General features: G+C 46.2%; 8 protein-coding genes across 16 annotated transcripts in view; 1 reads left to right on the forward strand and 7 right to left on the reverse strand.

The window, feature by feature from the left end:
* Window positions 1-17,011: 17,011 nt before the first annotated feature.
* Window positions 17,012-39,149, reverse strand: LOC308650688 (major vault protein). Of its 3 annotated transcripts, none has more exons than XM_081296911.1 (15): window positions 38,300-39,149; window positions 28,838-28,984; window positions 28,497-28,692; window positions 26,881-27,004; window positions 26,629-26,760; window positions 25,212-25,306; window positions 24,687-24,923; window positions 23,093-23,374; window positions 21,799-22,043; window positions 21,504-21,701; window positions 20,015-20,401; window positions 18,819-18,935; window positions 18,536-18,662; window positions 17,674-17,862; window positions 17,012-17,286 (listed from the first exon to the last, which is right to left on the reverse strand). In XM_081296911.1, the coding sequence occupies exons 2-15, from the start codon at window positions 28,960-28,962 to the stop codon at window positions 17,068-17,070; spliced, it is 2,673 nt and encodes an 890-aa protein (XP_081153037.1). In that variant the 5' UTR covers window positions 28,963-28,984; window positions 38,300-39,149; the 3' UTR covers window positions 17,012-17,067. The 3 variants fall into 3 exon arrangements, with proteins under 3 accessions (XP_081153037.1, XP_081153038.1, XP_081153039.1); XM_081296912.1 differs by having other exon boundaries at window positions 38,296-39,149; XM_081296913.1 differs by having other exon boundaries at window positions 38,268-39,149.
* Window positions 39,150-39,511: 362 nt separating this feature from the next.
* Window positions 39,512-42,563, reverse strand: PAGR1 (PAXIP1 associated glutamate rich protein 1). The gene is made up of 3 exons (XM_081296918.1): window positions 41,692-42,563; window positions 41,408-41,490; window positions 39,512-39,893 (listed from the first exon to the last, which is right to left on the reverse strand). Exons 1-3 carry the CDS (start codon window positions 42,168-42,170, stop codon window positions 39,694-39,696), a joined length of 762 nt encoding a protein of 253 aa, XP_081153044.1. The 5' UTR covers window positions 42,171-42,563; the 3' UTR covers window positions 39,512-39,693.
* Window positions 39,841-46,492, reverse strand: PRRT2 (proline rich transmembrane protein 2). 4 transcript variants are annotated; one of them, XR_014022392.1, is made up of 6 exons: window positions 46,274-46,405; window positions 44,651-45,595; window positions 44,223-44,355; window positions 42,547-42,634; window positions 41,408-41,490; window positions 39,841-39,893 (listed from the first exon to the last, which is right to left on the reverse strand). XR_014022392.1 is itself a non-coding variant. In XM_081296915.1 (4 exons), the coding sequence occupies exons 2-4, from the start codon at window positions 45,530-45,532 to the stop codon at window positions 42,582-42,584; spliced, it is 1,068 nt and encodes a 355-aa protein (XP_081153041.1). In that variant the 5' UTR covers window positions 45,533-45,595; window positions 46,274-46,405; the 3' UTR covers window positions 42,522-42,581. The 4 variants fall into 4 exon arrangements, 3 of the variants coding, with proteins under 3 accessions (XP_081153041.1, XP_081153042.1, XP_081153040.1); XM_081296915.1 differs by lacking the exons at window positions 39,841-39,893; window positions 41,408-41,490 and having other exon boundaries at window positions 42,522-42,634; XM_081296916.1 differs by lacking the exons at window positions 39,841-39,893; window positions 41,408-41,490; window positions 42,547-42,634 and having other exon boundaries at window positions 42,642-44,355; window positions 46,184-46,492.
* Window positions 46,493-47,497: 1,005 nt separating this feature from the next.
* MAZ (MYC associated zinc finger protein) lies at window positions 47,498-52,274 on the reverse strand. 3 transcript variants are annotated; one of them, XM_081297393.1, is made up of 6 exons: window positions 51,805-52,274; window positions 50,877-51,727; window positions 50,411-50,474; window positions 49,961-50,132; window positions 48,926-49,150; window positions 48,469-48,607 (listed from the first exon to the last, which is right to left on the reverse strand). In XM_081297393.1, the coding sequence occupies exons 1-5, from the start codon at window positions 51,994-51,996 to the stop codon at window positions 48,948-48,950; spliced, it is 1,482 nt and encodes a 493-aa protein (XP_081153519.1). In that variant the 5' UTR covers window positions 51,997-52,274; the 3' UTR covers window positions 48,469-48,607; window positions 48,926-48,947. The 3 variants fall into 3 exon arrangements, with proteins under 3 accessions (XP_081153518.1, XP_081153519.1, XP_081153520.1); XM_081297392.1 differs by lacking the exon at window positions 48,926-49,150 and having other exon boundaries at window positions 47,498-48,607; window positions 51,805-52,129; XM_081297394.1 differs by lacking the exons at window positions 48,469-48,607; window positions 48,926-49,150; window positions 49,961-50,132 and adding an exon at window positions 50,139-50,272 and having other exon boundaries at window positions 51,805-52,129.
* Window positions 52,275-53,269: 995 nt separating this feature from the next.
* On the reverse strand, window positions 53,270-66,448 carry KIF22 (kinesin family member 22). The gene is made up of 14 exons (XM_081297391.1): window positions 66,324-66,448; window positions 60,881-61,076; window positions 59,111-59,238; window positions 58,870-59,024; window positions 58,473-58,682; window positions 58,160-58,390; window positions 57,886-58,039; window positions 57,647-57,782; window positions 55,792-55,960; window positions 55,019-55,187; window positions 54,604-54,671; window positions 53,674-53,886; window positions 53,521-53,580; window positions 53,270-53,415 (listed from the first exon to the last, which is right to left on the reverse strand). Exons 1-14 carry the CDS (start codon window positions 66,379-66,381, stop codon window positions 53,368-53,370), a joined length of 1,995 nt encoding a protein of 664 aa, XP_081153517.1. The 5' UTR covers window positions 66,382-66,448; the 3' UTR covers window positions 53,270-53,367.
* A 133-nt stretch (window positions 66,449-66,581) lies between these two features.
* LOC308650896 (transmembrane protein C16orf54) lies at window positions 66,582-109,580 on the forward strand. Its single transcript, XM_081297395.1, has 3 exons — window positions 66,582-66,719; window positions 107,117-107,209; window positions 107,827-109,580. The coding sequence occupies exon 3, from the start codon at window positions 107,827-107,829 to the stop codon at window positions 108,502-108,504; it is 678 nt and encodes a 225-aa protein (XP_081153521.1). The 5' UTR covers window positions 66,582-66,719; window positions 107,117-107,209; the 3' UTR covers window positions 108,505-109,580.
* On the reverse strand, window positions 82,217-83,606 carry ZG16 (zymogen granule protein 16; the record flags this gene model as incomplete). The annotated part of the gene is made up of 3 exons (XM_081298283.1): window positions 83,545-83,606; window positions 83,229-83,361; window positions 82,217-82,517 (listed from the first exon to the last, which is right to left on the reverse strand). Exons 1-3 carry the CDS (start codon window positions 83,597-83,599, stop codon window positions 82,217-82,219), a joined length of 489 nt encoding a protein of 162 aa, XP_081154409.1. The 5' UTR covers window positions 83,600-83,606.
* A 19,601-nt stretch (window positions 109,581-129,181) lies between the features above and the next one.
* Window positions 129,182-140,294, reverse strand: part of QPRT (quinolinate phosphoribosyltransferase) — an 18,107-nt gene continuing 6,994 nt past the window's right edge. The window contains exons 2-4 of one of the 2 annotated variants that reach the window (XM_081300311.1): window positions 130,512-131,047; window positions 129,706-129,837; window positions 129,182-129,634 (exon numbers count right to left, since the gene is read on the reverse strand). In XM_081300311.1, the coding sequence (XP_081156437.1) occupies window positions 129,416-129,634; window positions 129,706-129,837; window positions 130,512-131,047 (887 nt within the window). In that variant the 3' untranslated portion in view covers window positions 129,182-129,415. The remainder of the gene's footprint in view (window positions 129,635-129,705; window positions 129,838-130,511; window positions 131,048-140,294) is intronic. The other variant, XM_081300312.1, reaches the window with a different exon arrangement.

Below are 140,294 nucleotides of genomic sequence, written 5' to 3' on the forward strand. Positions count from 1 at the left end.
TATTCTGAGGCAGCAATTAAACGCCAAATATCTCTTTGAACACCTCCTTCACTATAAGTCAAAATATTACTAACAAATCCTGCAGGTGTCATAGCAGAATTTCTTCGTAATTGTCTCCTATCAATTTTTGGAGACCAGTCTAAAATATACCCACTAGCTTTAGACACCTTATGTTGTACAGGAAAGGTATTTACACAATCCATCCATTTAGGAAAGGTGCCAATTTCAATTGTAGAACTATTTGGACAGTGGGGTATCGGTGGAGGTTTTGTAGAAATGACAGGCTTGTTATGGGAAAGTCCCATCTTAATTACTGATCTAGTATTAGGTTTTAAGTCCCCATAAATAGAATTATTTGTCAGTCTAGGTTTACCGATTGCTGTCTTTTCTTCAATTGATACTTTCAGACAGCCAGCATGTTTATCATGTGACCAACACAAAGGTAATTGGGCACTGTAGCCAGAATAATTAAATCTAGTCACATGATTGGGAGTAATATGAGTATCTGTAAATCCTCCCATCATGAATGAGTCATTAGTAAATACTGGAATAGATTCTCCAGTCCACACAGCTGGGTGTACCAGGGGTGGATCTGGGAAATATGTCCAATAAGTGTCTACTTGATTCCCTTTTACCTGACAGCCCAGTAGGGCAATTACTGTCCCTACCATCAAGACTGGGGTCCTGTTCTTTCCTAGGCGTCGAAGTATTTGGGAAGCCTGGGTTGTTAGCTTCTTCACATCTTTCCACGAAATCAGTTTTTTGGCTGGTTCAATCTGGTCTTTCTTCATCTTTTTCCAATATCTCCTCCTTCTGGGTAGTGGCTCCTCCGGTTCGATCCTCAGTCGCTTGAATCTGGGTTCTATCTCTGATAGCACGTTCAGGCACCCAAATAGGACGGAAAGCACCTTCTGGAAAGATACAAGCATGACCCTTTCCCCACATTATTACCGGGTCTGGGCCCTTCCATTGACCAGTCTGTAAATCTTTCCACAGAACTCTGCCTAAGGGGCCTGTTACTGAGGGAGACATTTGCCTCTCAGCAGCAGTGTGACCTTCTGCGTCACAGTTTTAAAAATTTAAAACAAATAAGGCATGATTAAGGCTATTTTGGGGAGTCACAATCCTATTCCCCCTTTTAATTTTTGTAATTGAAGCTTAATAGATAAATGAGCTCGTTCCACAATGGCTTGACCTTGGGGGTTATAAGGAATTCCTGTTTTATGATTAATTTTAAACTCTTGGCAAAATTGTTGAAAAGAAGAGCTTACGTAAGCTGGAGCATTATCTGTTTTAATCTGCATAGGGCACCCTAAAATGGAAAAGGCTTCTAAGCAATGAGAAATTACATGTTGAGTATTTTCCTTAGTACGTGCTGTGGCAAAAATAAATCTAGAATAAGTGTCCACTGTGACATGTACATAACATTGCTTACCAAATTGAGGAATATGAGTTACATCCATTTGCCATATTTGATTTGGTTTTAATCCATGGGGATTTACCCCTGATGGCAGAGATGGAGTGTGAATAACACACTTAGGGCATTGGCTTACAATCTGACGAGCTTGTTCTCTGGTAATACTAAATTTTTTACGTAAGCTAGAAGCATTTTGATGATGTAAGGAATGGGAAGCTAGGGCACAGTCATACGAAGACATCTGTTGACAAAAAGCTACTAACTTATCAATTTTGTCATTACCTGAAACTAGAGGTCCAGGAAGATTAGTGTGGGCACGTATGTGTCCTATGAAACATGGGTACTTTCGCATTAGCACTGTCTTTTGTAAATTATGAAATAATTCAAATAACTCCTGTGATGAAGTAAACCCAATAACTGAGGTTTCAATATTTTTGGTAACTCCGACTGCATATAAGCTATCAGAATAGATATTAATAGGCTCATTTGAAAAATAATCTAAGGCACAAATCAGAGCTTGAAGCTCTGCTCTTTGGGCAGAAGTATAAGAAGTTTGTATTACCTCTGTGTGAACACGGCTGAAGAAACCTGCCTTACCGGAGTTGGAACCATCCGTGAACACCGATAAAGCTTCCTCTATTGGATAAGAACGTACAATTTTTGGAAAAATAAGTGACGTTAATGATGCAAATTGTACAATTTTATCACGAGGATAATGGCTATCTATCTGTCCGAAATCTGTAAAAGCTATCTGCCATGAGCTAGAAGTTTGAAAAAGCCAATTAGTCTGTTGAACAGAAAATGGAATAATTATGATATCAGGCTCAGATCCAATTAATTGTAAAATCCTAGTTCTACCTTTAATTACTAATTGAGCTATAGAATCATGAAAAGGAATTAATGTTTTTTGAGGGGAGTGGGATAAATAAATCCACTCAATAACTCCTAATCTTTGCCATATGGCTCCTGTTGGGGTATGCTCAGTTGGAAATATTAATAAATACATTATTTCTTTAGGATCTATTTTAGTAAGCTGTGCATTTTTAATTGCAATTTCAATTTTTCTTAAGGCTATTTTGGCCTCCAAAGTTAGTTGACGTGGAGAGGTTGGAGAAGGATTTCCTTGTAATATCTGAAATAAAGGACTTAACTCAGAAGTAGTTAGTTTTAAGGATGATCTTAGCCAGTTAATCTCTCTCTTAAAAGCCTTGAAAATCATTAGGGGTTTGTACGGAAACTGTTGTTCCGCTCCGGTAAAATTAAAGATGGCGGCCCCCATGGTCGGCACGGAAACTGTTTGTTCCGCTCCGGTAAATATAAAGATGGCGGCCCCCATGGTCGGCGCGATGACGTCACATTGCGCGACCACCTACTTCCTCATTTTCGTCCCGGCGGGCCGACTGGAAGTTTGTGTTCCGGCTAGGTGGAAATGATGACAAGAAGGCGGCCTCATCTGCGCCATCTGAATCTACCGCGTGGCGCTGAGTCTTACAATATCTATTATCGCCAGTAGATGGAGCTCTGAACTTAAAACTGCGCATGCGACACTTGCGCGCAAAATGATTACTTTTTCCACAAACGTAACATCTCCCGCTAGTCAAAATCTGGTTAACGAAATCCAATCGCTAGGAGGAAGGGGCTGTGAGCAAATATTTTCTATCAGACTCTGTACCAAAGGCGAATTTGGACCATACATCTCACATGCACTTTTTAATTCTTTAATAGTTTTAAATGGGATTACGGTATGAATTTTAACTCTCTGATCTTGTTCATTAGTTTGCTCAAAAACTGGAAAGAGGTGAAACCCAGTAGTATCCTCTCCCATTTCTTGAGCCTTCCTAATACCTTGCTGGACTGGGGTAACAAATGTCATCTTTAATTCAGCATACCTGTTAAATTTGGTCCTTCTAGCAGGTACTGGCCGAATTCGAATAGCTTGGGCAGGCGGTGTTAAATGCAGCCTATTAAAATTTCTCTCTAAGTCTTGAATTTCAACATCTGATTCTTCTTCAGACTGTGAGCCGCGGTCAGACTCTGCACTATCGCCATTTCGAATTTGGGTTTCTAAACCACATGGTTGAGAAGAACCCTGAGCCCCTCTAGGAGTCTCTTCCGTATTTTCCTCTCTAGGAAGATCGTTTACCTCTTCCGGAGGGCTCTCTAAGATTAGGGATGTTTCTCCTGTATTATGCTGTTCTGTACAATCTGCCTGCGGGCTAGCATTTTTAACCTTTGGCTTGGCCCCTAGTGCCTTTGTTTTTAAAAGGCTCAAGGGAAAGGAAATTAACTTAGCCTCAGGCTGATTTTCCATTTGAATAGACTTAACAGCTCTTTGAATGCCCTTTAAAAGGTCTTTAGGGGGCCAGGAACTTTGGCCCATATATTCAAAAAGACAAACTTCTAGGGCCGTCCAAGTTTTCTGTATATTTTCTATGCTTCCAGGTATTTCATTAGAAAGACAGACTCTCTGTAACTTCCTTCCTAATTTCTCCCAAGTAAGTAAATTTGGAGACTCTTGGCCGCAAAACCAAGGACAATATTCACCTACAATCTTTAAGAATTGTAATAACTGAGTTTTCTTTATCTGTTTTCCTTTCTGATTAATTATACTGTCTAAAATAGTCAGATACATTTCCTTATCCGTAGAAGTAGAATTTCCCATTTTAAGTAATTTAACGTCTCTTTCCTTCAATATCTCCAGGTACTTTTGTGACCCAATTGTCACCTCTTCCTTTATCTTTATTTTTATTCCTTATCTTCGTTTATCTTTATTTTTATTCCTTATCTTTTTAGCTTGCGCTCCCACTCAATCTAACTAATCTAGAATGCCCCACGTTGGGCACCAATTCTACCATGAGGCCTGCGCAGTGGTTTCATTAATGCGGTTCTAGGCATAAAGGTAGTTAGAAGAGATCGAAATAAAACACACAGACCAGTTACCTTATTTATATTGCTAGGTCCGAGATGGCTCACCTCTCTGGTTCCCACCTCTAGCCGCCCAGCAGGGCAGCGAGGATTACTCAGGGCTAGCAGGAGAGAGAGAGAGCGAACACACCGGGGAGTAGCCTTTTATTTGGGGAACAAGAGATTCAGGGGAGAATTCCATCCAATGAAGGTTGAGGGGGGGCTGCACTCCAAGGTCAGGGTCAGTGATTGGGTCCCCGGGGTCAGTGGTCAGGCACACCCCCACACGGATGGGCTCTCTCATCAGGAAAGGGTCGGGAAAGCTTTGACACAGCCAAAGCGCCTCAGGCCCTTAACGGGAGTCACCCAATCACGTGTCAGAATGGCTCCCCACAGATGTCTCCCTTTTCTGATGACCCTCCTCTTCATAGCAAATTCACTGATTGGCTTTCTGTTCTCCAGTGGTCTCATTAATCTCCCTGATTGGGAGGTTATGAGGCCCAGAGTTGCAAAGCTCTTTGGAGAAGTCCCCTGCTCCCTGGATTCAGACTGACTCAGAGGGCAAGAGCCAAATATTGGTTTTCTTGGCCCTTTCAATTTAATTTTAAAACTTAATCTAATCCAGGTTGTGTGTTCTTAAATCAGTGTTCTTAAATCTCTGCAAAACATTAACAGGCAATCTTTAGACCATTTATAAGAAAACTACAAAATAAAATTATCAAGAGTAAAAACATATTTAGTTCATCTAATAGCTACCTTGAATTTTGGCCGAGTTATACATTATATCCCCTGTTTGAGATCCAAGTAATCTTGACAAAAACCAACTTTTGGACACAACTTTAAATGTACTGAAATCTGGCCTACTTCTTTCGTAGTCATTTTCACATGTAGTGAGATGGGACATAGAACCTTTTCTCAGGTAAGGCGGGGCTCTTTATAAATCTTAAGTACTATAGTTCTAAAGCTGATCTTTGTTTTTTAGACATCATTTTATAAAGCCTACATAAATTGTTGCTCAAGTTTACAAAAACATTAACTAACACAATATAATATCACATCTAAAACATGAATTAAAGAAAGACTGAAAGATTTTAACCTTTTGTAGAAAAGTAGCAAAGTACTTTTGTGTTTTGCAATAAAACCTTTACATAGATTAGGCTCTCATTAACTTAAAAATACTTTTAAATTGTATCTTAGTGTAAAAAGTAACATAGAACTTTACATATCTTATTGATAACAAGTCCAGTTATAGAACACAAATGATATAAATACACCTGCAACATGGTTTTTTTTTAAGCCTAAAATTACCATACAACTTTAGAACACCAGCTTGATATAATGCTCTTTTAAAGCTTCTGCCTTACAGACTTGTATACCTGGAAGATATGAACACATTAATAGCACACAATTACATTGATGTTTCTATATTAACCAAGCTTAGCCTTTAAAGAAATAACAGCACAATTCTCTAAAACAACAGTACTTGTTTAACCAGCTGTTTAATTTCTTTAAGATTACTTGCTCAAAAAACTTACACATATAACCAACTTACACAGACCTTCTCTATCACTTACTAAAACCTTTTTATTTACTTAATCACATAGACTCTCTTATCCAGAAACACATTTTTCTTCTATTAAATCCATATCTAGAACCTTTTAATTTCTCTTTTCCATCTCTTAACTTCTTTTTTTATTCACATTTTGAAACAATCCTTGTAAATTTCTGAAATTAAGCAGATTATTTCATAGACATCAACATTTATTAGTTTTTTTTTATTACCTAGGAAAAACTTATAAGCTTAATTTTAAAGACATCTTTACTTTTATCTGTTTACCCAATTTAAATTGAACCATTTGAATCACGTGAATCAAAGATATTTGGATCCATTTTTTTAAAATTTTTTATGAGCGCTCCTCATATATCTGCCAATTGTCATATCACTGCATGATATGTGGACATACACACATACAGACATACAACATGTAACACAAGTGTAACACATAACATAATAGTAAAGGCCTTGTAGCTTTTCTCAGATGAAATCTCCATTGCAATGTTCAAAAAACTCCACAGTTGATCAAAAATAGAACTGATCAGAAAAACATTAACTTAGGTTTGTAGGATCAAAATCATGAGCTCAAAAAAATACAGAATCTAAGAAAAAGCAAGAGTCCTAGAAAAAATGACTGGCCAGTAATTAGTAAATACAATACAATTTACTTTTTGGTCTAGTTTTGAGTTTAGGTAAAAGACACCTTTACTTTTTTTTTTTTTCCGTTGGGCCTCAGATCAGTCTCCCACTGATCTTGCAGGCTTCTTTTATTGCATTTCAACTTGAGTCCTGGCTCAGGTCTGGAAGGAGCAAGAAAAACTGGAATTGTGAGCAGAAACATCATGCCTAAGGCATTTTAACCATAAGTCACGATTTTCAGGTTTGGATGTTGAAAATTATGATACAAGTTTAAGATACAATTCACGGGCTGGGGATGTGGCTCAAGCGGTAGCGCGCTCGCCTGGCATGCGTGCGGCCCAGGTTCGATCCTCAGCACCACATACCAACAAAGATGTTGTGTCCGCCAAGAACTAAAAAATAAATATTAAAAATTCTCTCTCTCTCTCTCTCTCCTCTCTCACTCTCTCTTTAAATAAAAAAAAAGATACAATTCACAAAATTTCATACCTCTATATCTTCCTACACTAGAAAAACTTGCTCACACAAAACTGAAAATAGGATCTCACTTGGTAATATACAAGCTACCATCAGAAGAAATTCCTTCAAGATCATTAAGCCACTTCCTTTGTTCTGAAGTTTCTAAAGTAGTATTAAGTTACATTAAATCACCTGAAAAATTCCAAAAGAGAACCACACACTACCATGTATATCCAAAATTAAGCTTTAAAAATTTCCAAGACTGTTGGTATTCAATGTCATTTCAATAAGCCAGACCAATGTCCCAATCGAACACTTTTCTTTCCTAAATCCTACACACTGAAGGGAACAGATACCAAATCATAATTTACTATCCTTGCCCAAATTAATGCACTGGTACACCTAGTGAAATCTTCTCAGGCTACCCAGTTCAAAAATTGATGAAAAAATAAAACTAAATGATTGGGAGTTACTTGCCAACTTGGAAGTAGAGTTTTTTTAATTTTCCATCCTAAGTAAGTTCTCTAGCATGAACTATCTGAAATCATAAACTAAACAATTACCTAAACCCAACTTTTAACAGCAAGATTATTCAATGCTTCAAAAACTCATTCAGATACCAGATTGTTACAATAAAAAATCGTCTTTTAGACACACATTTAGCCTAGATTATCCCCAAGAAACAATTTATAATAACCTTTAAAACAGAGAGACCAGATAAGAGAAAATCTCCCCAGGTTTCTAACTCCCATTTAATTATGACTCCTACATCAGTGGCACCATAGATTTCCCCACGAGTGGACCAGATGTTTTCACATAGGGGCAACTATAGGTGTAAAATCAAGGGTCTCGGTGTGGCAACTTTACTGCATTCAGTGTCCCCTTCTTTTTAAGTAGACAGAGATGGAACAATTCTTACAGTGCAGGGAAGAAATGAGGGAGGTTCCCTGAAGCACAAGAGGCTTCGGTAGCTGCTGGGAGTCCCTCAGTCTCTCCTTTTACTTTCAGGATTAGCTCCTTTGGTTAGGTCCAATCCCAGGCAATCTGGCATATCTCCTAACTTTCCAGTAATCAGTTTTTATCTGCCTTAGGTCTTGAAGGGAGAAGGGGGTATGTACTTTGATCGGCCCAAATTTTCTTCCTGGCATCTCCTGGAGAGGTAATATATTTGGTTTGCCTGTTGGGGCAGATGCAGAGAGGCCAGCAGATGGAGATTTTGTGGGTCCTCCTGATTCTTTTTCCTCAGTGGGTCCTCAAGATTTTCTCTTCATGGCAGATATCATAGCTAAGTCTACTTTACACTGTTGGCATAATTTAGGATTTTCTCTTGGAGCAAAGAAAACCTGAACATACGGCACCTCACACCATTTCCCTTCATTTTTGCAAATTTTATCAAGCTGTAAAATTGTATTAAAATTGATATTTCCCTCTGGTGGCCAGGTTTCTCCATCAAAGAGTTTGTATTGAGGCCAGGCCAAGAAAATGAGGTGCTTTTTCTTGAGCGTCTGAGGGTTAAATCTATCCCAATTTTCTTTTTTTTTTCTTTTTAAGAAGAGTGAGAGAGGGAGAGAGAGAGAGAGAACTTTTAAAATATTTTATTTTTCAGTTATCGGCGGACACAACATCTTTGTATGTGGTACTGAGGATCGAACCTGGGCTACACGCATACCAGGCGAGCGTGCTACCACTTGAGCCACATCCCCAGCCCAATCCTAATTTTTCCCATACACATGTTAGTGGTGCATCTGGCGTATTGGAGAGAGAAGCTCCCATTTGAGTGAGAAGAAAACAGGACTCAGGCACCCCGCGCCTCGCCGGAGAAAACTGTTCTCATTAGGGACGTCTTCCTAAGCTTGAGCTTCCTAAATGGTCCAGAAAACCCATTTCTCACCTTGTTTTGCCAGGGGTTTTTTTGGTTCCCTTTGGCAAAGTGCTAGGGTCTCAGTTTGCCCTGTGCTAGAGACCCTGGGAGGATTCAGACTTAAGGGCATTACTGTTTATCCTCCAGGCCACTAAAAACCTATTGTAAAAGAGAATCATGCACTCTTTTGTTGCCTTTGCTCTGTAGACTAAAGGAATCACCTAAGGGTAAGGGATATCTACTGGTTGTAAGGTCGCGCTTTCTATCAGAGAGATTACCGGAGGAGTTGATTCTAAAAATGCCTCTCTACAGCTTAAAGAGAACATAGCACATTTTAAACATTGGGGCGGTAAAACAGACTAGTGAAAATTACCTAAGCACCTTAGGGAACCTGGGCAGATTTTACTAATTATCTCATGCCTTTCTCTCAGTCCTACAACCTGAATTGCTAACATTTCTGACCTGCGAAGTAAGGGGAGCATCCAGGAGGGAATGGATGCGGGGTTGGGAGTGTTGCGTAGCCCATACGGAAGCAAATGTAGTTGGGGCTTTCCCTCAGTGCCATTCATCTACCAATCACCTAGATACCCCTTAGGGCTGTCGGGAGGGGGCTCAAGAGAAAGGAACCTTAGGAATATGTCTGAGTGTAGCCCAGACCGGAATTCCGCAGTTGTTCCAAACTCTTTCCTCCACCTCCATGCATCTGAGGCAGATCGGGATTTAGGGACACTGTGTGTGTACTCATGCCAATTGCTCTCCAGGCCCAGACAGAAAAGTTGGAAGCGGCTTTGGCAAAACTCAACATGCCTGCTCTGTACTGAACAGGTGATTGAGAGCTGCCTAAGCCAGGAAACCTCTCACCTGAGTCTTGAAGAGTGGCGGCTGCACTAATTGCATTTAAGTAACCATCGGGTGCCCACCTTAACCTCCAGAAAGAGAGAGAGAGAAAGATGCACCTCTAGATGTAGGTTGCGTGGAGAGGCGCTTACGTCGGTGTAGAATCTCGGTGGAACCTCAAATATGTTATTGCTGTTGACCGGTGACGAGTCCTTGCTTCCCCAATGTTGAAGAATAACACCAGAGAAGCATGCCAAGGCAAGGTCAGAGTAGAAATTAGAAGTTTATTAAAGGACAGCAGAAAAGACTTCTCCCGGAGGAAGAAGGGGACCCAAGAGGTGGAATCCGTGGAAGTGCGGTTGTCTCTCCATTTTATAGTTTTGGTGATGGAATGTAAGTGGGAAGGCCCAAAGGGTTGGGACACAGGTGGGCCAAAGTAGTAATCTGGGCAGGAAGGACTTCATTAACACTTCTTTGGGATGGGCTATCTTTAAATCTGCTGGGGCTGTTCATGAACATTTCTTTGGGATGGACTTTGGGCCTAGGGCTTTTCTTGGGACTTCATTAACATTAAGAATTGCTCAACTTTTCTGGAAATTCATTCTCAACATGGCCTCCATTTTAAATTTAACTTGATATTAGACCAGATTTACCTAACTACACTGACTGCCTAATTTTAAATCTCGCTTCATTACAATGAGGTTTTAGAAAGGCACAGGAAGCTGGGGAAGACATTAATGGGTTTCAGCTTTTCCCAGTTTTTGAACATGTTAACAATCAAGACCAACATGTTCATGTCCATGCAGTAATTCCATTTAAAACTATTAAGGAGTTAAAAAATGCTTTCGATGTTTATGGTCCTAATTCGCCATTTGTACAAAGTTTGCTCGAAACATTTGCAATCAGCCACTCCCCCCCAGCATTTGGGTCTCCATCGCTAGATCCTGCTTGAGTTGGGGGGGATTTTTTGCTTTTGCAATCATACTGGACTGACTTTTGCTCGGAACAGGCAGAAAGAAATCGAAGGCAAGACATTCAAATGCCTGTGGACATGTTTTGGGAACGGGCAAATTTATCAATTTGGAAAGGCAACTAAATTATGAATTTGCAGTGTACGGTCAGATTACTGCATGTGCTAAACACACCTGGCGCCAAATTGCCTCCAGGGACCAATCTAGCTTAGTTCTAACTAAAGTTAAGCAGGGTGCCAATGAACTCTATTCTGACTTTGTCTCAAGGCTCTACCAGACCGTGAACCAGACAATTGGAGACCCAGGTGCTTGTGAATTTATTGTTAAACAGCTAGTATTTGAAAATGCAAATAAATTTTGTCAGGATGTTCTCAGACCTCATAGGAAAAAAGGAACAGTTTCAGAATTCATTAGCTTGTGTTCTGATATTGACCCAGCTCATTTATAAACTTTTACTCTTTCTGCAGCTTTAAAACAAACATTCCAACCACAGGAATCAGTACGCTGATCCTGTGGGCGATGCTTCAATTGAGGGAGAAATGGCCACTTTGCGGGCAACTGTAATGTCCGCCATTATAAACCCAGAGCTCCCCCTGTTTCACGTAATCAATATTACAGCGTAAGATACCACGTGGCAGGGGAAGAAGATGACCAAGATGGCATCCACCTGCCTGCATTTTGGCTTTCACTTCCGCCTAGTAGGGAGTCAATAAACTTCCGGTCAGCCCCTCCCAGGGCTGAAAAAAAAGGGGAACCGGAAGAGAGGTCGCGCAGCCTAACATCATCACGGCCGACCATGGGAGCTGCCATTTTTACCGGTGCAAGCCACCCAAACGATTCTTTTACAACCATCAATGGTAGTTGATCTAATTCCTGAAAAACGACCACAACATATCCCTACTGGGGTGTTCAGGCCACTCCCTAGAAAAAATATAGGATTAATTTTGGGACTTAACAATTTAAAAGAGGTACTTGAGGTGATACCTGGAATGGTGGACTCTTGTTTTAAGGGAGAATTAGCAGTCACTGTAAAATCAGATTATGCCATCTGGCTTTCTCCTGAAATTATAATAGCTCAGTTAATCCTTTTACCCTGTAATTCTGCTGAATGTCTAGGAAAAACATTTAGCTTCCAAACCACCAGGACAGACTGCACTGGTCTCAATTAGTGCGGCATGAGCGCCCCCTACTGGAACTTAAAATTAATCATAAAAAATCCAAAGGTGTGGTGGACACTGGAGCGGACAAATCAGTTCTGTCCCGTCATTTCTGGCCTATGAACTGCCCTTACATATAGCTCCAGCTAATTTAGAAGGAATAGGGCAAGTCTCACAGCCTGCTCAGAGTGCCCAGTATCTTTGCTGGGAGGACCAAGATGGAAATAGTGGAGTTTTAAACCCTATGTGTTCGAATCTTTACCAGTAAATCTATGGGGAAGAGATATATTAAGCAAAATAGGATTATTATTAATAACTCCAAATTCTTTGAAATCATTTGAAGAATTTAATCAAGGGTTTCTTCCTGGAGATAATGAAAGATTATCAGGACAAGTATCTGCTTACAAACCAGTCTCCTCAACAAAGATTAATAAATGCTCCAGACCAAAATTTTTACTAGGGGCTCTGAGTGTCTCCCGGATCCAAAACTCAGCAGAAAAAAAATCACCTGGCTCACAGAAGAGCCTATATGGATTTCTCAGTGGCCCACATCAGGGGAGAAACTTAAGATAATTAATATGTTGGTTGAGGAACAACTTCAGGCTGGTCATATAGAATCAACGCTTAGTCCTTGGAACACCACTATTTTTGTTATTAAGAAAAAGTCAGGTAATTGGAAGTTACTACAAGATTTAAGGGCAATAAATCATGCAATTCAGCCTATGGGACCATTGCAGCCTGGACTTTCTTCTCCCACGGCAATTCCTTTAAATTATAGCTTAATGGTGATAGATCTAAAAGATTGGTTTTTTTCCTCAATAAAATTGCATCCTGAGGATTGTGAAAAATTTGCTTTCAGTGTCCCAGCAATTAATTTTAAAGAACCATTTAAAAGATATTGCTGGAAAGTTTTGCCTCAAGGAATGCATAATAGCCCAATTTTGTCAAAAATTTGTGGGTCAAGCGATAATTCCTGTAAGAAATAACTTCCTGATGCATATATTATTCATTTCATGGATGATATATTATTGGCTCATCTAATCCAGAACTACTTTCAGAAATTTTTACCCAGAGGCTTCACTTATAACAATGGGTTTGTGCATTGCTCCTCAAAAGATATAAAAGATGCCTCGCTTTCAATATTTGGGTCAGATAATTAATTCAAGGATGTACAATCCTTCCTCAAAATCTACAGATAAAAGTTAAGGAGTTACGTACCCTTAATGATTTTCAAAAACTATTAGGAGATATCAATTGGCTGAGGCCATCCTTAAAACTAAGATATTACAAGGAGATACTTCTCCAACTTCTCCTTGTCAACTGACAAGAGGCTAGAGAAGCTTTAAAAAAGGTTGAAATTGTAATTAAAAATACACAACCTACTAGAATTAATCCTCAAGAACTGGTATATTTATTAATATTTCCAACTGCTCATGCCCCCACAGGAGCTATATGGCAAAGATTGGGAGTTATTGAGTGGATTCATTTAGCCCACTCTCCCCAAAAGACATTAATTCCTTTTCATGACTCTATTACTCAATTAGTAATTAAAGGTAGAATGAGAGTTTTACAACTAGTTGGATCTGAATCTGATATAATCATTCCATTTTCTCTTCAACAGAATAATTGGCTTTTTAAAGCTTCTAGTTTATGGCAAATAGCTTTTGCTGATTTTCCTGGTCAGATAGAAAGTCATTACCCTTGTGATAAAGTTAATCAATTTGCATCAATAAGACCACTTATTTTTCCAAAGATTGTATGTGCCCAGCCCATAGGTGGACCCCTAATGGTGTTCACTGATGGTTCAAGCTCAGGTAAAGCAGGTTTTTATAGCCATGTCCACACAGAGGCAATACAAACCTCATATACATCTGCCCAAAGAGCAGAGCTACAAGCTCTCATTTGTGCCTTAAAATTACTTTACAAATGGGCCTATTAATATTTATTCTGACAGCTTATATGCAGTTGGAGTTACTAAAAATATTGAAACTTCACTTACTGGATATGCATCATCACAAGAGCTATTTAAATTATTTCATAATCTACAAAAGGCGGTGCAAACGCAAAAATACCCATGTTTCATAGGACACATACGAGCTCATACTAATCTTCCAGGACCTTTAACTTCAGGTAATGAGATTCAAGAGACTGAAAATCGACCTGAAGAAGCCTTCCCTCAAAAGGAAGAGATATCGAAGAAGAATGAAGATGACCCAGCAAGACCCAGCTGAAAAGCTGATCTCATGGGAACATGTGAAAAAGCTGACAACACATGTGTCATGAATGATTCGACTCCTAGGGAGAAATAAGACCCCATTGATGATGGTAGCCCTGCTGGACTGACAGGTAAAAGGGAGTCGAGCAGACACTTACTGGACATATTTCCCAGGGCCACCCTTAGTACACCCAGCTGTGTGGACTAGAGAATTTATTCCAGTGTTTACTAATGACATACGTATCACTCCTAATCATGTGACTAGATTTAATTATTCTGGCTACAGTGCCCAATTAGCTTTGTGTTGGTCCCACGATAAACATGCTGTCTCAGAATATCATTTGAGGAAAAGATAGCGATTGGGAGACCTAGACTGATTACTATTGATGGAGACTTAAAACCTTATACTACATCAGTGATCAAAATGGGAGTTTCCCATAATAAACCAGTCATTTCTGCAAAACCTTCACAAATTCCTCATTGTCCTAATAGTTCTACAATAGAAATTGGCACCCTTCCTAGGTGGATAGATTGTGTAAATACCTTTCCAGTGCAACATACAGTGTCTAAAGATAGTGAGTATATTTTAGACTGGTCTCCAAAAATTGATAAGACAATTGCGAAAAAGTTCTGCTATGACACCTACAGGATTTGTTAGCAATATTTTGACCTACAGTGAGAGTGGTATTCAAAAGGATGTTTGGTGCTTTATTGCTGCCTCAGAATTCTTACATTTTACAGACAAGCCTTTATGGAAATTTATTGGCAAGAGCTGTAAGGAAGGGTCTTGCTATGGCTTACAAGCTATGTCCAATCTCCTTACATTTTAATCATTGGAAATGTAAAAGTTAAATGGATAGATGAAAGATATATTGTAACATGTAACAAATGTAACCTAACCAATTATATTACTAGATATAATAGAGGAAAAGAAGTGCTGGTACTTCATCAGCCCTCTTTTGTTTTATTGCCAACTAATATTTCAGAGTCATGGTACGCTGATGCTGGTTTTCAAATCTTACAACAAATTCATACCCAACTAGTGAGACCTAGACGTGCCATTGGAATTATTATTGTGGGAGTTATAGCCTTGGTTTCTTTCACTGCATCCACAGTCACAACTTTGGTGACTATCTCAAAATATTCCACATGCAAAATTTCTTAATAATTTAGCTCAAAATACTTCCAAGGCTCTGCACAATCAAGTAAATATTGATGAAAGGATTGAGACTAAGTTAAACGCCTTAGAGGCGACTATTATAAATATAGGTAATGAACTTTCAGCTTTAAAGAAAGGCTTAAATTCCACGCAAGTTATAAATATGTGTGTGTTACAGCTGCCAAGTACAATGCTTCTCTCTGGGATTGGGAGAAGGTTAAAAACCATTTGTTGGGTATTTGGCAAAACAACAATAATAGCTTGGATCTTTTGGAACTCGATCATTATATCTAAGATATTCGAAATAATAGAGCCAATTTTTCAGATCCTTCTTCTTTAGCTAATCAAATATTAAAGTAATTAAGTGGATTTAACCCTGGAAACATTCTTAAATACTCGGAGACAAGGAGTTAAGGGAGTTAATTCATATGGGTGAATTACTTGGACAGATCACAGATGCTAAGCTGGGTACAACTGAAATGACAAGGGATGGGGGCCCAAAAAGTGGTTGGAGTTAAGGTCACTGAAGCTTTAAGTGGAGGTTCCAGAGGTGGTGAGGTTGCTAGCAATGTTAAGCAAGGTGGAAGGATGGCCATGGTCAAGGTGGCCATGCAGAAAGGAACATACCCACCATGCATAATCTTACTTGCCTCTGTCACTTGCCCCAGAGGCCCTTGGTAATGTACAGCCCTAACACAGCAGCACTTAATACATGCCAGGTACCAGATGAAGAACCTTAAATTAATTATCCCTAGAGGGAAGAAGTGGGAGACTGGGGGGGGGGGGGCTGAGTCACTTGCCTATTTCACAGACACAGCCAGCTTCACCTTGCTGTGAGCCGAGTAAGTAGTCCCTGGTCTCAGCACGTTGACTTGAGTGGAGCCACTGATCCAACAAACGCAATGCAACTTGGAAAGAAACGAGGCTCAGGAGGGTCAGGCCACAGAGGGGAAATAAGAATAAGACCTTAGAAAGGAATCATTATTATATTTGCATCAACCCTTTTCAGTGGGGGATTTGCTGGCCCACTGCACAGGATGGGAAGAGAATAGAGAGGTTGTGCAGCCATACTCTAGCCACATAGCCCAGCCCAAGCTTTCCTCTCCCTCCCTAGGATCTTTTAACTTCCTCAGAGGAGATGGGGCGGGCTTGGCACCTACAGCTCTACCTGCCACAAGGAGCTGGTGTGCTTAGACTGATTGTGCCTGGATCCTCCCAAATAATGGGCCCTTACTGGTTGTGGGGGAGGTTGGGAAAAGAGAACCCTTGGTGCTCCTGATTATCCCAGACCAGAAACTAGTTCCTACAACCCCTGGGCATAGTCCTCTTCCTCAGTGCAACATCCCCATCTGAGAAGGGAAAAGTGTACAGGTGCTGGTACTGGCCTGGCACACCTAAGGGTGCTGTGGACTGCTGGTATGACCAGCAGGTGGCGCCAAAGGGGAGTTGCCTAAATAGTCTGGGGGAGGGGGGGCGGGCTCCATGGTGGCTGGGGGTAGATTCCAGAACTGCCAGGCCACCCTGGGTTCTTAGAGGCATGAATGGATGGAGAGGCTGCCAGTCCCAGCCATCCCAGAGGGCTTGGCAGGCAGACTGCGTTCTTCCATGGGTGACATCATCTTCCTGACCTGGGATCTAGGAAAGTTGACTCCCTAAAGGACAGACAGCTTGCTAAGGCTTTGGGGATCCCATTGTGATCAGGGCAACTTTGGGCTCATCTCTGACTCCATTTCCTCTCCACTTTACAGATGTGCATAGTCTCTAGTAATTACCTTCCAGATGTCAGGGGTACACTTCCCTCCACCAGTGAGCTCCTCGTAGCCCAGGCTTGAGATAAAGGAAGAATTTAAATGCCCAGAAATGTCCACTTTATTGGTCAGTTGTGAGTAAGAGCTAAGGCACAATTTGGTTGCCTCCAGCAGTCTGAGGGGCGGGAGGTCCCTGAATATGTAAACCCTCCTGGGGGCTGAGCCCACTAGCCGCCTTTCGGGCCTGGGGCTGACCATCAGACCCTAGCCCCAGCAGCCCAAAGGCTGTGTTGAAGAGGTTGATGGGAGAGGAGCCATCAGTGATCAAGGTGGATTTCAGACCAAGGGACTGGAGCAGTTTGACCTGGAGGTGAAGAGGAGGAGGAGGAAGGAAAGAAGACAGGGTCAGATGTTGGTCACTTCTTGCACTTCCAAGTGACCCTCCTGAAACCAACTGATTTGAAGTGTCAGCTCCCCTTCATCCCATCACCTGGCCTGCCTTCCTTGGAAGCATCGTTCACAGACCAACACCCCAGGTATTCACTGTCTCCCCCAAGAGTTCCAGCTCTCTGCTGAGTCTAAAACAGTGCCTGATGTTGACACACATGACACTGTGCTCAAGTGACAAGTGATAAAGGGACATCTGCTCACTCCCTCTCCTGACACTCTAGATGTCATTTCTATTCTGCCTTCTTAGTTCTAAGGCTGGTACCAAGTCAAACACTCCCCTCCAACCTCCCCTAACCCTCACCTGCATCTCTGGCCCAGCCACAGCCAGGTCCCTGATGGTGCTGGGGCCCAGGGCCTCTGTCATCTGCTTGAACTTCTTTGCCTCCACCTCAGCCAGTTGCTGGGCCTTGCTCACTTCCAGCTCCAGCTGAGCCCGGGCATAGACCAGTTCCAGCTCTCGTACTTTCTGGACCCGTTGGAGCTCAGCCTCCTGCAAGGGAAGAAACGTGGCTGGCTTAAGATCATGTGGTCCCTGGGAACTGTGCAGAAAGTCACCCTAGCCAGCGAGCCTGAAGGAACTGAGGCAGAGGGAACACAGCAGGGTGTGAATCCTCACTATGCCACTGCTTAGCTAGTGACGCACGGGCGCTCCTTAGTCTGAGCATCAGTGCAGTGGTGCTCATGCCTGTGATCCCAGCCACTTAGGAGGCAGACACAGGAGGATTGCCAGTTTGAGGCCAACCAGGGCCACTTAACAAGATCCTGTATGAAAATAAAAAAGGGCTGGGATGTAGGTCAGTGGTAAAACACCCCTGGGTTCAATCTCTGGTACCACACACACACACACAAAAAAAAGATAAGACCTAACTCAATGGGATTTCAAGCACAAAATAAGAACATGAATGTAAAGCACATGCTTCACATACTTGGCACCAAGGTGCCAGTGTTTGAGTACTCATCTGCAAAATGGGTATAATAATCCTTATTCTCAAGGAATAGATTAAATGCATTGCTATAGGGCAAAGGTCTTTGTAAAATACAAAGTACTTGAAGAAGGCTTTATATTAGGGTGCTTAGTATCCTGCTTGGCTTCAGGGACCATAATGAATGGGTCTCTTCCAGGTTCCAAGGCCACACCCTTCCACAAGCAGTCCCCGACTCACCGTCTCAATGGCCAAAGCCTGTGCCTTCAGCTTGGCCTGCAGCACGGAGCCTTCGCCCTCAATCCGCGCAGCCTCTGCACGGGACTCAGCCTCAGCCTTGGCAGTCCCGGTGCTCTCTACCGCCATGCTGGAGGGGGAGGCAGAGTCCCATAAGACTCAAAAGAAATCCCTGACCACTTGGGGCCTTGATTTAGGCCATGCAACATGCTGTTCCATCTCAAACACACCCTGGTGCCCCCACCCACCACTTCCCAAGACCATCCTCCTCGGGTTCTCCACCCACCTCAAAGCTTCAAGCTCCAAGAGTTCTTTGCGAGCTTTTTCAGCTTCTGATTGGTCCAAGATCTTCTGCCTCTCTAGTCGGCCTCGGGCTTCTTGTTCCAATCTCTGGGCCTCGTGCCTGGATGAGATCAGGGACAGGCTGAGATGCTGGCATGGGGCCACAGCTGGAGAGGACTGCCAAGGGCAGAGACTGCCAAGCCTTAGGGAGCCAAGACAGACCCTGGCCTCCAGAAGGCAGTGGATACACACCTCCACTCAAAACAGCGTGCACGCTGTTCGCATCCCCAGGGTGGCTCTAGACCTGGGGAAGGCAGCATGCTCAGGGCCCCTGCTTCACCCAATATCCCCTCCAGTGGGAAAAAACAAGCAAGGGTGATTTCAGATAGAAACAAGCACCTTGGAGATGGTAACATGGGTATCTGGGCAAAGAGGGTGCTACTGCAGTCATGGGAGAAAGAAAAGGAAGCGACCTTCAGACTGAGATCAAGAGGAGGAACCTGGTTTGAAAATGCTCTGGAGGAAGCGCTTTCTAGGCAGTGGATCAGCCTGTGCAAAAGGCTGTTGGGCTGGGCGCAGTGGCACACGGCTGTAATCTCAACTGCTCAGGAAGCTGAGGCAGGAGGATCTCAAGTAAAAAACAGCCTCAGCACTGGCGAGGTGCTAAGCAACTCAGGGAGACCCTGTCTCAAAACAAAACCAAAACAGGGCTGGGATATGGCTCAGTGGTCGAGTGCCTGGGAGTTCAGTCCCCAGCACACCTCCCCCAAATAAAAGGCTGTAGGTGGGGAAAAGCTGCATATGTGGGGACAAGAAGGGAGTCAATGAGGCTGGAACATTTCCGTCCACTAGGGAGGCAGGTTGGGTGTTGGGGTGCAGGGAGGCCAGAATTGGAAGCCCTTAGAAAGGAATTCATTTGCGGTGCCAGAGATGGAACCCAGGGCCTCATGCACGCTAGGCAAGCACTCTACTGCTAATCCGTTCCCCCTGCACCAGGAGCAAGATGGGAAGCTAAGGGAGTACAGGTGGGATCTCATTCACATTTTTAAGGGGGTCACATTATCTACAATGTAAAGAGGTCCTTGAGGACAAGGATGCAGCAGGTCGACATAATGGACTCCATGCTACTCATGCCCTGGGAGTATAAGATGGAGACCCCAGAGAGGCATTCTAGGCAGCTGAGCCCCAGGTGTCACTCACTTGGCTGCCGCCTCCTGGGAGTTGGTGGTGATCTCAATGGCCAGCTGGACACTGCGCTGCAGGGCGTCCCGGGTCCTCTGGTCCACAGGCTCCACTGACTGCACATCCACACTGCTCACTACCAGCCCATTTTGGGGGAAGACGGCCTGGTCCCGGGGCTTGGGCAGGCTCATGCCATCAGAGCCCTTGACTTCTGAGGTCTCAAAGCCAAAGACGGCTGTGCGAATGATGCGAGCCGAGTTCTTGTGGAAGTCATCAAAGGTGACGGAGGCCACAGTTCCTCGCACCCGGGAGGCGATGGCCTTACAGGCATCCCCCACAAAGTCAGGCACCGAGAAGAGCTTGGCTGCCTCCTGAGGATCATTCCGGTCACTCAATTCAAAGTGCCTGTGGACAAAGAGGCCCAGAAGAGAAAGCTGTTTTCTTAACCAGGCACAGTGACACAAGCCTATAATCTCAGTGGCTCAGGAGGCTGAGAAAGGAGGATCGCACGTTCAAAGCCAGCCTCAGCAACTTAGCAAGACCCTAAGCAACTCAGCAAGAGCCTGTCTCTAAATGTCCAATAAAAAAATAAAAAGGGCTGGAGAAACACTTCAGTCCCTGCCCCCCCCCCCAAAAAAAAAGACTTTCTCTGAGTAGAATTTCAACACTCATCCCCTATAGCTGGGCAGGGCCCCTTATAATAGATAATGCTAACTTGTACCCAGTAAGGTCCCAAGGAACTTACCAGGTTTCCATTTAATCTTCTCAGCAACCCTAGTAAGCGGGGATAAACATTCTCCCCATTTTACAGAGGTTAACTGACTCGCCCAAGATCATACAATGTGTGGCAGGAAGGAATTCTGAATCTAGGCAATCTGTCTCTTAATGATTATGCCACAGTGCCCTGGATGTGCCAGAACCATCCACCTCACATGGTATTGGCTGCTCTCAGCCAAGAAGTGAGAAACACACACTTGGGAGTTGGTGAGCATTAGTTCTGCAGGTAACTTATCTCACCCTAATTCTAAGGGCTGCCATTGGAACTCTCATCATATACAGGGACTGTTCTAATTCTCTCAGCACCCTGTCAACAGCCCTGTGATGTAGGTGATGCTGTTACACATAGGTAAGCTGAGGAGAGCACCAAGCGGTTTGCACAGGTCCATAGCTAGGGAGAAGCAGAGCTGGGCTGTGGTTTCAGAACAGGTGCCTTGGCCACATGGTCTGCCCACTCCTGCCTGCTGTATCCCATTGATCTTTTAATAACCTTTCACTTGTGTTGTGTTAAATGTATGTTGGGAGTCTCCCTGGGGTAGGGTTCAGCTACTGGTTCCCTAAGTCCCAGAATGTGAATGAGCCCACAACTTCCCTGGATTTGCTAATGCCTGGCTTCCCTCTGCACCAGGTATGAGTCAGGCATTCTGCCCTCATTAGGAGGCATCTCTCTTCCTCAGGGCTCCCCAGGGCTGCACCCAGCAGGCCCTCACCCAAGACTCCCAGCCCTCACCAGTTATAGGCAAGCTGCAGCTGCAGTCTGGCATGATCCGCTGTTTCTATGGTGATGACATCTGTAAAGAAGTCAGGTCCCAGCAGCAGACAGAGGGCTCGGCGGGCATGGGGACGCTTGGGCCGCCCCGCCGACAGGGACAACACTGTGAACTGCTCCTCAGGACCCAGCGACACCAGCTCTGGCCCAAAGACCACCCTGAAGGGAGAGCCAGAAGTCAGGTGAGGGGAGAGCCAGAAGTCAGGTGGGGGGAGAGCCTCCCCTACCACCCCGCAGGCTGGGGCCAGCTGCTCACCGGGCTCTCTTCTCTCTGTAGTCATACACCTGCACGGCTGCATTGTGAGGGACGCGGTAGCTGACCACACGCGTCTTGTTCCGGGGAGCTGAGGGCTGAAGGGTCTTAGCTGTGTCCTCCTTGCCCCTGTCTGCCAGAGGGTCATGCCTCTTGTTCAACAGCTCCTCCACCCCAGGGGGCAGCTCCTTCTCCCACAGGACTTCATCCTGCGTCAGCATGTAGGTGCTTCCGATCACAGCACGTACCTTGAGAGGTGGGGACAAGAAGAGGTGTTACCAGTGAGGGTTAGAGGGACGCCCCCCCCGCCATCCTGAGCAGTGCTGATCCATCCTGGAGCAACACAGCGGGTCAGCATGGTCCATGCAGCAAAGCTTCATCTGGGCAAGCTACTCGAGCCTTTGCTTTGGGTTCTTCATCTATAAAATGTACATGACAGTGGCCACCTTGTGGGGTCAAGGACCTAACTGCTTCATGTGTCCAGTTCCAACAACAACACTTGGCATACAGCAAGTGCTTAATATTATTATTCCTGGGATGCTCAGAGGGCATCATAGAGAGAGATGCAATGCTAGGAAGTACCTTAGAATACAGATTCTAAACTGTATTTCTGGTTTGGATTCTTAGAGAAAGAGGTTGGAGATGTGGTCCTCAGTCAAACTAAGGTTGAAATGCTAGATGAAGCAGCAAAAAGGAAATCTTTCACTAGCATATGGGCATGGGGGAGGAGGGTAATATTGCTCCCAGGTCACACTCCAGTGAGGTGTTCAAGCTAGGACCAGATTTGCAGTGGGGCAGAATCCCCATCCCAGTACCAGGCTCATCCCTGCAGTTTGAGGTTTTAGGTTTTTTTTTTTTTTCTCTCTCTCTCTCTCTCTCTACCAGGGATTGAACCCAGGGGGCTCTTTACCCCTGAGTCACATCTCCAACCCTTTTTAATTTTTGAGACAGGGTCTGACCAAGTTGCTTAGAGTCTTGCTAAGTTACTGAGGCTGCCCTCAAACTTGTGATCCTCCTGCCTCAGCCTCCCAAGTTGCTGGGATTACTGGTGTGTGCCACCATGCCCAGCTTCAGTTGCAGTTTTGAATTAAGATATTTTAGACAAAGAAATGGCAAATATTCCATGGAATGCCCTTGAGTCCACCAGCAGCCCACGCAGATGCTATTATAGATATTGCTGGCGTCCCCTCCCCCACGCCCACCATGTGCCTCTCTCCAGCAGCATCAGATGCTTGCTAAGAGGAAGTCACCACCATGGTCACATAGCAGTGACAGCCGCCCATCCCTCAGCAGTTACCCTTCCAGTCTTGACGTCCTGCACATAGATGCCCTCATTCTCGTCCAGAGGGATGGCCTGCCGCTCCTCCACCACCTCCACCTTGGCAGATGGCACATACTCCAGGGGCCCTCGGATGAGCCAGCGGTCCCCCGCCTGGTGGGAGACCTTCTCCTCCTCCTCCCCCTCCTCCAGGGACTGCAGAGCCCTCAGCAGCAGCCCCTGCTGCTCCGACAGCACATACACATCTTGAATGCCTCGCTCCAGCCTCTCCCCTGGCTGCAGGAAAAAAGACTTCTCTCCCTGGTGGGGAGACAGGTGAGGAGAGGGTTAGGAGCAGTTGCCACCCAGGGCTACAGGTGCCTCCAGTGGCACCTCCCCAGCCCTGTGCTATCCTGGGCTTGTGCTGAGTACAGGAGCCCCAAAGCATGCCCCACCCCCACATTGTAATACTGTGGTGCACTATCTGGACTGTGAGGCTCCAAGGGCTATAAAATCTCACTTAGTCAAACATGTCTCTGAAAGACTCTGTGAACTGTCACACCTGGATCATTACAAGTTAAACTTTTTTTTGATAGCGGGGATTGCACCCTGGGGTGCTTCATCACTGAGCCACATGCCCAGTCCTTCTTCCTTACTTGTTTATGTGGTGCTGAGGATCAAACCCAGTGCTTCACTTGTGCGAAGCGAGCACTCTACCACTAAGCCACAACTCCAGCCCCCTTTATATATATATATATATATTTTTAAATTTTAAGACAAGGTCTTGCTAAGTTGCTGAAGCTGACCTCAAACTTGGAATTCTCCCGTTTCAGCCTCCAGAACTGCTGGGATTATAGGCATGTACCAAGACCTCACCCAGCTACAAGTTAAACTGTTTAGAGTCAACCTATTCACAAGAGTTACAAAGCTGGTTATGGTGGTGCATGCCTGTAATCTCAGCAATTCAGGAGGCTGACGCAGGAGGATCACAAGTTTCAGGCTACCCTGGGGCCATTTAAGCAAGATCTTGTCTCAAAATAACAACTAAAAAGGGCTGGAGATAATAGTTCAGGGGTAGAGCGCCCCTGAGTTCAATCCCCAATACCAAAATGATAGATAAATAAAAATAAAAATGAATAAAATAATGCAATATTCTGGGAACATGGCGGCCTCCTCTGTTTATGCGTTGTCTGGGCCGCATTTACAAGACAACAGCTGAACCCCTGGGCTTCAACAGCAACCCTATGCTATAGGCAGAAACTACTGCTGCGCAGCCCTTTAGAGGAAGTGTGCGGTCCCTGGAGTCCCCACATAAAGTTCATGGAGCAGGGGAGAAGGGTAAACTGTGGGATTTGTTTTACACAAGACGACCAAGGTTCTAGAACACAGAGGTGTGACACAGGAGACGGTTTCAGGGTCTTCGGGCATGGGGTGGGGAGCAGGAAGCATGTCCCTGAGGTTCCCTGGAGGCTGCCCGGGGTTTCAAATGGGAAGGGTCCTAGGCACACAGAACTAAGTGTGCAAAGGCACCAAGGGTGTTTCTAGATTGTGGAGTGAGTGGAAGTCAGAGGCCTCCTGTACTCAAGAGCATTTTCCCTCATAGGACAGGCTCTGGGGAAAAGGAGGAACTCACCTTGATGACCCGCTTTTGTCCCAGCTGGTTCTTGCCATCTGGTCCGACGGGGTCAAGGACCACACAGTAGTTTTGGGGGCCCAGTGTGGTGATGGGCACGACTCCTAGTACTTCCTCATGGACATCGGGCACATGAGCTGCTGTGTCCTGGACTGTCACCAGCCACTCCTCCCCAGTGCGGCGGGTCACTCCACGCAAGTCCTGGAAGTTCTGCCGAGCCCGGAGGTGCAGGGCTGTCTGCAGAAGGAGACGCTGGGTGTTCAGTAAGCCTCCCTCCAACTTCCTCCTGCCACTTCCTTGGGGGATTCTGGGAACACCACTGGCCACTAACTCTGCTCCCAGGTCTGAGTGACTTTTTAACCCTTCCAGATAGCCCAAGATAGTCCTCAGTTGATGTGACCTCTGGGGTTTTATAGTGACCCTAGTAATGTCTTCCTTTCACTCTCACATTGTCTGCTGCTATTCTTTGCCACTTTTGAGCATTCCCTAGCCCAGGGTCCCTTTTCTCATCCCCAGGCCACAAACCTTTTCCGTAAGGATTACAGCATCCACCAAATCCAGAACCTCCTCGAACACTGCTGGGAGATATGCACCCACAGAGCGGACCAGCCATTCTTCTCCTGGCCAAGGGCAGGAGGTCAAGGTCAGAAGTTATGCAGCTTCCCCCAGATGTCTTTTCCACAGCTTAGATAACAGGACAACAGGACTTCAAAGGTGAAGAGAAGTCACTGCGCCCAGGTTCAAAGGCCTGACAGGAGCCCTTGGACTCATTCCTTTCTCCCCACAATTAAAGAAAAAATAAAAACTTCTAGAATGCTCAAGGAGTTGCTACGCGAACACTCTGCTATTCCTTCTCTATGCCCCAAAGACTAAGTTTTTCCCTCCCCTAAAATGGGCAGGAAAAGTGCCTCTATTAGCCAGGCACGGAGTGCACGCCTGTAATGCCAGCAGCTCAGGAGGCTAAAATAGGAGGATCGGGAGTTCAAAGCCAGCCTCAGCAAAATCAAGACACTAAGCAACTCAGTGAGACCCTGTCTCTAAATAAAATACAAACTATGGCTGGGGGTGTGGCTCAGTGGTTGAGTAACCCTGAGTTCAATCCCTGGTACCCTGGTGCCTCTAGTAGAGTTGTGGGTATCCTTTTGTTTCCTGGAGCAGCAAGGACGCCCAAGCCTCAGCCTTGCCCCATCTGGTCACATATCCTGGGCAAGTCACCAGACCTCTGTGCCTCAGCCTTGCCATATGGAAAACGGAAAAGTGACGTCTCAAGGTTGTTGGTGGACTCAATAAGCCACAATTTGTAAAGCATTTTGATCCACATCCCGTAATGCACTTGGGTGCATTTGTTCACTGTATTTGAACCTCTGCATTGTTGATCCAGAATTAGATAAGACCTGGCCACTGCCCACAGCTCATGGTGAAGGGTGGGAGAGGGAAAGGCCACGTCCATGTGCTTATGATCACAAGATCAGGGCTGGGGCAGAGCCAGCGCTGGACAGCCCTCCACAGTCCTCAAGAAATACCGAGGGCTGGGGATGTGGCTCAAGTGGTAACGTGCTCGCCTGGCATGCACGTGGCACTGGGTTCGATCCTCAGTACCACATAAAAATAAAAAATAAAGACGTTGTGTCCACTGAAAACTGAAAAATATTTTTAAAATTCTCTTTTCTCTCTCATTAAAAAAAAAAATGAACTCAGTTACTATGCATAGCTATGATGCTCTACTAAAAAAAAAAGTGTGTTTTTTCTGGTGCTGGGAATCAAACCCAGGGCATTGAGCACACAAGGCAAGCACTCTATCGACTGAGCTGTAGCCTAGCCCTTAAAAAGAAAAGAGAAATCAGGGAAGTACTGCCCTCTGGCTACAAGTGGCTTTCCTGCCTCCCCTGCAAGCAAAGTCCCTCCTGCCCACCCCCCCATCAGTGTCCCTTGGGGTCCCCACCTGTCACCCTCTCCTTGCCATCCCGGTCCAAGCACTCCTTGCGGGCCCTCAGCCTCAGTGCCTGATTCTGTCTGATGACAGTAGCCTGAATGATCTCCACAACTTCTACCTCCTTCCGGGGGATGTACGTGCCTGGGAAAGGGGAGATGGAACAGAAGCTGAGGATAGGAAGAGGTCAGGGTGATGGTGGGAAGGCAAAGACCCTGACCCCAACCAAAGACCCCGATCTCTCCCAATGGAGAGTTAACTCACCCGGTCCCTCAAAAAGCCATTCGTCTCCTGCTACTATCTTGTATCCATCCTTATCCTCAAAGTCCAGCAGCGCCTTAAGATGCAGGGCAGTGTTGGGCAGGACCACTTGCAGTGGGGTGATGTCCTAGTGGGGGATGAAGAGGCCAGGGGCACTCAGTGCTATGACCTTGGGGGTTAAACCTGATAGTATGAAGGTCAGAACCTATGGCATCAATCTTTATATGTCCCAAAATAAGACCCAGGTGGAATACCCAAGGTACAGGTGGTCCCAAGGACATCTGATCTAAAGAACTAAAGGATGGAGTAGATCAAGTAGGAGGATACTGTCATTGAGGAGCTCAGGAGATGTTTAGAGCTAATAATCTAAGAGGGAGACTAAGTGGAAGGCTTGATATGTGTTAGAAATATCTGGGAAGCTGAATCAATGAAATTTCCTGGTCTGTTGTTCACGGGTGCTCTCTAGGGATTATATGAAGGTGGGAAGATATAAACCAGTATAACATTAACAAGCAAGTTTTAAGCATGGTTTTGCCTCAGGGTTATAAGATAGTCGTTGGTGTTCCAGTCATCAAATCTTCTTCAGACAAGAAGGGGAACCTGGCAAAAAAATTAGATGCACCTTCTAAAAGTTTGTAGAAATGTCTCCACAAACATGAATTCATTTGATATTTGACAATGTTCTGAGAGAGAGAGGAAAGGAAAAAAAAAAAAGGATCACAGAGATTAGGAGACACATTCAAGGTCACACAGCCAGTAAAGAATGGAATCAAGACTTAAATCCTAGGGAATCTTGCCTGCTCTCCTGACTCCAACTAAACTGGCCCTGGGCTGTGGAAGATGGAGTAACCACTCTGCCCTCTGGCCACACACTGGCTAGAGTCTCCCTTTCCCTGTTCACCTCCCATACACAGGACACTCTGGTCATCGTGACTGAGGACACAGCCTCTGTCTTCATGAAGTTTCAGTTCCAGCAGGGAGATAAGGCAGGACTATTCTCCCCAGGCTACAGATGTCGGGAGGGTGGTTCTGCAGAAACTCACTTGAAGGAGAAGTTTGGGAAGGCCCTTTGAACTAGGGCTTAATGGAGGAATGGGCTCTTTTTTTTTTTTTTTTTTTGTACTGAGGACTGAACCCAGGGGAGTTTTCCCACTGAACCACATCCCCAGTCCTTTTTATATTTCATTTTTATTTTGAGACAGGGTCTCACTAAGTTGCCGAGGGTCTTGCTAAATTGCTGTGGCTGGCTTTAAACTTGCGATCTTCCTGCCTCAATCTTCTGAGTTGCTGGGATATCCAGCTAAGAAGTTAGATGGAAAGGAGAGAGAAGTGAGAGGTGAGAAGAGCCTCAGGAGATAGGGGATGGGTTGGGCTCCATCACGTCCACTTGATGGAGGGGAATCTCTCCAAGGCTCCACAGTGGAGACAGGAGAGGAGGGTAGGTTGGGGACACAGAGGAGGAAGCAGGGGGCTGGCAAGGCGAGTAGAAGGATGGTGAGTCAATTCTGCCCTGGTGAGAACAAGCAAATGTCCCTCCCAGCCCTTCCCACTGTCCCCTTAGAAGACAGTGCAGAGCCCTAGGACAGGCAGAGTGGGGGATGGGGAAGCAAGCCAAGTACCTTTTCCAGCACTTCCCCTGGGTACAAGGGAAAGGGGTCCTGGGCCAACCGGATCTCTTGGTCTGCGTGGCGAAGCCGTACTTGCCCTGTGACATCAAACAGCACGGAGCCCTGGGCATCCCGGGACACAGGGTTGGTCACTGTGCAGTAGTGGCGTGGAGGGACTGTTACCATGCGCACGGGGGCGAACAGCACCCTATTAGAAGGCGAGAAGGGGTGTGAAGACCCAGGTCCCTGTTCCCAGAGGAGACAGCAAACAGGAGAAAGCTCCCTGCCACCCAAGTTTGCGAAGAGGGCAGAGACCAATGTGCCCTTCTTGTCCCCGAGGGCCCCACACCAACCTCTCATTATCCTGCCGGATGTAGGTCTTTGGCCCGATCTCCACCCGGGACACGTTGCTGTTCTGGTCCAGTACATGGATGTAGTGGTATGGGGGGATGCGGATGATGGACTCTTCAGTTGCCATGGTGACTTCTAAGCACAGAGCTCTGACAGATGGGAAGAAGACACAAAATAAGCACAGGGGACCTGGGATGAAGCAGGCCCCAGTCTAAAGATGGCCTATGGGTGGCCCTTCATTTTTCAGCTCAAATGACACCTCCCATTTCCTGTCCCCACTCCCATCTGTCCCACCCAGGACTCCAGAGCCCATCCACAAAAGGTTAGATCAAAAAGTTCAATCAAAAGGTTCCCCTCTAGGGGCACAGAGTTAGAGCTACCTCCAGCTGAAGTGTAGATCCGTCTATGGGGACAGTGATGTAGCCTCTCCCAGCACACAGTGGGAAGCAGCCACTCTGCAGGGCTCTCTGGCTCCTCCAGAGGCAGGCAGCTTTTATTTCAGGGGATCCCAAAGGCCAGGCAATATAAAGTGTTAGCCCGCGGCCAATGAATATCTGCAGGATCTTTTTCTGCACCCCTCCCCTTCCTGGAGCGTTAAGCAATCCTGGGGTGAACAGGTGAGACATGATCCACCAGGGAAGGGATCCCTGACCAAATTGATGCTCCCATAGAATCACCCAGATTGGTAACAGCCAGTCATTCTAGTGTTTGCCTCTAGTTCGCTTTCTGGTCTGTTGTCACCCTGTTGTTATGGGATCGGGGAAGGGAAAAGGGGGTAAATAATTTTTGTATTCCACCCACTCCAGGCTACCTGCCTCCATATCTGGGTAGTTTCATCCAGAGGCTGGCCTGTTCAGGAACTTCACACACACTACCTAATGCCCATCCCTACATCCGGCACCCCTTGGACTCTGGGCATGTTTTTGTGAGTCAGCAAAGGAAATCAAGTTTACTACCCAACTCTAAGCCTTGTCCTTAGAAGAAGGAAACGTCTGACTGTAATCTTTTTATTTTTTTGGGGGGGGGTGGGGCGTGGATATTGGGTGGTAGTTAACAGATAAATGTGAGCCTTGGGAACATGAGGTTAAGGGGATAATTCTATAAACTGGGTCTATCATGCTAACCCCACATGCTTTCTTTCAAAGAATAAACTACCGGCAGCCCCATCTAGCTTAAGAAATGCTACATTCCTCAGCAAATACCTGTGATCTGCAGGAAGAATGCTGAACACAGTTACCCTGGGGAAGGGACACTTTTGTGACCCTTACACAGACCAGATCCCTGAACTCGGGGAGATAAGGATAATTCCCCCTAACTGGTTCCAATTACAACTGGTCAGTGTGGGCCTAGCTCACTCAAAGTTGCCTCTAGATCTTTAGTAGGTCACTATAATGTAAAATCTCCCCTCTAAGGGTAAGACCATACAAAGTGTGGACATCTGGTGCAATCTTGCCTTCCCTGGGGCCCCCATTAAAATTGGTGGGCAGCAGGGGTATGTCATTTTCCTGAAAGGACCCCCAGTCTCTTGAGAGTATTCCCCCTTTTACGTTTTCCTATCCCTTCTAATAAGCTCCTGCTTGTTACTCTGAGCAACGTGTCTGAAATCATACATACAACAGGGCCCTGGATTCCACCCCGATATCACAGAGCAAAGACTCGCCATTCCTGAGATGATCCCAGGAATGGCGAGTCTTTGCTCTCTGATATCAGGGTGGAATCCAGGGCCCTGTTTGTAAGTACTCTACTGCTGAGCCACAACCTCAGCCACCACATATTTCTGAAGTCACCACCAAAATGAGTGGTTCTTCATTTATTCACTCAGGCAGTTTTCCATTTGGGGAACAATGAAAGTAAGATGTTTTTGAAGTGGTTTCTCACAGGACAAATAGGCAAAAGCCTGGAAATTACAGAATCAAACCTGGAAGAGAGACCCGAGAGAACAGTTTTACTTGATTTTAGCTGGGTATGGTGGCACATGCCCATAATCCCAACAACTCAGGAGGCTGAGGCAGGCAGATTGCAGTTTGAGCCAGCCTCAGGAGCACAGTGAGATACTATCTCAAAAAATAGAAAGGACTGGGGTGTAGGCACCCCTGGGTCCAATCCCCAGTATAAAACCAAAATAAGATAAAAAACCCAAAACCAAATCATGAACTTTTACAAGATCTGAATTCCTCCTTTTCTTAATGCTTTTGGAGACCAAGCAACACAACATCCACATTTCCAGGTGGCAAAGTTGGCAAGAGCCAAGTAGGAAGTACACCCCTGTTCTTTCTTTTGGTGCTATTGGGAACTGAACCCAGGGTGCTCTACCACTAAGCTACATCCCCAGTTCCCAGTCATTTTTTTTTTTTTTTTTGGAAATGCTAAGTCACTGAGCGTCTCTCTAATTTGTTTTGTTTTTGTTTTTTTTAAAGAGAGAGTGAGAGAGGGAGAGAAAGAGAGAGAATTTTTAATATTTATTTTTTAGTTTTCGGCGGACACAACATCTTTGTTGGTATGTGGTGCTGAGAATCGAACCTGGGCCGCACGCGAGCCAGGCGAGCGCGCTACCGCTTGAGCCACATCTCCAGCCCCTCTCTCTAATTTGTTGAGGCTGCCTCAGCCTCCCCGAGTTCCTAGATTACAGACTTGCACTAGCATGATTGGCAAGCTGCACCCTTTCAATGAGACACAAACTTTTCTTCTCACCCAAGTCCCCGGCACTTTATATTATCTTATACCTGAGCAGCTGCATGCATATCAGCTCCCGGGCTCCTATTTACAATGCATTAACTCGGGCTAGGGTTATGGCTCAGAGGTAGAGAGCTCGCCTAGCATGCATGAGGCACTGGGTTCAATCCTCAGCACTACATACAAAAATAAAATAAAGATATTATGTCCACCTATAACTAAATATTAAAAAAATCCTTTAACTCAGCATTATCAATAGAACTTTCTACAATGATGGAAATATTCTAAATCTGCTATCTTTAGACTAACACATGTGACAACTGAATACTTGAAATGTGGCTAATTTTATCTGCTGGGTGTAGTAGCGCATGCCTGTAATCTCAAGGACTCTGGAGATTGAGGCAGGAGGATACCAAGTTTGAGACCAGTCTCAGGAACTTAGGGAGACCCTAAGCAACTTAGTCAGATCCTGTCTCAAAAAATAAAAGGGGCTGAGGGTGTGACTCAGTGGTAAAACATGGGTCTGGCATGTATCAGAGCCCTGGTACTCCCCGGCCATTTTGTTTTTATACTGGGGTTTGAACCCAGGGGTGCTTAACCAATGAGCCACATCCCCTGCCCTTTTTATTTCATTTTTATTTTGAGACAGGGCTTTCCTTGCTAAGTTGCTGAGGCTGGTCTCCAACTTGCAATGCTGTGATTATAGGTGTGTGCCACCATGCCCAGCCCCTCAAATTTTTTAAAATATTAAATAGAAAAATGAGGCTAGCTGATCCTATAATGAACAGTATGGCTTTAAGCAGTTGAGACCCAGATAGAGTCAATGAGTCACTCAGGGCCACAAAACAAGTTAGTGATACTATCAGCATTAGATGGATTTCTGGTCCTTTTTTCCTCAAAAGGTGCAGTGGGACAAGAATTCAGACTGCCTGGGGTTACAACTTGTTGCCTGCCTCATCCATTTCCTGCTGGTCTTTTCTCCCATTTCTCCCAGCTGGTGGCTTTCCACATCACATGGTGGTTACCCTGCTACTTAATCTTTTCTCTTTTTGGTACTGGAGATGTAACCCAGGGGCACTTTACCATTAAGCCCAAATCCCCAACCCATTTTTGCTTTTTATTTTGAGATGGGGTCTCACTAAGTTACTAAGGCTGGCCTCAAACTTGGGATCTTCCTGCCTCAGCCTCCTGAGCTGCTGGGATTACAGGCATGTGCCACTGTGCTGGGTTTCTCATTCTTTCATCTTGTAATTTTGTATGGAATATGACTTTGATACTTTCTCTGGCTTATTTTTACTTGATGTTAATTTCCCTAACTTGTAGGAAGGTGGCTTTTTCAACTTCAGGGCTCTATTTCCTGTGTTTGGAGAACCAGGGGCTCCATTTCAATCTCTTGGCCCTGTTCTCCAACGGGCTCTTATCCGAGCCTTCTTTGCTTTCTCTTGCTCATTCTGCTAGGCTTTGCTTCCATTTTCTAGTTGTTCCACAACATGATCTGGGCCCTACTCTGGAAGGACTCCTTGCAGGAATCCATCAGCTAGCACTGCCTGGACCCTGGACCCTGGATGGTAGCTCTAATCCCTTATTCAATGGGTGACCTTATGTGAGTCGCTTTGACCTCCCTGAACCAGCTTCCTTGCCTACAAAAAGTGGACAGATAATAGCCTCTTACTTCAGCATCCTGAGATTAAGTTTATATACAAAATGCTCAGAGCAGCTCCAGGTTCTCTTTAAGCACGGAGTATTTTGCTGTGGAGGGACAGTGTCCAAGGCCCAATTTCCCTACCCAGCACCACAGGTCCCTTCTCCACCTGGCATTCTGCCCTAACCCACACTTGTTTGCTGACCAGGAAAGTGACAAGTCTTATGTCACCCCAGCTGCAGGACTAGAGGCATAGCAAAGTAGGGGCTTCTGACAACCAGGTGAAGCTTTCCCAGGGACTGCTTTGCCAGGTTCTCTGCAGGGTGGAATCATGGCCAGGAAACCAGATGGGGCAAGAGGAAGTGGTCCGGCTGTAGGCACGGAGGTGCGGCAGGGTTCTGAGGCCCCACAGGGAAGATTTGAACTCTAGAAGTCCACATAGGCTGGAAGCAGGCTGTGGGAGCAGCCTGGATTGGCTCCTTATTGGGCCATCTCCCCCTCCCTCAGGGCTGAGGCCTCTTCACCATCTGCCACTCCAGCTGGGCCCAGTCAGGGGAGCCAGAGCCTCCAGAGCCTCGCCCAGCTCTGTCTCAGCTAGAGTCCTCCTCATAGCTGATCATGCTGGGCTCCTGCCTCACTGGGAGAACAAGCCCCGGCTTCAGTACCCTCAGGCCCCCATCTTATCCCTGACCACCTCACCTGCCCTAAAACTGTGCCTTTCACCTAGACTGCTTGCCAAATTCTCTCAGAGCAGGTCTTGACATTACACTATACCTGCGATCACATTTGTGACAAGTCTCAGATTTAGACTTTTGTGGCTTACCAGATGACATGCACAACACGTTAGAGCATTTTATATCCAATATATCAGGGCCCTCAAAAGTTAATGGTAGGTTGGGTGCAATGGTGCATGCCTGTAATCCCAAAGGCTCAAGAACCTGAGGCAGGAAGATCATGAGTTCAGGGCGACCCTCAGCAACTTAGCAAGGCCCTAAGCAACTTAGCAAGAACTTAAGTCAAAATAAAAAAATTAGGGGCTGGGGATGTGGCTCAAGCGGTAGCGCGCTCCCCTGGCATGCGTGCGGCCCGGGTTCGATCCTCAGCACCACATACAAACAAAGATGTTGTGTCTGCCGAGAACTAAAATAAAAAATAAATAAATAAATTCTCTCTTTCTCTTTCTCTCTCTCTCTCTCCCCCTCTCCCCTCTCTTTAAAAAATAAAATAAAATAAAATAAATTTAAAAATTAAAAAGGGGTGAGGGGGCTGGGGTTGTGGCTCAACCGGAGAGCGCTTGCCTAGCACGAGTGAGGCCCTAGGTTCAATCGTCAGCACCACATAAAAATAAATGAATAAAATAAAGACACTGTGTCCAACTACAACTAAAAAAATAAACATAAAAGGGGGGAGGGCCTGGGGATATGGATCAGTGGTTAAGCACCCCCAGGTTCAATCCCTGATACAAAAAAAAAAAAAAAAGGTCAATGGTGAAGGATGGTGTTGGCTTTTGGAAGGTCTAGATTTCAGGCCTGGCCCTACCTCCCCAGATCTACTCCCCCACCCATCTCCCTTCAGTCCCTTTGAGACCTGTCCCCTAGTTGGCTGGGTGGGGGGTATGGAGAACATGCTCAGCCTGGTCGGACCACAAGTGCCTCAAATATCATGAAGTTTTCTGAAAACAGCCAACATTCACCTGAAGTCTCAGAGACCACTATTCCCCTAACACAACACAGAGAATGGATGTCAGGGTGGAGGGGCAGAGAACTAAACAGCCTGTCCTGTCTTCAGCTGAAGTTGGGTTCATCCTCTATTTTTAAAAGGGGCTCCTGGGCTGGGGAGTAGCTCAGTGGTAGGGCACCTGCCTAGCATGTGCAAGGCCTAGGCTTGAATCCCCAGCACTGTGAAGACAAAATAAAACAGGGGCTCGTGATCCCAAGCTCCTATCTTTAAAATAATACCAGGCTTCAGCCAAAATTAAAGAGTCCTGAATCCCTACTTATCAGGGGCCTTCAGAATCACCTGGTAGATGCAGTAAATTGGAAACAGCAGTTGCCAAAGTTGTGTATGTGGTGTGCAGTGAGCGAGTGGCAGAGCACCAACTAAAAGCTTAATAGTGATGCAGAATCTTGTCCCCATCCCCTAACTGTAGAATCAGCCATCATTTTTACAAGATTCCCCGAGGATTTGGGCACACTGCAAAGTATGGGAAGAGGAGGTGCATAGTAGCCACACCCAACCCAGGCTGCACAGGAGAGGTACCTGGAGATCTTCTAAAGACACTCATTTCCGGGCTGGGGAAGGGTCCAAGCACTGGTTCTAATATATAGTCAGGACTGAGGACGAGTGGGGAAAGTGTCAATCTGGCAGGTTCTGGCATCACCAGCACAATCTTGGGTCACCTACTAGCACCTGAGCCTTGCTCTGCTCAACTGTGAAGTGGGAAAAAAAGGATGCCTCCTGAAGCTGCAGGCATAAATTAGAGAGAAGGAAGTCTGGAATGCATAGTAGAAGCTCAACAAACAGCTAGGAGCAAGAGTGAACCTGAGATCAAATCAGAATGCTCCTGGAGGGCAGGGAATTTCATTTATTCTCCTTCAGCCCTTCCCCTGTCCCAGCTCTAAGCAGCCTCTTTGTCCCCACTCCTGGAGTCTCTATCCAAGTAGGCCTGAAGTTGGAGGTGAGGATGGTCACCCCAGCTCTGGCACTCGATCTCCATCAACCTTAGGTTTAGAAAAGTGTGTGAAGTTCAGTTTAAACAGGGATTTTTTGTCAATGGAGTTTGCCTTAATGATTCCGAGTTAAACATTCTAGTTTGTGAGTCACATGACTCCGAAATTGCAGAGAGCTTGTTTTTCATTTGGTGGTTTCCCGGCTTACCAAAACCATTTCCTGCTTTAGGGGACTATTAATGGGAATTGGGAATGTGTGGCTGAAGTTAAATCACTTTAAAATTTTTTTGGTGGCAAAGTCTTGGGAGCTTAAGAAAATCCTGAGATCTAACCCAACTGGGCCACTTTGGGAGAAGTGGAGTAGGGCCTCAAGACGGGCAGAGCAGCTCTACCAGCCCAAAACTCTGCTCCTTTGATCTCCTGGATGCTGCCAATAAAAGACAATCATTGAAGATAAGGATTGTAGACTATAAGTGACCCAGAAACCAGGATTCAGACTCTAAGCTAGATCAATATTTTCTTTTTTGGGGGGTGGGGTGGGGATTGAACCCACGTGTGCTTAACCACTGACCAACATCCCCTACCCTTTTTTATTTTGAGACAATCTCACTAAGTTGCTGAGGCTGGCCTCAAACTTGCCATCCTCCTGCCTCAGCCTCCTGAGTCACTGGGATTATAAGGCTGTACCACCCTGTAATAAACAGCCTGTCCTGAACCCACCTTCAGCTGAAGACAATACTTCCTAAACTCACCCAATCATAGGACTTGGCTGCAAAGGGGTCCTGTCTGTGGCCCAAACTGGCCTTGAGCTCCTAGGCTCAAATGATCCTCCTGTCTTAGTTTCCCAAGTAGCAGGAACTACAGGAACATGCCACCATGCCTGGTATCTGGCTGGGATACTTAATCCTGTTCACGCTGTTTCCCGGCATGAACCCACTGGGTCAAGGTTTCCAGGAGAGACTCCCCAACTTGTATTTGAGAAAAGTACCCTCACATAATAGCTCTTAACTTGAATCCTGGTACAGGTTACGTTTGCAGTAAGTTAAGTGCCTTTAATCAACTCATTTTTCCTTCCTAAGAACTTGGAAGTTAAGGAACTTGCTCAGGATCACACAGCTCTCAAAGGCTGGAGTCAGAATTCCACCTGGGGCATTCTGACCAGAGGACTCTGGTTTTCCAGGCAGAAGCATGAAGATTTGAATCCTACATTGAGGACTTAAGAGCCTGAGTGAGGCTGGGTGCTTCCCAGGAAATAGTGCGAGTGGGGGTTCATAAGTGAGCATTTTTTCGAGTGCAGGCAGGATCAGCGCCCACTTCTGCTCCTTCAGAACCCGAGAGAGCAACACCAAACAAGGAGGCCTGAGCACCCAGTTTCCTTAGAGCCCTGAGGTCATCTCTAGGCTATCCACTCAAGGTTACAGAGAACTGTCCTAACCAAACAGCCCCACCCCAGGGCAGGCCAGGTGCTCTGGGTGCCAAAGGCTGTTCACAAGTGGGAGTTTCCAGGGAGAGCCACCAGGCACACACCACAGGACATATTTTTCTCCCATATCCCAGGGGTTTCCCCCAAGCAGAGTACACAGGGGACATGTGTCAACTGCCACCACCACCCCCTCCTCTGCTCTAGAGTAACAGCTCCAAGATCCCCAGAATCACAGGCTGGTGGGTCCAACTGAGCTTTCTATTTTTCACTTCCTCCTCCCCAAGAGGAGAGAGCCTCTCTTACCAACTCCACCTGTTGGAAATCAAGCCCACCTTAAGATCACTCTGCCCATGATCTGTCTAGTGACTGGCCAAGGCTCCCCACTGGCACGGCCCTGCAAAGGGCAGTAGGAAAGCCTAACATTTGGCAGAGTTAAGGAACCTTCAACGGGGACAAATCACATTCTAGGAGCTTGAAGGGACAGGCCAGAACCCAGGTCCCTACAGGGTGAAGCCTGAGGGCAGCCAAACCAGTCTAGCTCCAAGATGGAGTCTGAATGGACCCTCATAGTTGCATGTGTGTGGGGGTGGGTAGGTGGGGGTGGAAGAAACCCAGGCCCTTGTGCATGCTAGGCAAGTGCTCTGCCCCAGAGGTACAGCCCCAGTCCCCATCTTTTAAGAGTGTATGTGGGGGGCGGGGCGGGGGGTGTCTCACTATGTTGCCCAGGCTGGCCCTGAACTCTGGGACCACAGCCACATACCACTGTGTCTAGTAAGGTCCCCATCTTACTTTGGGAGAGAGACTTCTTACTCAAGTCAGAGAGAGGCCGGAGATCTGAAGAGTGGGAGGGGTGGCCCTAATCTACCTTCACTCCAAAACGCAGCAAACTCCAACAAACAAAACCTCCCAAAGCAGCCTCCTTGCTCCTTTCTTCCCCAGGTTCAGGGAGGTCTTAGCTACCCCAGCAAAAGGCCCTTGAAAGCAGGACAGGGTCAAAGAGAGCCTTGGAAGGGACAGATACGCACCACTGGTTTGGGGGCCAGTGTGACTTACTCACATCTAGAAGCCAGGCTAGCAGCAGCACCCTCAGATCAGGAAACTCCCTCAGAGTCCAGGGAGCACTTCCTGGCTGTGGAGTGTAGGGCAGGGCAGGGTAGGGCAGGGCAGGGCTGGACGAGGGAGGCGGGGCAGGGGCGGGGCTTGGATGTTTAAAGGGCCCCTGCCATGGGGCTCATTTTCTCCCAGGGGCTACTTTGGATATAGCTGGTGGCACCATAGTTCATTCCACACAGGAATTTCTGCCTTACAGCCAGCTGGCAGGCACTGGAATGAGACTAGAAGGATCAGAAGGCCTGAGATAGGAGGGCAGATGGTGACTGAGTTCTCCTCTACTGCATGTGGCTTTCATTTTCCAATCTGGGTGAATAAGATTCTACCTTTCTGCTAAGTGTGGCCAACTGTTTGGGATCTAGCTGCAGCCCCCTCGAGAGAAGGTAAGTTTGCATATTTTATTTTAGATTCAGAAAATTTCACCCAGGTCTCCAGACATTCAACCCAATATACACACGTGTGCGCGCCTGTACGCACACACACACACACACACACACACACCCTCTTTCCTGCTGAAAAACTGATGTGACTCCATTTTTGAAAATAAATAACAGCAGCTTCTACCTCAAGGTCTCTCCTAAGGAAGGGGATGTGACCCTTGTCCTTGGAAAAACCCACAGAGCACTCCTAGGTACATACCCACCCTGCTGAGTTGTTTGTCTACAAATAACAGGAGAAATCTGTGGTGCCAGGTGTCCCTGACTCAGTTAAGCTAGGTGAGGACCCATAGCAATCCCCTAAGGACTTCCAGTCATCATGAGACAGGGAAAATACCTGGGATGCCAGATGAACCACCGCCCCCCAGTAGTTTATGGTGGTTGATAACATGTTGGGAAACCATATAGTTTAGTAGGTACACCCCTCGTGGCCTAAACCAATTAGTTCAAAGCCCCCCCCCCCCAAGTACTAACCAATCACCCCTACCCAACTTGTTCCTGCCAGTGAATGTGCTAATCAATATTAAGAGCTGTTGTTTGATTTTCCCGCAATATGGAATGATTTGCTGTGTGATGTTGTGACGCATAGAGTATCCCCTCAAAACCTATAAAATCTCACTGAACTCACTCCCTGGGACTCACTCCCTGGGACCACTGCGCCGGAAACGGTTGTGAGTCCAGGCTCGAGCTTGCAATAAAGACTCTTGTGTGATTGCATTGGATTCGGCTCCTGGAGGTCTATTGGGGGTCCCACGAATCTGGCATTACACTGCAAGGTGCTGTGTTGGGTACTTGGGGTTCTTTCTCCCAAGTTTCCCAGCATCCTGGGTTAGGAAAGTTAGGAAAGAGGGCCCAGGCCCTAGCAGATACAGTCTCTGCATTCTAGAGGCAGTAGCAACAACAGTCAGTATTTCCGTTGTCGAGGGAAAAGACTACTCCCCGATGACCGGAGTGGGGGGCTGGCTGGGTTGGGGTCCTCTGAGTCCAAGCTGAAGAGGTCCCTCCCAGTACGAAGAATCTGCTCCTCCAGCTTCTTATGTCGCTTCATGTCTGAGAGGACCTTGTCCAGGCGGGCCTCCCGTTTTTGGCTCCGGGCTGAACTTCCTAAAGAGGAAGGTAGGAAGTATTTAAGAAATTGAGGAAGTGGATCTTACTTATCACTTGGGGAGCTTCCTTAATACCCAGGTTTCCAGGCCTCAGCATGGAAATTCTAAGGTCTGAAACTGGACCATTAATGGGGAGAGGAGCACAGCAATGAAAGTCTTGAGTTAAGCGAAGGCACCACTAACATGATGAGCAAGTGTGATGGCCTTGGGGCAGGAAGAAAAGTTTGTTCAGAGATGGTAGGGGGAATCTCAGATGCTCTCCCCCCAACCCTTGCAATGGAATCCTTGGAGATGTTAAGCAGAAAAGTGACTGAATTCTGTTTTAAAAGGACCACTCTGATGCTGAGACTGGAAGCAGGGAGGTAAGTAAAGAGCTACTGTAACTATGTGGCAAGGGAGATGGTGGCATGGATGAAGGTGTGGAGCTGAAGACAGACATTAGCAGATGGACTTGGAAACGTTGTGGAGCAGAGCTGGTGGTACTTGCTGCTGGCTTGAATGTTCAGGTAAGAAAAAGAGAAATCAAGAATGACTCAAGAGCCAGGCGAGGTGGTGCACGCGTGTAATCCAAGAGGCTCAGGAGGCTGAGACAGGAGGACCTCAAGTTCAAAGCCAGCCTCAGCAAAAGTGAGGTGCTAAGCAACTCAGTGAAATACTGTCTCCAAATAAAATACAAAAGGGCTGGGGATGTGGCTCAAGCGGTAGCGCACTCGCCTGGCATGCGTGCGGCCCGGGTTCGATCCTCAGCACCACATACCAACAAAGATGTTGTGTCCGCTGAGAACTAAAAAATAAATATTAAAAATTCTCTCTCTCTTTCACTCTCTCTCCTCCCTCACTCTCTCTTTAAAAAAAAAAATAAAATAAAATACAAAATAGGGTTGGGGATGTGGCTCAGTGGTCAAGTGTCCCTGAGTTCGATCCCTGTTACCCCCTCCCCCCAAAAAAAAAGAATGACTCAAGAGTAAATTCTAGAATGTCATGGAGGTGGGAAATTGGGTCAGATTAAGTAATTTACACAGTAGTACAGGGATGTGGTGCTAGATAATAATGAACAGAACTTGGACTTTTGAGGAGAGGATAAAAGGAACGGGAAACATAATAGAACTATCTGTAATAGTCTATCAAAATAAGACAAGGACAGGAATGGTGGAGCACGCCTGTAGTCCTAGGGACTCAGGAGGTTGAGGCAGAAGGTTCACAAGTTTGAGGTCAGACTCAAAAACTTGAGAGGCCCTAAGCAAGTTGGTGAGATCTTGTATCAGAATAAAAAGGGCTGGGATGTGACTCAGTGAATGCCCATTGAGAGAGAGAGAGAGAGAGAGAGAGAGAGAGAGAGAGAGAGAGAGAGGAGAGAGAGAATGAGAATGAGAATTAACCTAAGCTCACTGGAGCAGCTACAAGTTGTATGACAATTGAGGCACCCAGCAAAGGCCTCTTCAGGGGAGTCATTTTTGATGTAACTGGGAGGAGAGGCCCTTCACCTCCCCCGCAAACTTTTCCCTCTTGTACCTGGGGTGCGTCTCCGGTCAATCAAGGAGTCCTTTGGTGTCATTGGCTCATCATCGAAGTCAAATTCCGTAGGCATGTGAGGTCTGGGACAGGTGGACAAAGAATGAAGGGTAAGAGTAGTCCTCCCAAACACCCACACGTTTTTCCCCAACCTGTCGGCTCTTCCTTTCCTGTTCCCTTCCTCCACTTTCTAAGCTCCTGGGTCCCACTTTTTCCCCCCTCCCTATTTTCTCCTGGCATCAGGAGAGCAGTCCCAGTGACAAGGTGTAAGATTGTGCTCTCACTTTTCCTCCTCTTCTTCTTTGGCCTCCGGCTCCTCATCAGATCTCTCCTCTTCACTCTGGGCTTCGGGTGTAGGGGGCCGTCGGGGCAGGATCTCCGCTTGAAGCTCCAAGGTACCTTGGACAGCCAGCAACTCATAGAGCCGCTGGATTTCAGAGGGCGGGGGCATCCAGGGCTGTCCGTCCGCGGGCAGCTCCACCTCCTCATCGCTGCAGGGCACGCACCAGTCCTCGGATTCTCCCTCGACACGCTCCACCCCCTCGGCGCTGGGTACTTCGGTTGCCTCCTCAGTCCCGGGCTCGGCATGCTCGGCCTCCTCCTGTCCTCCTTCCCCCTCTTCCTCGGCCTTATTGGCCAAGACAGAGGGACCTCCGGTATCCTCCACGGCCAGAGCCTGGAGGCCGGAAGTCACTTCCCCTTCTTCAGACAGAGGCGCCGCCGTGGCGGACGCAATGTCTCCATGACCCCGGGCAAGGGACATAAGCCACTAGGGAAGGGGCCTAACAATATAGGAAATGCTGGAGTACCAAATCAGGTCCTCCCGCCCCAAGTGATTGGGATCCCCAGGGTTTTAGGAAAATCTCTCTTCAACCAATCAGGCTCCAACAGTATTCTAAGTGGCCAGAGCGCCTACCCCCAGGAGGGGGCGCTCAGACCCCTGCAAGGTAGGGTCCCACCCCAAGGATCGAGATCCGGCACTCTGACGGTCCCGAGGACCCGCAGAATCCAATTTCCGAGCCACAGAGGGGCGGAGCCACTAGTCTCGCCTTCATATCACTCCTCTCCACAAGTGGACCCCGCACCCTCTCGCGGGACCTCGCAGTTGGGGGCCGCGTCAACTCAGCCGCGGTACGCACCTGGAGCTAAGACCCGCCTCCCGGGCTGCGCAGAGTCACAGTACGCAGGCGTATAGAAATGGCGCGGGAGGCTCCGCTCTAGTCAAAGCTACTTGGGATAGGAAGGCAAGGGAAGGCTTGCACATGCGCAGGTAGGCCTCTGGCATAACAGGCTTTGGCCCACAGTAAAGATGGCCACCACGACGGCGCATGCGTATACCACCCTTTGGGTTCTGCCGGGAGGCAGTGCTCTGGCCGGGCAGACGAACGCAGGGACCAACAGAGACTGGAGGCGAGTCTCATGCAGTCTCCGTTTATTGGTGTTTCAGACCCATGCAGCATTCAGCATACAAAAAGGGAGAATCAGTTTGATATATTTTTCTTAAAGGAGTTTTAGGGTTTTTTCCCCAGACTTTTTTTTTTTTTAAGAAAACAAAAAACCCGCCAACTCTGAACCTCGTCGCAGCTGGCTCCCTGCCTCCTCAGTGGCTGTCGCGTGCAACCAACCTCCCTTGTCCTCTTGGAAAACAATTATAGAACTCACCCGCCCCTCCCTCGTTCTGGGCTGCTGAGAGCTTTGGTCCTATTTTTCTTTTTCTTTTTTAAAAATTCTTTCCTTACAAAGCACGCAAGTGGCCCGAGCCCTTACACCTTCAAGCAAGAAGCTCGTGGGCTGAGGTTAAAAGACCCAGGTGGGCCGGTCAACCCCGACTGACCCCTCTACCGCCGCGCCTCTCCCTACTTCCCTGTGTTCAGAATTGCTTCCACCATTGCACAAGTCCCCAGATGGGGCCTGGCTTGCAGCTCTGCGACCCAAAAGGCGCCCGGTGAGGGGGTGGTCTGAGCCTGGGTGGTCCCAGCAGAGAACAGTCGGAGCCCCATGCTAGGTAGCCCTCTCCCAACACTGCTCCCTTTCCCCCAGCCTGATCTAAGTGCTGGAGCTCTTGCAGAATAAATGATGGCAGGAGGGTGGAGGAAAGGATGCTAAGGAAAGATGAGGAGGCAGAAAGAGGAAGGGGGTGGGTGATGTAAAAAGGGGAGGGAAGATGATAAAGAATGGAGAAAAGGAACGGGGTTAGATGCCAAGACAATGAAAGTCAGGAGAAGGAAGACGAGGATGAGGTTCAGAGAATTCAGAAGGCTGGGAGAAGTGCAGGGAGGTGGGGAGAGATGCAGGGAAGCTGAGAGCTCAGAGAGTTTGGGAGATGTTCAGGGGAGGCTTCCAGAAGTAGGAAGGTTTCCAGAAGTGCAGGGTTAGGGAGGCCAAGAGGCTGGAGGGGCTATCCACAGGCAGAAGTGCAGGGAGGTTGGAAACAGTGCAGGGAAGAGGGAGGCCTACGGTTGGCAGAGGAGCCTGGCAGGATGCAGGAACAGAAGAGAAGCTGTAAACAAGGCCGCTCAGGCTCCCTTGGTCCCTAGGGATGGGGGCCAGGGCCATCGATTGGGCTCCCCCCAAGGGAGGGATGGGCCCAAGGCAGCTCCCAACAGGAAGAAAAGTCTTGGAATGCAGGGCAGAGCCCCTCACTTATACACTGTGGGAGAGGAGAGGGAGGGAGAGACAGAGACAGGGTCAGGGAGAAAGGAGAGACAAAGGAGAAGTAGGGAGGACAGACAGGAGAGAGCAGGGGCAGGGGTTAGTAAAGCTGCCCTTGTCAACCCTTCCACTCCTCCCCTGTGTGTCCCTGACCCCCACTCACCGCCCAAGTTGATGACGCAGGAGGCGATGATGATGAGGACCCCCCCCACCAGCGCCACGATGCTTAAGAGCTTGGCCACACGGCCCAGACGCTGGGCCCCATCCACGTCCCCCTGCTGCAGACTGTTCCGGGACTGGGGTTAGGGTGTGGGGTGGAGGTACCATGGCCCAGGTCAGGAGAAGCCAGCCCAGCAGGGATCAGGTGAGTCGTCCAGAGGCCAGCCCCATGAGGTTACAGGAGGAAGGGGGAAGAGGGTACAGGTCAGTGAGGCTGTGTGATATATGTCTCCATATTCCTCCCACCGAAGGGGTAGGGCAGTGGTGGCTCAGAAAGTTAGATCCTGGGCAGGACCAGCAAAGGCTGTATAAGTGGGGCAGTGGGAACCATGCAGAAAGGGTAGGGAAAGTGTGGTTTATCCTGGGGCTCACCATGACGGCATAAGCGAAGGCCACGATGTTGACAGGCCACATGGGGCAGAAGCAGGACAGGATGGCAAGGATGATGTAGTCACGCGGTTTCTGGGTGCCTTCACCTCCCTCTACCCCAGGACCTGCCAACTGGGAACTGGGGTGGCGGCTTAGGCTACCTCGGGGAGATCCTGGATGCCCACTATGGGCCCTTCCTATTCTGTCCTCCTCAACCAGCTGCTGCAGCACACGGGGGGGAGCCCCATTGGCTGGGGGCGTTTTTGTTGAGGGTGAGGAGTGAGGCTGGGGTGCTGGGCCCTCTTCCCCATCCCCAGCCTGTAAAGGGACCACTGCCCCATTCTCTTGCTTTTCCCCTACACTTTCTGTCAGGACCTCAGGGGTGGGGTCCTCCTGGGTAGGGGGCTCTATTTGAAGGGCTGGTTTGGGGGTGGGCTGGGAAGCTGGCTGAGGGTCTGACTGGGAGTCTAGCTGGGAAGCAGGCTCTGAGGCTGGCTTGGGAGGGGCTGCAGACTCCTGCTCAGACCCCTGGTCTGCAGTGGCTTCTTTGTTCACTTCTGGTTTGGATGCTGGCTCTTTGCATGCCTCTTCAGGGATGGAGTTGGCTTTTGAGTCCCCTCCTGGGCTTAAGCTAAGGTCTGTGGCCTGAGCTGTTTCTGGGGCCCCAGCTGGGGTGTCTGTAGTTTCTGGAGCCAGCCCAGCATCAGGCCCTGAGTCCACAGGGGCTGCAGTGGTGTCTGGGCCTGGCTGTGGGGCCTCTGGCTGGTCTGGGACCTCTGCTAGGGCCTGGAGAGGGCCAGTTCCAGCTTCAGAATGGCCAGGCCCTTCTCCCTGGGTCTCCGGACAATCCTCGACCCCCTTCATCTCAGAGCTGCTGGCTGCCATCTTGAGATGGGAGAGGGGAGAGAACCCCTGTGGGAAGGAGGGAACAGCAGACAGTAGCAAACCCTGCAAGAGGAGGAGACAGGCTTGGTGTGAGGAGAGAAGTGGGGCTGACAGCACTGCAGACCCAAGAGGGCCAGGCTCCTGTCTCAAGGCCAGCCTTGCGCTGTCTCTGGGATGAAGAAGAAAAGTTGGGGTTTCCTTTGTTTTGGGGTGGGACATCCCTGGGGGAGAAGTGCTCTACTCAAAGCTTCCTGCATAGGCGCCAGGGGAAGAAAATTACTTTTATAAACAGGACTCTCCTCAGGGTCTCATCTTTGGTCTGCCCAACAGAATCCAGTCTCTCACACCCCAGCAGATACCCCAGCACCCCCAAATCAACAAGCTGTGCAGCCGCCACCGGGAAACTCCGACAGGCAGATTGGGCAGGTGATCTGACACACACACATTCCACTCCCTTGGCATCCTTCTCTCCTCTCCGGACGCCCAGGCGGTGCCGGTATTCTTGCTGCGCGTTTGGGGCGCAGACGCCCCTGCCCTTTCCTAGGGGACCTGGGCATCTCCAGAGTTGCTTCTGAGCCCCTCTTAGGGATTCCCTCGCCCTCCGCGGGCTGGCACCTCCTCCTCCCCATTGCGCCGGGCACCCAGCACCACCTTCCAGCTCGCTAGGCGCCCGCATTCCCGTGCAATCAGGCGGTCTGTAGGTCCACTCCTACCCGCAGCCTCAGTCCGTCCCAGTCTCACCTCGACGCCGGCCTTCAGACTGCTCCCACCGCCGCCGCCACCGCCGCTGCTGCCGCCGCCGCCGCCGTTGCAGCAGCCGCAGCCCGGGAGGGAGCAAGTCAGCTTAGGAAGGAGGGAGGCGGCGGGTCTCCCCTCCTCTCTCCTCGCATTTGGTCCCCTCTTCTCTGGTCCCCTCCCCTGCGCTCCACTGCCGCCGCGCGCCCGCCCCCGCCCCTTGCACGCCTCCGGCCCCTCCCGGCCAGCCCAAGGGAGCCTCGCGTGCCAGGCCCTGCGTTACCAAGGCAACAGACCCAGGGACCACTCGCGACCCCTCCCTGCCCCTTCCCACGCGCGCCTCCCGGCGGGACGCCCCCTTCCTAAGTCCTCGGCCCCTCCCGCCAACGGTCACCGGGGGTCCTGGCAGAGACCGGGGGTCTGCGAGGAGAGACGGGACTAATGAGGCAGGCAGGAATGGGTGGAGGCACCCCTACAGCAGAAAGAGGGCAAGGGAGATGGGGCAAAATTTGGGGAGGCTGCAGAAAAGCAGGGTGGGGTTTCAAGAGAAGGGAGACTGCAGAACAGTAAATCTTCCTATCCCCAGGGAAGGAGCAGCAGAAAATGGATATTGGAAGGCTCAGGAAAGGGTTCTTGGAAAGGACAGAACTAGGCAAGGAAAGGGAATTCCAATGGAGCCTGCAGGGACAGCTTGGAGCAGGAAGGGCTAGGACTGAGGATCCACCGCAAATGCAGGGCACCGATGCGGAGATCGTGCAGGTGGAGTGCAGTTATTCTGAATCTTCCTGCTCAGGCTCAGGCCCCTTCAACCTTTCTGCACCTACATTACCCATGATGGCTTTTCAGGGTTAAGGGTGCACGGGTATTTGTCCAGGGTCCTGAGCAGCTGGCAATGAGTACAACCAAGGGAGAGCAGTGTTTATGTTCAATAGCTGTTTGGATGCCTAACCTGGGCCTCTTCAAACCTTTAGTGGTTATTCTGGACCTGTCCAGATTATTTCCCCAGAGACCTGGGAGCCCTAGAACTTGCTCTCCACATCCATTGGAGCTTGGCCACACCCTAAATCTGTGCTGCCACCCCGAGGGCTGTCCTTGGGGAAGGAGGAGCCAGAGCACAGAGCTATATACAGCAAAGCAAGGGTGGGACTGATACCAAGCACAAGAACCACCCCCTAGGAAGTAAGGACAAGGGGCTTAGTGAAGGAAATTCATTGAACCCAGAGCCAGAACCAGGTTTTATTTAAAATTTATTGTAATAGGGTCCGCGCAAAAGGAGGGGGGTGGAGGGTGAGGAACATGCAGGGGACACAGGAACACGATGACATGGCCAGGGCCACAGCTTCTGTCATGGGGAAGAGGGATGAAAAGAAAAGACCAGGGCAGGAGCTGGGGTGGAAGAGGGAAGGGGGAGACACTGGTTGCATTCCCCCTGCCCCCAGGAAGCACCTCTAGTCCCTGGTTCCCCTTGTTTACCCTGGGCCCCTCAGATTCCATCTCCTGTTCTGCCTCTGGCACTAGTGGCTCCTTCTTTTGCCCCCTTTGACTTTCCCCACCCCCACAGATTTTCAAGTAGGATGATGTTTAGGGACTAACCCCAACAACCCTACCTAATGAACTTCTGCCTTCCCTGCTTCTGCCCCTTCTCTAATCTCAACTTTCTCCTTCTTTGGGACAGAATCTTTGACTCCCCTCCTTCCTCTCCTCCCTCCCCCTGGAAAACAAAACAAAACAAAAGAAAAAAGAAAGGAAAAAAAAAGCACCAACTCCCCAGGGAGGGGCAGCAGACAGAAGGGAGAGGACTGGAAGGAGGAGAGCAAGGACCACGGAGGGAAAAGGCTCACAAATCCCTGGGAGGGCAGGGCAGGGGATTACAGAGAGGAGAGGGGGTGAGGGCAGTGGCTGCTCCTGTCCTCTGCCACCCCTGCCCACTGTCCAGGGGACTTCAACACAACCAAGGGAACAGGTGTGAATAGGGGTCAGCTCTGGTAGGGAGAAGAGAGGAGCAGGAGAAACAAATCGTTAAATCTAGTGAATTCCCCTAAGAACACATTTCTCCCTCCTTTCCTTCTGGAGGCTCCTTGGTTGGTGAGGGAGTAAAGAGAGTTGGTGGGAAGAGAGGGGGAGAGGAGATTGTACCAGGGGCTTTTCTCTGCTCTCCCTTCTCCCCCCACCAACTTGGAGCTCACCAGGGCTGGGAGGGAAGTGGCTGAGAGCTCACTGGTACCCCCTCCGGCCCAGAGAGGGAGCCCACAGCTGTGGGAGGGGCTGCCACTGCTGCCGCTGCTGCCGCTGCTGCCGCTGCTGCTGCTGCTGCCGCCATTGGACAAACCTCACCAGTACCTGCACAGTGAGAAATACCAAGGATCACAGCGCAACCTGAATGGCAAGAGCCATACCCCTTAACCCAGACTCTTTTTCCAGACTAGTTCCCCTGGGACACAGCCGTTGCTCACTTCCTATCTGGTCCCCAGAGACTTTGGCCTGACTCCTTACCCAGACAGAGCAGTTCTCCTGAAGGGCCCTCCCTGGCCCTGGAGTCTCCCTAACCTGAGAGATAGATTGGCATCCCTAACCTTCCTGAGATCCCCTATAGGGCCCTTTGAGCCCGCTTGTCCCACACACCCCATCCCGCCCCCCCAGCCATGCCCCACGCCTTGCCTGGTGGGTGCGGGGGTCCCCCTCAGCAGGTGGGCTGTGGCTGGGGGGCATCTCCCGGGATAGGGGGGGCGGCCCCCCCCAGATGGGTCTGCATGTGGCCGGCCAGCTGGGCAGGGGTCTTGCAGTGCACGCTGCACAGCTTGCACAGGATGCGGTCAGCCCGCGGGGCCTGGAGCCCATGGTCCTTCACCGCGTGGATGCGCAGGTATGCTGCTGTGGTGAAGCCTATGGGGGGGTGGATTGGGATGGGGGGGTGGGGGTCAGCCAGATGGAGACCCCAGAGACGGGGCTGTTCTCCTAGGCTGGGGACGCCCTTCTCAGATGGCCCTGTCCTCCTCCCACCACATCCTTGGTAGCCTGGGGCCAACTACTCTGCTGGGGCTGGTGGGGCACAGGCAAGGCCCCTCCCTGAGCCAGGGGCCTGATTTGAGTGGTGCCTACTTCTCAGTTTTGGAAAGCACAGAGCTCATTCTTTCTTCATGACTGGGAGATCTCTCCAGGGACAATAGGACACTGATTCCTAGCTACTTTAAGGGTTGACTCTCAGGAAAGACGGCTGTGTCCCTTCCCTCCAGTGTCCCACAGTCTCAGCCCAGTTACTGAGTTAAGTGCATTTAAAAGAAACTTTTTCTGCTACTGGGCCAGGATGTGTGCTTGTTAAACCCCTGCCAGTGTACTCCATTTGCCCAGGAGCTGGAGACAAGAACTTGTGGCTACATGGCTGAACCTTGCCTTCTGACCCATGGGGACTGGCTCTCTTGACTAATCCTTTCCCAAAGCAGCCATGTCCCACTTCCAATTCTTCCCCCACACACCCAGGAGCTTGAATCTTTCTGGTAGATCGTCTCCTCCAGCTATGGCTTCTCAGAATTTAGCAATGTTCAGTTGTTCCCAATGCTGCTTGGTTTGCCTCCCAAAGGGCTCTAGATGCCACGAGCTCTTGGCTACAGCACCTTTAACCCACATCTGTGGAAGAGCCACCAGCTTTGTGCCTCCCCTTTTTCCCTGGCCCTCTTGACATCCCTGAGCATGTACCTTTGTTGCAGAGCTCACAGACATGGTGAGGGCCCTGGCTGTGCACCTTCATGTGGTCCGAAATATAAGCGGAGCTCAGCATCTTGCCACACACATGACATGGCACCTTCTCCTCGTGTCGTACTGTGTGCGCCCGGAGTCGATCCTTCGTAGCAAAAGCTGCCTCACATTTCTGGGGAGGGGGGAGGGGCGTGGGGGGGTGTCACAGGAGAGTTAAAGCTTCGGGGAGTAAGGAGAAGGGAGCAAGAGGTTAAAGGGATCAGAGCCTTGGGGATCTTTGATCTGTAGGAAATGGGAGTGTGATGACGAGGCCTTGAGGAAGAAATGAGAAAATGGAGTGAAAAGGCAAAAAGAAGAGAGAGAAAAAGGGGGTCTGAGAGGCTGAACTCAGACAACTACAATGAGGCTCAAAATCATGAAAACCAGGACAGAAAGAGGCGGGCTTCCTACCTCACATTTGAAGGGCCGCTCTGTGGAGTGCACTTGTCTGACGTGACTGTTGAGGTGATCCGGCCTGGGGATATGTTGGGGTCGGGGGGTTAGGGCGGAGGCCCTGAGATTGGGAGGTGCTGCCTCAAGTCTTGCCTAGCTGCCCATCGCAGACTGTTTAAAAGTCCCTGCGTTTTCTCCCAAAGACTCATGGTCCTACACAAGCAGGAAATCCCTCCCATCCAACCCGGCTTCCTCCTCCTCCTCCCACACGAAGCTATCCTTCCACCCAAAGACCCACCTCCTTTGCAAAGTACCACCCCCTGCTCCCTGGTAACCAGGAGAGGCTTTCCTTCCTCCTCCCTGGGAGTGGCTCCCCTTCCCCATCCTCGGATCCGCTTCCCTCCCCGCCAGCCAAGGCCAGGCCACCTCTGTAGGCGTCCCTCCCTCCCCACCAGCCTAGTGGGCGACCGTGGCCCCTGCACACCGGGAGAAGCTCTTGCCACAGTGGGAGCAGTTGTAGGGCTTGTGCACAGCGCCGTCATGTGAGCGCACGTGGTAGCTCATGCGGTCCTTGCGCTTGAAGCGCTGCTGGCACACCGGGCACTGGTAGGGCTTCTCGTCCGAGTGCGACAGCTTGTGTCGGTTCAGGTGGTAGACGTCGCGGAAGGCCTTGCCGCACATCTCGCAGGCGTGGTTCTTCCGGATGCGCTTTCCCGAGGCGGTCGTGGTCACTACGCCACCGGCGGCCACTGCAGCTGTGCCACCGCCGGCACCCGCTTCTCCCCCTCCCCCGCCGGCTCCGCTCAGCTGGGGCACGCTCAGGAGGCTCAGGGGCACCATGGTGGGCATCTTCATAGCACCCGAGGGGACCCGGCCGGCCTTGGCTCCGGTGTGGATGGCTTCGTGCCTCCGGAGATTGTAGCCGTTCTTGAACTCTTTGGCGCACAAGGCGCAGATGTAGGGCCCCTTGCTCTTTGTCTTCTTCTCCAAGGCAGATGCAACAGGGGCCACGGCGACCGTCGAGGTTGGGGAGACGACAGCGGTGGCCGCCGCTGCGGCGATGGTGGCGGCAGAGGCGGGGGGCGCGGCCTCGGCGGCGGGCGCCGACACAGGCGGGGGTGGCGGAGGGGGCGCCGGGGGCTGCTTCAGGGCCGCTGTGTCCACTGTGGAGGCGGCGGCGGGGGCCGGGGGTGCAGTAACCACGGCGGCGGCCGCAGCCGCGGCGGCCGCAGCAGCCGCTGCGGATTCCTGGGCAGCGGCAAGGACCGGGAGCAAGTCCACCTGGAGGGGCTCGGCCGCCGGGGCCTGGGGCGTGGGTGGGGGCGCCGGCGCGGCCTGCAGAGACAAGGACCTTGTGGGCCGCGGCCGCGAGTCGGCGCCCTCCCGGCCCGCCACGGCCGGCCCCTACTCACCTGGAATGGACTCTGGGCGCAGCCCTGGGAGGCAAAGAAGCGGGACTGGAGCTCAGCCCCGACCTGCAGGGGGTTCTGGGCGTGACCCTGAGGTGGCGGGAAGGAGTTCATGAGGCCGCCCACCCCCCGGGAGTCCAGGCCCAGCACGGGGAAGGGGGGGGCCAGCAGCGTGCAAGGGAACACGGGGAACATGGCCTCGGCCACGGTGGGGCTCCCGGGGCTCAGCGGGGGCCGGGGGCGCGGGCCGCGCGGGGCCCGGGCTCGGGGCGCCGCCCCCGGCCGGCCGGGCTGGGCCGCGCCGAACGCATGGCCCGCGGGCCGCCCCGCCGCCCGCGCACCCCGGCCGGCGGGAGGGAGGGAGGGAAGGAGGGCGCCTTGCGGGCCGCGGAGCGCGGCGGCGACGGCGGCGGCGACGCCCCCTGGGTGGGGGCGGGAGGCCCCGCGGGGCCGGGGGCCGGGGCCGGGGGCGGGGGCCCGGCGGCGGCGGCGGCGGCGGCGGCGGCGGCGGCGGCGGTTGGAGCCTGGCGGGGCGGGGTGGGGGGAGCGAGGGAGCAGCCTCGGCCCCCGCCGCGCGCGCGCCCAGCCGGCGCCTCGGGGAGGGCGGGGGAGGGAGGGGGACAGCTGCGCGCGCACCGGGCGCGCGGAGGGGGGGTGGGACGGGAGGGAGGGCGGGCAGGAGGGGGTGTGGGAAGGGGGGCGGGGGGGCGGGGGGAGGGGGTTGTTACCTGGAAGATGAAGCTGCTCCAGTTGCTGGGATCCATGGCGAAGGGAGGGAGGGAGGTGGCTCGCGCTCACCCTGGGGCGGGAGGAGGAGGAGGCGGCAGTGGGGGAGGGGGAACCTGGGGAGGAGGCGCGCGGGGCGGGCGGGAGGGGGGAGGAGGAGGAGGGTGGGGGGCGCGAGGACACACAAGAGGCTGGAGCGGGCGCGAGCGTGAGCGCGCGCGAGGCCAGCGGGAGGGGGGAGGCACGGGAGGGACTCTGGCGGGAGGAGGGACGGGGGGAGCCACCCGGCAGCCCAAGTCGCCCCAAGCGCGAGACCCCTGAGACGGCTGCTGATTGGCTGACGATGGTGCAGGTGGTGGGCGCGCGGGAGACAGGGTGGCTTCTCTTACCCCCCTTCAACGATTCCACCCCCCCCACCTCCCTCCGCCAGCGGCCGTTATTTCGCGCGCACGCGCACACAGCACCGCTGTCGTTGCTGAGCGGGAGAACAGGGGAGCGCGCGCCGGGGTACGGATGGGGCGGAGCCAACTTAGGCGCGCGCCCGCCTAACGGTCGGCATCCTCCGGCTTTCGCTTAAGCTTTTTGTTTCTTTTCGGCCACCGTCCACTCCCCTCCTCATTCCAGCGTTCAGGTTCGTGGCTTCCCGAAGATGGCGTCCAAAGAAGTTTGCCGGCGCAGCTCCCATCCGACCCCAAGGGCAATTATACCTCAGCCCCCCTCCCCCCAAAAAACCAGGCTGAAGCACGGGAGGAAAAGCTGTATTTACAACACGCGGTGATACAAGGACTTAAAATTATGTGTATATATATATATATAAAAGGCAGCGTGAGGAGTTGGCTGTCAGGAGGGACCACAGCGCTGGCCGGCGGCCAGGCCCAGGATGTTCGCCTGCAACACAGGAAAGAAGGGGACAGCAATGTTAGCGCCTAGGGGCAGAGCAGAGGCCAGGGAGAGCGTGTGTGTGTGTGTGTCTGTCCACGCACGCCAGATTACCTTCAGGAACGACTCCATCTGTTTCCCGGAGATGCCCTCCACTCGTTCCAGGTCCTCCACCTGGCAGGGCAATAGCGATGGCGAGAAAGAGGCCTGGGGGCCACCGCCCACCTTGCCCCACCCCCAACCCGGCTGCCCACCCGGGGTGGTTACCTGAGTAAAGGGGCCATGGAGCTCCCTCCAGCCCACGATGAGCTGGGCCTTCTTCTGGCCAATGCGCTGCAGGCTGCGCAGATCCCGAGCTGAGCCTTCGTTGAGCAGATCAAGTATTTTTTGGCGCCCACGGGCCAGCAGCTCTGGGCTGATCTGTAGCTCCCAGCAGTCCTCAGCCTTCTCCTGGGGCTCTGAGGCATCCAAGGACTCCAGCTATGAGGCAAGGGGAGGTGAGTGACAGAAACAGCAGCAAAGCGCTTTGGACTCTGCCAAGACTAGGAGCCTAGCAGCAGCTACCTCCCCACCCTCTTCTCTCCAGTCAAGTGTCTGACCAAAAATCCTTCCCTAATCTACTTCTTATTTTAGTCAATTTTTAAGAATGGTGATACCAGCACCAAGAATGGTGATACCAGCACCTTTCTCAGAATTCTGGTGATCCAATGAAATTAGTGAATGTAAAGCACAAAGCAAGAATGATCTTTCCTTTACTGCTGGAAGAGTGCATGGGAGAAAGCCATAAATAAATACCTCCTCATAGTCCTCTCAGTTTGTGGGTAGTTCTAGTGGTGTTTCATTTTGGGCACAGGAGCTTGTGTGTGTTTGAGTTTCTTGCGACCTTAGGTCATATTCATGTTAAGTGGGCTCTTAAGTGTGTAGAGGGCAGGAGCGAGGCTACACATAATCTCAGCAGCTGAATGAGGGAGGGAACCATTCAGAAGGAAAAAAACCTGCCACCTGTCAACCAATATGATAGGGACATCAACATTGTTGCATTTCACCCTTAACTGCCTTCATCACACACAGGGTAAACAAGCTGGAAGGTATCAGCCAGGATGTATAATTTCAAGGCCAGTGCTCTGCCCCCTACAGCTCACTCCCCTTTACCTCTGTTAGATTTGATGTGTATCCTAAACCTCCAGCTAGTCTCACCTTTCTCTTCTGGCCTTTCTTCTTTAGGATATGGATCTCAGCACTTGGGGATGCTGCCTGTTCCTGAACTGAAAACAGGAATTGTGAATTGGAATCAGGGCAGAGGCCACTTCCCCCCTCTGCTGGAAGCCACCAGGTTCTCCCATCTGATTGCCCAGTTCCCTTCCACCCTGGTTAACCATTTGTTGGGTTACCACATGACCTTATTTCTGTATTGGAAAGTAACCTCAGTTAGTCTTATATTATCACACTAACCTCTCAACCCAATGTACTAAACACCTGCAAAGCACCCAGCACTGCTTCAGATCCTCCCCAGCCCTCCCTGAGGCCAGTATATGCTGGAAAGACATGAATGACATGGTGGCTACTCCTTCCTTATGGGATTGCAGTTATCTGGCCCCTAGATCCAACTTACTGAGTTGTAGAGGCATCACCACAGCCTTTTTCAGGGGTTTTGCTGTTGTGACTGTGCGACGGGGAAGGGGTCGGAGCATTGTGAGAGAGCAGTTCTCCTTCTCCTTTGCGTCTGAGGCCTCCTGAGCCAGCACCTTGGCCTCCAGTTCTTTTTGCTTCATCTTAAGCCTCTATTGGAAAGGTTCAGGAAAAGATATGAACCAGACCCCACCCCAGAGCAGCAGATTAGGAAGAGGAGGCAGAAATCGAAAAGAAGCTACCAGGAGACAACTGGGCCTAAAATAATTAATGGCTTTCAAATGATCCAGAGGTGGAACAAGACTGTAAATACTGAAGGGAAGACTGTTCAAATAGGGTCCTCACTTAATGTGAGCTGGGTTTTAGGAAATACAATGTAAAATCTATTTGGAATATTTTCCTCTTACCTTCTCACATCTCATCAAAGTTGTTTTTTTCAAAGTTCAATCATATTAAGGATATTCAAGCAGAAGTCTAAGAACTTTCAGTTGAGAGTGAAAACTGGACTCTAGTCTAGCCTGAGTGTCCTGCCCTGTCTGGAGATCCTGGGAACACTTCTCAAGGCCATTAAAAACCCTAGCCCAGGGCTAGGGTTGTGGCTCAGTGGTAGAATGCTTGCCTAGCATGTGTGAGGCACCACATAAAAATAAATAAAGGCTTAGAAAATAATTATTAAAACACACACACACACACACACACACACACACACACACATTAAAAAAAAACAACAAACCCTAGCCCACCTCTAACACTTACCTCAATCTCCAAGTCCTTCTCCTCCACTGTCTTAATGAGCACCATCCGCTCCCGCTTTGGGGTATTCAGCAGAGGGGTCCCTTGGGTCCCGTGGGAACCCAGCAGGCGGTCCAGGCTCAGGAGGCGTTCCAGCATGGCTGGATCTAAGCTGCTTAGCTTCTGCAGGGGGCTGAGCAGTCAAAGAAGTTATTCCCCATTCTCCCACCTTTCTCATCACTTTTTCCAGCAACAAGATTCTTCTTGTTGCTTAATTTGGTGTATCTGTGATTCCAGAACCCTGATGTTGAGTTGCTAGACAATCCTGAACAAGTCATCCAGCCTGACTATAATGTTTTCATTAGGCAAAGTAACCTCGAAGAGATGTCAGTTAAGAACAATCATTTAATGAACACTTGAGTGCCAGGTATTAGAGATCTATGACAGTGCCCTGCCCTGGAGACACTGTCTAATAAGTAAAGAGATCATAATGGGTGACAGCAAGGGCTCAGGTGGAAGTCATCTTTAGCAGGGCTATAAGAGCCCCTAAAAACCTCAAATGCCAAGCCTTTATCATGTGGGAAGCAGGAAAGACCTATCTTCAGTCCTGGCCGAGCACAGAGATGTCTATCACTCATTTCTGCCTGGAATATCACTCCTCATCTCTCACTTCTGACCTGAGTTATCTTTCAAAGTTAGTCTGATGCTGCCTTTCCTATGATGTTCAGATTGATTGTTCATCTTCTTTACTACACTAAGAACTAGCTCATCAAGGACAGAGACTATATCCTGTTCTTAATGTGCAAATGCCTTAGAAGACCAGGATCACAATACATGGGGGCAAACTCTATTTCTTCCTTCTTTGCTTTCACAGAACAAGCAGCTTACTCTCTGTACTACATACCTGGCATCATACACTAACATTCCCATCTTTCTTACCCCTTTTGAAAAGTGAGACCTCAGGTCTGACTATGATGTGCTGCATCTCTGAGCCTCCCCTTACCAGAGTATCTATTTGGGAGACAACCTTCCTGTTCATATAATACACTTGTGTAAGTTTCTGTAAGTCTATGCACATAGGGGAGGGAAATGCTAACATATGGCTTGGGAAAGTCAAGATTGAGAGATGGGACTGTGAATAAGCAAGCACCTTTTGTGTGTAGCATTTTTCTCAACTATAACTGCTCCCTGGGGTGTGCAGTGAACCTTGGCATTCTTAGGTCACCTCTGTTCAGTAGTCTTAGCACTTACATAGAGAGGCTCTATTTGGGCTAGGGGTCAAAATGAGGCAAAGTGGCTCCTTGGGATCAGGGAAGGTTAAGTGTCAGAGAGAATCCAAGGCCACTGAACAGAAGTGATCTCAGAATTGGTATATATTGGGCATGAGATAGGACAATCAGAAATGGGGAGGGTAGATAGCAACTAGTTCCCCAGAGAGTCCTGGAGAGGCTTGCCCCTAACACAGAGACTGAGAAGTCTCAGTGAGGCATCTGTCTTCATCTTATCTCCTTTGCTTTGCTCTCATTCTCTGAACCTGAAAAATCTCATTCTTGAACAAAAAGTAAAACTGCTCATCCTTCAAACAGTTGCCCCCAAATTTGAAGTTTTGCTGAAGTCATGTAAAGGGACTGGAAAATGGAAAGGGAGGGGGCCATAAGCCCAAGAAAGAGGCTTCCGTAGTTCCCAAGGCAGTGGCACCAAGAATAGACTGATCTGAGCACTTCAGTATTTCAACAGAGTATGATTTTGTGTGAATTCACTGGAAGAGGAACAAGTTCACAGCTATCTTTGTTCAAGGATCTGACAAGAAAAACCCACTGCTATTCTGCAGCTGAGACCCAGCAGGAATGGGGGTACATCCAAGGGCATCACTTCTCACCTGAGTTTCTGGGAGGCAGAGACTGGAGCTACTGTGGGCTCAGGGCTTCTAATCTCCTCTTCCTCAGAACCTTGGGCTTGCTTCACCTCTGATGGGCCTAGCAGTTCTTTCTGAGATGGCTTAACAGGTGCCAAGGCTAAAAGATTGGGGCAAGGTGTAAGAGGGGTGAAGCATGGCTTCAGCAAACTTCCCCAACTGTTCAGACCTGCCTTTCCACTCTTGCATCCCCTAATCCTCACCATGAAGCTGTATGCTCTCATTGGTGAAAGGCCGGTTGATGACCTCCTTGGACCTAGCAGCAAAGTTGAGTGCAGAGACTGTATCTAGGTAGAAGCGTCTCTCAGGGGCAATGTTGGCAATGAGTATGCTGTGGGCAGAGCCACCCAGAGAGTCCTGACAGATGGGGATTAGAGTAGATGGGTCAGAATCTTAGCTTTCCCATTCCTTTACTACTATTCCCCCAAACCCCAGCAGGCCTAAGAACCTCCTTTCCTGGTCCCTTCTGGGCCTGACCTGCAACAGGCGAGTAAGCTTGCTGTCCCGGTAGGGTACACGAGGGAGGCCCTGGTTCAGTGCATCCACCACCTTGCCCAGTACAAACAGGGAGGTGTTGATGGCTCCACTCTCTTTGAGCCGTAGACCCTGGTTGCCTGTGCGCCGGTTGTCCTCTGAGCCAGCCAAATCAATCAGATAGAGTTTTCCCTCCCGCTGCCGAAATGGGGCCAAACGTTCCCTCTGATCCACCTGAAGGGGAAGAGTAAGGGCAGTAAGCTTAGCTCAGGCTTCCAGAGCTTCCCAGGGCCTCCCCTTTGTCAATGGCTCTCACCTTAACCAGAAGCACGGCATGACTGCGGGAAGAACGCTGGTTGAGACGGGTGGCTCCTACAGTCCGATTTCTACTGGCTGGCAGGAAGTGCTGCTCAAAATCAGCAAAGCTAGTGATGGGTTTCTGTGTGAGGCCTGGAATCAGGATGTTTCCTCTACAGTCTTCTCGGATCACCAGGTCTCCTGATGCAGGGTCCAAGAGGTCTAATACCTGAGGAGTAATAGGTAGGGCCAATTCTCCATGCATAGGCTGCTTATTTCCTGGGGACCAGTCTCCTTTTCTCTGTTGGATTCTCAAAGTTATGCAATCTGCTACTCTGAGCAGAGTAGAGCTTCACATTCTAGAACCCTGTCTTGGCTCTTTGTTTCTTCCCTCCCCAACCATCGACAAGCCTCACCTTTTCCTGGTAGATCTCTAAGTAGGACATAGTAACAGAGAGGGCCCATGGCCGGCCCTCAGCACCTTCTTCCCTTGTCATCTGTAGGAGGTCCACGAGAGCCCGGGGAATCACTCCAGGTAGCTCTGGGCTACCCAGCATTGTGTGAGTCTTCCCTGGGGAAAGAGTGGAGGAAGCTATGAGGTTTCCCTGTTTCCTTAGCCCTTTCTGACCCACAGCTGTTCCCCTCTGGCTCCCTCACCTGCCCCAGTAGGTCCATAGGCAAGCACACTGGCATTCTGTCCTTCTAGCAAGTGCCTCAGGATGGGCTGCACTGAGCCTGCATAGATGTCCTGCTGAGAGCTCTTCTCCCCATAGAAGGCATCAAATCTGTAGGCAGGAAGAAGGAGTTTTAACAGGGTGTTCTGATAACACCCAGAACCAGAGCATACTGATTTTAGATTAAAAAGAAAATCTCTGTCCCTTTTTTTTTTTTTAGCTCAAAGACCTTAAAAGCATCCACTGAAGAGCTCCTTTTTCCCAGTCTTTGTATTGGTGTTAGAAAAACTGAAATAAATCTGATGTTGCTACTCTTGGGATTTTGCAATCTAGTGGGATAGACAAATACCCATACTTTGCTATGAAACAGAAAACAAAGATCATACTGGGAGTTAGTTAATTCTACTGAAGGAAGATTTTGCCGGAAGAGAAAGAAATTTGCCGGGATAGAGGCACAGGCTTGTAATCCCAGCAGATTGGGAAGCTAAGGCAGGAGACCACAGTTTCAAAGTCAGCCTCAGCAACTTAACAGGGCTGTAAGCAATCTGGTAAGACCATGTCTCATAATTTTTAAAAATTGGAGCTGGGTATGTAGCTCAGTAGTAGCCTAGCAGGAGACCACAGTTTCAAAGTCAGCCTCAGCAACTTAACAGGGCTATAAGCAATCTGGTAAGACCCTGTCTCAAAATTTTAAAAAATTGGAGCTGGGTATGTAGTTCAGTAGTAGCCTAGCATGTATGAGATTCTGAGTTCAGTCCCCAGCACCACTACCACCAAAAAAAATAAATAAATAAAAGGGATGGGGATATGGCTCAGTGGTTGAACACTCTTGGGTCTAAACCCTGGTACAAAAATAAATAAATAAATTTAAGTATAAAGAGTAGCACACAGACAAGACACGATGTGAAAGGGCTCAGCTTCCCATCTGTTTCATATGGCAGCACATATAGAATTGTATTTGTAGGGGTATTTAAGAGGATGCTGTTTAGGATTTGACTGAACACACCTGCAGCTCATTTACTTGCCCTGGCAGAGAGGCTATGGCTTAGACTACTTACATTTAGTACATATTGACAGGATATGCCTGCAAAGAAACTTAAGCCAAATTATTAAGGGCCTAGAATAGGAGACAGCAAACTTCTGTAAAGAGCCAGACAATAAATATTTTAGACTTCATGGGCCATGTGGTTCCTTTCACAACCACTTAACTCTGACTGTTGTCCAAAGCAGCTAGGACAATATGTAAATAAGTGATAAAACTTTACATAAAGACTCCTTGTCAGATTTGACCTGTAGGCTTACCACCCCTACAGGCCAAGAAGTTTGAACTTAGAATCCCCAATGGAATTTTCAAGTAGTTGCCTTTATGAGTTCCATTTCCCAAATCTGCGTGATCCTCTCTGACACTGCCCAGCTGTACTTTGGTTGGCCTATATTCTCATATCCTCTTATCCCCCAAACCCTACTCAAAGATCCCCTGCTCCCCTTTGCTATTTCTTCCTCCATTTGTTCCAGTTTCCCCTATATGAATGAATAGTAATATATGTCAGATTCACCCTCCAGTCTTTCCCCCAGAATCTTTCCCTGTTAGCATGTGCATCCATGAACATTTCCTGAATAAACAAATGAAGGTTTAGAGAACAAAGCTGTGCTGAGGAGGGAGCAGGATCCTGGGGAGACAGATCTAAGAAACTGACTAGGAAAGTGATATGATCAGGCCTAGGAGAGGAAGGAGGAGTAGCCTGAAGCTTACTGGTATTTTAGAGTCTCTTGGTAGTTCCTCCAGTTGGCAACCTCAAGAGAACAGCTATCTATGCCTCGCACACAGGGGGATTCACTTGTTCCAGATGTTCCATCCACAAATGGCCGCAGCCGCACAGCCACCCTTACTCGAGCTGGAGGTGGGCGCCGGCCAGACCCCATCTTGCTTAGCCGACAGCGACCAGCTCCTGGAGAAGAGAAGGTATAAGCATAAAGTATGGTGGTAACACAGAGGAAACAGAGACCAACTTTGCTGGGGACCACAGCTCACTTAGAGGAAAACTCTTTCCATGCTTGGTTGTGCTGTGGGTGCCCCCCACCCCCACAAACTCAGGCCCAGTTCCTGCCCTCTCTACAAGTTCACTGAGGTGTAGAGGCTTCTCAAACTATACTGTGTATATAAATAACCCATATTTCCTTGTTAAAATTCAAATTTGGCTTCAGTCCATAAGGTGATGCCTGAGATTTTGCATTTCTTTTTCTTTTTTTCTGAGGTGCTGGGGATCAAACCTGAGATTTTACATTTCTTAAGAAATTCCTAGGCACTCTTGCTGTTGGGGCTAATGTTGAATTGTCAAGGTGTAGTAGACTAGTACTTCACAGGGTTGTTCTAAATAAAACACTTAATATCCAGGCTGGGGATATAGCTCAGTACCTCCAGTAATGGGGAAAAAGAAAAAAGAAAAACAAACAAACAAATTTGACATCTGAGCCCACCTAAAAACAGTTTTAAGTTCTCTGTCATTTTTTTTTTATGGTATTGAGGATTTACTTAGAGGTACATTATCGTTGAGTTATATCCCCAGCCCTTTTTATTTTTTGAGACAGGTCTCAGTAAGTTGCTGAGGCTGGCCTTGAACTTGGAATCCTCCTGCCTTAACCTCTCCAGCTGCTAGGATTACAGGCGTGTGACACTGCCCCCATCTGGGTCTCTATTTCTTATCTGAGGTTATAATATACTTACATATCTCCCTAAACTATTAATAGAGGTTTTTCTCCTGGTGGATGATTATGTGGGTTGTTTGGTTTTTTTTTTTTTTTTTTTTTTTTTTAATGGTACTTACTTCTGTAATGCTGTATCACTGACATTTAAAAAAAAATAACATTGTGGATGTCTTTCTTTGGAAGGAGTCAGGTTGAAGAGCAGCCCCTAGTCCCCTTCTGTCCTAGTTTAGTCTGAAAAAGGTACTGATATATAATTCTTCTCTCATAAGCTTTTCATCACTTGCTTCTGATGATTAAATCTAAATTATTTGAGGAAAAAATAGCAATTATGAATTATTTTTATCATTAGAAAACAGTGACAAATCTGAAGAGGGTATTACTCTATTTTATGTTGGAGGATAGAATAGTAAAGCTGATAGCTAGTAGCAGAATTCAAACCTAGATCTCTTCACTCCCAAAATTCTGTTTTTAACAAGGATGCCATATTGCCTCCTTTTTATGTACTACCATGGAAAGCTCTTGTCAACTCTGAATTTCTCTTCCTTCCTGGTGGTAGCAGCTGGTTGCCCAGAGCCAGAGGCCCCTAAGAGGGCAAAAGAATGGTTGGTGCATGCAGTCATCATTACCCCTGGAAAAATTTTATACATAAGTAAGACATGCCCATAAGTAGATGGCCTGTTTGAAAAACTAGCCTTCTGTTTCTTCATCTGACAAATGGGGTCAGCAACTCCATTTCCACTGCATGGTTCACAAAGCACTTGGCTATCTAGTCCTTGTTTGTTCCTTGTGGCAATCCTGAAAGTCGAGAGGCAACAGGTAAAAACCTTCAATTGCATGTGTGCAGATACAAAATTGAGGTGCAAAGAGCTTTACTGTCTTGTCAAAAATGTGTGCAATAGCCTCCTGTGTGATTTTTTGAGAGAACAGAGAAAGAAAAGATACACTTAGGGAAGCTCAGTGATCCATATAAGAGGAAGTCAAGTCTACAATGAGGAAGAGTATAGATTTTGGTCAGACAGCTGTGTTTAAATTCCAGTTCTGGTCAGGCGCAGTGGCATATGCCTATAATCCCAGCTACTCAGAAGACTGAGACAAGAAGATCACAAATTTGAGGATAGCCTGGTGAAACTTGGTGAGACTCTGTCTCAAAATAAAAACAGCTGGGGATATAGCTCAGTGGTAGAGTACTCCTGGGCTCAATCACCAATACCATTAAGAAAACCAACAAGAAAACAGAGGAGGGGGGTGTAAGGATTTTATGAGGATTTAAAGGAATAACTGCAAAATGCCAGTACAGTGATTAGCATATAGTCGGGAGATTCATTATTAAGGTACAATGGCCTGGGTTCAACAAATTGAATAACCTAGGGAGACAATTTTCCATTTCTGTGCCTCAATTTCCTTAATCATATAATGAGAATAAATTAAAAATACCTATTCATGGGTTGTTAGGGGAGAAAGTAATTCATGAAAGTGCTTAAAACAACATCTGGTACTTGATTTAAAAAAAAAACAAACCTCAGTTTTTGAGGCTGGGGCTATAGTTCAGTGATAGAGTGCTTGCCTCCCACATTTGAGGCACTGGGTTTGATCCTCAGCACCACATAAAAATAAATAAATAAATAAATAAATAAAGATGTTGTGTCAATCTATAACTAAAATAATAATATTTTTTTTTAAAAAAAAGCTCAGTTGTCTTATTTTATATTCATCCCCCATTCCCATTTTCCAAATAAGGAAACCTCAGAATAGAGAGGTTAATATATTTGCCCATGTTCAACAGCTAGCAAGTAACAGCTTCAAATGAAAGTCTAACTTCAACGTCTATATGTGAATCCCTCCTCAGTCCCTTCCATCTTTGTATCCCTGTGGGACTTTGAGTCAGAGGCAAGTTCTACCTATTAGCTGTGTCATCTTGGAAAGGTTACTTAACCACCCCAAAGTTCAGTTTCTCTTTATAAAAATAATAACAGTAACTATCCACATAAGATTGATTCAAAGTAAAAATGTACATGTTTAGCAAAGTGACTAGCAGTCAAGTACTCAATAAAAGTTAGCTGTCATTATTATGATTATTATATGTTCTTGCTACTCACACTTCAACCCCTGCAACTTGCTTCTGCCCTTATTATTCAGCAGTGTCACCAATAACCTCTCTACCACAAGATACAGTAGACACCTTCAGTCCCAATCCGATCTGACTGCCCAGCAGTATTTAACATTCTTGGGAGACACACTATTCTCTTACCATGCCATCCACTCCTCTGGTTTTCTTACTGCCTCTTAGTTCACTCCTTGGCCATTCTTAAATATTTATCCTCTCTCTAGACCACGGCCTCTCATCATTGACATTATGGGCTAGATAATTCTTTGCTATGTAGCCGTCGGGTTTTCCCCTGCTCTCCTTTCTATTCCCGATGCCTGGCACAGAATAGGTTCTCGGGAGTACTTGCTGAAGAAATTAAGATTTGATGATCTGGCTTGTTCATTTCACATTTTCATCATTAAAATGTCTCACTGTTATCCTTGCCCCAGAGCTCACAATCTAGGGGTGAAGGAGAGGCACATGTTAAGAACTGCTTACAGTACAAGAATCTCTCTCTCTCTCTCTCATCATAAAAACAACTCTGAGATTGGCTGATGCTAGTACTTCGTTTAATTTTCTCCTCTCCTACAATTCCCAAGTTTCATCAACTTAACTCTTCTCTCCTTTATGCATGAGGAGACTGAGCCAAAAGAATGTCTTTGGCCTTCTTTACATTACAAATAACACTTGGTGCTCTTTTCTTATAAATACTTAGCAAACTACTATTCAACCTTTGAAACTCACTTCAAATATCACATCACATCTTTAGTGGGGCACCTGTAATCCCTTATATTTAGGAGGCTGAGGCAGAAGGATTACAAGTTTGAAGCCAGCCTGGGCAGCTTAGACCCTGCCTCAAAAACAAATTAAAAAATAAAACCAATAAAACAAAAAAGGCTGTAAATGTAGCTCAGTGGTAGAGCACTTACTTAGCATGGTCAAGGCCCGGGATTCTATCCCCAGTACTGCCCTCCTCCCCAAAACTAATCTCTTTAATGAAGCCCTCCCAGAACAGAATACCCAAGGGTTTATTACAGACTCCACACTATCTGTAGCAGTCTATACATATCTCTCATAGTACATCTGTTCATGTTCCTACTGAAACAGACTGAAAGCTCTCTAGGGAAAAAGCAATTCAAGTATTTTAATATCTATTAAGTATCAGACACAATAGGTTTAAGAAGGGTGAAGGGAAGTATTGCCCAGACAGGAACAGCAGGTACTTGGGTATAATGGTTAGAGGCAGAGACTCTAGAATCAAATTGCCTGAGTGTGAATTCAGATCCCACCCACATTTACTAGTTTTGTTAACTCTGAGCAAGTCTTATGCTGCAGTTTCCTCATGTCAGAAACAAGGACAAAAACAGTAACACTGTGTGAGCATTAAATGGTTCATCACCATAAAATGCTTACAACTGTGCCTGGAGCACAGCAAGATCTCAACCTGTATTAGACACTCTCCTAAATGCCTTTGTTTCCCTGACAAACTGTAAGAAGCTCAAATAATTTGCTCTAGTATCCACCATAATCACGGATCAGAAGAGAGGAGAGGAACATGTAAACAAATACTTGTATACACGTTTCTAAATATCCTAACAGTCTTTCAACCCTAAAACAGCATTCACGCTGGGCGCGGTGGTGCACGCCTGTAATCCCAGCAGTTTGGGAGGCTGCGACAGGAGGATCGCGAGATCAAAGCCAGCCTCAACAAAAGTGAGGCGCTGAACAGCTCAGTGAGACTCTGTCTCTAAATAAATACAAAACAGGGATAGCATGTGGCTCAGCAGTCAAGTACCTCTGAGTTCAATCCCCGGTCCCCTCCCCAAAAAACAAAACAAAAACAGCATTCACTTCCACGATTAGAGGGAAAAGAAACAGTCTTTTAATTCCCTTTTCTGTGATCTCGGCTCATTTTGTGCTGTTAACTCACAACTAGCTGCAGCCTGGTGCGAACCTCAACCAGCTCGCCTGCATCTCCAGGGATCTCTCTGCACCCAAACACCATGTCCTGCACAGAAACGTTCTCCTCAGGCGACCAACCCTTCCTTCTTGTCCTTACGATCAGAGCATTAGCCACTTTTCCCTTGATTACTCAAGTAACCCCCAAGGATGGGGTCGTTGTTCCTATTTTTCAGACAAAGAAGTTGAAGCTCAAAAAGGAAAAATGCGCCAGGCTCAAACCAAGCAGTTAGGTCTAGGTCGGGTCTCAACCTGAGTCTATTGACCCGAGCCGTAAGCAGGAAGCAGAGAGGACCAGGGCCTGACGCTCGCAACCCCCACTCCCGCTTTCTCTCTCTCCCGGTCCCTGCGCCATCAAGGACTCTCCCTGGCACAATCCAGGGAGCCCAAGCCAGACTTTGACGCATTACCCCATAAAGATCCAGACCCTGTTGGGTCTGTATACCTGAGGTAGCCGCCGCCATCTCGCGTCGCCTCAGCAGCGAGGAGGACCCAGCAACCATTCCACTCCCTCCTTCGGGCCCGCCTCTCCCATTCGAATTGCCCGGTGACCCGCCCCTCTCCCAGGATCCACCAATCACGGCTACTCGCTGCCGGAAGCCTCTGCCTGTGATTAGTAACTAACCCGCCTTCTAGGGCTGGTCTGTGGGTCCCGCAAGTAAAAGTTTCCCCTGGCGGAGGACGCATGCGCACGCACATCTGCCGCGCAGCCGTTAACTTCGGGCATGCTCTCGGGAACGAACCCGGATGCAAAAGGCATAGATGACAGTGGCTGATGCCGGTACTGGGAACCGATCCAGGCACCACCTTCAGGCTTTCAGGTTTCCAGGCATAGATTTGCGTGAGTATTTTCTTCTCATTTTTTTTTTCCTCCTCAGCTACGGATCAAGTAGACAGTGATCCAAGACACTTGATCGATTCCTCCTGAAATGCCCTTGTGCTGAATACAATTTTCACTATTTTAGTGGCAGAGAGGTGATTATAGGTAAGAAAGGGAAACAGGACAATTCTGTAAACGATGGCAGTGATCCTCACTTTGTACATTTTATTGCCTCAGAAGTTGTTTCACACGTCTGTGTGGTGGGGGTGGTTTTGTTAATTGTGGGAGTTAAGGGTGCTGCAATATCCAGTCAGTTTTATAGATCTGGACCACCCTGTGTTCTGGACAGTCACATTGTATTCATCTCTTGCTGAGCCCAAGGCCACTGTATGTCCCCTGTGTCACATGTCTGAGCTGAGGAGACCAGCTCGATGGAGATCAGCTCGATGTCCTTATTTTGGAAGCTGGCACATGGAAGGGAACTGTAAAGCTCTACTTGTTATTCCCAAAATGTATCCTTAGGGGTTCAACAGCCTTAAGTAGTTTTCCATCTCTTCTGGAAGCTTATCCAGGGATGACCATCCCATCAAAAATACCGTTTAGGGATGAGGATATAGCTTAGTTGCTAGAGTGCTTGCCTCACATACACAAAGCCCTGGGTTCAATCCCCAGCGCTGGAAAAAAAAAAAAAAAAATATATATATATATATATATATATATATATATATATATATATATATATGTATGTATATAGTTTAAAGATCTTGCAATTCTAGTGAACAGGAAAATTACCCAAAACAGATCCAGTGGGCCACAGGAGAAGAGAAGTGGAAGTCCTCACACCGAGATAGTGGTCATTATGGCTTCTGAAACCAGGCTCCCCACCACAAGCTTCCTGCCCTATCCTAGGTGCTGTTCTGGCTTGAACAACCCCTACTTGCATACCTACCTATTAGAAGCCAGTACCGCTTTGTAACCTGATCTCCTTCACTGCCTTATCTCCTTGTAACCTGATCTCCTGCACTGCACAGTAATCCTACTGTTTGGGTCCCAGAATTTTCAAGTGTGAGCTCATCTGTGTCCGCTAGCATAAATAAACCCAAGTTCTTCTACTTCAAGTGTCACTTGGTTTCTTGTCAGTCTATTTTTCCACATTTCTGGAGGCACCAGCAAGATTCCAACCATTCTGATTCTTCGAGCCAACAGCCAGTGGCTGGACTGCACTGAGTAGGAAGGGACTCATAAGGTGATGCACCACCCATAAGTATTCTAGTTCCTCCTTCACCCTGGAGTTCTAACCCAGGCTGGAGGCAGCCTTGCCCCAACCAGACTCCAACGGTAACTCCAAGAAGATATCTACCAACTCACCTGGCAACTCGTCCGGACCCAGTAAGACCCTGGAAAAGTCAGTCCCCAGTCAGGTCCCATCCCACTGGGCGGAAGGGGAGCTTGATCAGTCCCCAAAAGAAACTCTACAGGTCAGGGACCTCCCAAAGTGGGGAGGAAATGCAATAAACTTTGATGTGTGAATGTTTGTGTGGATGAGCTATCTGATTTGCTGGCATCTCAGATTTGAGTTTGTTGCTCCATGACAGAAAGCTACAGAGTCTGAATGGGTCTGTTCTGCAATTCCACGCTGGCCCTCATGTAGCTTAAGGTGGCATCTGGGCAACCGGATCCAGAGTCATGAGGCTGACCCCACCATTGATGCTAAGAGGCACCTAAGTTCTTTTTGAAGGCAGCCAGGCAGACATATGGTTGGTCTCTTCTCTTGAAGGGGCACCCTCCCTTGTTTGTCTTTGTATCACCAATTCAAAGAGGGGAACACATAGGGTGGGAAATAGAGAGCACTACCTGACTACCATGGGTGGAAGTTCCTTGAAACCTTAGACTTAAAAATTTCAAGAAGGGATTCTCAGGAGTCTATGGGATCAAATGTCTCCAGGAAAGTTGCACACACTGTGCAAATTGGAATGGCCCTCTGAAGAAGTACTGTTAGGGCCGTCTATCAGGTTGTAATAGGGATCCCTAGATACTCCAATCAGTTCCACTGTATCCTGGCTTCAGATAGCCCAAAGCCTGCCTCCTTGGGTCTGATGTGCTAACAAAAAGGGACAAAGCAGCTTTTTTTTTTTTTAACCTGCAAATGCCATGATTTTATTCTCTTTTAATGCTGAGTAATATTCCATTATGTATATATATACTACATTTTCTTTTTTTAATTTTAATTTGTTATATATGACAACAGAATGCATTAAAATTCATATCACACATATAGAGCACAATTTTTCTTATCTCTGGTTGTACGGGCAAAGCAATTTTTGTGGCCCAGGTAAAGAATCCCAAAGACCATGAGCTGATCAAGCTTGTTTTGCAAGAGGACCCAGAGGATGAGCCAGCTGTGCTGCCCGCCAAACGCTCCTAGCATGCTGTCACCATCGAGGCAACCAATACTGCATCTCCCAGACACCCTGCTGCATTCAGTGAGTCCCCCTCAACCTTTTCAGCAGCCTCCCAGTCCGGACAGCACCTCAAGCTCTCCTCTGGCCTGGAGGCCAAGTCCACAGCCCATGAGGCAATGCCATTGTTCATCCCAAGAACCATCCCCTTTGACTGTGACCCTCAAGATGCCATTCCAGGAAATGCAGGGGCTACCACAGATCAATGGGACAACATTGTCCAGCCCAGGTGCTCTATCCTGTATTACCAATCTTTTAGTACCACAGATCTCCTAAACTGGAGACCCTACACACCATCCTATTCAGAGAAGCCCCAAGCCATGATCAGCCTCCCAGAGTCCATATTTCAGAGCTACCAAGCTACTTGGTGTGATTGCCACCAGATCCTTCCTTATTTCAACATGGAAGAGTGACAATGAATCTTGACAGATGTTCACAGCTGGCTCCAAGGGGAAAGCCCCAGCAGGAACCCTAGATGCAGAAGCTTGGGCAACTGAGGCATCCCTGATGCTTGGCCTGCCTGGGACTTCATTATAGTGGATGGACAAGGAGCCCTCAGTCAATACTGTGGTGCCCTCCTACAGGCTTGGCAGGAGCTAAAAAGCCAATTAACACCTTCAAAACCGCAGCAGTTATCCAGAAACCAAAGGAGTCACCAGCTAGTTCTACGAGAAAATGTGTGAGGTCTTCTGAATGTACACTCTTTTTGACTCAGAAACATCAGAAAACCAATGAATGGTCAACATAGTGTTTGTGTGGCCCAACCTACACTGACATTCACTGGAAATTCCAAAAACTTGAGGGCTCGCTGGAATGAATGTAACCCAGCTGATAGAAGAGGCAAACAAGGTCTTTGTGAATCAAGACCATGAAGCCAAATGGGAAGCCGAAAAGAAAATGAAAATCAAGGTGTCTTTATTGGCTGCAGCTTCTGACCAGGTAGTCAGCCCCACCATGAAAGGGGGGACCCAATAGAAGAGCCCTGCTCTGACAAGACCACTGAGCCTATTGCAAGGAGACTGGCCACTGAAAGAATGAATGTCCTCATCATAAGGGACCAATATAAGGACCCAACAAGACTTCTCAGGGAAGAAGACAAAAATGGCAACCTAAACCAGAAACCTAGAACCTCATTGGTCTGGCCAGAATCAAGGCAGACTAGGGAAAACCAGGCTCCTTACTACAGAGCCCCTGAGAACCCACAGTCAAAATGAAAGTGGGTAGCCAGTTAGTGACTTTCGTGGTTGATTCAGTCACTGAACACTCCATGGTCACTATACCTGTGGCCCTACTCAGCACAGTAGTCGGTACCACCGGCACCTAAATTACCCAGCAGTTGTGTGAATCCTGGATGTGCCAGCTAGGAGGACACATGGTGACTCACAAATTCTTGTACCTACCAGAATGCCCAATTCTCCTGCTGGGAAGAGACATACTAACAAAGCTCAGAGCCCAAATCACCTTCACCCAGGGAGGGCTCACAGGTCTTACGTTGAGGGAACCAAACATCCTTATCATGGCAGGACTGTATCTATAGAAGATGAATAGCAGCTTTACCTCCAGGAGAGGGGGAACCTGATGAAGCCCACCTGCCTGTTGGAGGAGTTTCCTGATGTCTGGGCTGAGAAAGGGCCCCCAGCTTGGCTCACAACCATGCACCCATAATGGTAGATCTCAAACCTGGGGCTCTCCATGTTAGGCAGAGACAATATCCAGTGCCATGGGAAGCATGTCTGGGGATTCATGCCCACTTGCAGTGGCTTAAGGATGCAGAAATACTGGTTGAATGCCAGTTGCCATGGAACACCCCACTGCTGCCTGTCAAGAAGGCAGGAAGAAGTGACTACTGACCTTTCCAGCACCTAAGGGCAATCAACAATGCCATTATCATGCTGCACCCAGTGGTTCCCAACCCCTATACTCTCCTGAGCCTCCTGCCACCATAAGCAAGCTGGTTCACCTGTCTGGACCTAAAAGACACTTTCTTCTGCCTCTGCCTGGCCCTGGCTAGCTAGCCTCTATTCACTTTCTAGTGGGAATACCCCCAAAGGGGGAAAAAAACCACAAATGACCTGGACTAGACTGCCTCAGAGATTCAAAAATTCACCCACCCTGTTGTGAGAAACCCTAGTAGCAGACCTGTCAACTTTTTTGAAAGAAAACCCAGGCTGTACCTTGTTCCAATATATGGATGACCTTCTCCTGGCAAGCCCCAACTGTGAGAAATGCTGGGAAGGAACAAAAGCATTGTTAGCCTGCCGGGCAGGCTACAGAGTTTCTTGGAAAAGGGCCCAATGTGCAGCAAGAGATCCAGTACCTCGGGTTCATCATTTCCGAAGGATGACACACCCTAGGTCCAGAAAGAAAACAGGCCATCTGCTCCATTCCACAACCAAAGACTGAAAAGGACGCCTAAGAATTCTTTGGAGCAGCAGGGTTCTGCCGCATCTGGATACCTAGATATTCTAGCCTGGCCAAATCACTCTATGAAGTCACAGCAGGTTCCGAAAAGGACCCTCTGAACTGGAGACAGGACCAAGAAAAGGCTTCCCAGGAGGTAAAGAGAGTGTTAATCAGAGTCCTTACCCAATCAGTGGGTCCATAGCAGCGGCCTGCGGCCTACCTGTCAAAACACATGGACCCAGTTGCCTCAGGGTGGCCACCATGTTTTCAGGCCTTGGCTGCTATGTATGGTAACCTTAATCGAGGAAGTCAAAAAGCACACCCTGGGATAGGATTAATGTTGAGATTCCCCATGCTGTCATGGCACTAATGAATGGGCAAGGACACAAATGGTTAACCTGTTCCAATGTAGCTCATTATCAAGGACTACTATGTGAAAACCCATGAGTCAGGTTTGAAACCATGTGAATTCAAACCCTGCTGTTACAGGGAAACAGATGGCGAGAAACAGCAAGCAGCACTCAAGAGAGCAGAACTCCGAACTTTATTTTACACTGGCGGGCCCAGAGGAAAACAAAACTCCAAATTCTGAGCCCTGGTCCACAGTTTTTCACAATATTTATAGGTTATTTGACATCATCTTAGACCCATCCTATCACTGGGGCTTTCCTCTTTAAAAAAAAAAAAAAAACAGTTCCTAATCTATGCTGCTGAAGGCCCTGAGCAGGGTCTCTAACATAAAGGATGCTTACAGAAACAGATAAGAACAGCTCTTTTCACAGGCATCTGTTACATTTCAAGATGGAGTAGTCAGATTCCTAGGGCAGTTATTTACAACCCAAAAGGTAGGGGCCCATGGTTAATTAGGCTTCCTGGAGAAAGGCTGAGAGAGGGGAGCAGAACTGACCCCTTCCCCAGGTATTGGTTTTTGTAATTTCATTTCATAACCAGGTCTGGTTTTGCCATCACACTGCTACTTTCCTGCCAACAGACAAAGGGCCTCCAGATCACAACTGTGAGGAAATGATGGATGGAGTTGACTCTAACAGACCAGACTTAATGGATGTCTCCCTCACAGATTCGGAACTTGAACTCTTTACAGATGGAAGCAGATTTGTCCAGAGAGGACAATGGAAAGCTGGGTTCAGAGTCACTGCTGCTAACGACATCACATAGGCTGAAGCCCTGTTGCAAGGATGGTACACATAGCTAGCTCAACTTTGGGCATTGGCCCAGGCATTATGATGAGCAAAATCTATACTGATTCAAAGAATGCCTTTGCCACCCTGCATGTGAATGTAGTGATCTACAAGGAAAGAAAGCTACTGACATCAGAAGGAAAAGAGATTAAGAAGAAGGAAGAAAAATCTCCAAATGTTGGATGCAGTCTGGGAGCCATCCCAGGTGCAGGGGCCACGAAAAAGGCTCAGACTGTGTCAGCAGGGGAAATCACCTGGCTGACCGGGCGGCAAAGGAGGCTGCAGAGAAACTAAGTTCCCTCAGAGAGCTGAATCAAACCAGCTCTTGAGGGCCCCAGAGCTGCCTCCTACCCCTAATTATACTAAGGAAGAGGAACAGTGGGCAAAGGAATAAAGGAAGAAGGTAGCTGGTTGAAGCTGCCTGACCAGAGACTCTTTGCCCCAGTATTGTAGCACATGTGCACAAACTAACACTAAATTAAGCCCCGGGGTACAAACAACAGGAACCAGGCCTTTCAAGGATGTGCAGATAGATTTCACAGAGGTCAAGACCTGTTGGGAATACCAATACCTCCTGGTCCTTGTCTGTACTTATTCAGGGTGGGTTGAAGCTTTTCCTAGAAGCACAGAAAAGGCAGAAGTAGTAAAGGCCCTTTCGAGAGAAGTTATTCCCAGATACAGGCTTCCGCTCTCTATTGGATCAGATAACAGACTGGGCTTCATTGCAGAAATAGACCAAGGCCTGGCTCAGATGTTAAAAATAAAATGGAAACTCCAAGCAGCATATAGACCTCAAAGCTCAGGTAAAGTAGAGCACATGAATTGGATCTTGAAAACCACTTTAGCTGCACTCTGCCAGGAAACTCAGTCCCCCTGAATGGAAATATTACCATTAGCCCTACAAAGAGCACGCTGTACCCCACAACCCTCTGGTTAACCACTCACCCTTTGAGATTCTCTATGGCAGACCCCCCTCTCAGGTTTAGGGGAGACCTCAAGCAGATTAGAAACTTGGAAATGTCTTGACATCTCCAAGCCCTGGGAAAAATCCTACACCATACCTTCCAAGAAGTTTCAGAAAGGATCCCCATCCACATGGGTAACTGGGCTCATCCCCACCAAACAGGAGACATGATTTGGGTAAAGGATTGGAAAAAGGAGCCATTCCAGCCCACTGGTCCCCATCTGGTAATATTGGCAATTCCCACTTCTGTTCAGGTTGCATGTGTTACTCCCTGGATTCATCACTCCTAGATGAAGAATGCAATTCTAACAGACCCTAACAATTGGCAAACAGTATGGGACCCAACTACCCCCATCAAATTAAGCACAGAGAATGACCCAGGAATCCACAGCAAATAGAACTCCAGCCCTGCTCTGACCATACTCCAGAGGCTGGTCGGTCAGTGCACAGCAGAAGCTTGAGGATTCACCTAGCAAAATATAAATGAACCCCCTCTGTCACATCTATCCCTTGCTGCTAATAAGCACTGTTGCTATATGCCTTGCTGTTGGATTAGATGTCACTGAACCCCAAGATTGGAGCATGGGTCAGAGATTGGGACTAGCCTCCTGCTATCTCCTTAGAGTAGGAAGTTGTGCTGCTGTCTGGTTGTCTGTAGCTTGAACACACTCCCCTCCCCATTCCTTTCAGCTATTAATGCTCCTGGATTACACTTTGCCACCTCTCTTTTATGGGTTATTATAACCCTAGCAAACTGACAATGGGAAAGGAGACTTATGTTGTTACCTATCTTTCATACTTTGTTATCATAAAATACATACCTCCCTTTCCACGTGCTCCCAGTACACTGAACCCAGCACTCATTTTACACCCTGCCTCTCCACAGACAACCATGCAGACATAAGGGGACAACTTATGTTTATGGAATGGCTACTGTGGAACTTGGGGAACTACTTGTTACCTTCAACCCAGGCCTCATCATCCCTTCAGTCTCTTGGGTGGGCCCGGACTTGTGCACCCACTCCCCACTCCACCGGAAGGCCCCCTTATTCCATACAAACCACCCACGCCTCTTAATTTGGACTCCCAGTTGGACCTGTTGCTAAGTGCAGCCCCACTACCTTCTTAATGATACCAGCCTTCAGCTGGCCAAGTATTGCTGGTTGTGCTTATCCATGGAAACCCTGCATTACTTATTAGCCACGCCAATACTATTGGGAAATTTTATAGCCACAGAGCCCCCGCCAAATTTATCCATGAGACCCATTTAGGGGCAGTCATACTGACTCAACAGGCTCCTGAAAGCATGACAGCAATGAAGGGGCAGAGCCTTCATTGGCAATTTAACTAGGGACCAACGTGACCAAGCATTAACAGGTGGATGGCCCACAAACACAACATGGTGCCACCCACAACAAGGCCTATTCATTATATGTGAGACAGAAGGCTTATGTATGTCTGCCCACTAATTAGACAAGGACCTGCACTTTGGCCTTCCTTATCCCTCAGATGAACATAGTAGCTAATAACCAAACCTTCCCCATAACCTCTGTCGGCCCATCTACAATCAAGGAGAGCCATCCAGTTCATACTGCTGCTAATTGGATTGGGGATAATAGCCAGAATAGGTACAGGCATTGGAGGAATCACTTCATCAACCACCTTTTACTACAAACCATCTAAGGACTTAACATGATACTGAACAAGTAGGCCAAATCATTAGTACCCCTACCTGGCTGAGGTAGTTTTGCAAAATAGGAGGGGAATAGACTTAATAACAGCTGAAAAGGGAGGAATCTGTCTCTTCCTAAATGAAGAATGCTGTTATGCAAACCAATTGGAGATCATCAGGGATATGGCCCAGCAACTATAGGACTGAGTCCCACATAAATGACAGGAATTAGCAGATTCCTGGAGCCACTGGAATAACATCTGGAGTTGACCTTCATGGCTCCTCCACGTGACTGGCTCCCTCCTCATAATCCTGTTGGCACTTTTATTGGGTCCTTGTATCCTCAACCTCATTACCCACTTTCATCCATGATTAGAGTCAATCAAACTGTAATTACTGGTAACCCAATATAGGCCCCTTGGCCAGGAGGAACCTGATGAAAATGAGGGGTTTCACTCTCCCAACAGGCCTGAGGTTGATGCTGATCCACAAGTTGGAAAAAGCACCAAAAGAGGGGAATGAACAGGAAAAATATCCAAAACAGATCCAGTAGGCCACAGGAGAAGTTATCAGTTAAACCAGAGGTGGGCCCAGAACCAAGTAGAAGACTCTTCACAGAGATAACTGGCCATTTCTGCTTCTGTAGCCAGATTTACTGCCCTGCCCTAGCCGCTGTTCCCACTTGAGCAACCCAAATTTCAAACCCACCTATTAGCAGCCAGTACCACCCTTATAACCCGATCTCCTGCACCGCCCTATAAAAACCCTGTAAGCTCACTGCTTAGGGCCCAGAATTTTCAAGTGGGAGCCCATTGAGGTTCGCTGAGTGTCACTGAGTTTCTCACCAGTCTGATTTTTCCATAATACTAGAATCAGGCTAATACATAGAATAATATTCCCATGAGCTCAATGAAAGGGGTTGGTTTTATAGACAGGCTGAAGAAAGCAGAAACAGAATGAAGAAGGGATTGGTCATTTCAAAGTTAATTTCCTCTCAAAGTGGGGATAAGAAGATTAAACCATAGGAAAATAACTGATTTGTCAACAAAGTTACTTCAGATTACCCTTTGCAAGAAACTTCATTATCCTGTCAATTGAAACTGGCTATTTAGGAAATTTGAGGTTTTTTCTCTCCTGATTTCTTGGAAGGCTGGCTTCATTTTGGGTGTAGAACTTTAGCACAGATTACTTCATTTTAATTTTTAGTGTGGGCTGTTAAGGCTTAGTCCAAAACAGTGGACTTCTATAATTTTTATTATTTATTTATTTAGGTACTGGGGATTGAAGCCAATGGTGCTTTACCATTGAGCTACATCCCGAGGCCTTTTTGTTTTTTATTTTGAGACAGGGTCTCAATAAGTTGCTGAAGATCTTGCTAAATTCCTGAGCTGGCCTTGAACTTGACAATCCTCTCGCCTTAGCCTCCCCAGTAGCTGGGATTATAGACATACCCTACCCCCTGTGGCTATAATTTTATTGAACACAATAAATTCCTGTATGCATATGTAAGCATGTCTCCTACTGGTCCTGTTTCTCTGGTAGAATCTGACTGATACAGCAAGTAGCCTTATTTATTTAACTGAACAAATAAAGGTTAGCTATGAATTCCCTTGTTTTAGTTTGTATACAAACCAAGCTGTAATCCCACTAATTATAATTTTCCCCCCTTTTTTTCCCTCAAAGTTTCCTGCTTCATTATCTTCATAAATTATCCTCTTCAATCTTTTTAAAGACTTGATCCCATCATTTTTCTCCTTTTTCCAGAATCTTCAGCCTCTTCTATTTTTCCTTCCTCTTTATCTTATAAACATTGATGTCTTTCCTGCCTAAGAAAAAACAAAACCTCCTTCCTTGCATCCCCTGTAACTATGACTTACTAGTTTATCTTCTGGCATTTTATAGCCAAATTTAAAATATTCAACTCTTGCTGCCAGCATATCCTCACTTCCCATTCATTCCTTAACTATCTGCAGCCTGGCTTCAGCTTCTCCCAATCCACTGCAATTTTTTTTTTTTGCCAAAATAATAACTGTATGGTTGCTGAAACATTAACAAACATCAAAGGGAGGAAACTGAAGTCTCTTCTTGACTTCTCCGTGATATTAGCCACTCATTGAAATTTCTTTCTTCCTTTCCAGTGTAGTCTCTTTACCTCCCAAAACACTCCATTCTCTAGTTCTTTAACTGATTCCACTTCTTTGCACCATGCATCAAATGTTGGTATTCCCCAATCCTCTGACTTCAGCCTTTTTCTTATTTTATATACCCATAGTTTTCTTGAGGTTATTTCTTTCACATTCATCACTTGAATGTCATTGTTTCTATGCTAATGACTCATGAATCTGTTTTTTAATTTTTTCTTTTGGTACTGGGAATCTTACCCAGGGGTGCTTTACTACTGTGCCGCTGAGGCTAGCTACAACTTTTGATCCTCCTGCCTCAGCCTTCCAAGTTGCTGGGATTACGTATGTGAATCACCTCATGTGCATGACTCATGAACTTAGGTTGCTCCATTTAAAATCCGCTTCAGGGCTGGGGTTGAGCTCAGTGGTAAAGTCTAACATGCATGAGGAACTGGGTTCGATTCTCAGCACTGCATATAAATAAAGATCCATCGACAACAAAATACTGAAAAAAATCTGCATCAAGGTTTATTCCTGGGGATAGGAAGGGCAGCAGAATAAAATAGACATTATTATTGCTGTATGTATATAGGTGACTGTATGACCAATGTGATTCTGCAACCTGTACAATCAGAAAAATGAGAAATTATACCCCATTTGATTCAAATGTATGATTTGTCAAGATCATTGTACTGTCATGTGTAACTAATAAAAACCAAATAAATAAATAAATAAAGATTTATTCCCAAATCCTGTCATTTGAGATAACATGGATGGACCTGGAAGACATTGTGATAAGTGAAATTAGCCAGACAAATACTGCATGGTCTCACTCATATGGGAAATCTAAAGGTGTTGAAAAGTGGGAAGTGGGATGATGGTTACCAGAGGCTGGCAGAGGGTGGTAGGATGGGGAAGGGAAGAGATTGATCAAAGGATTCAAAGTTTCTGTTGGACAGAAGAATAAGCTTTAGTAATCTGTTGCAGGAAATGGCAATTATAATTAGTAAGAATGCATTGTATAGGGGTTGGGGTTGTGGCTCAGTGGTAGAGCTCTTACCTAGCATACATGAGGCAGAGGCACTGGGTTCGATCCCTGGCACCACATAAAAATAAAAATAAGCAAAATAAAGGTATTGTGTCCATCCACAACACACACATATATATAATGCATTGTATATTTCAGAATTGCTAAAAGCAGATTTTAAGTGTTTTCATTACAAAAAAAAATTAGCACATGGCCAGGCATAGAGGTGCACACCTATAATTCTAGCAACCCAGAAGGCTGAGTCAGGAAGATTACAGGTTCAAAGCCAGCCTCAGCAACTCAGAGGCCCTAAGCAAATTGGTGAGACCTTGTCTCAAAAACAAAAACAAAAACAAAAACAAAAAGTATAAAAAGGGCTTGGAATGTGACCCAATGGTTAAGTGTCCCTGGATTTAATTCCTGATACACAAAAATATATATATGAGGGGTAGATTTTGTTAATTAGCCTAATATAATTATTTCACATCATGAACATGTCAGAACATCCTATTGTACCTCTTAAATATAAATAATATTTGTCAAAAATAAAATCTTAACAAAAACTTTATTCTTCGATGCTACTTTGCATAATAATGTTGTATCTCAACCAGGATGTACCAGATACCTCAGAATTCAACAAGTCTAAGAACTAATTAGTTTTTCCTTTTTTTATTCCCCATCTCAGAGGATGATACCCTTCTCTTCCCAGTTGCCCAAACTACATCCTCAGCCCTTTCTTTAAATTTTAAAAATTTTGAGAAGTTGCTGATGCTGGACACAAATTTATGATCCTCCTGCCTCAGCCTCTCAATTTGCTGGAATTACATGTGGGAATCACCATGTGCAGCATGACTCATGAACCTAAGATCCATTAAAAATTATGAAAGTGTCTTTCACTCACCCTCAAATGTTCAGTGAATACCTTCCCTTCTACCCCCAATCTCTCCAATTCTTCCTCATCTCTCGGTAACTGCCTTTGTTCAAACATTCATTATTTTTTATCTAAACTTGGTTTCTTAACTTTCTTATCTCATTCTGTTCACCTGCAGTTTTTAAAATTTAACCTTTATTATTTATTTATTTTTTAATGTGGTGCTGAGGATCAAACCCAGTGCCTCACCTGTGCTAGGCAAGGGTTCTACCACTGAGCTATAGCCCCAGCCCTCACCTGAAATTTATTTTCACCACTTACAACAGAAAAATGATGCATTCATATAAATCCTACTAGTCTTCTGGTTAAACTCTTGGTTCAATGCCTCCCTATAGCCCATAAAATAAGGGTTAAATTATTTAGCATGACATTTATGGGCCCTGCCTTTTCATAGGTCTTGTGATCCTTTGCATTTTAGATGTATTGAACCACTTGTGGTCTTCTTTTCTTTCTTTTTCTTCCCCCAGGTATTGGATCCAGGACCCAGGACTGAGTTCATGCTAAGTGTGTGTTCCACCATTGAGTTATATCCACAGCTCTGTAATTTTCATATCTTCTTATTCCTGTGTCATGTGGGCCCTAGTCCTGCTTGCCTGCATCCACACATACACATATGCGCACTCCTTCCTACACAAAGTCTTTCCCAACACCCCCAGCAAAAATTAGTTGCCCTTTTTGTGCTCCTTTAGCATCCTCTGGAAAATATGTTTGTAACAGCATCAATAAAGTCATTTGACTAGCTGTACACTGTGGCACTTGCTTATAATTCCAGCAACTTGAACTGCTTTCACAAGTTTGAAGCCAGTCTGGGAAAGTTAGTGAAACCCTGTCTCAAAATAAAGAGAAAAGAGCCATATTATGGTATTATTCCATCTGTATGTGTAAAATCCAGAATAGGCAAATCTGTACAAAGTAGATAAGGACAACAGAATAGAGAGTGACTGCAGATGAGTACTGGATTTCTTTTTTCTTTATTTATTAATTTTGGTACTGGGGATTGAACCAATGAGCATTCAGCTACTGAGCCACATCCCCAGCCCTTTTTATGATTTATTTTGACACAGGGTCTCACCAAGTTGCTGAGACTGACCTCAAGCTTGTGATCCTCCTGCTTCTACCTCCCAAGTTACTGGGATTATAGGCATGTGCCACCAGGCCTGGCTGGATTTCTTTTTGGAGTGATGAAAGTATTCTAGAATTAAAGAGAGGTGATGATTACATAATCTTTTGACTATACTAAAAAAAAAAAAAAGGCTGGGGTTGTGGCTCAATGGTAGAGTGTTTGCCTAGTATATGTGAGGCTCTGGGTTCAATCCTCCACATGTAAATAAATAATATAAAGGTCCATTAATAAATAAAAAATATTTTTAAAAAACTACTGAATTGCACACTTTAAAGGGGTGAATTTTATGTTTTGGTTTATCTCTCAATAAAAATAATTACGAAGGCATAATATTCTGTTCCATGGAATTATTGAAAAGCAAGGAATTGGGGCTGGGGATGTGGCTCAAGCGGTAGCGTGCTCGCCTGGCATGCGTGCGGCCCGGGTTCGATCCTCAGCACCACATACCAACAAAGATGTTGTGTCCGCCAAAATAAAAAATAATTAAAAAAAAAAAAAAAGAAAAGCAAGGAATTATAAAACAGGCTAGTCATGAGCTCATTTCTAGAATGTGAATATTTATAAAATTACATGTGTGAAACTGTTATCTTTGTCTAGTTGAAAAGAAATGGGACTCTAATTGAGAAGAAATGTGACTCTGACATTTCCTGTGATATGAATAAATCTGTCAGAAGCAATGTGTAACTCCCCACCACTACCAACAAAAAACTGTTAGTATTCTAAGACTGGAAACTAGAGTCCTAAAAATTATTTCCATAGCAACTTTATATCCTTTCTTAAAGCATCCAGTTACCCTGATGCTTCCCCTGAATTCTAACCAACCCCTTATATTCATGGCAACCCACAATGAAAATCTTTCCTCTTTGGAATTTCCTTTTTTGAGCATGGTGCTGACAAGCTTCTACACTGTTGGGGAGGTGGTTATTGCCTGAGGAAAGAGTCCTAGTTCTGAGAGAGGTAAACAAGGATGTCAGGGCTTATGAGTAATGGTGAGAAGAACTGGGGTGAAGTAATAGGGCAGAGTCCTTCAGCATAAACTTAGGCTAAACTTCAGGAGTTAGGTGGATTCTAGAAAAGGACAAAGGATAATGGTCTAGGATTACTACATACATTGACTGGGTTTGGTTCAATAGAGTAAGGTGACATTTTTCTAGCAGAGAAGCACTTTTTTCCAAGAGAAGGACCAGGGGAGAGGAGAGCTGGAAAATAGGACATCTCAGGTTTTGGCAGTAAGCCACAACTAGGCCTTAGCCTAGCCTCAGACCTCCTATTTTGGTAAACATTCTTAGAATCTATCCTTGAAAAGAATTGGCACAAGCCAGAAAATATCTCCTCTTGATAAATTATAAAGAAAAGTCCAGTATTTTATAATTCCCTTCCTCATCCTCCTACTTTTCCCAGATTAGTATCTAACAGAGAGCCAGAAATGTGAGTGGCATGTTCTTATCAAAATCAGGAGGTAGATCCCAACCATAGACACCCACATACATGCTAGTTTTAACCATGTTTAACCTTTTATTAAGCCAATTGGATGGGGGTTATTATAAGGGAGTTCTCATGCCCCACCGCAGTGCCCTGTGCCCCATGGAGGAGGCTGGAGCTCAGCTGCTGCTGCAGTCAGCAAGGGTAGACATCCCAGTGCAGGCCGATGGCATCAATGACAGAACCAGCTCGGCCACTGATGAATCGAAGGACGGTGTTGGGGTGCAAGGGGACAGCATTGAAACTTGTGCCTGTGTCTTTCCCAAAAGGCAGGTAGCGGCCCTTGTCTGTCACAAAGACCAGCTTCCTCAGATAGTTCTTGTATTTGCCAGACACCTGAATCACTGATTCACCAGGGTGCAAAAAGATCTCCTCCAGGTCTCCTGATTTGCCACCCACATAGTCACTCCACACCTTGCCATAGCGTACCTGGAGACTGGGGACAAGTGAAGAAGGAAGGGAGTCATTGAATAAGGTTATCACAACTCAGGACCTCTGGGCCTACATGCTGAGACCTTCAAACTGGTGACATGACATTTTTAGTCCCATGGAATGTAAACCACATGAGCCCTAGAAGATCACACAGGGAATTTCAACTCTTCATTTTGCCAACAAACAGCCTCAGAGAGAAAAAGAAGTTGCCCAGAATCACCCAGACAACAGTGTCAGAACTTGAATTTGGAGTCCAGGGTTCTACTATGTCCCCACCCCCCACCCCCCACCCCCCATTTGAAAGAAGCAAAAGAATTTTCAAGCTCTTGAAAATCACCTGGATCAGAAGGAAACACATTTTGGCTCTGCATATCATAGTTTCCCAACTCTATGAAAGAAACGTGGCTGTCTCAGGAGGGAAACAAGGCAAAGATGGAGGATGCCTGACAGGAATATTGCAAAGGAGCCCCCTCAGATGGCGGGTAGAAAACTTCCAGGCCCCTGAGACTTCATGGTTATATGATTTGCCAAGGTCACATGTGTTGTGGGAGTTAAGGAGTTATGACAGGTCTAGAATCCCTGTCCTCTAACAACTTTCACCATATCATGTTTTACCTCTGACTTACTGATTGAAACAGAAGTGATCCAATGAGAACTTGCTAATTTGATAAGATCCTAGAGAGTCCCCAAACCACAGAAAATCAAAGAATCTTACCCTACAATGTAGTATCGACTGACACGGACACGAAGGGCAGTGATGGGGCCATCCAGCTGGTTGCCAGAATGGGAGAACCGCTGTCCTCCACCACCTCCATACTCTCCATTATAGGAGGAGGACCTAGCCTGAACTGGAGAGAGGAGAGGAGTTGGAGGGAGAAATCCCCAGGGAACTCAGCTGCTCCCCACCACCCCTGTTCCTCCCACAACTCTGTGCCCACCACCCCAAGCCAGCCTGTAAAACCCTTGGCCAACAGCAGTCCAGGGGCTGCCTTCCCATGATCCCATTCCCAGGCTTGTGGCGTCACACTTACTGGCATTGGCAGAGGCTGAGGCACAAAGAAGGGCTAGGATAGCAATCGTCAACATTCTGGGGCTGGAGTGGGAAGAAAGGAAAAATGAGGCTGTATCCTTTTCCCGTTGGACTTCATTTACCCAGGCATCCCTTGAATTTTTCAGAACTTCAACTCAGATCTTGCCGGCTTAGTCTTGAACCTAAAGAGGACTGTTCATCTATGGTCTTATTCCTTCCTTCCAAACAGTACCTTCTGGGTTTCCTTGGTCTGCCTATAGCCAATCCTCTTTCTCCCTTCCAAACCAAAAGATCAGTTCTGACTCTGTCCAGATTTTAAGCTGTGTCAAGCCCCATTCCATCTTGGCACAAAGCAGTGTTCTAAAGAGGAAGTAGAGTACATCTCCAAAGCATAGAGAGGGGTGAGTTTACCAAATAAGAAGCTAAGCAAAACCTAACTGCACTTGGTCAGTTAGTAGATTAGCCTGGTTTATGGAGCATCTGGGGCATGGTTAAATCTCTAGATTTACCCTGGTCTCAAATCAGAAAGAAAGGAACATTTTAGAGGTGCCTCTGTCACCTGGGCTGAAGTGGTAGTAGAAGAGATTGTGCTGGTACCAGCATCTGAGCAGTTTTGGTGGAACTGAGAGAGACTTAGAAATTACAGAAAGAATTATGATGAGCTCAAGACATTAGATCCCAGGTACCTGGTCTACTTGTCATAATCCTTTCTCCAGTAACACAAACCTGACCGTTTTCATTTCTCTGAGCATCACAAGTGTCCCCATTCCTTCAGTTGAAATCAGGCATCTTTGTACCTCATGTAGATCAGATTCAGGTGCCCCACTTAACTGACATTCAAACGCCCCCGTCACTCAATCCAGGCATCCTCTTATCCAGCTTAGATTTGAAAAACTCTCAACTCAGATCCAAGCATCCTGTCACCCCTCACCTGGCGGTTTCAGATGCAAAATAATCCCCCAGAAACTTTCGGACCTTTTATACCAGGTCCAAGCCCTTCCCTTGCTCCTTATCGTGTGAACCTCACCTCCTGAACAAACATGATCAGCCTCTTAGGATCAGGTGTGGGGCAGGGTCTGGAACATCTTATCCTGCCCTTCCCCCAAGGGTTACAGGTGGCAAGGTGGGGTCCACTCTGGGCCAAGTGCCAAATCTCTGAGGGGCAAGATAAACTTCAGAAATGTCACCAAAAGGCCAGCAACTTTGAGTTACTGCAAAGTAGCTAGTCACCTTTGGGGTGTAATTTAAAGAGCTCTGTGGAAGGTTCTCTCTCCCCAAAAGGTTTGAGAGGCTCTCACCTGAAATCTGCCCTTTGTCAGGATAACCATTGCCCTCTCTGGGCATTTGAAATGTACATTCTCCCAAAAGGAAAATGCACTCCCGGTACCTTATACTGAACAGTGAATACTATTTGCCTGACAATTTTCTCTCTTCCTTCCCTGTTATTTTATTACAATAAATTCAAACATGGTAAAGTTCAAGGAATTACATAGTGAACACCCATATGACCACCATATGGATTAATATTTTGAGTTAGTTGCTTTTTTAAAAAATATTTATTTAGTTGTAGATGAACACAAAGTATCTTTATTTATTTTAATGTGGTGCTGAGGATCGAATCCAGTGCCTCACACATGCAAGGCAAGCACTTTACCACTGAGCTACAGTGCCAGCCCCATTAGTTCCTTTTTTCCTTGTTCATTCATCTGTTCAACCTTCATCTATCTGAGAAAGGTCATTTGGGGCTGTAGGTGGACCTTGAACTTACAGAACCCCTCTCCCAGACACAGTCAATCTAGCGGGCAAATGGGACGCTGAGGAACCAAGGGTATGCAGGTCTTCCTCTGTGGGTAGTTCTGCACTTTGGACTCTCAGCATTCCTGGACACCAAGGCTATAGCCCAAACAAGGCAATTGCTACCTTTTTTAGGCCTGAAATAGACCCAAGAACAGTATCAGATTTCTTCTCTTTTTAGGCCTTCTGTTCTAGAACTGAGTTCTCTAGACCTAAAATCCCCAGAACCAACCCCTAGTGCCTGACCCCTCTAGGGCTGACCCTCTGACTCCTGAGAGTCAGCAGAGTCTTCCAAGTGGAGAGAAGGATGGAGCCCGGGTGAGGGGTTGGAGGGGGTTAGAATATACCCACAGCCCTCTTTATTTATGTATTTGATTTTTTTTTTTTTATTACCAGAGTTCAAACCCAGGCCCTCATGCATGCTAGGCAAATACCCTACCTCTGATAAAGAACACCCCAAACCCATTTTTTATTTTTTGACAGGGTCTGGCTAAGTTGCTGAATATCTGGCTCACTGAGTTGCCAAGGCTGGCCTTGAACTTGCAATCCTCCTGCCTCAGTCTCCCAAATTGCTGGAATTACAGGCTAGTGCCACTGCACCCAGCTTGTGTCAGTACTTAATGACATGGGTGGGCATTCAGCATACCCCACCCATCCCTTACAGGCTGACCATCTGGGGCTGAGGAGTTGTCCACTTAGCAAAGGGAGACCTGCCCGAGGAGCCGGAATTAGGGTGGGGCTCCTAATGGCGAGATTCCTGGAGTAAAGTTGTTTCATGTCTCTTCCTGTCTCCTTTTCTCCAGGTTGAAGATAAGCATATCCTGATATCTTAACTTTTTCCTCATTCCAATTGTTTTATTTTGTTGTCCCTTACTCTCTCAATTTGCCTTTGTGCCTAAAACTTTGTTACTCATTTTGTAAAGCTATATATAGTTTCTTTACATTTTGAGTTGAAGTGCTGAGGTGGAATGAATCTATACCTTGTTTGTACAAGTAAACAGCTACCATCTGCTGGGCACAACCATAAGGCATAAACTGATAAATAAATGAATCATGCTAATAAGAATGTCCACCTGTGAATTCATCAAATTAATCAGAAGCACGTGGATACATGGGCCTATCAAACTCATATCAGAAAAACCAGGCTCATGAGCTTATCCAACACACTAGACCACCAGGTGGTGGAAACCTCTCACTTGAAACCCATAAAAGGAGGGGCACCCTAAGATTGGACATGGCAGCACTTTGAACCCCATCACCTGGTCACTTGTCACAAGCCTGCACCAGGAAAATTGCCACATCAACGAACCTCCGAATCTTGGTCCTCAGACTTTAGCAGAGTATGGTTTCTCCTTTCCTTGACAACCATACAAGTCCCACTGCAAGTTGACACCTCAAGGTGACATCTCAGGCATACACTGAAACTGCCATCCACCCCTCCATCCAAACCTTGGCCTAGAATAAGTTCCTGTGCTTCGACAGCTCTGTGCTCTGAACAAGTTCTTTGGCTGGTTAATAATTTTATCTGACCACCTACCACCTCTTTGCATTCATATCTGCTCTATGCCTTTGTTCTCAGTTCAGCCTTCAGAACCCCTGTGGCTGCCTTAGCCCTTTCTGTTGTGTGTGTGTGTGTGTGTGTGTGTGTGTGTGTGTGTGCGCGCCCACGCGCGCACACATGTGTGAAACCATGATCCAAAGTAAACTTTTCCTCCTCTAGTTTGTTCTTGTTGGGTAGTCTAGTCATTGTGATACAGCTGTGTGACTTGAATGTTATAGATATTAGAAATTAAGATTGGAATAAAAGAACCTGTGATTGTCTGATTTATGACTACCAGATGACCCACAAGTGTTCAGTGAACTGCCACTGATAAAAGTGGTGAATAGCCCGTGAATTTATTGTTATTTAATAAATTCTGACATTGTGGAAAGACACAAACGTGTTTGGTCTTTGTTAATGACATAATACACTCACAACACCCTTTATGTCCTGATCTTTACCTGCATCTCCTGCTCTTGAGGGTTTTTCTTGAAAATTTCCTTCTTCCCTCCCTCCCTCCCTTCCTCAGCCCTGGGGATTAAACCCATGCTAGGCAAGTGTTCTATCACTAAACTACAAACCCAGCCCTTTTTTGCCTTTTATATTGTGACAGGGTCTCCCTAAATTGCCCAGACTAGCCTTGAACTTGTCATTCTCCTGCTTAGGAGTTTAGCTGGGATTGCAGGTGTGTCGCTAGGTTTTTTCCTTTATATTTTTTCTCTCCATGCCTTTTCCCTGTCTCTCTTCCTTGCCTCTGTGTCTCTCCCAAGTCCTCCCTCCAGCTCTTTCCTCTCTCTTGCTACCCTCTGTCTCTCCATATTATCCACATCACAGTCTGTAAGCAAACTCAGGAAAGTCCAAATGGCATCCCAGAGAGGTGTGAGGTGAGCACCTCAGGAGAATGCCCTCGTGTTTCCCAGCATGACAGACCCAGACCCTAAGTCTTCACAGCTCCTTTTCTAAGTGCAAAAAAATGTTCCTCCAGTGAAGAGCTCTCAGCCCCTGTCCATTCCAGAGAACAGGAAGGCCACCGTATAGCTACTGTGGGTACCTCCAGAGTCTGCTCTTGTCATGGGAGAAGAGATATCTCCAAAGAAGGGTCTAAAGGAATTAATTGTCAGAGAAATGGGGAAACTTGACTCGGGAGTAGGGGGTTCTTGGCTTACATGATGGAAAAGAATTTCAGTGTGTGCTTGTTAGAGGCATAGATAGAGGTTTATTAAATAAAGAAGATTAACACATTCAAGGGAGAATGGGAGGTGACCTTACAGAGAGACAGCTTTGGGAGTAAAGCAAGGAATACACACTTAAGGAAGAATATGGGTCATCTTGAGATTGAGAGATGTGGTTTTGGGGGTTTCCTGTTTCCTTTTTTTGTATATAAATAAATATATATTTATTCATATGCATTCTTTCTTTTTTGGCGGGTATCAGGGATTGAACTCAGGGGCACTCGACCACTGAGCCACATCCCCAGCCCTATTTTGTATTGTTTTTAGAGTCAGAGTCTCACTGAGTTGCTTAGCACCTCTCTTTTGCTGAGGCTGACTTTGAATTCTCAATCTTCTTTCTTACCTCAGTCTCCCAAGCCGCTAGGATTACAGGTGTGCACAACTGTGCCTGGCTCATACACAGTCTTTTTTAAAAAAATTTTAAATATATATTATTTTAGTTGTAGATGGACACAATATCTTTATTTCATTTATTTATTTTGTTATGTGGTGCTGAGGATTGAACCCAGTGCTTCATAATTGCACAGCAAGCTCTCTGCCACTGAGCCACAATACATGGATATATTACTTCAAAGTGGGAGTAGTGAGAAAGCAGGATTTTTTAATGTTTAATATATAGATATATATGTATGTATATTATTAATTAGTTCATTATAGATATACATAATATATTTTTATTAGTTGTTCAAAACATTACAAAGCTCTTGACATATCATATTTCATACATTTAATTCAAGTGGATTATGAACTCCCATTTTTACCCTGTATACAGATTGCAGAATCACATCAGTTACACATCCATGTATTTACATACTGCCATACTAGTGTCTGTTGTATTCTGCTGCCCTTCCTATCCTCTACTATCCCCCCTCCCCTACATAATATTTTTATTAGAGCTTTATAGTTATACATAGTAGTTGGATTCATCCCAACAAACTCATAAATGCATGGAATTCAATTTCAGTTCATGATCCCACCCTGTTCCTCCCCGTCCTGGCTCTTTTAAAGGAAACTTGGTAGGGGGGTGGGTAGGGCAAGGTAATGGAGGAATGATGTAAGTCTGGTGATTTCAAGATGGTTTCTGGTGGTCTGATCAGTGTCAGGATCCTTAGGCTGGCATGGTCTTTCTTATCCAATCAATAGATAGCATTGGAAAGTCTCCTAAATAATAGGTTTCTTAAACTATAACCCCCCCACACACACTTAATCTATTTATTGGGAGTTCATTAACAATGCAAAGGTAGATTTACAAATTCCCTAGAAATTTGGGAGTGACATTTCTGAAAGAAAGACTGGCTTAGGGGATGATAGGTCTGGATAAGTATGCAGAACTACTAGATTAAAATCTTATTTCCTTACCCTTCCTTTGTGTCTCCTATTTCTTATTCCTTCTACCTACTTCACTCTGATGCAGTATCTGAAGAGCCAGAAGTCAGGAGCACCAGGCTTCTACTTCATCAGCTCCTGTAATAGGCCTTAATTTAACATATGTGCCAACCAGGACTTACCCATCCCCTAAAATCTAGATGAAATTGTCTTAAACCTCCTCCACCCCCAGGCCTACAGGCAATGAAGATCCAAAGCCCTTCAAAACTTTCTGCTTCTACATGCAACTAATAACTGGTGTTCTCTTGTCTCCTCTGCATCTTTGGCAAAGAGATTCACTCGACACATGTTGAGCTCTGTTTTGGAGACCCTTCTATTAGATGCTGTAGATCTATGTAGATGAGCAAAAGAGCCAACAGTCTACCTCAAAGAGCTTTCACTCCAGAGGGAGAAGAATTAGATAAATTAACAAAATATTCTACTTAATGTGTCAGGGAGCAGTGAGGACTGTGACATAAATAGAGTGAGAACATGAAAGGAGATGGGGAAGCTGCTCTTGAAGTTGGGAGGTTTCTTGTTTAACATTTGGAAGAGACCAGATTAAAGTGGTGGAGAGAAATATAGGTATTTGGGTGAACAGTGGGCCAGGCAGAGGGAACACCAAGTTCCGAAGCTCTGAGTGGCAAGTGTGTGTGTGATGAATTCGGAAACAGCAGGGAAGGCAGGGTGGCTGGTGGTAGTCAAGGGAAACCAATAGGAGATGACACATGGCTAGCCACCAGTGGGCAGATGGTACAGGGCCTGGGAGGCCAAGGTCAAGAGTTTGACTGGCATTCTGAGAGTGAGGAAAGTTACAGAAGGGAATGGTTTTGAGCAAGGGAGTACATGAACATATTTATATGTTAGAATTGCTCTCTGGATTTGTTTTTTATTTTGGTGGTACGTGGGATTGAACGCAGGGGTTCTATACTACTGAGCTACATCCCCAGCCCTCTTGATTTTTTCATATTGAGACAGAATTTCACTAAGTTGCTGAGGCTGGCCTTGAACTTGAGATCTTCTTTGGAGTCACTGGAATTTTAGGCATGTGCCCCCTTGACCAGCTACTCTGTATTTTGATAAGGTACAAAATGGACTTGGGCAAGGGTGAGAGTGGAAATTGGCAGCCACAACAGGAGTATGTGAATATTCCCTTATTTCACTGGATCTCTCTTTTCTCCCCTCTCAAATTGCCCAGAAAGCTACTCAGTCTCGGAAGCAACTTTGCCTTCTTAGTGTCTTGGTGAAAATTTAGACCCCACAGTGGGGAATCTGCCTCTTCCCCCTGTCAAAAGACATAATTACAATAAATGTAGTATAAAGATCTTAACTGGATTTTTTAAAAATTGGCTTTTATTTGCAATTCTAAAATCAGGTAGTCCTTCATTTGTAAAATATTGAGTGTTCCAATGAGCTAAGCAGAGGAAGTTGGTTTTATAGACAGAAAAGGACTGAGGAAGCAGAAAGAGAGAACAAAAAAATGGATTGGTTATTTTGAAGTTACTTTCTATGTAACAGACTGAAACTGCTCTTTTTGGGAGTTCAGCTATATTTGTCTATTCTGATTTCTTGGAAGGTCAGATAAACAACTTAGTTTTGGCTTGGTGATGTGGAACTTCAGCATGAGTTCCTACATTTTGATTTAGTTTATTGGGCTTAGTACAGGAGCTCAGTCCAAATCAATAGGCTTCTGCAAATTTTATTTAACAACCCCATAAAGAATGTTTCAAAATATCTGGTGGAGCACAATGGTACATGCCTGTAATCCCAGTTACTCAGGAGGCTAAGGCAGTAGCATCCTTAGTTCAAGGCCAGCCTGGGCACTTAGTGAGACCCTGTTGCAAAAAAAAAAAAAAAAAATTTTAAGGGACAGGATGTAGTTCAGTGGGAGAGCACATGCTCAATGTACAAAAGGCCCTGGGTTTGATCCCCAGCAGGACAAAAAAAAAAGTTTGAAAATATATTTCTGAACAACGGAAGATCTTTATCCTTTTTAAATTTTTCTTTTTCCTTTTCTTTTGTTCTTTTCTCTGTGTGTGTGTGTGTGTGTGTGTGTGTGTGTGTGTGTTGCTAGGCATTGAGTCTAGAACCTCACACATTCCAGCTGAGCTATATCCCCAGCCCTGTATCCTGTTTTAAAAAACAAACAAACAAAATGTGTTGTTGTGATGCTGGCCCGAGGATTGCACGTTCCTTCGAGATCAGCCTCAGCAATTTAGTGAGACCCTGTCTTTTAAAAGGGACTAGAGATGTTGCTCAGTGCCCTTAGAAACCCACCAATTCTCTACCTCATTTACATACTGGGCTTCTGTGCAGGGTTTCACCGGAACAAGGGCGTCTCACAACAAAAACATTTTTTTTCCTTGAGTACTGGGGATTGAACCCAGGAGCGCTTTACAACTGAGCTACACCCTCAACCCTTTTTATTTTTTATTTCAACATAGGATCTCAATAAGGTGCTGGGGGCTGCCCTCTAACTTGCAATCCTCCTACTTCAGCCCCGCCAGTTGCTGGGATTACAGGTGAGCACTATTGGGCCTGGTTTACAAAAACAAGTTTGAACATGGCTTTTCTGTTCCTCCTTGACTGCACCAATGAATAAACTGAAGTCTAACGGAAGAGACTTCACCAAGTTGCAAGTGCCCCTAAACCCTGTCTTCTAAACTCCACAGCCCAGTACCCACTGTAGCCTGCAGTTGTTCATCTTCACTCCAGATATCTAAAAGTCTTTCCTCTACCCAGCTCAGGTCTGTTCAGAGGATCCCACCACCACCCCGCACCCACCTTGTCTCACAAAGGCCTCAGCTCTCATCTCTTCCCAACTCCCTCCCTTCCTTCCCCTGGCCTCCTGCTGTGCTTCCTACTCTATCATGGCTCTAATTACCCTGCACTATAATTTATCTGTTTACATGAAAAACCCTAAGAACTCATTCTAAGGCGGGACCAAGTCTGATGTACCTCTGAATTCCCCATCCCTAGCATCACACCCGAAACTGAATAGGCATACCATATAAATGATTGTCGAATGAATAAACAAGACAGATCTTTGACCTGGGCTTCACCGAGATGTCTACTAAATTTCCTCCTTGGCTCTCCCCCACAACTATGTTTATCTTCTTGTAGGGTTTGTTTCTTATTTTTAATTCTTTCTTCTGTATTGGGAAAAATACTGGACATAAACTCACAATTCTGGATAGAAGTCATCAATCCAATATTCTTAGCTATGTGAACCTAGAAAAGTCACTTCATTCTCCGGAGCCTATATTTCTGCATTTGTAAAATGAGATGGAAAAATTAATTCTACCTCTCTTAAAGGGTAAGATTCAGATGGGCACAGTGGGGCACACCTGTAATCCCAGGAGCTCAGGAGGCTCAGGCAGGAGGACTGTAATATTGAGCTGGTAATTTAGTGAGACCCTCTCTCAAAATGAAAAATAAAAATGGCTGGGAGTGTAACGCAGTGATAGAGCATCACTGGGTTCAATCTCTCCTTTAAAAAGAAAGGAAGTTTCAAATGCAAGTTCTCTAAATAAAAAGGCTCTTTGTTCAAAACTGTTGGGTTATGACACCTCTAGAGCATCTTGGTGGCTATAGCAGTACTAGAGTGGCTCCAGAGACCAGACTAAGGCCAGGTAAATAAGTGTAAATCATTAATCATTTTTAAAGTCAAAAACCTATGACAGGGGGCTGGGGATGTGGCTCAAGCGGTAGTGCGCTGGCCTGGCGTGCGTGCGACCCGGGTTCAATCCTCAGCGCCACATACCAACAAAGATGTTGTGTCCGCCAAGAACTAAAAAATAAATATTAAAAAAAAAATTCTCTCTCTCTCTCTCTCTCTCTCTCTCTCTCTCTCTCTCTCTCTCTCTTTCTCTCTCTCTCCACTCTCCACTCTCTCTTTAAAAAAAAAAAAAAAACCTATGACAGGGGCTTGGGTTGTGGCTCAGCGGTAGACTGCTTGCCTAGCACGTGCGAGGCCCTAGGTTCGATCCTCAGCACCACATAAAAATAAACAAATAAAATAAAGATATTGGGTCCAACTACAACTAAAAAATAAATAAATAAATCTTAAAAAAAAACTATAACAATGTAGTAACAAGAATTCATGACAGAACCAGCTGTGGTGGTGCACACTTGGCTCTCAGAAACTAGAGAGGCTGAGGAAGGAGGATTGCAAGTTTGAGGCCAAACAGAGCTATTTATTTATTTATTTATTTATTTATTTATTTATTTATTTATTTATTTATACCAAGGATTGAACCCAGGTACCCTTAACCACTGGGCCACACCCCAAGGCCCCTTAACTCCCTCTATTTTATTTATTTATTTATTTATTTTTTGAGACGGGGCCCTGCTAAATTGCTAAAGCTGGCTTTGAACTCGAAATCCTCCTGCCTCAGCCTCTGGAACCACTAGGATTACAGGCATGGGCCACTACAGTTGGCTCAACCTGAGCAATTTAGCAAGACCCTGTCTCAAAAAATAAAAAGGACTGGGATATAGTTCAGTGGTAGAGTGTCTCTGGATTCAATCCTCTGTATTGAAAAAAAAAATCATGAACAGAATGTCTCATGAAGAGACATGGATTTAGAATTCAGCTGTGGCCCTTCTCCACTGTGTAACTTACTACGCTTCAGTTTCTTCATCTGTAAACTGGAGGTAATAAGACCAACCAATTTTTGTCAAACCCCTGGAACAAGTGTAGCCTGAGTAAATGTTTCTTCTCTCGCTTTAGAGTTCACAAATCATAGTACCTCAGATAAAGTTATCTTGCTCATCCGCCACTAGCTATATTTTGTGGTCTAGTTTGACATCAGATGATAGAGATCAAATAATAGAGAACTGCAAAATAATTTTACATAAGTTAGTGTAGACAACACAAATTAAAGTCATTTGTGAACCAACTTATCTTTAATTTCTTTTTTTAAATTGAGATGCAATTTATATGATAGCTTTTTTTTTAAAAGAAAACCTCTGTGATTTTTTTTTTTTTTTGATACCAGAGATTGAACCAGAGGCACTTAACCACTGAGCCACATCCCCAGCCCTTTTTGTAGTTTATTTAGAGACAAGGTCTCACTGAGATGCTTAGGGCCTTGCTAAATTGCTGAGGCTTTGAACTGATGATCCTCCTGCTCCAGGCTCTCAGGCCGCTGGGATGCATCCACGGTACCTGGCAAACCTCTGTGATTTTGCTTTCACAGTCTCCTCATCTCTTACTGAATTACTTGATAACTGAAATTCCTATTTTTCCTTTGAGTTTATTTCCCCTCTGTTCACTTATATTATGTGACAATATAATATCCTAATTAGAATCAGCCACATCTAGTGCTCATCTATGCTAAATAAGCTGCTATCAAAGTGGGACTGAGGTGAAGTCCTTCCACTAGGATGTACTTATTCTTGCTTTGTGTCAGGGAGAATTTAACTAAAAATATGAGCTGATTTGGTTTCCTTTATATATCACACAAAATTTAAGTAGTCTGTATTATTCTGTTCTCTGTTGCTGAAACAAAATACCTGAAGCTAGATAATTTGTAAAGAAAAGATGTTTATTTAGCTCACAATTTTAAAGGCTAAGAGTCTATCGGTCAGCATCTGGTGAAGGGCCTCTTGTCTATATCACATCCTGATAGGAACATGTGTGAGAGGAAGAGAGCAGTCACATGGTGAGATAGAAAGCCAGGGACAATCAAGGGATACATTAACTTTTTGTTTTTGTGGGTTTTTCTGGGGTGGGAGCCTCACTCTTTTTATAACCCACTCTCATGGGAACTAACTGGGGTTCCTAAGGGTATGCCCCAGATGATCTAATCAACTTCCTCTAGGCCACACCTCCTTAAAGTTCTACCACCTCACAACATTACTCTCCTGGGCACCAAGCTTCAAGCATAAGAACCTTTGAGGGACACACTCATCCCATATCCAAACCACAGTCAGTCATTGCTATAATGTGTGATATATTATGCACATGCCTTAAGACAGAAGCAGTATTGTCTTAAGGCATGTGCATAATATATAAGTTATTTTACTTCTTTGGGCTTCTGTTTTCTCATCTTTAAAAAATGACAAGCATTTTAGCTTTGCTGTGATAATTTTTCTTTCTGGTTGTTTTATTTTATTTATTTATTTATTTGTTTGTTTATTTATTTATTTATTTGGTATTGGGAATTGAACCCAGGGGCACTTTACCACTGAGCTACATCTCCAGCCCTTTTTATTTTTATTTTGTTATTTTGAGACAAGGTCTTTATAAGTTGCTTAGGACTTCATGAATTTGCTGAGGCTGGCCTTGAATTTTCCATCCTCCTGCCTCGGCCTCCAGAGTCACTGGGATTACTGCCATGTATCACCACACCTGGCCATTGTTGAGAGAACTAAATGATAAACATGAGTGAAGCTCTAAAACACTACCTAGTGCCCAGCTAGAGTGAAGGAAGTGTTTCTATGTGACCTGAGTCACAAGATGAACAATATTTTAGCCTTATGCTATAAGGAGTGCTTCTATCCTTGGAAATGAGAAAAATCACAAAATTCCTAATTACCCCTCATGTTTTAGCTATAAACTTAATGATATATTTCTAGAATTCTATATATATGCTGTGACATTGTTATTTCCCTTCCCAAATGAATACACTGCAGACAAACTAAAGTCCTTGTATGTCCAGCAGAAACCAGTCACTAATTTCAGCATCCACAGTGCTTCTGAACTCTGTTCCTATTGTTCCTAGTTTATGAGATCTCCATCTTTTCTCTAGTATCATCACTTTTTCATGTCCACTCTTTTTATGAAAGAATGGTGACAAAAGGCCCCACTAACCACAGGACCCTATTAAACAGGCAAAGACAGCCTGAACTTAACATGATCCAAAGCACTTACTGAGTGCACTTGGAACATGGAAAATGGAGTCTATGTTGCCCTCTCAGAGTCAACAGAAACACTTCTTCACAGCACACTGAGAGTACAGTAGAGGCACGTCCACATACAGTCAAGCACAGATGGGGGAACGCAACCCTACCTGTGGCCGGGGAAGTGTGGCCACCAATGCCAGAAGAACAAAGTGAAAGGATTTCAACCTTTGATAGCAGAATTTGTACTGACTATGTACGAAATTTTTATGATTTTCTACAGTCTTGACATCCATATTGATATAAATTTAACTTTCTCATTCCAGAAGCAGAACCTAGTACCCTTGACACAATATCCAGTTCTCCACCTCCTCTAGTTCCTCAGAGTTGTCAGTCCAAATATCTGCCTTTTATACAGGCATCCTGGTGAACTTTTGGCAGTTTTGAAAGTTTGGGAGGCACTGCAATAAATGACTGAAGCAGCTGCTGCGGTGGTTTACACCTGAAATTCTAGTGATTCAGGAGGCTGAGGCAGGAGAATCGCAAGTTCAAACCCAGTCTCAGCAACTTAGCATGGCCCTAAGCAACTCAGTGAGACCCTAAATAAAATACAAAATAGAGCTGGGGATGTGGCTCAGTGCTTGAATGTTTGCCTAACATGCTACTGGAAGAAAAAAAAAAGTCAGTATTATAGGGTTTGGGGAAGGTGAGGAGTCAGAAATGGATTCCCGGGTGTGGACTCCAGGAAAAATAATTATCAATAAGATAAGCAGATGGAGTGGAAGAAAGAGAGGCTCCAAGCCTCAGGAATTGATGGCCAAATGTAGAACAAGCCTGAATGGTAAGAATGTGGGTGCCCTAGAATGGAGGCACAGAACCTTTTATGGTCTTTCAGAGATGACAAGCAATTCTGGATTTATGGTGCAAGAAAAGTAAGTGTTGAGTGCCTATTTTGTGAGGTAGTTTATGTAAATGATCTAATATTTAATATGAGGATTAGTGAAAAATAGAAAGTCTGACCCAAATTAAGCAGGTTCCCAAGAGTCTCACAACTATAGAGCAGAGAGGCTCAGATGTAATCCCAGGGCAAACTGGCTGCAAACCCCAGACTCTTCCCACCCCAGATTTCCCCCAAAGAGGAGATACTTTCTTTCACATTCTCATTGTTTTTATCAGCTCTCAAGTTTGGCATCTTGACAGCCAAATAGATGACAGATCTGGCAGGCCTTGAGTGGTAACAAAACTCTGCTGAGCTCAGCTCTATTCCTTGCTGGCAGCAAGATGACTCTGAGTGAGGGACTCTTAGCTGAGTTAGTCTCAACTGCAGAGAAGGAAAGAGCAAAGGGAAGAACAACAAACAGGAAGCACCTGGACTCTCTTGTTGAAGATTTGAATGTTTCATATGATTTACAGCTTGATAAGTGATTGATTCAGCAGAGGGAGGACTTTGGAGATGGTCAGATCTGGGTTTAGAGTGCACTTCAGGACTTGCTAGTTGTGTGACTTTGGATATCATTCACCAACTTTTTCAGTTTGCCCAAGATTTTAGAGGGTTTGGTGCTAAAACTAGAATCGTGCTAGGCAAGATGGGACAGTTGGTTAACCCCGACAGACTACATACTCCCTGTAAGCCTCAGTGTGTAAGTATGAAGTCTGGCTGTCTATTTACTGCTTGCTTGCATTTAACTTGGGCCTGCTCTCAGAGCTTCTTCCTACTTGGAACATAAGGGCTGGAGCACCACTGAATTCTGTCTGGAAGGAAGCAGCTCAGGGTTGGCCACATGCTATTTTGTCTGCTGAAGCTAAACTTCTGAAGTGAAAAGCAACCTTTTCCACCCCTTGGTACTAGGGATTGAACCCAGAGGTGTTTAACCAGCCCCCAGTCCCCTTTTTACCTTTCAAAACAGGATCTCACTTAGTTGCTTAGGGCCTCACTAAGTTGCTGAGGCTGGCTTTGAACTTGAGATCCATTTGCCTCAGCCTTCTGAGCTGCTGGGATGGATTATAGGTAGACACCACAAAGCAACTTTTCAACAGTATTCTGTTTGGAGACCTTGGGTTTTGCTCATATTGTGATTTGAACCACAAATCATGAATCTCTCCCTTTGAATCTGTCTCCTACGGTGCTTGACTTTTGCTTTTGTCACCAAGTGAACTTGGCAAGGCTCAAGCACATAAAGCTCAGTAAGGAGTGTGAAATGGAGGTTGGTTATGCATGGATAGAGGTGGCTTGAAAGATAAGATAGGACTCTGGTTACAGTAACATTGCACAAAAAGAGGTGTTTTGGTTTCAGCCAAGATGGTGGCATAAGTGTGACAGGCAGAGAGCCAGACAAAGTCTCACGGAAGGCTTGTTCTCCACTCCCCCACCCCATGCCTGCTGTCAATTCTCATCTCACATGAGACTGGTGGCCTCCACATTATGTCTAGTAAGAATCATCAGGTTTCTGGTGTTTTCTTTAAAAATGTGGAGGAGGATGGGTGGAAGCTATCATTGCTGTAGAAGGGTGCATTCTGAGTAGAAAGGAAGAAATGGGTAAACTTAGCCATTGTAAATTTGGCCACCCACAGTTCCTCAAAAGTTAAAAATAGAGTTGCCATGTATGTGACTCACAAATTCTACTCTTAGGTATATGCCCGAGACAAATTGAAAACATATGTCCACACAAACACTAGCACATAAATTTTCATAACAGTATGACGTATGATGGTCAAAAAGCAGAAACAACTCCCATGTCAATCAAAGGATTAATGGATAAACAAAATGCAGTGTACCATATACTAGAATACTACGCAGCTATAAAAAGAAATGAAAATGGGGAAAGAAGGAATGAAGCACTAGTATACACTACAGCATAAATGAACCTTTAAAACCTTATGTTTGGGCTGGGGTTGTGACTCAGTGGTAGAGTGCTTCCCTGGTGCTGAGAATCAAACCCAGTGCCTTCCACATGCTAGGCAAACACTCTACCACTGAGCCACAACCCCAGCCCAAGTTGTAAAAGCCCAAATTCACTTTTGAAGGGTGAATTTTATGGTGAGTTATTGCCCAAGAGAATCAATAACAAAAAATTTGACCACCCCAGTCCTGCTGCATATAGAAGGCCCAGCAGTGGCATAATGTATGTCTTCAGGATCCGCTTGATATCTGCTTGGCATCGGAATGAACAGAATTCAGATGAACGAGTCCTTGAGAGCCAGGTTACGTAGGTTTCCCAGTTGGATCTCAGGTGACTATTGTCCATGGAGAGAGTAAAACTTCCTGAGAAATGGAGGCAGTGATAACCAGGTAGGTTGTTGATATGGTTTGGATCTGAAATGTCCTCCAAAAGCCTCTGTGGTGAAAGCATCGTCCCCTGTGCAGCAAGATTCAGAGGTGGGGCATTTAGGTAATGATCAGATCATGAGGGCTCTGACTTCATTGGCGGATTAATCCATTGATATCTGAATGGACTACTGGGGGGCGGGGGACTCATTGGGAGAAACAGGTCACTGAGGATGCACCCCAGCCTCTTCTTACCCACTTCCTGGCTGCCATGAGCCGAGCAGCTTTCCTCTGCCCTTCTGCCATAATGCCTCTCTGCCATGGAGTCAGACTGAATCCTCGAAACCATGAAACAAAATAAATCTTTCCTCCTGTAAGTTGTTCTTACCAGATGTTTTGGTCACAGTGATGAAAAGCTGACTAACAGAGTTGTAAAGGGTATGAAACATGAAGTTTTCTTGAGAGCATCTGTCTCCACCAAAATCAGGCTAAGAGCCTGAGTATGGTCAGGCCCATTGTGCATAGGAGTCTGGGAAGGATGCAGTAGTCCCTTGGGCCTTCTTTCTCCTGGGAACACCTCATGGACAGCTCTGCAGCAGAGAGTTAGCTAGATGCTGGCCACTGAAAATGTTAATCTGCAGCATCCCTCAGTGACTCTCCAAGTGGGACAATGGCAGAGAGTGTGGCCATGTGAGTAGGGTGTGCCTACACATACTCAGCTCAATTGATTGCTTCTTTCTTGGGGGGTAGGTCTCGGGTCCTATTTTCTCCTGATAGGGTTCATGAGCTTCAGTTTTCAGCTTACACCTATCTGCAGAGGACTATGAAAGTGTGGGGTGGCCAAACTGGGAAGGCAGGATCCAAGCCAAAGCAAGGGAGGTTACTAGGGTCAGTCAGCCAGCCCTGCAGGCTGAATGCAAGCCAAACCTCAGGGGGTCCCAATCCCCCAAATCTCTGTTCCTCTGAAGACTACATCACTGGACCTGTGATCATCTGGACCTTCTGATTAGAGAGGACAGAGACCAGAATTGTGATCCCCAAGTTTGCAAAACACCTGTTCCCCCAGAGAGGCTGCTCTGTTGGAAGAGCCTGCTTCCTCCCTTCCTCTATCTGCTTAAGTCAGATAGATTTGTCAAGGAAGCTTTCCTAAAAATTCTACATACACCAAAGTGGCAAATAATTAAGATATGCTGAGACAAGTAGGGGCCTGGGCTGTAGTTGTTTCTAGGGCTCAATATACTAGATTATGATTGCTTGGTTCCTTGTTTGTCTCCCCCAACCAAACTCCACAGAACCATCTCTGACTGTTCACTGTTTACTGTTGAATCCTAGTGCCTAGCATGGGGGGGCACCAGGGATTGAACCCAGGGGTGATTTACCCCTGAGCTACATCCCCAACTCTTTTTATTTTTTGAGATAGAGTCTCACTAAGTTGCTTAAGGCCTTGCTAAGTTGTTGAGGCTGACCTTGAACTTGTAGGCCTTCTCCTGAGTTGCTGGGATTACAGGCCTGTGCCCCTGCACCCACCTTAGATTTATAATTTGATTTGTAAGTAAAATGTTTTCAACTCAATGTAGGATTGACCAGGGTATGCTTTTCCCCAGCAAGTAAGGCATCCTTAAGGCAGGGATCTACATATGACTTCTTTCCAGAGCATAACCACTGTTACCCCCAATTGGTAGCTCCATTCAGTTGGAATCATCAGGGATTCTGATACCCCAGGCACACACAAGCACAAGCATGTGCACAGAGATGGGAGCACACTCATCTGCACACATGCTCCAACCCATGTGGCTCCTCTTCCTGAAAATTAGGTATCAAGCTTCACTTCCAGGGGCTGAGGTTGGGGCTCAGTGGTAGAGTGCTTGCCTAGCATGCTTGAGGCCCTGGGTTCAATCCTCAGCACCACATAAGTGTAAAATGAAGATATTGTGTCCACTTAAAACTAAAAAATATATATTTTAAAAAAAGCTTCACTTCAAGCATGATGTATCTGCTAGTGAACTTGGCATTGCTGCATGTTTTTGGAAAACCTGGCCAATTCATCCTGGGTGGTTCCTGATGATTTTTCTTGGAATCAAGCCCAGAGTGGAGTCATTCCTTAGGAGATCCTTTGTGAATAGTCAAACATCACTTATTCCTGGAAGGCTTCTCTGCCATAGCCTTTCTGCCCATCACAGAAAGAACTTTGTATCTTCTTCATCTTTAGAGAAGTCATGGAAAAGTTCTAAAGGCAAAAGGCATGATGTTTTAGATGAGTCTTTTTTTGGGGGGGGGGGCTATTGGAGATTGAACCCAGGGCACTTTACCACTGAACAACATCCCCAGTTCCTTCTTATTTTGAGACAGCATCCTACTAAGTTACTGAGGTCCTCATTAAGTTGCTGAAACTGGCATCAGACTTACAATCCTTCTACCTTAGCCTCCTGAGTCTCTGAGATTATAGGTGTGTGCGTCCACAGTTGACAGGATAGTGAGATTCTACCCAACCTCACTGCCTGATAGAACTTTCTGTAATGATGGAAACATTCTGTACCTATGCTGTCTCAGATGGTGGCCACTAGCTGCATGTACCTGTTAAACATTTGAGATGTAACCATTGAAGCTGGGCATGATGATACACAACTGTAATTCCAGTGACTTAGGAGGCTGAGACAGGAGGATAGCAAGTCTGAGACCAGATTCAGCAACTAAGTGAAACCCTGTTTCAGAATAAAAAATAAAAAGGACTGGAGATATAAAGTGGTAAAGTGCCCTTGGTTCAATACCCAGTATACCCAGTACAAAAAAAACACATATGTGTGTGATGAGACCAGGAAACTCAATTTTTATTTTACTTTAATAAATTTTAATTTAAAGAACCACATGTGTCTGATGGCCCCTGTATTAGACTGAGCAGATCTAGTGGACCTTAATTATGGAGAGGGCATTTTTTAATCTTCTACAAAATTTCTGAACCAACTCCACTGTTGTTGCTGTTATATATCTCCCCAGCCTACCCAATTCATACCCTAAAGTGGTGTAAGAATCTAGCAAGACAGGGTGGGGGGACATTGGAATTAAGTGTGAACCCTTGAGAAGATCTCACATGTGATACAGGTCTACTGCCCTTAACCCACCTGGTGAGAACCCTTGAAGTCAAGTGTGCCAGTTATCTATTTCTATGTCACAAACCACCCCCAAAACATAATTCCCTAAGATAGCAATATTTCTTTTCCTCAGTCTGTGTTTTGAGCAGGCCTCCAGGCAGGTAGCTCATCTCTGCTTTGCTTGATATCAGCTGAGGTGGCTCAAATCCTGGGGCAAGAGTCATCTGAAGACTTGCCCATTTACATGTTTGGTAGTGGATGTTGGCTATTGATTGGGACCCTAGCTGGGACTTTAGCCAAGGCACCTATATGTGTCTTGGGCTTCCTCACAACATGGTGGCTGAGTTCCAAGGGTTAGTGGAGTGGGAGTACCAGGTGGCAGCTCTATCCTTTTTTTTAAATTTTAATTAGTCTCAGAAGTCATGCCGTGTCACTTCTGCTGCATCCTGTCCAATAGATATCAGCATGAAGGCTCCCTGCTTCCTTGTTGCCATATCCTGAGCTGATTTCCTCCTTCACAACTTCCATCATGATCTGCCTCACTTCCAGTCCAGAGCAATGAAGTCAGCCAACAATGGACTATGAGCTGCAAATAAAAATTTCCTCATCTGAAAGAGAGAGAGAGAGAGAAGAAAAGAAAAGAAATCAGCCACTAAGGTCAGCCCATATTCAAGAAGAGAGAACTTAAAAACTCAACTTTTTTTTTTTTTAATTGAGATGGGATCTGGCCCCAAACTCCTAATCTTAAAAGATCCTCCTGCCTCAGCCTCCTGAGCAGCTGGGACTATAGGTGTGTACCACCATGTCCAGCTTCAGCCTTTGTTGATAGGAGTGTTAAAGAATTGTTGTGGTGCACATCCGTGATTCTAGTAATTCAAGATGCCAAGGCATGAGGAGCTCAAGTTAGAGGCAGCCAGGGCAACTTGGCGAGAACTTGTCTCAAAATAAAAAATAAAAAGGGCTGGAGATGGAGCTCAGTGGTACCACCTCTGGGTTCAATTCCTGGTACTGGGAGCGGTGGGGGGGAAACAGGGAGAAAGAATTTGCAGACCACATTTTAAAACCTCCACATAGACCTGGGAGTGAAGAGCACCAAGCACAGAACTCTAAGGAGCTTCACTGTTTTGGGGGACAATGAGCCTCTTCCTACTTAAACCTTCAGTAAGTCAGTAAATAGCAAGCACACGGAAAATCACAAACCAGCTCCCCAGTCAATTAAGAAATTTTTCTGTGCTCCTTCCTGAACACCTGGCCCCAGGAGCAGCCACTTGTCCAGAAGTACCCCCAAGTGCCTATTTTCTAGGCCTCTGATGCAGAGACTTCTCTATTGCACATACTCCTTGAGTAACATCCTCATTCCTTTTTTCAGAAATTCTTGCATAGTAGAGAGGGAGGAGCCTGCGGCCAGGACACCTGGATTCTGATTCTCCATCCTGCACAAACCTATAAAAAAGGAAAGGTTATTGCAAGAGAGTAGACTGTGGAGAATGATTTCCTTCTTCACAGTTTAATTTTCTATAATATTAGTTTAGATAGGCCCTGTGGCATAAGTCTATAATCCCAGCGACTCAATAGGCCAAGGCAGGAGGATTGCGAGTTTGAGTCCAGCCTCAGCAATTTAATGAGGCCCTAAGAAAAATTAGCAAGATCCTAAGATCCTGTCTCTAAATAAATAAATAAATAAATAAGCAAGCTGGGGATGTAGCTCAGTGGTAAAGTCCCCCAGGGTTCAATCCCTAAATAAATAAATTATATATATTCATATAAAATATAAGTTTAAACATATTGTGGTAAAGTAAATATAGCATAAAACTTACCACTTTTTCAAATTTTTTTGCAGTGCTGGGGATGAAACCCATGGCCTTGCACATGCTAGGCAAGCCTCTATCACTGAGCCAAACCCCCAGCCCCATTTTAACCCTAAGTGTACAGTTTAGAGGAATTAAGTACATTGACAGTGCAGTACAACTATCACCATTATCCATCACCAGAAATTTTTCATCTTTTTAAAAAACACTTTATTTATTTATTTATTTTTTATATGGTGCTGAGGATCAAACCCAGTGCCTCACAAGTGCTAGGCAAGTGCTCCACCACTGTGCTACAACCACAGTCCCTCTTTCATCTTTTCATACTGAAAGTCTGTACCTATTAAACACTAACTCCCCACTAACTCCCCACAAGCATCCTAATTTCTGTCTGATTTTTGACCATTCTAGGCAAAATGGAATTCTACGGTGTATGTCCTTTTGTAACCAGTTTATTTTACTTAGCACAACATGTTCAAGTTCATCTGGGTTGTAGCATATGTTAGAATTCTTTTAAAAGCTGAATAATATTCCATTGTATATATAGACCATTCAACAGCCAATGAACATTTGGGGTGGCTTCCCCTTTAAGGCTATTGTGAATGATGCTGCTATGAGTGTGAGTACAGAAATAACTGTTCACGTCTCTGCTCTCAGTTCTTTGGGGGTACATATATAGAGGTGGATAAAATAATTCGGTTTTTCATTTTTTGATAAATCAGTTAAAATTTCTTAAGCTTTGTTTGTGGGGAGGCAAAGTGGGGGGGTGAAACCAGAGGTGCTTTACCACTGAGCTATATCCTAGTCCTTTTTAAAAATTATTTTCTATATTGATACGGGGTATTAGTAAGTTGCTGAGGGTCTTGCCAAGTTGCTGAGCTGGCCTCGAATTTATGATCCTCCTGCCTCCATCTCCCTAGTCACTGGGCTTACAGGTATGCTAAATTGTTTTTTTTTTTTTAAACAACAAAAAATAAGAGTCAAAACAGCTTCCAGGCACAGTGGTACCTGCCTGTAATCCCAGTGACCCGAGAAAGCTGAGACAGGACGATCACAAGTTCAAGGCTAGCCTCAGCCAATTAGCAAGACCCTGTCTCAAAATGAAAAAAAAAAAAATAGGTTGGTGTGTAGCTCAGTGGTAAAGCATCTCTGGGTTCAATCCCTAATAAGGAAAAAAAAAAGAATCAAAATAGTCAGTTTGATAGTAGCAGAAAAAATCCTGCCATGTCTAATCATCCTGATTTTTAATGTTTACTTATCTAAAGTCTTGTCTCCCCCCCCCCCAAGAGTCAAATCCAAGGCCTCATGCACTCTGCCACTGAGCTACTTCCCTAGCCCTTGACTTTTTTGATTTGTTGTTATTAGAAAGATTAATTAAAAGAAAGCACACTTAATTTTTATGTTTTATTTATTTGCTTATTTAGATTAAAATATAAACATAAAACTTAACCGTCTTAACTATGTCAAGTGTACAGGTCAGTGGTGTTAAGTCCAGGTTTTATTTTAAGGCTGGTAATCTCATCAAAGTCTAATCCCATCAGGTTTCTGCAGGTGTCCTGAAGCTTAGAGTCCTGGGATCTTCCACTGCCCCGCACTCCCCCCACCTCAGTGCCCTGTTCTCTTCCTGTCCCCTTCCTCAAAGCCACCAACAGAACTGTCTTGAATCAGGCTACCCTTGCACCGTCTTTGTAAGGACACTAACACATCAACTGTTCTTGTAGCCTTTCACATTAATTGGTTGTGACTTTGCAAAACAAAATATGGGTGCCTAATAAGCCGTGTTGTGTGCAAGGAGCTTGTCAGACCAGGTATTTATAACTATGCTCCCCCTCCAGCTCACCAGCCCTACCACCCCCACCCCACACACCCACACAAAAGCATGTGGCTTGTGTGACTTTGGGTATGTCACCTCCCTTTTTTAGGCCTTTTGTCATTTGTTGATGAGTGAGTCAGAAATCTCTGGAAGATTCCTGGACTCCAGACCCCCATTATACTCCATCACACTGTGCTGCAGTCTGCTCTGACCATTAGCACCAGGAGAAAGGAGCAGAGAGATGGCAGAAGGCTGGGGCCCGAGATGCAGGCGTAAGCCTATTTTTATGCTCTCAATCTTTCCCCTGACACTGTTACTACTCAAGCTCCACCTCACAGATAGTTTCCTACCAAAATTGAGGTTAAATGGTCTGAAAACAAGGAGAGTTGTGTTAATTAAAAGTGGGAAGGCAGATGGGTCAGGCAGGCATGAGGGGTGTAGGGGGGGGCAGATGGCAGGAGCAGTTTTGTAGAGGCCAGTGGGCAGAACAGGGGTGGGGCAGCCTCCCAGGGGCCAACAGAGGATACACCATGGTGCTCTGGGAGTAGAATGGCCAGAATCTCACATCTTATTTCCTGGCCTCTGTGTGAACGTTCTGGGGGCTGGGGGCTGGCTTGGAGGTGACACTGAGTTCAACAGAGCCACTGCCCACTCCCGCCCCACCTTACCAGGAAACGCCTTCTTGCCGCAGCGACCACATCCCCTCAGGTTGCCTTGGCAACACTCCATGGGGGCTGGAGGAGTTGGGTCACAGTTGCCCAGCAACAGGTGGTGGCCTCCCTTCCGCCCTTATGTGAGGCCAGCCCTCTCTGTGCCTTCAGGCCTTTCAACAACCACTGGGCAACAACCGGAGGCATGCGAAAGGCAGAGCGGCTCTGAAGAGAGGAAGAGGAGCCCAGGGCTGACCCGAGGAGGTGAGATGAGAGGTGCAGGAGGCCCCCGCAGAGGGAGGACCTGGGGTCGAGAGAAAAGCAGGCAGAGACAAACAAGGGAGGTAGGGACAGGCCCGAGATAGCACAGCTGGAGAGGCTGGGACAGGTGCAGAGGTGGCACCAGAGACCTGGCACAGCAGCAAATATGGTGGAGCCCTGAGACGAGACCACCTCCAAGGAGGGAGGTGACTCAGTAAAGGAGCACTGAGGTGGCCTCAGCAGCGACAGCCAGAGAGGGGGTGCCCATGCAGAGGACGGGGCCAGGAGTGGGGAGGTTCTCTCATTTCCTCTCCTACTACTTCCTCTCTAGGCCAGAGGACCCGAGGGGCCTAGGAAAGAAGCCCTTGTGGCCCTGAGGCTTTTGTCTGGGAGGAAATGGGGCTTCCAGAAGGGGACTGGAGGGCCTGCAGGAGGAGGTCCGCCTGTCCTCTGGCCCCGCCTGGCTTGTTCTTGTCCCCTTTGGGTTCCCTTTGTCCCTCTGGATCCCGAGTCCCCTTTGCCTTGTCCCTTGTTGTTTCCTGGACACTGTGCCCCTGTCCACGTCTTGGTTGTGCTGACGCGGCCTTACTTGCTCCCTCTTCTCACCTCTGGGTCTCCAGATGCCTGCAACTCGTGGGCAGCCATCTGAGCACATGGAGGCACCCAGTGCGTCCGAGACAGCCTTGTGGCCTCCGCTGCCCTGTGGCCCCTGCATCCCCATCATGCTGGCCCTGGCCTCCCTCGCCGCCTTCTTCATCCTGACTACAGCCGTGTTGGCCGAACGCCTGTTCCGCCGCTCTCTCCGCGCAGACCCTGGGACCCACCACGCACCCACCCTGGTCTGGCGCCCCGGAGGGGAGCTGTGGATCGAGCCCACAGGCACTGCCCGAGAGCGCTCTGAGGACTGGTATGGCGCAGCAGTCCCCCTGCTGTCGGGCAGGGCCCCAGACCCTCCCACCCCTGGGGGCACTTTGGAGGCCCAAGCAAGCGCCCCACTTGCCCCTTTAGCCCCACACTCTGCTCCCAGTTCCTTGGTCCTCCAGACCCCACCTGAGGTCCCAGCCCAAAGCACCTTCTGGGGGCCCCAGCCCCAGGAAGAGAGGCCCCATGCCACGGGCCTGGTGAGTTGGGCTGAGCCTGAGCTGAGGTCAGAGGTCAGCATGCAGTTGGGGAGCCCTAAGGCCTGGAGACAGAGGCCAGGGAGCCCTGAGCCTGACTGGGGACTTCAGCCTCGGGTCACCCTGGAGCAGATTTCAGCATTCTGGAGGCGGGAAGGCCGGACCAGTGTCGGGTTCTGAATCCCCAGAGCCTGTGTGACTGGCCTCCCAGAGACCCCTACAAAAGGCCCCATATCCAAGGGACCATGAGATCCCAGGCTTCAGCCTCAGGGCTGGTCCTGAGGCTGCCCCAGAGAAGATATTCTCTCAGGCCTTCTGTCTGTATTTCAATTCTCCTGAGCCTGGACGGTGGGCTGCCTGAGTGTGGACAGAGTCTGTGCTCCAGGGAACCCATAGGTGCCTCTGCTTAATACTCTGAGCTGTGGCTCAGAGAACCGGAAGTGCTGCTGACAGAAAGCTCCAAGACTGATTTCCAGAGTAAGAACTCAAGGTAACAGACAGGAAATAGTGTCAACCCAGCCACTTCCACCTTCTAACAGTATGTGCCTAAGATGCCCTATGAAAGCAAAGGGGTCCCATGGATGGTGACTTGTGGCCTGGATGTGAGATGTCAAGAGAAAGAAACAGTTGTGTTGGCAACAGATGACAGGAATCCAGCCTCCCGGAGCCACAAATCTTATCCCTCCTGAGCCATTCTATCCCTAACTGCTGTGAGGTCCTCAGGAAAACGCAGAAGACGAGATCAAGCAAAGGAGCCTTTTATTACATATGAACTATGACTCTGACTCTCAAATGGCAAAGGAACTTGCTGAGCCAAGCTGAAGGGCCCTTCTCTTGCCTGGAGTAGGGAGTTAAAGTCAAAGAACAGGCTCCTCTGCCCATCTGCCTATGGCTGACTCATCTCAGCCCTCTGATCTTATTCCAGGGTGAGGAAAACCTGGGCCAAGAAGAACACAATCTGGTCAAACTTGGAAAGGAGACTTTCCAAAATGCAGTCTCTGGCCATCGTCCCTCTCAGCTTTCTGCATAGTCCACAGAGACAGGCTTACATATGACTGACCCCATAGAAATGGTACCCCAAATGCCTGTGGGTCTACTAACTGACCTCCCTACTAGGAGAGGAGCTATGGGTGGCAAGTTTCTATTCCCTGGTTTTTCAATTTCTCAAATTTCTGTAAGGATTATTAGGATTTTTGCTACATTAGCTTATCAACCTGCACTGTCTTTGGCTTTACATTTTTCTTTAAATTGGCTCTTAATAAATTTACTTTTAAAGGAATCTCTTTTTGTATCACTTCTATAAATGGAAAACCAGTATCACTTGCCATAAATAGAAGGTCAAATGTGAAAATAAATACAATGTAAATGAAGTTATTAAGTTTCAAGTAGACATTGTTTCCAGTTAAAGGCTTTGACCCCAAACTCTGCTCTTTGTTAAAAAAAAAAAAAAAAAAAAAGCATACTAATGGATCAGCAAGTCGGAAAAGTGTCAGATTCTAGCACCAAACAGATCTTCTGGTGGAGTGCTGAGGTGGATGGAGTTGACAGTGATACTATGTTGTTATTTATTTATGGTGGTACTGGGAATGTGCTGGGCACTGAACTACATCCTCATCCCTTTTTATTTTTAATTTTGAGACAAAGTATTGCCAAGTTACTGTGGCTGGCCTCAAACTTGTGATCCTCCTGCCTCAGCCTCCCAACTAACTGGGATCACAGGCAGGCTCAGCCATGCAGGGAAACCTGTATTGTGGCTAGGAGCCTCTCAAGTGCAGCCGTGCCCAGGGAACCACTCTGTACTTCCTGCTCAGGCTGCTGAGGAGCACTTGGAGACTCCCCTCTAGTCCCTCGCATGCTAGAAGTTGAAGGAGCAGTCAAGCAACAAGTAGCCCCCAGGTAGAGGGACCAAGAACCCTGCGAAGCCTCTGTCCCCAGGTGCATCTTGAACACCTTCTTCTGAGCCAGGTGTTGGAGGAATCAGACCTGCCCCTTCCCTCAAGGAACTCATAGTATCAGGTTGGGGGATGAAGGTAGGGGTGAGATGGGACACAGACTTGAAACTGATGCAAGGTAGAAATCAGGTCAAAACTGACACAAGGGCCAGGAGTGGTGGTGCACACCTGTAATCCCAGCAACTCAGGAGGCTGAGGTAGGAGGATCACAAGTTCAAAGCCAGCCTCAGCAACTTATGATACGCTGTCACAAAATTTAAAAAATAAAATAAAAAGGGTTGAGGATATAGCCCAATGGTTAAGTGTCCCTGGGTTAAAAGAAAAGTAAAGAAAGAAAGAGAAAAAGAAAAAGAAAAAGAAAAAGAAAAAGAAAAAGAAAAGGAAGGAAGGAAGGAAGGAAGGAAGGAAGGAAGGAAGGAAGGAAGGAAGGAAGGGAGGGAGGGAGGGAGGGAGGGAGGGGCTGGGGTTGTGGCTCAGCGGTAGAGAGCTCGCCTCACACATGCGAGACCCTGGGTTCTATCCTCAGCACCACATAAAAAAACAAACAAGTGAAATAAAGGTATTGTGTCCAACTACAACTAAAAAATAAAATACTTTTTAAAAAAGAAAGAAAGAAAGAGAAAGAAAAGGAAAAACTGATACAAGATGGAAATCTTGTCACTCATGAGCTGGGTAACTATATCAGTTGTCATGGTCATGGTCATCAGCTGACAAGATGGTTTGTGGGGACTCTGCTCACGAAGAGTAAACAGTCTACCAAGGGAAAAACTAAGAGAGACACTGGGGTTCAGAACTTAGGAGCTCCCCTGCCAGTGCTCAGGAGAGACAGCATGCGCTAGACAGGAAACCAGGATAAGGTGTCTGGCTTTCAGTTTGACTTTATTTCCCATCACTTTAGAGAGTTAAGAAAAGTGTTTTTGTTTTTTGTGTTTTTTTAAGGCCTCATGTTCTTTCTCTGTACAACAAGAGACAGGCAATAAAACAAGATGTTCTATTGCAATTTTTTTTAGCTGTGACACTGGAGGATGCTATAAAATGAAAGGTGGCTGAGCCAATGGATGGGTGGATGGAGGGAGAATGGATAGCTGGGTGAGCGGAGTTGTGGCTGGTGGATAGATGAACACGTGGACAAGTACACAGGATCTTCCTGAGGCCAAGTCCAACTTGCTATTCCCAGAATCATCTTCCCATTCCCAGACCCAGAGCATGGGGTTCCAAGACATAACAGAAACCTCAATTGAAAGGGGATGAATAAGTGGATGGATTAATAGGTGCATTCGTTTTCTCTTTTCTCCTTTCTCTTTCTTTTAAACCTCTCTCATTTTTAACACCATATTTAACACCATCTTTCTCATGTTGGTTCACTCTTTTACATCTTTAAGCATTTAAATCATACTTACTGTACAGTCCTTTACCCAATAACTTTAATGTCTGGGGTTTTAGGCCAAGGCGAATCCTGTTGGATGTTGTGTGCTTCGTCTCATTCACCACAGATTTTTTTCTTACATTTTGTAATTTGAGGTATCATCTGAGCTTCATCAGAGTTTTATCAGTAGAAATTGACATGACCAGGTTTGAGGATGCTATACTTTGGATCTTCAATGTCTCCCAAAGGCCCCATGTATTAATGGCTTGGTCCTCAAGGTAGCACTATTGGAAGGTGAAACCTTTAAAAGGTAGGGCCTTGTCTATGACCATACTACCCTGAATGCACCCAATCTTGTCTAAAAGGTAGGGCCTAGGGGGAGGCATTGGGGCCAGGCCCCTGAGGGAGATTTGGGGACCCTGGCCCATCCAGTCTCTCTCTGCTCTCTGGTTTTTCTTCTATCATGTACTCCTATCGTGAGGTGCTGCCTCACCACAGGTCCAAAGCAAAGGAACCAACCTGTCATGGACTGAACCCCCCCCAAACTGTTGCCAGGTATGGTGGCTTATGCTTGAAGTCCCAGCTACTTGGGAAGATGAGGTAGGAGGATCACTCGAGCCCATGAGTTTAAGACAACATAGTGAGATTCCATCTCGATAAATAAATAAAATTATGAGCCAAAATATACCTTTTCTCTTTAGAAGTTGTCTCAGTCATTTTGTTATATTAACAGAAAGCTGACTAACAAGGATGAGTCTTTCTAGAGAAGTTTTGTGTTTGATTTTTGCCTCAGATAATTCAGGGGTATTACCAATCCTGGACCACAATATTTATTAAATGTATTTGGGTTTCCCAGACCATGAAGATGGTGTAAATTTGAACCTCAAATCTAAGTGAGGGCAAACAGTTGGTTATAAAATATCAGGGGACACTTTTTATTGTTGTCAGATCTCAGGGTGAGACAGACAAGCTCTTTTGTGCTCCCTGGCCTGGGAGTCAGATGTCATCCTTTAAAGGTGTAAACTTTCCAACAGGATCTCAGTTTTTGATTCCCCAGGGAATGGAACTCAGTAGCCTCTGGAGGCTGAGGCAGAAGGATCCAAGTTTGAGGCCAGCTTTGGCAATTTAGTGAGATCCTATCACAAAATAAAAAGGATTGAGGATGTGGTTCATAAGTAAACTGCTCCTGGGTTCCATCCCCAGTACTGGTACTGAAAAAAAAAAATTCCCCAAGCCTCTTTTTTGCCAAGAGCCTCAACCAGGGGCTGGGGATGTGGCTCAAGCGGTAGCGCGCTCGCCTGGCATGCGGCCCAGGTTCGATCCTCAGCACCACGTACCAACAAAGATGTTGTGTCCGCCGAGAACTAAAAATAAAATATTAAAAATTCTCTCTCTCTCTCTCTCTCTCTCTCCCCCACACACTCTCTCTTTAAAAAAAAAAAAAAGAGCCTCAACCACCCAGCACCTCCCACAGCTATGGTTTTCTGTTTCCTCTTCATGTGCTCCTTCTGGGGTGGTCTCTTACTTTCTTGTGGCTTGGCTGTGCTTCCCATCCCCTCCCCCCATACTGGGGATTAAGTCCAGGAGCACTCTACCACTTAGGTACACCCCCCAGCCCTTTTTATTTCTGAGACAGGGTCTCCCTAAGTTGCCCAGATGGGGTTTGATCTTGTGATCCTTCTGCCTCAGCCTCCCAAGAAGTTCAGATTAAAGGCATGCACAACACACCTAGCTCAGCTGTTCATCTTAAAGGACATTTGCTTAATTTTATAAAGTGCTTCTGGATGTTTCATGGTGGAGACATGCTTGGCAAGTTAATCTATTTATAATATCATAAGCCCACACACACTCACACAAAACCAAACTATTTCCTCATATAAATGAATTTCAGATGCCTTTCACCAGGTGCTGGGTGTGGTGGTACATGCCCATAGTCCCAGATACTCAGGAGGCTGAAGCAGGAGGATCACTTGAGCCCAGGAGCTGGAGGCCAACCTGAACAACAGAGTAAGTACCCTGTCTCAAAAAACAAGCAAACAGACATCTCCTGCACCTTAAAACACAGCCAACCATGAGCCGGGTACTACGGTGGTGCATGCCTATAATCCCAGCGGCTTCAGAGGGCTGAAGCAGGAGGATGGCAAGGTCAAAGCCATCCTCAGCAATTTAGTGAGGCCCTGTCTCAAAATAAAAAAGAAAAGGGCAGGGATTGTGGCTCAGTGGTAGAGCACTCGCCTAGCATGGGCAGGACCCGGGTTCAATTCTCAGCAACACATAAAAATAAAGGCATTGTGTTGTGTCCATCTACACCTAAAAAATGAATATTAATAAATAAATAAAAATAAATAAAAAAGAAAAGATACAAAAAGGGCTGGGGATGTGGATCGGTAGTTAAGTACCCCTGTGTTCAATCACTGGTACTTACACACACACACACACACACACACACACACACAGCCAACCAACAATGAATTCTCTCTTTCACATATAGCATGACTTCTCATCTCCTTCATAGCCAATTCTGGAAAGAGTTATCTAACCTAACAGTCTCAATTTTCTTGCCGGCTTTTCCAGAACTCTACAGAAACTGCTTTTGCCAAAATCATGCCTGTATATTTTAATCAAAGGACACTTGTAAGCCTCTTGCAGGCAGCATTAGACATGGTGATTCACTCCTTGGAAATTTCTTTTCCCTCAGCTCCTATGACTCCACAGAAGCCTAGCATCCCTTCTTTCTCTCAGTGGTCACACTCCCTGGCTCTCCTTGCTGGGTGGCAATCTCACCCATGACTTCAATTGCTGTCTCAGACCCTGCTGATCTCCAAGTCTGTACCTCCAGCTTGTACATGCTGTCTTCCTAAACCGATGATTATAAAGCAACACAGTATGATTTCTATATTAGTCAGGGTTTCCTAGAAAAACAGAATCAACAGGAAGTATGATTATTAAAAGGGGATTTAGCCAGGCACAGTGGCGCATGCCTGTAATCCCAGTGCTTGGGAGGCTGAGGCAGGAAAATGGGGAGTTCAAAGTCAGCCTCAGTAACAGCGAGGTGCTTAGCAACTCAATGAGACTCTGTCTCTAAATAAAATACAAAATAGGTCTGGGGATGTGGCTCAGTGGTCGAGTGCCCCTGAGTTCAATCTCTGGTATCGGAAAAAAAAAGGGGGGCTGAGATTGTAGCTCAGTAGTAAATCACCTCTGGGTTCAATACTCAGTACCAGTAAGTAGTAAGTAAATAAGGGCTGAGGATGTAGCAATGGTAGAGCCTTCATTTAGCATGTATGAGGCCTTCAGTTTGATCCCCATCACTACCATCCCAATTGCTAAAAAGGGTTTCTGACTCCCATAATTTCATGAACAGTTTTCTTTTAATGACAAAGCAGTCAAACATGAAAAGACTTATCAACTGCTCAGATACAAGGTGTCTGATTAGAAAGTCCTAAAGCTCCAGGAGTTTCTGCTAGGACTCCCGGTGCACCAGGGAGATATAATATCGGTTTTCCCCTTATACTAACTCTAGCATATTTAACTCCATTATAGGAATCTTGAGAATGAAAGACTAAACTAAGAACTTTTCTGTTTCAAACTCAGCAGTGACATCCCATCAACTGTAGGCCCAAACCCCTAGAGGTCTCATGGAACCAATCACCATCTTTTGTTTCATTTGAGGTCCTAGGGATTAAACCCCGGGGCACTCTACCACTGAGCAACATCCTTCGCCCTTTTAATTTTTTCGTTTTTGTTTTTTTTTTTTTTAATTTTGAGATAGGGTCTTGTCTCTTGATTTGTACCTTGTGAAACCCAGAGCAGACAAAGAGCTGATGCCTGATGTATGTGAGTTTCTCACACAATGTGTGAGATAGCAGGTGCCGGTTTAAGCCACTAAGTTGGTAGTATTTGTTATCACAGCAAAAGGAAACTCATACAAGCTCTCTGCCTCCCCTGCTCATCCTTGCCTGCCTTGCTCAGGCTTGGCCTTCTCTAAACTCCTGTCATACTAAACTTTTTTCTTTCCTTCTAGTCCCCTTTGCATATCCTGTTCCCCTCTTATAACAGTCATCTCCCTCCCTCCATTTTGTCTTGGTTATTTCCTTCCTTTAGGTCCTAATCAAACCGTCATTTTCTAGGGAGGCCTTCTTCAGAGGCAGCACTATTAGAAAACAGACACTATTTCTAAAGTCTAATGTGGCTCTTATATCATCAGGAACATTCTAGGCTTAAAGTAGCAGGGCATTGGTGATTTAAATCCAGTCTTAAGGGATAGGGAGCCGATACACTGAGCATTGGGGGACTAACAGGTTGGAAAGAGTGTTGGGGCTTCAAAGCATTGCTGAGCCACCCTTCCAACCCTAAATGGCCTTCTAGAAACCTCTTAGCAGACCCTTTACCATTGGTCATAACCATGTCATATGGGCATTCACATTTACAAGGGAGTTTGGGAAACCACATAGCTGGCAATAAAAAATGGGTTTGTCACAGGGAACCCAGGCCAACAGTGATTTACCCCTTAGGGCTGAGCTCACCCCAGACAAAATTAGCACTGTGTTAGCAAGAAATAAGAGTAGGAGGTGGAAATGATGAACATTGGGTAGGTAATGAACCATGAAGGGTGTCTGCCATAAGGAGATATAGATTGATGATAGATGATAGAGGGTTCATTTTGCCATATATCACAAAGTACATCATTTTATTAATTAAAAAAATAGCAATTCTTTCAATAAAACTAATCATTTGCTATATAAATCAACCTTGGAATGGAAAAATCTAAAATAAACTTTGGTAATATAATAAACAATTAAAATATTCTATCAATAAAAATAAACGTGCTGGGCATGTGGCACAAGCCTGTAATCCCAGGGTCTTGGGAGGCTGAGACAGGAGGATCCCGAGTTCAAAGCCAGCCTCAGCAACAGCAAGGTGCTTAGGAACTCAATGAGACCCTGTCTCTAAATAAAACACAAAATAGGGCTAGGGATGTGGCTCAGTGGTGAAATGCCCCTGAGTTCAATCCCCAGTACCAAAAAAAGGAAATAAAATAAAAACTAAAAACATATGATATGGGTGCAGTGGCACATGCCTGAAATCCCAGCAACTCTGGAGGCTGAGACAGGAGGATCATGAGTTCAAAGCCAGTCTCAGCAAAAAGCAAGGTGCTAAGCAACTCAATGAGACCCTGTCTCTAAATAAAATACAAAATAGGATTGGGAATGTGGCTTAGTGGTCAAGTGCTCCTGAGTTAAATCCCCGGTATCCCCAGAAAATAAAAATAAAAATAAATGTATTCTGGGCATGGTGGTGCATGCCTGTAATTCCAACAACTCAGGAGGCAGGACGATTGCAAATTTGAGGCCAGCCTCAGCAACTTAGTGAGGACCTAAGCAATTTATTGAGACTCTATCTCAAAATTAAAAATACAAACGGCTGGGGATGTGGCTCAGTGGTTAGGTGCCCTGGGTTCAATCCCCAGAACCAAACCAACCAACCCAACAAACAAAAAAATGTGAAGCTGGGTTCAGTAGCACACACCTATAATCCAAGCACTTGAGATGCTGAGACAGAAGGATCCCTTGAGCTCAGAAGTTTGAACCAGCCTTAGAAACACAGTGAGACCCCCATCTCAAAATAAATAAATACATAAATAAAGTAAAATAAAAACAAACGTGGACATTTAAAGTAAAGCAAAATACTTCTTTAAAAAATTGATATTAGCAAATGATTTAGGAGTAACTTCCTTTTTTTCCTCCTCCAGTTATTGGATTTCTCTGGAAACAGTGCTAATACTTTATTAAACACGTGTCTCAGACTGTTCCCTACAAAGTTTCTAGTTTTAATTTGGGAAAAAAAACATTCTGTGGTAGATAATGAGAGAAAATTCAAAAGCATAAAATAGTAAGATATACTTTATAGGAAAACTTACATTCATGTTGTAGAGATTTATATTAATTCTAAAAGTCCAAGTTCTCAGAAGTCCAAATCTCAAGCAAATATTAAAATAACTGGGCATGGTGACATTTGCCTATAACCCCAGTGACTCAGGAGGCTGAGACAAAAAGATTTCAAGTTCAAGGGCAACCTCACCAATTTAGCAAGATACTGTGTCAAAATAAAATAAAAGGGGCTGGGGATGTATCTAAATGGTAAAGAACACCTCAATACTGCAGAGAAATAAAAACAAAAACAAATGTATTAATATAAATTTAAAACAGTGCTGAGAGTGGAGGGGACATCAGCAGCTCATACATTAACATGAATTTCTAGAAGACAGAAAATAAATGGTATCATACTGACAAAGAAACTAGAGCAGTAGACTCTTTGCCTAGAACCTACCCAGAAGGTTGGGATATGGCTCAATGCTAGTAGTGTGCTTGCCTAGCATGTATCAGGCCTGGGTTCATCCCTAGCATTGCCAAAAAAACAGAATAACAACAACAACAAACAAACAAAACCAAATAGAACCTACCCAGGAGAGGTGAGAGGCTCCAAATAGAAGGCACTGGATTTGTACAGAGGAGTGGGAAGTGGGAGAGAAAATGAGATGATTAATTAAAGGACAATCTCATAACCACTCCATGGCCATCCCTGTGTATAGAGTCAATATTTCTTCCATGGTCAAAAAACCCCCCAAGGATCATGAATACATATATAAAGTGGCCAAGCACATGGCACAGGTGAGGGAAGTGGATGGGAGGATGTAGGTAAAAAGAGACCACCTGCCTGACTCTAGGGGCAGCTTCGCTCAGTCCGTCTGTTTCTATTCTCTGAACTTCTAGGAAAAGCTATAAACCTGGATTTTTAGTTAAAAGTGACCAAATTGTTGACAATTTCTTGAATATATATGTAAATCTCTGTCCACAAAAGGTACATGGGGCCCATGGACCACCAGATAGAGGTTTCTTCTAAACAAAATTGAATAAGCTACACTGGAAGTTTCCAGAAAGTGAGTGAGTGTGTGTGTGTGTGTGTGTGTGTGTGTGTGTACACATGCATACATATGCACATGCATGCACGCATGCACATGGGATTGAACCCAGGAGGAAATATTTTTAGACACCTCTAGGGATGTAGAGCAAAATGATAAAGAAATGGGAAAAAAGAGTTAAGCGATGGAAGATCAATTCATTCAATGTATAACATAATTTCCAGAAAGAGAGTACAGGGGAAATGGAGCAAAAGAAATAATCAAAGACTCTATTTGATGGAGAAAAAGGTGGCTCTCACCTTGGCTGCATGTTGGAATCACCTGAGGAGCTTTTCAACCACTGCTGGAGGACTCCCACTTCTGGCAAAATGGAGGAACAGGGCCCCCACGGGAAACAACCACCATCACCATTTCAAAGACATAACAAAGACAGACAAAATACAGGAAGACAACAGTGTTCCAAACTGTGCATCAGACAATGACAGACAATAACGAAGGCAATGAAATCCCAGAGAGAAAGGAAACATGCAAGGTTTGCCCTTCTAAGATTGGCCAGCTTACTCTCTCAAAAGAGTTCCCAGTGGCAGAGCAAGGAGGGAGAAGTGAGGTGGAGCCCAGAGGACTTTCTGAGCTGAGGAAATGGAGCTGAGGGTCCGAGGAGACCACAGCAGCTGGAGCTGGAGATAAATACTGGGGAAGAGAGAGCTGCAGAGAGAGAGCCCCAGAGACCTTAGAGGGTTCCCTCAAGTACTCAGCAGAGAATTAATCAGCACATGTGTGTGAGGAAATTACCCAAGGCCAGGGAAAGAAGCATCTGAAAGGATTAGAGGGAACAGTGCCCAGGACTCACACAAGGCCAGGGCCAGGGCATTTTCCCACCAGCCATGCTGCTAACGTTCAGAATTCGCACAGCACTGGGGAGGGAATAATTAACCCCAGACTGAACACTGCTCCGGGCCTGCCTAACAAGTCCTAAAGATTTTGCCAATATCTGGTGCTCTACAAAGTTAGATTTACAATATTTGGAAATCAAAGTATTATTAGGCAAAGAAACAGTGCAGAGACAACATACAGGTTGGGAGAAACTATTTACAAACAACACATCTGATGAAGTGTTAATACCCAAAATATATAAGAATCTCAAGGGCTGGGGTTGTGGCTCCGTGGTTGAATGCTTGCTTAGCATGAGTAAGGCACTGAGTCCGATTCTCAGCACCACATATAAATAAATGAATAAGACAACTAATATATATATATATATATATATATATATATATATATATATATATATATATAATTTTTAAAAATCTCAAAAAACTCAAAAACCAGAAACAAATATCCTGATTTTAAAATGGGCAAAAGATCTGAACAGACATTTCTCCAAAAGAAGATATACAAATGGCCATCAGATAATGCCAGACATGGTGGTGTGTACTTGTAACCCCAGCAACTCAGAAGGCTGAGGCAGGAGGATTGCAGGTTTGAGACCAGACTGGGAAATATAGCAAGACCCTGTTTCAAAATAAAACATAAAGATGACTGAGGATGTAGCTCCATGGTAAAGCACCCCTCGTTTGTCAGGTAGTAATTAGCAGTGAGCAGTGAAATGCATGCCAAGGTCACAAGTGTTCTTTAAATTGCTATAGGGTTTCTCTTTAAACACTTTCAAGATGGACAAGAAAGCAAAAGATGGTCGTTAATTTGTAGAAAATAAATGAAAACAAAGGAGTTAACTTGGAAAATATGTCAAGAGAAAAGAAGTCATGTGACTAAATCTTGATAAGGTCCATTGAGGTTGGTATGAAACTCGGGATTGCGGCTGTAAGTGTTTCCGTTGTCTGGGAAGGAGGATTCCTTCTAGGATAACCTCTGACCAGCTACTGGCCCCAGTGTCCACATTAACGGATTGACTTGTAGATGAAGCCCCCCTAAATAGGATGGCCACAATGACAGTTCCGGAGAGGACCAACTAAGGTCAAAAACTCTACCATCTGACTTGAAGGAGGAGTTGGGCACCTGATTGGTGAAGGTTGCTGGAAGAGGACCCCAGTCCTCCTGGTAAACATCAAACAGTAATAAATTTGGAGGCAGCATTATAACCCTTGTCATTCTCTGCTGAGAGATGTCCTCTCTCTCTCTCTCTCTCTCTCTCTCTCTCTCTCTCTCTCAGTGCTCTCCGCTTGAGCCTCACTTTGCTTTGACTTTACTTTCATCTCAATTTCACTTATAATAAAGTTCTCTTCTATGGATTTGGGTGTCTGACTAAATTTTTTGTTGTTGGAACATAAGAACCAAGGTTCGGAGTTTTAGCTCTCTGCTTTCCTGTGACAGTTTTAATACCGGTACCCACACCCTCAGAAAGAAAGAAAGAAGTGGGGCGGAGGTAAAGAGGGGAAAAGAAGGAAAAATAATACTTGATTTCAAAAGCAGGCAGAAAAAAGGTAGTGTGGTGGCACATGCCTGTAATCCCAGCAACTTGGGAGGCTGAGGCAGGAGGATCACAAGTTTAAGACCAGCCTCAATGAGACCCTGTCTCAAAAAAATAAAAACAAGTGAGGATGTAGCTCAGTAACAGAGCATTCCTAGGTTAAGTCCCCAAATCCCCAGTACCCCCCCAAAAAAGGAGGAAAAAGGGAACAAAGAACAGATGGGACAAAGGAGAAATAAATACCTTTAGTAGTGGCTCTTGCTATAGAGCGCCCTCCTGCTGGTGCGTGAGTACATGTGTGTGCATGTATGTAACTGTGTACCCCTCTGGGCACCTGTGATGAGCCCAGTCAGGTTTGTGTGTATGTATGTGGAGATGGAAACCAATGGGCCAGAAAAAGAAATAAAAGGCATCCAAAATGGAAGGCTATTTTTTTTTTAATGCAATAGTGAATATCGAACCCAGGTCCTTGCACATGTTGGGTGGCAAAGACAGTTAGGGGCCGTCTTCTCTTCCTCATGGTAGCCTTGTCGGGAGGATGATACCAGCGCAGAGGCAGTTTGCAGAGCCAAGCGGTCAGGACAGGTAATCCAGATGTTCACTGCAGGAGCGTCTCCGTCTTGGCCCTGGAAGAATTCCGGAGCAGAATAAAGAAGGGCACAGAATGGGCCCAGGTTTTGGGATCAGCCATGACCCTGCAGTCCAACCCCGAATCTGCTCCTTGCATATCATGAGCAGCATCCAGCAGAACGTTCCCAAGGATAAGGTCTGATGGACGGTGCCCTTCTGGTGGCAGTGGTACACAGCAGATGTCACCTGTGTGAACTACCTTTGTCATACTACCTTTGTCACACTTTTAACTACTATAGATTCATATACTTTAGCATTAAGAGAAGAAACTCTTGTTTTAAAAAAATAAAGGAGAAAAAAATTAAAACATAAGGAAAAATAAGAGAAAAAGTGTGAGTGAGATAAATTCTTTGACCTTCACATCTCATTATTTGGGAGCCGGGGATACTGGGATTGAACTCAGGGGCACTCGACCACTGAGCTCCATCCCCAGCCCTATTTTGCATTTTATTTAGAGACAGAGTTCACTGAGTTGCTTAGAGCCTCGCATTGCTGAGGCTGGCTTTGAACTGTGATCCTCCTGCCTCAGCCTTCCCAGTCGCTGGGATGACAGGCCTGTGATTTTGTGTGTGTGTGTGTGTGTGTGTGTGTGTGTGTGTGTGTGTTTGTGTGTGGTATAGGGGCTCAAACCTAGGGTCTTGTGCATGGGTGGCAAGCACTCTATCAACTAAGCTCTATCTCCAACCCACACCACATTCTTAAAGCTATAAAAGATCCGTCTTTACAATCCGAGAGGAAGCTTCTGGAAGAATTAAAAGCAGAGCCCCTTAGAAGTGGTTATCTCAGGGGGATGGGAGTGGATGGGGATTTTTTTTTTAACTCTCTTCATTTTATATGCTGGTAAGTAAATTAACTAATGGGGGAGTGAATTAAACATGTCAGAAAATTAATGATGAACTTTTTGGGGGAATTCTGCTTTAATTCTTATACTCAGAGCGTCACCAGATTGTTGTGTAAACAGTTCTTCCGAATGTTGTGTTTTCCCCAACAGACTTTTCATCCAATGGAATTAATTAGTCAGGAATAAAATGTGCAAGACTTGATTTGGCCCTTGAAATCGTACATCCAATTTAGGTAATTACTACACAATATAAAAATATATTAACTGTAATCCTTCATCTAAAAAAACTGCAGCGTCTCAGTGAGTTCCCCTTTTGGGCTCATAACAGATTGAAAAACAAAGCAGATTGTACAAAAATTCAAATTAAGTATTGTTTTGGTTTTTAGTGAGATTTACCAGGACTTTATTGCCTATTATTTTTTAAAGCGGGAAGCATGTTTTGTATTCAGCTTTAAAGAAAGGAATATTTGGGCTGGGGATGTGGCTCAAGCGGTAGCACGCTCGCCTGGCATGCGTGTGGCCCGGGTTCGATCCTCAGCACCACATACAAACAAAGATGTTGTGTCCGCCGAGAACTAAAAAATAAATATTAAAAATTCTCTCTCTCTCACTCTCTCTTTAAAAAAAAAAAAAAAAAAAAAGAAAGGAAGGAATATTTTGGATGAGTGCGGTGGAACAGGCCTATAATCCCAGGAACTTGGGAAGCTGAGTCAGGAGGATCACAACTTTGAGGCCAGACTTAGCAGTTTAGCCAGGCCTAAGCAACTTAGCAAGACCCTGTCTCAAAATATATATAAAGGGCTGGGGATATAGCTCAGCTGGTAGACTGCTTGCCTTGCATGCACAAGGCCCTGGGTTCAATCCCCAGCACCAATAAATAAATAAATAAATAAATAAAAAGGGCTGGGAATGTAGCTTAGTGATCCCTGGGTTCAATCCCCAGTACCAAAAATAAATAGAAAGAAAAGAAAAGAAAGAAAGAAAGAAAGAAAGAAAGAAAGAAAGAAAGAACGAACCTTTCTTTTAAAAACTATCAGTTACTTAGGTTCTTGGTAAGAAATTTAGAACACCAATTTGTGAGGATAATTCCATTTTTAAAAATATTTATTTTTTAGCTGTAGTTGGATAAAATACCTTTATTTTATTTATTTATTTTTATATGGTGCTGAGGATCAAACCGAGGGCATCACACATGCTAGGTGACTTCTCTACCACTGAGCCACAACCCACCCTGATAATTCCATTTTTTAGAGGAAAACAGATCACATGTAGCCCTGGAGCTAAGGAATAACTGGTCATCCTCTGTAATCTTGTGTTTCTCTTTTTTCACGTCCAAGATCTCACCTTCCTGGTGTCTGGGCTTCTGCAGCTTCTGCTTCTTGAATTAAGCATCAGAGATGTTTGGGGATTTTCACATTGCGGATATCAGCTTTTGTGGAGACAGTGATAACAGATTTGTGGTGTGCTCTATGCAGAGGAACTCAATTGAGGGACAGAGGTCCGGTCACAAGTAGCAAGCCACTGCTCAAGTGCTTCTGGAAAACTGCTCTCTTCCTCTGTGGCACTCACTGAGGATGATCGAGATGGTCCCGGAGCGATTTATGCCCAGGCTCCATGACTTTTATTGCACATCTTTGGTAGGATAGCACCTGGGCATTTTGTGAAGTTTAACCACCCTGGTACCATGGTTTTTGTCACCACCAATTGGTTTTGTGACAGAAGAACCTCCTCCTTTCAATGTTCCATTTAGCAGCTGAGTACTCTATCTTGTATTTCTGCCAATTCCTCTAATCATGACAGATTTTTGGCTGCACTGGGTCTCCATTTCTTGAGTGCCTTAACCTTCAGATTTCCCTTTTTAACTGTGCCAATGGCATCGGGCTTCTTGGTTCCAGGTTTCGTCTCCTTAGTGACCGGCTTCTCAGCTTTTTCACCTGTTATTTTGCAAGATGGGAAAGAGAACCAAGTCGTCCCCTTTCCTTTTTTCCTTTGGTTAAAAAGTGTCCAAACGGGGCTTCGGGTGTGACTCAGTGGTATGCTCAAAGCTTCCATCCTAAGCATTGCAAACACCAAAGCAAAAGAGCATCCAAACTGGGCACAGTGGTGCACACCTGTAATCCCAGTGGCTTGGGAGGCTGAGAGAGAAGGATCACAAGTTCAAAGCCAGCCTTAGCAAAAGTGAGGCGCTAAGCACTCAGTAAGACCCTGTCTCTAAATAAAACACAAAATAGGGCTGGGATGTGGCTCAATGATTGAGTGTCCCTGAGTTCAATCCCTAGTACCAAACACACACACACACACACACACACACACACACACACCCCTAGGAGAACACATTTTGCAGGACAGCTCTTTATTGGTTCTGTGTGAGGCTCCTGACTTAGGTGAAGAACTGAAAGAGAGGAAAGAGGTTACCAGGAAGTCACCAAACTAAAGATATGTATGATCTCTTTGCCCTGCTAATTTTTCAGATGTGCTGTGCTGTATTCTAGTCATCAGAAGAGCACTAATTATCTAAAATAAGGAAAGTTCACATATACTGGGGAGAAATCAATAATAGATGAAGATGTTATTCATCACCTGTGGTCAGATGTTTGAGAGAATGTGTGTGTGTGTTACTGAGGATTGAATCCACAGGTGCTTTACTGCTGAGCCACAACCCCAGTCCTTTTGTTTATTTTTCTGAGACAGGGTCTTGCTAAGTTGCTAGTGCTAGCCTGGAACTTTTGATCCTCCTGTCTCAGCCACCTGAATTATGGGGATTACAGGCATGTGCCACTGTGCCCTGTCTGGGGTCAGATTTTCTTAGGTATTTATAGTTTTGTTTCACAATCCTGAGCTACTTAGGGCTTCAGAGATCTGGCCTTAAATGTTACTGAGTTAACTGCTAAAATGATCTATGACTCATGAAGTCATTGGAACAAAGTATAGAGATGCTGAAACATTTATGGAATTTTACCTACTCTATTGTCTTGGAAGGCTAGCGACAAAGTAATGTATGAGTCCCCAGAATAAAACCACAGTGGAATGTTTTTAGTCCAAAATTGAATTATTTTAAGATACAGCTTGGTTTGCTAAGAATGTCTGATTCCACCCTTCATTGGCTGTGGCACACAAAATCTCAAGCTACTGAGGCAGTCCACTGACAACCTGCTTTGACCTCTTTGACCCTGTAGAATGAGTGGCCTAGCTTTGGGTGTTCATAGCATCAGTCCGTGGGTGGAGAGGGGTGGGAGGAGGAATGGGTAGATGGAAGCATACCGGGTACTTAGGATATATGGGTGGTCAGGAGGGTCGATGGAACAGCATTTGATGGATGGGGGTGGGTGATCAGGCAAGTGGGTAGATGAGAAAGAGAATGGATAGAAGCTGAGTGGGTGGGTAGAGGAAGCTGATAAGCAATAGATTAATGGAGGGGGTGGGTGTTGATGGGCTGGTGAACTTGAAGTTCACAGGGCTTTGAAAAGTAACTGAGGTACCTTGGGAAGTCCGATGAGGATCTGATGAAGAGATTCAGCTGGAAAAGTGGATGAAAAAAATCCCACTTCAGCTTTCAAGTTGTTCCTCAGCAGATGCTCTACTTGGTATTCATTGCCACCTTGGCTATTGTCTTCAGAATCCAGTGTCAAAAATCAGAGAAGGGAAGGTGGTGTGGTTGCAGTGCCCTCTGGTGGTTATTTGAGGATTTGGCATTCTATATCTTTTCCTTAAGGATTCTTCATTGTCTGTTCTTCCCCACCTCCACCCCAACCAAACACAAGAATATAATCTCCCTGAGGTCAGATAATTTTATTTTCTTTTACTCATAGTTTCATATTCACCATCTGGAGAAGTTCCTGGCACATAATAGGTGTTCAAGAAACACATATTAATGACAGATTTTAAATTCTGCCCCACCCACTTTATTGATGGGTGACCTTGAGCAGCTCTCTTAACTTTATAAAGCTTTGATTTCCTTGTGAGTAAAATGAAGATGCTAACACCCATCCCCCACAAGCATTAACCGAGGGAAGGGGACATGTACTGGACCAGGCCACTCAAGTCATTTCTTGTTTTCTTCCTATCCACCAGCTCCCATTGGTGCATCATATACTGATGGTAGTATATCATTTTCATTTAGCAAATTGATCTGATGGGCACATTTGCCAAATTAGCTTTACATCTGGGCATGGGGCAACTTGGTGAAATGATCCAGGATTAGTCTGAGACTGGCCAGGCAAGGAGGAAGTGTAGCCAGCTAGATAGGAAGATCCCAAGGAGGTGTGAGATTCCTTTCCTGCCACCCATCCCTCCCTCCCCACCCCCACAGCCACACCCCATTGTTCCTCCATCCAGAACCCAAAGGGCTCCCTCTGTCCCTGAGGCTTGGCTTTGCAGATTCTCCATCTCCTGCCTGCCTTCCTTTCTCTCCAACCCCATGGGCATGACCTGCATTCAAGCCCTCTTGGACAGCCTCCTCCTGACTCTCTGCCTCCACTCTGCCCCCTCAAATGCACCTTCCTGCAGTGGACTGGATCTAAACTACAAATAGGCTTATCTCATTTTCCAGCTTGAATCTGATTGTTCTTGGGACACAGTCCAAATCCTCTGACCTACCACTTTGTGGTCTGGAGCCAGCTCATCTCCTCGCCGTCTCATCTTTCTTGATTCCAGTTTCAAATCTGACACCACACCATGCAAGCTATTTCTACCTCTGGGCCTTTGCCCATGCAGTCTCTTCTGCCTGGAAATCCATCCCTCTGCAAGAAAGGGTGTGTGCTGCTTTTGTTCACCCAAGATCCATTTCCTTTTCCTCTGGTAATGGATTCCTGCCCGCCACCCCTCCATCCCCATTCCCCCCCTAGGTCTCAATTTGGAGATTCCTGTAAGGGCCAATAAAGCGAGGTCCTAAGCAACTCAGCAGAAACCCTGTCTTTAAATAAAATATTAAAAAGGGCTGGGGATGTGGCTCAGTGGTTCAGGACCCCTGGGTTTAATCCTTGGTACCCCCCCAAAAAAAAGTGACCTTAAGATTCAACATGGCAGATTTCTTTTTTCATTGCAATGCTGTGGGTATAACATATATCCTCCACAGCTTATCCTCCAGCCACACCCACACCCACACCTCCCTCCTGGCCACAGCCCACTGTCTTCATTTCATCCCAGTTTCACCCATTTAGTTTATCCATTTTGGTCCTGGAGGTGTTTTAGTTTGGGACTCCAGGTTCACACTCTGCTATTCTCCGGCTGATTCTCCCCTGAATCCTACGTGTTTTGCCTTCCAGGCCCCAGATCACCGCTGAGCCCGAATCTCCTGCTCTGCTGCCCAGGAGTGCCCCTGTTCTAAAGGGGTTCAGTTCTCTCCCTTCAAGCATGAGGAGCAGGGAAGGCCACCTTGCTGATGTATCCTTGCTTCTCTTGAAGGAAAGAGAGGAGGACCCAGGGTGGAGGTGGGAATTAGCGTAGGTACATCACCCACCTGGCACTTCTGAGCTGAGACCTATGGGAATAACCCCTTTGGCTCAGTGCTTCACCCAAGGCAACATTTAGGTTAGTCCAGCATCTCCATAAATGAATCTGTCTGCCTCGTGCTTCCTAGGTCAATGCTAGGATTGAGAGGAGTGTGACGGCAGCCATGGAGGTGAGCAGGACCTGGCGGTGTGTGCTTGGGAGCTGGCCTGCGTCCTCTGCTTAGATCCCCAGGTCCTGACGTAGTGACATGGACCCTCCACCTGCCTCATCCTCACTCCCTCACTGACCTTTGCTCTGGCCCCAGCAGCTGTGTCCACCATCTTCCCCACCAAGTGTTAGCCCCATGGGGCCAGATCCTACAAGGCCCTCACCCGAATGGGAGTCTTTCGTTTTGGGAAGGATGCATAATGGGGTGTTGGAGACCCTAGAAGTGAGGAGGGGACAGGTTCTCACTGCCACCAAAGAGCTTCCAGAAGCAGGTAAATGGCAAAAATTCCTAATAACTGGTATTAACACAGGCATTGGATGGAATGTTCCCACTGAATAGCAGACCTCATGCCACATAATCTTCATATAGAAAAACTATTGATTATAAAACATCTTATTTCTCAAAAGAACACTATCAGTTAAACTGTGAGCAACACTTTCTTATTGCTTACAGTTTCTATTTTGTACATATGGAAAGAACTATTTTAAGTCAGGCAAGATGGCCCGTGACTATAGTGCCAGCTACTAGGGCAGCTAAGACAGGAGGAGCACTTGAACCCAGGAGTTTGTGTTTAGCCTGGGCAACAGAGTGAGAGAGACCCTGTCTCTAAAAGAAGAAAGAAAAAAAGAAAGCTATCTTGGGCTATTTCAATATGGATTTTCTTTTCCCAGTGCTGGGATTAAACCCAAGAGCTTATGCATGCCAGTCAAGTGCTCTAACATTGCAAGCCCCTTCGATATAGATTTTGTCAGGGGAGTGTACTAGGGATTGAACCCCGGGGCACTCTTCCACTGAGTCACATCTTTCTATTTATTTAAATTTTGAGACAGGGTCTTGCTAAGTTGCCAGTCCATTCAACATTGGATTTATATTGTGTATCTATGAGCTTCATGCATAGGCCACAGTGGTTGCACGATGACAGGGGTCTTGCTATAAAACTCTGTGGAGCATTGCTGATTAAAGGGGCACCCTGACATCATAGAAGACAGCATGTGGAAAAAAATGTGCATCTTGGAAAAGATGAACTATGATGGTCTCTAATACTTACTGACCAGTTGCTATGTTATAAATATCAAACCCCATAAGCTTGGGTGTTTATTAGGCCCATTCTACAGATTAGGAAATTGAGGTGAAGTCAGTCCCTGGCAGGTCACAGAAGCAGTAAATGGCAGAGCTGGAGCCAAATCCAGCCTAATGCTGAGTGTATCCTGTTGGCCACTAAACCTAAAGATGTGTAACATAAGGGTCCCAGGAGGTCATGTTGACACTGCTGTGGTGGTATCCTCTTTGGCTTTAGGAACGGCGGGAATGGGGCACTGGAGTAGCCCCTTCAGCAAACAACTTGAGGGAGAAGTCAAGGGCCGGGGCAGCCTGGGTCAACATCCCCAAAGAGATGACATCAATGTGGGGCCCACAGAACTGAGAGATGTTGCTCAGTGTGACACCCCCACTGGCTTCCACAGCTACTCTTGGGAACTGGGCCTTCAGTGCCTGGGCTATAGGATGCAGCTCCTGCAAGACACAAGCAAAGGGGAAGTGAGAGCCCCCAAAAGCCCCCTCCCAGGAATCAGAGGCCACCTCACCTCAGGCTTGAAGTTGTCCAGCAGAACCAGGTCGGCCCCAGCCTCAGCTGCATGCACAGCCTCCTGCAGGCTGCTGCACTCCACCTCCACCTTCAGAGTGAAGTCGACTGCCTGCCGGGCGCTCCTGACTGCCTGCCAGGCCGAGGAGAGAGAGGGGGAGGATGGGTGGCCTGGCCCCAGGCACTGGGGCCCCAGGGAGAGGGCACTGGCATTCAAAATGGCCCAGGTGGATGACGAACCTGGGATTGATGAGGAAACCGATTGGGCAGATTCTATGAGGTTAAACCACATAAGAGGACCATGGTTGGGGGTGAAAAAATGGACCTGAGCTCAGCTGGACTCAATATTCAAATTAAAAGGACCGACACTGGGGCTGGGGATGTGGCTCAGGCGGTAGCCGCTCGCCTGGCATGCGTGCGGCCCGGGTTCGATCCTCAGCACCACATACAAACAAAATGTTGTGTCCGCCGAGAACTAAAAAAATAAAATAAATATTAAAAATTCTCTCTCTCTCTCTCTCTCTCTCTCTCTCTCTCTCTCCCCCCCTCCCCTCTCTCACTCTCTCTTTAAAAAAAAAAAAAAAGGACCGACACTGAGGGTGGCCCTGTGCCACAGCTTGGGAAATAGGCCAGAGTTCAAGTGATCCACCCAAGGTCCACCGCCTGCCATTGACAGGCAAGTCTGACTGCCACCTGAGCAGATGGGACAGCTGGGGGTGGAGCAGTTGTTTCCCTGGCCCCCAGCCACCAGGCAGTTGTGGGGGCGAGGGTCAGATCGAGCGCAGCAGGGACTCAGCCGACACGCACCTTCTCCACACCACCGGCGGCCACCACGTGGTTGTCCTTCACCATCACCATCCCTCCCAGGTCGTAGCGGTGCGACGCAGCCCCGCCCACCAGCAGCCCGTACTTCTCCACCAGCCGGAAGCCTGGAGTGGTCTTCCTGGTGCCCGCCACGTGCCCTGTCCAGCCAGTGCCCCTGGCGATCTTCACAGCCGTGGCGGCAGCGCTGGCAATGCCACTGCAGCGGGCCAGCATGTTAAGGGCCACCCGTTCCCCCAGGAGCAGGCGGTGGGCGGGGCCCCGCACTTCCGCCACCTGGACCACGGGTACCAGCTCCGATCCCTCGGGGAGGAGCCAAGTGACCTGGCAGTTGAGTTGGGCAAAGATGGCATCGAAGAAAGGCCGCCCAGCCAGGACCCCGGGAGATTTGGCCCACAGAGCTGCCTGCGACGGGGCGGCCCCAGTGACCAAGGCGGCGAAGTTGAGGCCTGGGCAGTCTTCTCGGAGCCAGCTGTCTGCCAGGGCTGCCAGGGTGGTTGGGGGCAGCAGCAGAGATAAGCCTGGGAGGGAAAAAGAGAGACAGCTGTGGCCTTGGACTACCTCCCTTGTAGCCAAGGGTGACAGTCAAAATAGTTAACAACTTATTAAATAGGACACCTAGCACTCAGGGTGAGGACCAGGATCTCAGGGAAGGGACTGTCACTCAGGGTGGGACTGGTGCGTTTGTACAAGGTTGCCAAATGGAGCAAATAAAAACACATCTAGTTAAACTTCTGATATGCATTAAAGATTTTTTAAAGAGCACATGTGTTCCTTCCTGTCATGACTGAGCTTCCCTTTGTTAAACTTTATTTACTTAGTCTTATTACAGGTTTAAAAGGGGAGGGCATGAGAGCAACACTCTTAACAAATTTCTTCTCTTTTCTTTCTTTCTTTTTTTTTTTTTTTTTTTTTTTTACTGGGGATTGAACCCGGGGCACTTAATCACTGAGCTACACTCCCAGCCCCTTTTCATTTATTTTTTAATTTTTGAAACAGGGTCTCACTACATTGTTGAGGCTAGTCTCAAAAACTTGCGATCCTCCTGCTTTAGCCTCCTGAGTTGCCACCATGCCAGGCTCTTTTAACAAATATTTTAGTATTCAATGCCGTCTTGTTAACTACAAATACACTGTTATATAGCAGATCACTAGAATTTTTTTCATTTTGCAAAACTAAAACTCTACTCATCATATAACAATCCCCCAGTCTGCTAGCAAACTATCCCCCTTCCAGTTTCCGGCAATCACCACTCTACTTTGTCTTTATTATTTTGACTATTTTAGATACTGGATTATTATTTCTTCCTCCTCTTCCTCTTCTCCTTCTCCTTCTTCTTCTTCTTCTGTTTTTTTTGTTTTGTTTTGTTTTGTTTTTTTGAGTTGAACTCAGGGCACTTGACCATTGAGCCACATCCCCAGCCCTATTTTGTATTTTATTTAGAGATAGGGTCTCACTGTGCTTAGCACCTTGCTGTTGCTGAGGCTGGCTCTGAACCTGCCAACTCCTGTCTCAGCCTCCCAAGCCACTGGGATTACAGGCCACACCCGGCTAGATACTGGATTTCTTAGTATACGTCCTTGATGACATTTAGAACATGTTAAACATTACCTATGGTTTATCTGAAATCCAAATTTAACAGAGCGCTCTGTATTTTATCTGGCAAGCTTAGTGCTGGGTCAACAGCTAATTACCAACTAGAAGAGGAGCATTTCAATATTTTAGCAACACATACAACCATCCTGTAGGCACCACCTGAAGGTCACCCTGCCTCCATTCTGGTCTGCTTTGCCGGAAAGATTAGTTATTTATAAACTGAAGCCCTCCAGCAAAATGGGACCTTGTGTGTCCCTTTCATCCTAGTACCTCTATAGTAGCTAGCACTTTAAAGCTGGAAATTCAGAATTTTACTGACACAAAGGACCATAGGGAAAGGCAAATGGGTGAGGGCACCGGTAAACTGGCCACAGGATCAGAACCAGCCCCCTTGTGGTCATGGCTGGCTGTCCCTCCGCATTTGGACATCTCTCTTAAGGCTGAAGCTTCAACAAACTGTGATCTCTCTAGAGATGGAGACCGCACAAGGAGAAAACTTGGGATAACTGGTTTGAACCCCTGTTCTGAGAGACATCACTTCAGGGACGGGGGCAGGGTCTATAATGTCCTTAACTGCCTGAACCCAGGGGCTATTCTTTCAGGACTGTTGAACTGCGTGACTGCAGAGGCAGAACCCAGACGCAGTACAACATCGCCATCTATCGGCCAGAAAAAGAGCTGCAGCCTCCTGGGCATTCGCTACCTTTGCCATTGGCTTCCAGGGGTCTAGGAGACAACTAGCTTGTGCTTTCACACACGCACGCACTTGGGCTTGCTCTACTCTCAGAAGCAGGCGCTCTCTTGTCTAGTCTTTTCCTAAAGTCAAGCACTCAATCTCCACCCACTCATCGCACCTCTCCTGCACCCCACCCTCCTCCACACTCTCTCTCACATCTGAGCTGTGAGCTGCCTGTGCCTAGGCTGGGTGCTGAGAGCAAACCCCTTGACCCCGTGTACACCCTTCACCATCCCTCGAGGAGAAGGCCTGGGAACAACGGCAGCCATGCAGGGACCAGCCCACCCCACTTTATTCAAACTAGTGAAACCAAGCACTGAGGATGTTTGGGTGCTTAGCTGGGTTCTGCAACTAACAAAGGAAGGATGTTCTGCGGTCATTACAGAGAATTTGTAATATGTAACACATAGAGAAAGGACAGTCTTGTCTTTTCTTTTTAAGTTGTTGATGAACCTTTATTTTATTTGTTTATTTATATGTAGTGCTGAGAATGGAACCCAGAGCTTCACCCATGCTAGGCAAGTGCTCCACCATTGAGCCACAACCCCAGTCCTAAGAAAGGGCATTCTTGTTCACTACCAGGAGTTTGATGATCGACTGACAGCTCAATAAGAGGGCCTTGGGGCAGCTAGGCCCATCTCTTGCCTGTCTGTTGTATAACACATGGCTAATGAGTGGCAGGATTAGCCAAAAGAAATAATGATCATTATTTCGAGAATTGCTGAAACTGAAAACCACCTCATGACTAAGTAATCAGGTAGGATGTGCATCATCCAGGCCTCCTGCTGCAGGAAGGCGCCCACCAGTCTGGGGAACACCCAAAGGCCACCTATATAAGCCATCTTGGATCAGCTTCCTGGCAAGAAGGGCTCCCCTTTTCTCTTACTGAGCTGGCTTGCCAAATAGTCACCTTCTGAGACACAACACCTGCCGGCCTCTCAATTTAACTGGCTGATCATGGGAAAGGCAGCAGACTGTAATTCTGGCAACACAAGGTACACTGATTTTTATTTTAAGCAAATTTGAATCCTTTAAATTAATAGCCAAGGAGCTCAGTATCAGATAAACAAACCGTTGCATCTATACTATGGAATTCAACTCTGCAATAAAAAAGTAACCAACTACTAATATGCACAACAATAGGAAATTTTTGTTTCAAATATATAATTATTTTAAGCACAAAAAGCAAGATTCAAAAGGGGATGTAGCTCATTAGTGGCACACATGGGCAAGACCCTGGGTTCAATTCCCAGTATATTTAAAAAAAAAAAAAAAAAAAAAAAAAAAACGGCCACTGACTATATAACTCCATTCATATGATGCCCTAGAAAAGCAAAACTATAGCAACAGAACAAACAAATAAATGAGTGGTTGCCGGGGTGTAGGAGGGATTGACCACAAAGGGGCAGCACCCAAGGGCTGTTTGAGGATAGAACTGTCTTATCTCTTATCTGTGGTGGTGGCTATGCATTGGATGCATTTGTACCCAGAAAAGATGAATTTGACTATTTGTAATTATACTTCATAAAAGTCATCTTTAAAATGAAACAATATAAAAAGAAAATATGAATGGATCACTCAGAGTCTCTCTTTCCAAACCAACTCAGGCTCCCCTAAACTCTTCAATGAGGAGGCCCTCACTTTTGAACTTCTGTGTTTGTTCTGTATTGTCCAATTTTAGCAAGAATCCTGCTAAGATCCTCCTGCCTCAGCCTCCTGAAGAGCTTGGAGGACAGGTGTGCACCACCTCACCTTGTTCGTTCATTCTTTTGACCCGTCCTTTTTGAGCACCAGCTCTCTGCCAGGTACTAACTGTTGGGTCACAATGGTGACAGACTGGGCAGTTCTTTCAGAGGTGTCTGTGCCTGTAAGTGCCTTTGTTACCATCACTCCAAAAACCCCCTCCACCTCTCGATCCTCTGTGGGGGCTTCTCTTACACATCTTTTATTCAGTGGGCCTCACAGAGCCCTGCACTTAGCTCCCTGTCCTCTCGCCACTGCCATGCTCTGTCACTGTCTTCTCCCTACAGCAGCCTCTGCCTGCTGTTGAGTTTTCTCCTGTATTCTAAGTGCCCTGCATGCTGAACTGTACAAATCTGCTGCTTTTTATAGGTTAAGAGAAAAGGTCCAATATTGCCCATTTTGTGTTAATGTTTATTTTTTAGCTGAAGTTGGACACAATATCTTTATTTTTTATTTATTTATTTTTATGTGGTGCTGAGGATCGAACCCAGGGCCTCGCACATGCTAGTGTGCTCTACCCTGAGCCATAACCCCAGCCATATGCTGATAGTTTAATAGTAAGTATTCAGCGAAACTTATCGCCTCAGAGGGGCCACATGTAAAACCACTCAGAACTCACACTCCAGGACCACACCACCTGGGTTTGAAAGTATTCACTTTTAGCTGTGGCCAGTGACTTTTGGGGGGCCTTAGGTTCCTCATCTATAACAGGGACAATAATAATAATGGCCTCATTATGTTATTATTGGGGAAGAGAGAAAGGGCTGTTTTATGGATTGCTTAACCCCCAGGCACAATCTCTGAGCCAAGTCTCTGGACCTGGGGTTAGAAAATAGCAAGAGTTAACATTTGAAAAGCCCAGGGGCATCCTCTGGCACATAGTAGGTGTGTTTGCAAAAGAAGTGACTGAAGCATTTCCCAAGTGTGGTGGGGACCCTGGAAGAAGAGGTGACTAATTGTCCCTGAGAAGGAATGAGTCATGTTTGCGAGACAGAGGTGTGGAGTGGAGGCAAGACACTGAAGGCTAAAAAAAGAGGTGTTCCGGGCTCAAAGGCAAACAGCAGAGGTGGAGAGAGGGCTGAGCAGAGAGTGCACAGGAGAAATTGCGGAGGCCAGGCCCGAGTACAACAGCACTGGCCTATTTAGCTGAGAACCTGGACAAAATCCCAAGCCAGCTGGAGGAGGGGACAGCAGAAGGCAGTAACTGAACAGAAATCCTGTGGCGAGTGGGCACCGTGATTCTTATATGCTGTCTCATCTGAAACTCCCCACCAGGGATTATTCCCATTTTACAAGTACAGAAACCACACCTCAAAGTTCCCGTAGGGTGCCCTGGCAATAGAGTCTCTCAGCAGCCCAGCTGGGGAAAGGACCAAGTTTGATTCTGCAGATATTAAGGTTGAGATGCCTGCAAGGGACGTGGATGGCCATTTCCAGACAGTGGGTAAGAGGATGGGTCTGGACTTCCAAAGAGATGGGGGGTAAGGAATAGAGTTGGGAGCCACCAGTAGCATATGGGTACCATGACGGAGTGTCAGCGGAGGAGATCCCCCAGGACAGGAAGAAGATCAGTAAGACAAAGTCAGGCAGAGAGGTGTGGCTCTCGCTTAGAGGGGCAGTGCTCGGAGAGAATGTCCAGATATCTGGGAGGAGAGGGTTCAAGAAGTGGAGGGGGACCCACTTGAGAAAAAAGACTGAAAATGGGCCACTGGACTTGGCAAGTGGGAGGTTGTGACCAAAGCAGTTTCAGTGCACAGTGATGAGGCAGAAGCCACATCACCATGGTCAAGAAGTATGTGGGAGGTGAGAAATTAAGAAAGTGGGTATAAACCACTCCTTTCAGAAGATATAAATAAAGGCCCTCAAATGAATCATGTGGAAATCTTTTCAAACTTTCAGATGCTCAGGCCCACTGCAGACCAACTGAATCAGAATCGGGGAGGAGGGTCCCACGCATGGAGGTTCTGGAAGAGTCACCCCCACCCCTCTGTGACTCTCACGTATGAGGGTTAAGAAGCCATGCTCAGGCTGGGGTTTGATAAAGCACATGATTAGCATGCAAGAAACCCTGTATTCAACACCCAGCACCCAAGGGGAGAAAAAATGAACCAAAAAAAACAGTGTTCATCTCAGACCACAACATATTTCTATACGTCCATTGATTTGAAATGCCGGAAAAGGCAAATCAATAGACAGGCAGCAAATTAGTGGTTGCCAGGGGCTGAGAATGAACTAAAGAGGAAATGGGGGAAGGGAAGAATAGAAGTTCATTGGATTAGACAAAGGGGAATGAAGGGGAGGGAGGGGGATGGGACTAGGAAAGACAGTGGAATGAATCGGACATAACTTTCCTAATACACCACAGTGTAACCCCACATCAGGTACAACCACAAAAATGGGAAGTTATACTCCGACTATGTTTGATATGTCAAAATACTATCACATATATAACTAAAAAGAACAAATAAAAATATTTCAAAAAAAGAGGAAATGGGGTTGTGAGGATATCCTACGGTGATTGCTGCATATTAAAATCATTGATTTGCCAGGTGCAGTGGTACACGCCTGTAATCCAAGCAGCTCAGGAGGCTGAGGTAGGAGCATTGCCAGTTTAAAGCCAGCCTCACCAAAAAAGCGAGGCCCTAAGCAACTCAGTGAGACCCTGTCTCTAAATAAAATACAAAATAGGGCTGGGGATGGGGCTCAGTAAGTTGAGTGTCCCTGAGTTCAATCCCCAAAACAAACAAAAAAAAATCATGAATTTTTACTTTTTCCCCCCACTGCGATACTAGATATTGAACCCAGGAGAGCTCTACTACTAATTCACATCCCCAGACCTTTTTATTTTATTTTGAGACAGAGTCCTCGCTAAGTTTCCCAAGCTGGACTTGAACTTGTAATCCTGTCTCAGCTTCCTGCATTACAAGCCTGTACTTCTGCCCCCAGCCATTGACTGTACACTTAACCAACAGGAACCAATGTTCTGATGCAAGGCATAAACCATTTTGCAGCCCTTAGTGAAGCCAATTGATCCAAATGTGCAACATTGAAGGCCAATATCAAAAATCCAGGAAGCCAGACACTGGGCACCTTCTGATGAAAGAGCACACCACCTCTCCCCGTTGGCAATCTCTTGCCAAAACAGCTGGACAGAGTCAGATCAGACTTCTAGATGCAAGTACCCATTCATTAAACAAACAAAAACAAAGGATAAGGGAACATGTTAAACTATACTACGGGACTACTACCAGCAAAATGGAGACCACAGCCGGGCACAGTGGCACACGCCTATAAACCCAGCAGCTCAGGAGGCTAAGGCAGAAGGATTGTGAGTTCAAAGTTAGCCTCAGCAACTTGGTGAGGTCCTAAGCAACTCAGAGAGACCTTGTCTCAAAATTTTAAAAAATAATAATAAAATAAAAAGGGCTGGGGATGTGGCTCAGTGGTTAAGCGCTCCTCGGTTTGCTCCAGTACCAAAAATAAAATAAAATAAATTCAGACCACATGTAACTCTACCACAAAATAGACTAATTTCTTCCACAGATAATTGCAAGGAAAACAAAAGATTAAGAGACTCTTAAAACACATACTAACCAATTACAATTTGTACATCTTGGATTCTACTGTGTTGTTGTTGTTGTTGTTGTTGTTGTTGTTGTTATTGTTGTTGTTGTGGTGGTTTTGTTGTTTTTGTTTTTGTTTTTGGTACTGGGAATTGAACCCAGGAGCACTTTGCCACTGAGATACATCCTAGCCCTTTTAAATTTTATTTTGAGACAGGGAGACAGGGTCTTGCTAAATTGCTTAGGGCCTTGCTAAATTGCCAAGGCTTGTCTCCAGATTGCAATCCTCTTGCCTTGGCCTCTTCGTTGCTGGGATGACAGGCCAGCAAGAAGGTAGCCTGCATTTTGGGGATTTTATCTTATTTTTTATTTTATTTTTTTTTTAGTTGAGGCTTCATCACCTGGGCGTGATGAACTAGTCACTCAATCTCCAGCCCCTCGTCCCTTTCCAGAGCTCAGGAGTGGGAGAGTTAGTGGGCAAACGTCACTGACAGTTCCCAGCTTCTAACCATGGCTTGATCTTTCTGGTGATCAGCCCCATCCCATAGTTGCCTCATTAGAGCTAAAACTGTCCCTGTCACCCAGGAAATTTCAAGGGACCAGCAGTTCTATGTCAGGAAACAAGGTCAAAAACCAAATATTAGATCCAAAGATTCTTCTAGAAGCCCCATTTCTCAGGAAATTACAAAAAGATTCTTTTTTGAAGTTTAGAACACCCCAGGCGCTTCCACCCTCAGGGGCTTCCCTCTTGGACACATCTCCCAAGTTGTTCTGATTGTCTAATGTAGTTCTAGGTGCTCTGTGTCAGGTCCTAGGGATGAAGACCAAAATATATATTTCTTATTCCAAATCACAATATCCGAATGGGGTGCTGGTTCTGCACCTCAGCTGCACAATGGAATCACGTGGGAAGTTTTACCAAAATGCTGATCCCTGGGCCCCTGAGTCCCACCCCTAGAAGTTCTAGTATAATTGGTCTAGCATGTGGCAACCTATATCTGATTTGTAGGAGAGCTGGCAGCGTCTGAGTACAGGAGAGAGGAAGAACTGCCACACATTGGTGCCTACTGTATGTCAGGCACTTTTCATATCTTATCACAGATCCTGATGTTGGATCGAAAAAAAAAAAAAAGATAAAAAGGAGACAGGTGCATGCCTGTAATCCTGGCCACTTGGGAGGCTGAGGCCAGAGGATCACAAGCTGAAGGCCAGCTTCATTGACTTAGCAAGATCCTGTCTCGAAATAAATTTTTTAAAAATGGCTGGGGATATAGCTCAGTGGTAAAGTGCCCCTGAGTTAAATCCCTCGTCCCAAAGAAAAAGAAAGAAAGGAGACATAAAGGAAGGACAAGAAAATAAAATTGTAAAAGTCAGAAGTTCCGCATACTTCTCCAGGCCTGCAACCTCCTAAACCAGTCTTCTCTCCCAGGCCCAACACTCCCAAATTCCCGGGAAATCTGTAAACCTACCATGTACTCTGTTAATTAACCCAACAAAAATGAATTAAGCAGAGATACAGCTGGGTGTGGTGGCACACACCTGTAATCCCAGCGGTTCAAGAGGCGAAGGCAGGAGGATCGCAAGTTCAGAGCCAGCCTCAGCAATTTAGTGAGGTACTAAGCGACTCAGTGAGGCCCTGGCTCTAAGAAAATACGAAATAGGGCTGGGGATGTGGCTCAGTGGTCGAGTGCCCCTGAGTTCAATCCCCAGTACCAAAAACAATAAGAAACTTATAATTTAGGGAACTATCCAGTGTAGATATTGATCAGATAATGAAGACCCTGTCAGTCTAAGTGTTAGGGAACAGACAGATAAGGATGGTAGGAACATGAGGTTAAGAGAATAGTTACATAAAATGTGCCCACTGTGCTGACCCCCACATGCTTTCTTTTCTAAGAAGCAACTTATCTGCAGCCTTGATTGGACTATGTGGACAGGATTTTATACCCTTTAGCAAACTACCCGTTCACTGCAGAAGAAATGCAGGCCCAAAATAATGTTGATAAGAGGAACCCAAGTTACCCTGAAGGAGGAGACTTTTGTGACCAGATCCTGAAACTCTGGGAAATAAGGATAGTTCCCCCTAACCATAAAATCTATAAGGCTCGAGGATTGCATGTATGGTTGAGA

Source organism: Spermophilus citellus (genome assembly GCF_964194105.1).
Source record: "Spermophilus citellus genome assembly, chromosome: 6".
Classification (NCBI taxonomy): domain Eukaryota; kingdom Metazoa; phylum Chordata; class Mammalia; order Rodentia; family Sciuridae; genus Spermophilus; species Spermophilus citellus.

What these genes read in the sequence shown, in the direction of transcription:
- PAGR1 (XM_081296918.1), bottom strand. Translation starts at nt 42,170, where the DNA reads ATGTCCCTTGCCCGGGGTCATGGAGACATTGCGTCCGCCACGGCGGCG. An exon ending in AAAGAAGAAGAGGAGGAAAA is followed by an intron (nt 41,491 to 41,691) that starts GTGAGAGCACAA and finishes CACCTGTCCCAG; the next exon opens with ACCTCACATGCCTACGGAAT. An exon ending in TGACCGGAGACGCACCCCAG is followed by an intron (nt 39,894 to 41,407) that starts GTACAAGAGGGA and finishes CTTCCTCTTTAG; the next exon opens with GAAGTTCAGCCCGGAGCCAA.
- LOC308650688 (XM_081296911.1), bottom strand. Translation starts at nt 28,962, where the DNA reads ATGGCAACTGAAGAGTCCATCATCCGCATCCCCCCATACCACTACATC. An exon ending in TCCCAGGAGGCGGCAGCCAA is followed by an intron (nt 18,936 to 20,014) that starts GTGAGTGACACC and finishes GATCTCATCCAG; the next exon opens with GCACGAGGCCCAGAGATTGG. An exon ending in TGGCTGGGCCAGAGATGCAG is followed by an intron (nt 17,287 to 17,673) that starts GTGAGGGTTAGG and finishes CTTCACCTCCAG; the next exon opens with GTCAAACTGCTCCAGTCCCT.
- KIF22 (XM_081297391.1), bottom strand. Translation starts at nt 66,381, where the DNA reads ATGGTTGCTGGGTCCTCCTCGCTGCTGAGGCGACGCGAGATGGCGGCG. An exon ending in ATGCCGTGCTTCTGGTTAAG is followed by an intron (nt 58,391 to 58,472) that starts GTGAGAGCCATT and finishes CTTCCCCTTCAG; the next exon opens with GTGGATCAGAGGGAACGTTT. An exon ending in TGAGAGCATACAGCTTCATG is followed by an intron (nt 57,783 to 57,885) that starts GTGAGGATTAGG and finishes CCAATCTTTTAG; the next exon opens with CCTTGGCACCTGTTAAGCCA.
- PRRT2 (XM_081296916.1), bottom strand. Translation starts at nt 45,532, where the DNA reads ATGGCAGCCAGCAGCTCTGAGATGAAGGGGGTCGAGGATTGTCCGGAG. An exon ending in CCTTCGCTTATGCCGTCATG is followed by an intron (nt 44,356 to 44,650) that starts GTGAGCCCCAGG and finishes CCCTAACCCCAG; the next exon opens with TCCCGGAACAGTCTGCAGCA.
- MAZ (XM_081297393.1), bottom strand. Translation starts at nt 51,996, where the DNA reads ATGTTCCCCGTGTTCCCTTGCACGCTGCTGGCCCCCCCCTTCCCCGTG. An exon ending in GCGCCCAGAGTCCATTCCAG is followed by an intron (nt 51,728 to 51,804) that starts GTGAGTAGGGGC and finishes TTGTCTCTGCAG; the next exon opens with GCCGCGCCGGCGCCCCCACC. An exon ending in TGTGGCAAGAGCTTCTCCCG is followed by an intron (nt 50,475 to 50,876) that starts GTGTGCAGGGGC and finishes ACATATCCCCAG; the next exon opens with GCCGGATCACCTCAACAGTC.
- LOC308650896 (XM_081297395.1), top strand. Translation starts at nt 107,827, where the DNA reads ATGCCTGCAACTCGTGGGCAGCCATCTGAGCACATGGAGGCACCCAGT.